The following is a 108,805-nucleotide window of genomic DNA, read 5'->3' on the forward strand; positions in this document are numbered from 1 at the left end:
GCTCACAGAGTGCAGTGTGCACTTGCAGATCATTTGCACACATGTCAGGGATATTTATGTACAGAAGTTTTTTGTAAGAACCTAAGGACACCCCTGGTTAACGACATATTGTTCAATCTTGCTACACTTCTTTATAGATCCAGGATAGAAAAGTACACCCTTCCCCCTTCAGTGCTCATTGCTAAAGGCACCATGATAATCAGACTAATCTTGGGACCAATTTTCAGCTCCTAACAGCTCACTAAACTAAAATGCTTCGGCAATTTATTTTCTGTATATTGTCAGCTAGGTAACACATGATTTCTCATTCCATGACTGCATTTTATTGTTTTAAGCTGAAATCCAGCGTGTGTGTTTCCAACAGATTATCTCCATAATCACTTCCTTTTTGCTATGGAAATGATCTGAAAATTGTTCTTCGATATGAGAGAAGAGTTCAGAAGGCCACACAGTACAAAACCTCGAATCGTGCAATTATCATTTGTAAAGAGAAACTGTTATCAAAGTAACTGCAGGGGACACCTCCAGGACTCCTCTTAGAGTCAGGAAATTTGAAACATATATTTCTCTAACATGAATTTCACTCCGAACCCTGCTGAATAATTCATGAGAGCTGATTTAATGTTGTAGTTATATCTGGCTCTCAGGACAGAGACTGGGGGCTTCTGCAGCAGACGAAGGATATTGCCATTTCCTTTGGGCTTGGAGGGATGGAGTTGGGGCCCCATTGGGAGGGTTTGGTACTTGATTTGGAAAAGTTCCTCCTCTGGATGGAAAAGCTGGCAGGGTGGAAGCCACTGCCATACTTGTTGCTTCTCACTGCTGCCTGCCAGGGAGGCAAGAAGGTGATGTGAAGCAGGGGCACCCAGTCCCCTGGCTCTACTTCGCTCCACCACTGCTATGGCCTCTATTTTTCCTGAGCAGCATCAAGTTACCTACACCAAGGGATAACAGATGTTATCCGTTCTTTAAAGAAAAGAAGGAACCTTAAAAGGAGAAATTGCTGCTTTGCTATTTGTTTGGCAAATGAGAGGAACTACAAATCACTAGGAAATGGTGGTTCACAAACTGCCCAAAGAAAGACTGACAGTTTGGCATGTGTGGGGCCAATACCCAGGAGGTGACTCTGGTGCTATCACTTAGCATGTCTGCAGGCAGGCAGATTTTCTGAAGGGATGTTCACTGCTCACAGTCTCTGCTCTTTCCCTACCTAGGGTAAATTGGAGAATTATGTCTATGAGGTGCACCATCTTTCCCACCAAGCAAAGCTGGTTTCCAGGACCTCAGGATTTCATACCACAGGGCGTGTTAAAACTGTCCAGTACATACATTCATGTAATGAAGACTGCTACATTCAAAATGACATTTGATATTGCTGGAATTTTGAAAGAGAACATGGGAAATAACTATTTTATGGTGTTTATCAGCATTTCATCCCAAAGCACTCTTCTAATGCCAAGTTTTGCCTCCTTTTACAAACAGCAAAATAATGTGTTGCACATATGTATTTTTACCAAGGTCAGAGAGTGGCAAAATGCTGAAGTTTTGTTGATTCTGGGCCTCAGTCACTGGTTCAAGGCCAAATTCCTCCTCGGTAAGAACACACTGCTTGTTCACAGAGCTGTGCTGCCAAGCCATTGTACAGCACCAAGCAGAACTGTGTCTCTTTTCCATAATACAAGCTATGATGCTGCCACTGATAATTCGGGTATAAAACAGAGATTAGTTGTGATACAAAACTCAAGGTAGTTCTGTCCTTTGCAATATTCTCTGGCTGAAATGCAACAAACATGAATACATGTTAATTATTCTTGTATGGCGCAGTATTTTAGATTTAAGTAGAGTCATGCACAGTTATTACTCACAGATATTCAAAACCCCAAAAAATTGCCTTTCAGAGTACTTGAGGACATGGGAAAATACACAAATGCAATGTGAAATTTATCCCTCACATCTTGTTCTAAAGCCTGTGCATTTTTCAATTTTTAATAATTGTCTAATGCTATAGATGACACCCACTGAACAGAAGAAGGCCTGGCACATCCAGCATGCCACAGCCTTCTGGATGCTTGGTTATTTCCCCAAATTTCTAACAAGAACAAATAATCTTCACCCAGTGTAATAAGGTCTTGTTGCATCTGCTACACAGGGAGGCAACTCGTAACAGATGAGAGGATGGCCAAACCCTCAGCTAGCAACTAGAACCTTCAGGATAAAGACAGGTTTTGTGTTTGCAGAGAAGGGGATGGCTAAATTGTTCTCCAGAGACGATTAGTTTTATTGAAGTCCCACTATTTCTGTAGTTCTATACAGAAGTAGGAAGATCTGAACCTTAGGGAAAATACTGTTTGCCTTTTTCATACCATTGGTTATTTTGCTTTTGCTTTGCAGGCAAATATGATGATAACTTCATTACACCAGTCCACTACTAACCAACAATGAAAAAGTAGTGTTTTAGAGTTCATAAAATACAAGCAATATTAATGGCACAGTTAGAAAGGAAACACTGCCTTTTTGTTAGCTAATTATTCACATTGAGACTAAGAACAGACTTTAAAGGCATTCAATTGGCATTAGGTATGTTACCCAAGTTGCTGTTCTTATTGCTTTGTAGAGAAATCAATGTGAAGAACAAATTTCCATTAACTTAAACTGCAGAAGCAAGCAGTCCAAACATTGGGAGTACTGAGAAAAACAAGATACTTAAATATAGGGAAAAGTAGCTCTAGAAATTTTGGTATCTTAAAAATCAATTCCATCTTTATTAATTTATTACAGAAATCTCTAACAAACTTGTATTCAAATAATAATATTAATAATAGAAAACTGTACAGACAGGAGTGGTCCAGAACAAAGTTCTGCATGATCCCAGTAAATAATACCATATAGTGAGGTGTTCAGATCCTTACACAAATAACAGCATCACCTACTGTCACAACTGTGTTTGTTTGTTTGTTTGTTTGTTTTAATGTATCAGAACTGCTGAAGTTGAATAAGGGGTTTCACTTTAACTTCTCATATTTAACCTGTACATGGTTCTCTTATGAGAGGAGAATATCTGCAATAAAGTACTTCCCTCACTATCCGAAGATACTTGGAAAGGTATAGAACTGAAAATGTCTTTTGCAGGAACTGCTCTGGCAGTTGAGATGCTCAGACCTTCCCTTCAGGCAGACAAACTTCACCTCCCTTTCTGGGAGCATTAAGGTAAGATCTCACCAGGCACTGTTCGGGAGTTGAATATATTCATGTAGAAATCTATTAGTAGTTCAGTGAAGAGATTCAGAGGCACCAGAGCACTCAGAGAGGCTGTTCCTTTAGATGGCCAGATCAAATTCAAGCCAAAGACACAGGCCAAGCTGGATGCTGTCATTCTATTATATATGCTCTCCTGTGAAACCTGAAAAATAAAAACATAAACTAGTACATTGCAGGCACACACCCTGTGACTGAGAGACAAAAGAGCCTACCATATCAAGAATGAGCCAACGATGAACATAGTTGCTAACGACAGGTACATCACTGGCTTCCTAACTGCCTGAGGACTGACCATGCAGCTGAGAGGTAATGGGGCCACCAGGGTCTGTATCCCTCAAGTACAAGAAAAGATGTCAGTAAGTCAAGCAAAAAGCCTGCACTGATTCCTTTTGCTAGGAAAATTAATTGTGTTGGGTTTTCTATATGGAATATTGTTGTTTTTTCTGCTAGAGGGCAGGGAAGAATGGCAGAAACAGCTACTCCACCTGCTTGTGCTATGTCCTTTACAGAATAAAACTCCAGAATTCTGAAACTGTTTGCAAGGATTTAGAAATATTTTATTTTTTTTTCCCACTGATGCATGACTTTCCCTTCTAAGTACCTCCACATCTCCCTAGTTTCCCTGATGAAATGGAGGTGAAAACGGATTGTAGAGAAGACATGCAGCACTGAACTCTGCTCTCTATCTAGGTGATGTGCCCTAAAAATATCTGTAGACTTGAACTCTAAAGTGGGCAGCAGAAATAATTTTATTTTCTGTATAAAGTTGTCAGGGCATTTGTGCATGTTTTGCCTCTCCTGCACTGCGTGGTTGGTATCTACGGTCTGGGTGATAAGTTCACTGTTACTGCAAACAGTCAGCAATTTGAATGTGCTTTTATTCTTCCTGACATTCCTCCTGACATCCTCCTTGATTATTAGGTGGATAAGAATTGGTTGAGTGGTCATAGCCAGAAGGTTGTTGTCAATGGCTCTGTACCTAGGCAGAGGCCAGTCATGAGTGGTGTCCTCCAGGGATCTGTCTTGGGACAAGTGCTCTGCGGCGTCTTTATCAATGAGATACAGTGGGATCAAGGGTACCCTCTGCAAATTTGCTGATGACACCAAGCTGAGTAGTACAGTTGACAGAATGACACAATGAAAGGGAGGGATATCATCCAAAGGGAGCTGGACACGTACAAAAAGCAGGCACACAAGAATCTATTAAGATTTAACAAGGCCAATTGCAAGGTGTTGCACTTGGATCAAGGCAATCCCAGATATAGGTACAGACTGAGAGAAGGACTCCTAGCCCTGCAGAGAAGGCTTGGGTGTCACACAGAATCACAGAATGGCCAGGGTTGGAAGGGACCTCAAGGATCATGAAACTCCAAACCCCTGCCACATGCAGGGCCACCAACCTCCACATTTAATACTAGACCAGGCTGCCCAGGGCCCCATCCAAGCTGGCCTTGAACATCTCCAGGGATGGGGCATCCACAGCCCCTCTGGGCAGCCTGTTCCAGCACCTCACCACTCTCTGTAAAGAACTTCCCCCTGACATCCAACCCAAATCTTCCCTCCCTCAACTTAAAACCATTTCCCCTTGTCCTGCTGTTATCTACCCTTTCAAAGAGTTGACTCCCCTCCTGTTTGTAGGCTCCCTTTAGGTACTGAAAGGCTGCAATGAGGTCACCCTGCAGTCTTCTTTTCTCCAGGCTGAACAAGCCCAGCTCCCTCAGCCTGTCTTCGCAGGGGAGGTGCTCCAGTCCCTCATCATCTTGGTGGCTCTCATCTGGACCCTCTCCAACAGCTCTCTGTCTTTTTTGATGGGTCCTGATGAATGAAAAGCTGGACAAGAGCCAGCAGTGTGTGCTTGCAGCCCAGAAAGCTAACCGTATCCTGGGCTGCATCAAAGAGAGGGGTGAACAACAGGGAGAGAGAGGTGATTGCCACCCTCCCTCTGCTCTTGTACAGCCCCATCTGGAGTACTGTATCCAAGTCTGCTGTTCCCAGTAAAGATGCAGAGCTGTTGGAGCAGACCCAGAGGAAAGATGAACAAAATCTGGAGCACCTCTTCTATGAAGGAAGGCTGAGGGAATTGGGCTTTTTTAAGTTGGAGAAGAGAAGATTCCAGTGAGACCTTCCTGTGGCCTTCCAGTACTTAAAGGGAAATTACAAGAAGAAAGGGAAACAAGTTTTTCCAGGATCTGATAGTGGTAGGACAAAGGGGCATTACTTAAAACTAAAAGAGGGGAAAATCAGGTTAGATGTTAGGAAGAAATTTTTTATTCAGAGTGGTGGTGGTGAGGTGCTTGAACAGGTTGCCCAGACAGGCTGTGGATGCCCCATCTCTGAAGGCATTCAAGGACAGATTGGATGAGTCCTGGCAGCCTGATCTAGTGGCTGGCAAAGTCGCCCATAGCAGGAAAGTTGCAACTAGATGATCTTTAGGGTCCTCTCCTCTAAAGTCTAAGTTACTCCATGATTCTATGACATTATTAGTTCAGCCACTTCTTCCCAGACTGATAGCTGCAGTTTTTCATCAGCAATAAGAATATGGTCTGTAACTGTAATATTGTCTAAACTGTGATGTACAGGTTGCTCTGAAGTTGTCAACCTGGAATAGAATGGGGAAGTATTAGTTAAATATTCCTGTGTACTACTATTTCAAGTGGAACAGGAAACCAAAAACCTGCGCTTCTCAGCATCTCTCCATTTCTGGCTTTTCCATAGGGTCTCCTGAAAAGACAGCTTAGTAGTATTATGGAAACTCTGATGGTACAAGAGAAAAAAAAATCTAAGGAATGCTACAATCATGTGAGCAGATACATAAACTTCCCTCTACTCAGTAACACATGTTTCTTTTCCCTCTGTCTCTGGCTCCTCGGTGTTCTACCTAGCAAGAAGCCTGCTTGGTCAGCCATGAAGGGATATAAAATCCTTCAGACATGCATGCAGGATGCATTTTTTTCCCTTATGAGACATGAAGAAACACGTATGTGCCAAAAGGTTAGCATTTTCTTCCTAACCACATTTTTTTGTTGCAGTGAGAGGTATTATTTTTCCTTCCAATCTTTGCCTTAACCACCTAGGCCATTAGAGATACAACAGTGCTACAAATATTAAAGGATTCAATTGATTCTAAGGTCATGAAGCAGGGCTGGATAAAGGAAGGGAGTTTTAATAAGGGCATACTGTTGCCATAATCATCTTTTCAGAGGATTGAGTTCACAACGTGAGAATAAGGGTCATCAGATTAAACAGCAATGCCTGCTCCATGACCTTATGCAAAACCCACATCATTCTCTCTTGAGTATGAACTGCATAGAGCTTGCTGACCTACACATAATGCTCTCAACTCTCAACTATTTAACTATACAGAAAAAAAAAGCAAACCAGCAAGCTATTTTCATTCCTTTAATATGCTTCAGATGAGATCAGCTTAAAGAAGAGTTCATTGTACTACAGCAGTGTAGCAAACACTAAACTGCTACCAAAGTAACTGATAAGGAAAAATAATTAGGATGATGATAATCATTCTGTTAACAAGGAGACATAGACATAAGTGTAATCCTGATGAAAATGGTCTTTGAATAAAGCTAAATGTGATAAGGTTAAGCACTGATGCTTTGGCTCTAACGTCAAGTGACCCATCCTGACTACATCCATAGAGGGTAATGTTGTGCCAAGCAGTCTCTATGACTTAGAACAAATTATTTGTGGCAGTTCTTTCACCAGGAAGTCTCAAAAATAACATGAGAGCTCTGCTGCAGCCCCCCTCACATTGGTGTTTTTTATAGCATGAAAACAAACACATTTGCTGCATATCCCGGGGAGGTACTTTAGGTATAGATAAGTACCTTTGATAGCACAAAAGCTATTTGTATAGTACTGGAGGACAGAAAAAGGTGGAAGGAGCTACACCTGTTGCAGTTGTGTTTTTCCTGGTTTATAGGGGTGCTCCTGGCACACTATCCTGCTGGCTGTGTGCAGGCACTGTCTTGGAGTGCTAGCTGAAACACATTCAGCTCAAATTTGCTGTTTCCTTCAAATGCCAGTTCTTCAGTCCAAAGCAACAGCACTGCAACTTGCTGACAGAACTAGTTTTGTGGTTGTTTTTTTTTTTGTTAATTCTCAGTCAGCTGTCACATAGAATATTTCTAATCCCAAGATGAAACCACCTCTTTCAGTCCAATATAACTTCATGAACATTTCAAGGAGGCAGACAATGTTGAAACAATCAACAAAAATACCCATGACACAGCCTCTCCCCTGAGAGTGAAAATACATAACATAAAATGAAACAGTGATTATATCTGAGGCAGAGCTACACTGTCTTTTCTGTGAGTCATCAATTAGCCTGACACTCAGCAATTCAAGGAAGACATAGCATGTTGTTTTATTACAAATTGCAGAGCAATTCTTTCCTCAGCAGATTAGAGAAAAAGCCTGCAACTGAAACCTACTCTCTCTCCACAATAATCTTGCTGGCTCAACGAGAACTGCAAGCAAGGAAGCCCTTTCAAAGAATGATAGAAATCCTGAATTGGAAAGGATTCACAAGGATAATCAATTCCAGCTCCTAGCTGCGAGTAGGACCACTCAAAATTCAAACCGTATACTGAGAACACAATCCAAATGCTTCTTGAACTCTGGCAGACTGAGGCCATGACCACTGCCCTGAGGAGCCTGTCCCATCAACAATCACTCCCTGGTGAACTTCTTCTTAATTTCCAAACTGACCATCTCCTGTTGCATCTCCATGCCTTTCCCTCAAGTCCTGTCACTGTCAACAGAGAGAAGGTCTGGAGCATCTCTCCTATGAAAGAAAGATTGAGGGAGCTGGGTTTGTTCAGCTTGGAGAAGGCTCCAGGGAGTTTTCACTGCAATCCTCAAATATTTGAAGGGAGCTTATAAGCAGGAGAGAGACCAAATTTTCACATGGTTCAATAATTATAGGATGAGCAGGAATGGCTTTAAACTAAAAGAGGGGAAAATTAGATTACATGCTAGGAAGAAATTCTTTACTCAGAGACTGTTGAGGCATTGCAACAGGTTGCCCAGAGAAGTTATAGATGCCCCATCCACAGTGGCATTCAAGGTCAGGTTGGATGGGGTCCTGTCCATGATGGTGGCTGGAACTAGAAGATCTCTGAGGTCCCTTCCAACCTAAGCAATTCCATGATTTAATGATTCCAAAAGATCAGCGCCTGCCCCTCCACTCCCCCTCTCCTGTGAAAGCTGTAGGCCACCATGAGGCCCCCCCTCAGCCTCCTCTTCTCAAGGCTGAAGAAACCAAGGGGCCTCAGGCATTCCTTATACATCCTGTCCACTAAACCCTTCACCAGCTTTGTAGGCCTCCTTTGGACACCCTGTAATAGTTTGAAGCCCTTCTTGTATTGTTGTGCCCAAAACTGCACACAGTGCAGAGTAGAGCAGAGCCTGACCAGCTAGTAGTGCTGTGCCTGATGTACCACAGGATATAGTTGGCCTTTTTGGCTGCCAGGGCATGCTGCTGACTCATGTTCAACTCACTGACAACCAGAATCCCCAAATTCCTTTCAGCAGAGTTGCTTTCCAGTTTCTCGTCACCCGTTCATAACAATGGTAATGGCTTTATCCCTCCCTGACGGAATCTGGCTTCAAGCTACTTCAACTCCTCCAGTACTCCAATGCCAGATTTCTTTCTCAAACATCACAATCAAATCTACTTCACTGACAGCACTATCACAAGCAATTAGTATTTTCTTCCCACACATGATCATCCAAGATCAGCACTTTTTGGTGTCTTCTAAGTAGCTCATAGCCCAGAAATGTGCTCTGAGAAGTACAAATGACATATTTAACATTTGGACTAACCCCCTAGACTCTTTCTTTGATTCCATCACAAAACTACTGTCACCATTTCAAGTAAGAATACGCTTGCTCTATCAATTTCAGAAACTAATAAAAGACAATTCTCTAAGGACCTACATTTTGTCTTTGAAGACATCTGAACATCACAGAAAAGTGTGACAAGAAAGACCTACACATTTCCAGCTCGTTGTTCTCTTTAACTAGGACATGTATAGAAAAATCATTAAGTAGCAACAGATAATATTGAAAATAAATCATCTAGAAATCTTTTTCCTAGCCTTCAGATAAAATCTGCAAATTCCTATGCTAATAATTGGAAGTAAACACTGAAGATTTAGTGCGACATCAATAAATGTAAAAATACATGTCCATCATGCAAGAGTCAGCTTCCTGCAGCAAAATTGTATCAGTATTTCAATTCCACATACATTCATTCCAGCACCCTCATGAACACTGCAGGAGTAACACTAGTCTGCCACTATTTTACATAATGAAATTAAATAGTGAAATGATAGAAGGTCAAAACATCCAATTGCTATACATTTTAAAATTGTAAGGAAATCATCACCTTTGAACTTTGTACTCACAATCATCAACAGAACCCCAAAAAACATTTTCAGAAGAAAACTGCTAGATATTAAATATCCCCCAAAACTTACTGGAAATGCAAGTTTCTATCCCCGCTCTCTGCTTGCCTCGTAGAGATGCCAGCTGCTCGTGTCTGCTTCATCACGCTCAGTCATCTAATCTTTCCCAACGTGACCCATCCCCCAGCCATATCCAAGCTTTACTGGTGCTAATTACACTTTTAAATTGGACAAGTGATTGCGATAAAACACTAATTCAAAGCAATTCAGAGCTTTTTTTTTTCCCCCCCTCAGCTTGTACTTGGCTTTAACTATGGTGCTTCATTTTCAGCTCTGAAATGTAGCTCACACGCCACAAAACCTTGTTTATTTTTTTCTATTTGCTCCATATTGACATTTTGAATTTGGCAGAGTTTTGCAATAGCTGCTTGAGGCAAGTCAGCCATCATTATTCTTCATCAGGCATGAATAAAGGGACAGAAAGATATAGTAAAGAATGGGGAATATATGAGCTGTTCTGCCCCTCACTCCCAGCTGTCTGATTTTGCCTGCAGACCTCAGTCCATGTTGGAGCTTCAGATCCCTCTCTAGCAGCTACATGCACTGCAAAGTGGAGACAGCACAGACCTTTCACAGCATCCTGGGCTCATTACTGGCAAAATAACTGCCAGTTTAAGGTTAAGAAACATGGATGTATTTTTGAAATGCAAATCTTTTACGTCTGTAGAAGTTGCACTGTCTTGCTGTAGTGCCCTTGGAGTAGAAGTAGTCATTTCATTCAGTTGGGGGGCTGAGACTGCAGAGAAAATACTTCTGTTTTTTTTCTTTCTTCCACAAGCCTGTATCAAACTTACGGTGCTCAAAACCTACATCCAGTGATTACAATTCATTCCACTTCATGAAATTACCACAAGTATCTCTAGCACTACTCAAGGTTGAGCTCAGGAAGAATTAAATTGGCTCATGCATGTAAGAAGGTTGATGCTTGCAGGTGAGAACTAGGATTAGTGGTAGAGCAGTCTACATTTGAATTGTGTCAGCTTGTGCACTGCACTAATCTGCAGTGAATAGAAATCTCTAGTTTCGAGATTGCTTCACATTCCCTTGACCTTTCCACATGCAAATATTCCCCAAGACATTAAAGATGAAAAGCTATGGATCAGCAAAAATTGCAGAGCTGAGCACTAACATCAATTTGACATGTAGCCTTATATAACAAGGAACACTCAAAAATAATGCTATCTTCTGTTGCCCAATTACAGAGAACACTATGTCGTACTTTTGCACACCTCATTAACATCTCAAGTGCTCAGCTCTTAAGAAATGAATTGAGATGGTCCATCTATTACTGGAATAAAGTCACTTACACAATTCATAATACTGAGGAGACATATCAGTTGATAAAATAATAGCAAATGACATGAGGATTTTCTTAACAGCATTAGAGTTCAGTTAAGGAGCAGTAAATGAACATGTGAGTATTACAACAACCTTGCCAGTGTTGTCAGTGCAAGGGTCATAGCAGCGTGTTTCCTTTGATCTTGCCTCTCTGTAATGTTTCAGTACAAAAAAAAAAGTATTAAATATCCTTCTTTTTGAAATATGCTAATGGCTAGAATATGGCAAACATAGTCGTAACCCAATAACAATTAATGAGGAGGAAAATAAATGTCATTCCATATCTGTCATTACTTTGATGGGCTCTTAAGTCTTCTGAAGGATAGATCCTTTTATTTAGACATCATCTAAACCAGAATTCTCAATTTTAGGCACCTGGGCTTGAAAAATGCAATTTGAAAAGGTAATACATTGAATAAGGTGGGATGGAGGAAAAATTACACTCTTATTACTGTCTTTTCCTGCACATAAACTAGTAACAACAGGACAGCTGCAGAATGACTATAATTGAGGTTTCCCAAAGTCCCAAACTTGTTGGAATATGAATAACAATTAAAAAATGATTCATTTATTCTGAACACAAAAATACTGCAAAAGGGCATGATTAAGTATTTTTGTTTGAGAATGTACTGTTACAGAATTAAAGGCTATTTTAAACAAGAAAAAGTTGTTTTTAAAGTAAAATATAAAATATTTTGCTGATTACTTTTCTAAAGGTCACCAATATTTTTTAATAATTTTCTAAAGTGACATAAATACATACTTAAAGTTTTAGGTGCCAGAATTTACACTTTGGGGAAAAAATCATGTTATGTACTTTTTCTGCAGCACTAAAAGATACTCAACTACTATTTTTAATATTTTTCATTCCAAAATAGGAAAAAAAGTCACTAAAACATACATTAGTGAATGGGCAACGGAGGAGAGCAGACTTCTAAATATTCCAGTGAAGGCACAGTTTCAATTAAATTCACACAGTACTACTTCTTACATGTAAAGAATTTCATGGTGACTGTATGGCTGAGACCACTGTTTAGCACAAAGCTTTACTAGATGTAAAGAAATGATTGGCTGTACTTTTGGAATTTTTTCCTATATACTCACCATATGGAGAAAGCATATCAGATATTTCAGAACAATGTAATTGTGTTCAGGAAGTCCTTGAATGATTTGTTTACATCTGGTTACTCGTAAACAGCTCTCCACACCTGCAATATCAAAGTCAGTCTTAAATTAACCCAGAAGCATCAACGTATTACCAAGAAATGACACCTTTTTTATATCACCTGGAATTACTTCAGCTATCTGTCTGTAGAGCTGGACACAAAAAATCACCTTTATTAATGTCTATCCCCATGACAGTAGGTTGGGCTGCCTCTTAGGATAAGCCTATCATATTTAGTATTTTCATATATATGGCTAAGAATATTTTCCCCACTCAGTGAAGTAGCCAAGGTCTTGTTTTGAATCCATTATCTCTTCATGCATTGTATCCAGATGTCTACTTTTTATACCTTGATTTTATTCTTGCTGAGACTCGGTCCTGCAAAGCTCTTTTTTGGCACTCTACTAACTCCAAACACACTTCTGTGATTCGGCTGGAAACTTCTTTCTTGGACAAAGATTTACGAGATGGACATTTGGGTGAATAAGAATTTTCTAGAGATGAGCCAAATCAGATTCATTAACATATTCCTACAGATGGGCAGAACTGGAACCAGACCCCAGACTCAGTGAGACAATCTGATTAAGAATATGCTAGCACTGGAATACATTTTGAACATTGCTCCAAATGATTTTATTACTATTATTTTTGCTGGAATATTTTAATAAATTCAGTACTGGAAGTTTAACACCTAGCTGGAAAAAGTACTCATGATTACAGTCATATCTGACCTAACCAGCTCATTTGTGCTAATGTTTTTTTCTCCATTTGCTCCATTTTTCTCTCTCTCCCTGACGTAGCTAGAGATTCATATAAGCATGTCTGCAGGCACAAAACTCCAGCATGTTAGAAGTTCCCTTAAGCTGTGATTTAAATACATGAAGCTATGCCCCGGTGAGCTGCGTTGATATTTTTACTACTGCAGAGCTATCAGTTCCAGTAAGACAAAAAATGTGAGTCACAAGAATTTTTTTGTCAGCCTTCTGCAGGGTAAATAATTCAGAAAGTGTACCAATACTGGGCAAAGGAACTCATGAGCAGCATTCACAGCTCTGTAAGAAGTTCTTTGAAAACTACAAGCTTAAAGTTTCAACTCCCTTTTTTTTTTTTTTTTTTTTTTTTGGTCAGTCTCTCAGCTGATTTATTTCCCAGCTCCTGTGAGTAACTCTTGTAAGAATGTTTCAAGTGAGACTAAGGAGAAAAGCTTCACTATAATTTCAAAGTATTGTAAAGCAGTGATAGTGCATTTCTGGGTTTGTGGGTTAAGAGATATAATAGATAAATCACACAGTGCTTTCCAGAAGCCAGAATGAGAATTTTCAAATCATTCCAAGACAGCTGCCTGCATTCACACCTCTTCAGAGCTCCCTTCTGCACTGTATTCACAGAGAATATAACTTTGCTGCAGCCCAGAATGGCTCTCAAGCTTAGCATCTTTAAAAAGTAGGATGTCACCATAGTATCAAGAAACAATAGTGGACATCACACTGAGTAACAAAAAAGCCCAAGGAGAAATTCTCTTTAACTGCATCTTTCAAAAGCAAACTTTGCCAACATTTAAAACACTGATAAAAATAGCATGGATTGAAAGCTTCATAGATGTTTTGCTGTGCTAAAAACCTCAGCATTAGGGTAATGCATTGCTTTCAGGTTCTTTTCAGATGTTTTCTTTTTTTTAATTAGCTCTTGCAAAAAGTAACTTACTGTACAGAAAGACAGAAGATTAACTCAATAAAAATTACCATTCCCCTATCCCTTTCCCAAACTTCATCTATTCTTTACACTGTTCTGAATGACTATCCTTATTCCCTCAATTTCTACAACCAACCTGTGAAGAGACTTATTTTATTTTTTTTTAACATGCTGAGATAGTTACTCTGTAGATAGATGAATTTTTGATTTTAATGACTTTTGACAAAATACTTCATAGGTGTGAATGCATCTGATTTTGCCTACCATAACTCCTTAGCCTTCAGGGTAATTTCAGCTATATTTGATAAAAGAGGTTGGGGGTCCCAAGTATGGAAGGCATTAGGTCATCTTTTAATTCTTGCAGATAGTTACCAAACTTCTAATCACTGCGTATGTTTCGGTTTTGTTTGTTTGTTTGTTTCATTTGTAAGTCCTATGTGACAAAGTAGCATCCAAAATGGCAAAAATATTCATAAAAATTTTGGACATTTCTTGTTTGAGCAACTTGTGCTTTGGAAAAAAACATCTTTCCAATTTACTGCAGGGTTCACAGCTCTGCCCGATGAAAGCTGTAAGAAAAGTAATTTCAAAATTGGAACTTTTTTGGTGTGTGTGCAAAAGCAGATTTTTATTCTCCCCATACTGCCAGCAGGGAAAATTGATTGAAAAAAAAAGAGAGGAGAACAGTGTCCAAAGGACTGATTTTTCTAGTTGCTTTTCTATAGAGGATAGACTTCTGATATTGTGCTGTCATCCATCTGCTGGTAGCCGTCAACATTTAAACTGTTGGGACAATTAGATCAGATTTGAGAGAGGGGTAGGTCAATGTCTTTTATATGCCCATGCATTTTGTGGAATTAGGTAACTGAGTAGAGAGGGCAGGTCATAAAGATGCTCCGACCATGAAAAAATGCTGCACTGTGATATCAGTTCTCTCTGGGCATTAGAGAAGACAAAAGAAAGCTCATGTTTGAGATGCAAATCCATGGGAATCCAGGCTTTATTAGCTCTTCTAGTCACAGGGCTATTTCTTCTTACATTCCTCCGAATGCACAGAGTGAAAAAACACTGAGATTAAAAATTGGTATCAGGGTATCAGGCAGTGTAAATACAGGGAATACGAGAAGAATGATAGAGAAGATAACAACTTATTTACCATAATTATAATAGAGTCTGTAACATCTACAAAAACATTCTCTAAAAATATGTGTTTGCACTTTTGTACTGAAGGTTAAGCCAAACCCCAGAAAAGAACAGTGAAGGTGCTAGGTGCCTTGTATATCCAGTATGGAGCTACATGTCAGTTTCCTGAGCCTTCATGATACTCAGTAAAACAGCAGAGATTCTGACTCCCATGTTTCAAACTCCTTGACAAGGTACTTTATTCACCTCTTCTGGGTGGAATCCCACCTTGTAATAGTACAGATTATGTCACTATCCATTAATAGCTGCAGTGAAAGCACTAATACAGTTACATACCCCCAACTGAGCTGTGGTTAGCAAGCAGCAGTGAATTAGCAAGGTTCAGTTTAATTAGCTGTATGAATTTTCCTAAAACTGGATTAATACTCACTGGTAATTCCAACAATGGGATCATAACACTCAAAGGTTAGCAACGGCTGAGGAAGTTCCCTAAGGAAGGTCTTTAGGATAACAGCAGGAACATGGATATCATGATAGTCATCAAAATTTACAGGCTTGCCTAAAAGGAAGAAAAAAAGAAGTGTGTTCAATCAGATGTTTTACTTATTCTCTGAACTACTGTACAAAACCTGTTTCACACCACGATTAGATAACTCACTGGCTTTCCAGAAGCTGGTAACTCCTACAATTTTCTCTTCGTATTTTTCAAGGCTTTATTAATCTTGCTGTAAGTGATCCTCTCCTTAAATGCATACCATAAAATTACTTCATGGAGAAGTCACTGACTTTCAAAATGACTTCATTACATTTCATAAATTATTATGTAAAATTGTACTCCTTTGCCATAGCCACGGAAGAATACCAGGGGCAAAATGACATGAAGGCACTATATTTGGCATTTTTAACTAACTGCAGTGACTCAAACTGCACAAAGGTAACATGAGTGTCTGAGAAACCAGACCATTTTTTACTCAAACCTCAACAGTCTTCAGTTGCTACAGTTTTTGAAAACTCTAACATCAGTTAATGACTCACTATTCAGCAAGCTTTAAGCTATCTTTTCAGCTCCTGTACTAGCGTTCTTATTGTATTTTAGATTATAAATGACTTTATGATTAACTAATTATTAAAAAAATACCTAACATCTCTGCTTCATTGCTTGAGACAAGATCAATAAAGCCCTCACACTGTTATTAACCTGTGGCAATTTTTATAATGGCAGCTTACCCTGGTTGTAGAGCTTCTGAACATCTTTGATAGTCTGGATGCTGGCTGACCTTCTGAAGAGGCCCTCTACTTGTAGTCCTGAAAAATACAGTTCATGTCCCATTGGTAACTGATGCCACATTCTTGTTTTGCTTCACAGATTCAATTGAAAACAGAGCAGAGGAAGAAGGTTTGGGAACAAACCTGCTTGGTACAGTCATTGTACAAAACATTGTAGCAGTGCCTAAGGCATTTTCTTTAATGCCACTCATAGAAGTACTACGGCCTTTACATAAGTGTTTTACAAGTGTCATGTCAATGATATTCTTTTCTTTAAAAGTACTTTTCAACAGTGCCTCACCCTCACTTGGTTTATCTGCAAACAGCCACACCTGCTGTTCTGCTGTTCTAATTTAAACACCTTAAAGCCTTTAGCAAGCTAACGAGAATATTTGCAAAAATTTCCTGAGCTCCTACTACTGTCAGTGCGTGAGACAAGATGTAAGCTAGGAGATGCTTTACAGCATCTTTGGATTGAGGAGTCCTTACTACTGGAGGGATATTGGTCTCCCCACCTTCAAGGTACTTTTGAGCAGACCACTGCTTCTTCCACCTCCCTCTGGAAATCAATGGGACTTAAGACTCTGCCTGCCCATGGTATTTTGAAATACCTAATTCTAATCTTGCTAGGCATCTCTGAAATACGTCTTTCATGTCTTTAACTGAAATCTGTTTTCAGCTACAGAGGAAGAATGTCAACAAGCTGCATACAATCAAGGATTGAAATTGGATAACAGCTTTCAAAGTAAGTTATTTGATTTATAATGCAAAACAGCATTGGGATGTTTTACTTTTTTGAGACATGCAGTGCTTCTTGCTTTTGAGTTTCATAAAATCATCATTTCCTTCTCTGTCTCCCTCTCTGGTTTGTATTATTCCTTCCGCTTAGTAGGAAATACAATTTGGCTCACATGTAGTTGCAAACTGAGATTCCCACTGGAAGCACAGTCACCTAAAATATTAGGCTTTCTGACAAAACACAGCAAAAATATCAGTCTTTTTGAGAAGGGTGACAGACCACCCACTGACTTGAAGAGGCTGTCGCTTGTTTTCTTTACATGAATGTGGAAGAGCAGATGACTGACTTCTTTATTTTTTCATTCTAATCTTTCAGCTGCTAAGTAGTCAGCCTGAAAGTTATGCTTGTGTATCTCAACTGAAGTATGTGCACATCTATTCACAGAATCAAGAGTTGTTATGGTGTTCAAGAAAAATCTGGAGTCATGCACTAACATGCACTATTATACTAGGATAGAATCATAGAATCACCACGGTTGGAAAAGATCTCTAAGATCATCCAGTCGAACCATCCACATATCACCAATATTTCACACTAAACCATGTCCCTTAGTGCAACATCTAAACGTTTCTTGAACTCCTCCAGGATCAGCGACTCCACCACCTCCCCAGCAACTCATTCCAGAGCCTGACCACTCTTTCAGAGAAGTATTTCCTAACATCCAACCTGAATCTTCCTTGGCACAATTTGAGGCCATTTCCCCTAGTCCTATAGCCAGATACTGTCATTCTTGTAATTTCACACAAGTTGCATACAAAAGTATATTTTATACATGAAAAACTAATAAATGCAAAATTCCTTAATCAACCTTCTCCTGATAGAATGGCATTTAGCATTATTCATATGATTTCAGATCAGTATACTAGAATTGATAATGTAGTACTGAAGTAATAGTGTTTCAGAGACTTTTGCAAAGAAACCCTAGGTCTAATTATAAGTGTCCCATTCACTAGAATTAGAAGCTTATCATTACTTAATATGGCACCCTATTTTTTTTTTCTGAACATGTATGTTCCCACTTCTTAAACTCCAATTTAAATACTAAAACTTTAACTTATGCCTTCAAATCTGGAAGGTGTATGAAATCTCGTACTACATGAGGAAGGCCATGTGTCTGCTTACTAAAGGAACCTAATGGATGGTGATTATGATCTATTTGAACGATTGTTTAACTCTCAACCAGATCATGTTCAATTGAATAAAGTCACTGCAAATGATATCACTGTAATAAAACTTTTCCATTAGATTTATAGTGCAACCTGTCTAAAGGCATGGCTTTGGAAGTGGCAGCTCTGAAAAGCTAGCTTGTCAAGACACTGCCCTCAGCAAACAACAAATGCAATAATTTTCTTAGAATTTGTAGAATTTTATGTTGGCTGTAAGTGGACTGCAGGTTTTCTGTAGAAACATGTCTTTCAGAAGATGGACAAATATGGATATATGGATAAATGCTTAAAATTTGGTTTGCTGGAAGTGGTTTAACAGTTAATGCTTTAATCTGATGTTAGTCTCACTATATAAACTAAGGTGTAATAAATATCCATTTTTAACATGTGTATTCCTTTATTGGCTGTGCTTTCATGAGTCTAATTAAAGACATGAATCTCCAGTGCAGACAGCAGCTGTACTTGTCTGGTTCTGCATCCCATCAGTGTTACTGTAATGGCACTATGCTCTTGCTGGATATGTTACTTGGAAGTCCTTGGGAGGAGAAAACAACTATTTCCTCATTTGCAGAAGTGTAGGATACAGTAGGTATCCTACAGTGTAGGTGTAGTACACCTACAGTGTAGGTGAAATTTGTGGTACTTTCAGAATTAAATTTCCAGAACAGCTGGAACTGGATCAGTATACCATAATTTGTTTTACCTACAGGTGGTAATAACCAAATACAAATGCAGGTGTTTCTTCTCCTTACATTCTTCTCCATGCACATGAACTGAGTGGGATTCTTTTTTAAGAAGTCCACAAGCCTGTTATTTGCCCTCAGTGCTTTCTGCACTTTAGAAGGGCCTGACATTTGATTGGCAGTACTGCAAAGCATTTCCAACATCATCTAACCCAAATCCCCCAACAGGAGTCTCCTAATAAGGGATGGGAAAGGGAAAAGGGACTTGAAGCCTCTTACCAGTGATTCAACTGTGAAGGGTAAGTACTCAGCCTGACACACAACCAGGACACACATTTGCCAAGCCTGGCTATGGCTCCTCCTGTTCAGCCAATAACGGGGAAAAGTCAGCCCGTAGTACTACCATAATTAAGCACTGTTTAGCACTAGGTGCTCCCACCAAAGTGAAATTAATCACTTTGTCTTCTTTTTTGCAGACACAGTTCATGTCAGAGCCACCAGCGTTAAATTGACTGAAGACAATCCTGGTCATTTCACTTTAACTCACACTTTTCTATTCTTTCAAGAATGTGTTTTGACTTAGATGACTCAGTATTATGTCAGTAGTATTCTTCAATCAAATTCTATTTACAAATTCATATCAGCTATCTCTTTATTTCAGTTGAATTTTGCGTTTGTGTGTGTGTGTACAAGTTGAACTATTTTGCCACTAAAGGCATGGGTAACCAATTCCATAGAGAATACAAAAATCAGACTAACAATCAGACTAACAGTGCTTGCCAGACCACTGCTAGCTGATGACTGGCAGTAACAGCAGTTATGATAAACGTGCAGCTGCACATCACTCAAATATTCCATCAGTGCTGCAGAACTGCTATTGAGATAACACAAACTGCTCCATGCCCCTTGTGCACAAAAACAGATAAATAGATGGACGGATAGATGGACAGACAGATATAAAGACCAATAGAATGTTGCTATCCTGCCCTAAGTACTCTGGACTAAAGTGAGTACAATTTTATTTTAAATATTAAATGCTAGAGAAAAAAACATTGTAATATGACTGAAGAAGAAACCATCTGTATTCAATGAAAAGTGATTCTGAGATTGAGAACTTAACTGAGTAATTATTTAAATGTCAGTAATCATAAATGAAAACAGACAGGCACTTCATTCCACACTGAAATAAGATGGGTTTTACCATAGTAGACAAAATTTTACAGTGCAGTGACACAATTGTGTCATACTCTGAATTAATAAACTGTTGCTAAAAATACTTAACCCCTTTCTGCCTCCCCGATCAGTCGTTCCAAAGGAAAAACACAGAAAATCAAAACAGATAAATTAAAACAGCACATGCTGGCACATTGCTGAAAACTTGTCAAAGAAAGGGAGACGTGAAAATTGCATTCTTTTTCCTTCAATCATCTGGCATCAAAATTCTTTGTTAATTCGTCTGCTTTCACATGAGAAACAGCAATGAATGAGCATCTGAATTGTTTCTATCCAAAACTGAGTTTGGAAATGTTTCTTTCAATTGTTGGTCCTGCCAAGTTTCAGGAAGCATCCATCCTGATTTGGAATTAGTTTTCATCCTCACTTACACAACTGATTCAGGCTTCTTCTTCCAGATCACCCAATTCTAATAAGAATCCCTTTTAAAAATCAGAACTTGTTTATTTCTACCATGCAGACTGACTAATATATACCATATTTTAACTGTCCACATGGACCATAATCTCTTAATTGTCTGGTGGTAGGAATTAAGAATTTTTATATTTAAGGCTATATATTTTTTAAAGTAAGAATACATTACAAGTTTTAGGAGGGGGTTACACAGTGTCCCTATACACTGTGCAAATATGGAGCAAGTGATCATAATGTCTGCAGTTTGTAAATGATTTGCTCTGCAAGATGGTACAGAAATTCAAGGATAGAGGGAAAGAAAAAGTACAGTTCCAGCCCTATGGCAAAGCTGCTGCAGCAAGGATTTAGAACAATGTATCCTTCCAAGAACCCAAAGTGTGTTTGCGTCCTTGCAGTTCTGAACAGCATAGGCTAGCCTTTGGATTTATGAATGAATAATCTCAGTTTACACTTGGCACCTCCAAACATAATTTATTTACAATGTTTGAGCATTGAAAACACAACTGTGCTTATTACACGGTCCATTTTTATTTGATGACACATGAACCGGTCTTAAGATTTATATAATCTCCATTATCCCTGGGTAAAGACTTTCTCATCAAAACAGAAAGAACTAAGAACTCAGAAATGTTTGTGTGACCAATGTCAAGCTTTCCCAGTGTTGCATTTTTAGAAGATATTTGATTGATTACAAGAAGTGGAAGCCAGGAGGTAAACTCAGTAAGCCGCAGCAATCCAAACGCATTCAGAATTTATAACCATCCATCTCTATCCATTCTGATTCACCATCAGGATGCATTCATTCACATCAAAAAAACTGAACCAAAACTTTGTCCATCAGCAAGATTTGTTGTGTTTCATGAAGAAGATAAGCAGGAAAGATTAATTGCTGTTTACCACTGTTTTTGCTGTCAAACAGATAAAGGACAGCTTTAGTTGCCACCATAATCATACCATAGGATATTTACTGCTTTATTATTAAACTTCTATGGCACAGTTATTATCATTGCATTTAGGAGTTCTTTGTCATCACTCAGAACTCTCCTGTGGTACTATCAAAGAACACGGAACAGAAAGTTTGTCCTACAAAGCACTAGCAGTAGACAAAAGAGATGAGGTAAGAGAGAAAGACTCAGTAATGGGGACTACTGTGACATAATTTTCCTTTAGGGGACAGTTAGCTATTTTCTTTCTCTATTTTGCAGAGCAGTTCCTTCACCGTGACTTTATTGGTCTGTTCCATCACTTCTGAGCTACTGCTGATCTCAAATGGTCTCTTCAATTTCTAAGTAATTTTCTGTAGCTGTTTCCTTATTTGCCTACTCTTGAGAATATAAATGTTATCAAATTTTGCAAATTTTAGTAGTTAGCTTTGGCTTTAAATTGCTTAAAATACAAACAAGGACAGAGTTTGCATCTCTAAATGCATTGGAAATAATAATCCTACCTTTACATTTCAAACTGGTAATCAGTATTAAACCAGTAAAAATGACAGTGTGTTACTACTTCAGACAGGGTTTGGGAATGTTTCTGTCCTTTGTAATCTATTTAACACCTTCATAAGAATCAGAACAGTACAGGATATACCCACCTTTATAATGAATCAAATAAAAATTCCCTTAAAAACTGTTCTGTGACTTCCAGTTGTTGGGGTGCTTGCTCACAGAATATGGATTTTGCCATGCATCTTCAATTTACTGTGTATCAGTTAGTCCCTTCAAACTGTGGCTCAGTTTAAGAACTAAGGGAATGTAGTGAATTGTATTAACACTGGTCTATCCAAGGCCCCAAACCAACCCACACACCACCAAGCCTTTAATTTCTCACGACACACTTAAACAAAGAGTATGTTAACAACTGTTCTTGAACATAAAGACATGTAAGCAAAAGGCATGAAAGGAATTGGTGAGACACCTAACTAAGCATAAAGGAAAAGCACACATCTGAGTCCTACAGCTCCCAGTGCACATGGCTGTGAGTCCCCTCTGTCCTGCTGGGATGCTGCAGGCAGCACCTGTGGCTGCCGCCACTCTCATACATGGGCATGTAAAGGTGCAGCCTCCATAGCATGGCATTACTTACATTCCTGATTAAAAAAACAGTCTGTTAGAAGAGTCAGCAACTCACTTCAGCACTAGGTAGGTTGCTAAGGACATGTGGAGACATATTAACCCAGAGAGAAAATGACTGCCCTGTGGCATAAATTGGGTTTGTCCGAGAAAAAGGTCTGTGCAAAAAGCATCAAGATCATTACCACCAAAGGAATGACACCAGGTTATGAACACTTTTGAATTGTTCTGACAAGAGAGTGAATATTTAATTAAGCAAGGTAATTTCTCAAGGCACAGTAGAGATAAGGTAGTACACAAAAATCTTATTTAGTGTAAGCACAAGCCAAGCCTGAACTAGACAGATGAACAAGTTGTTCAGAGGTTGAGCAGGGAAGAAAGTCCTCTGATTTGCTGGTTACTAGGAAAATCTGCTCATAGATGAGCTGTTTTAAACCGATCTTGCCATTAAGGCCTGACTAAATCATCAGCTCACTTTTGAAATGAAGAAACCTTCTCTGTTTTGGTCCAGAAGATGATCAGAGCTGCAAAGGAATTTGTCTGCTAAGATTTTGCAGTATTTGATTATTTTTTTCATAGGTGACTCTGAAGTAATGCATCCTATTTATTTCCATGGAAAGTACAACAGATGCAAAGAGCACAATAACACTATTTGATAAAGCAAATTCTCAGCTACAAAACCAAAACCTATCCGCTGATAATTCTATGAGGATGGAAACTATGCCAAAAATCAAATGGAAAAGATAATGACAGTGAATTTCTGCCACTTCTGGAAGATGAGCTGAAGTTTTCACTGCACTCACAGCTGCGTCTGGAGTGCAAAGAATGCTGCCAGTCATCCTGCAGGGCTGTCAGCACCAGAACCAACACACGCTGAGGCTGATGGCAGAACTGAGATATTCCAGATTTAGATAAAGAGTTAAAATCAGAGCAGACAGCAAGTACTACAGATACCTGCACACTTATAAACAAGTGCAAAAAAATGCATGTCTATCACCTACTGCTAACAGCCTCGGCATGGCAGGTACTTGGCTTTCAAGAATCAGCCGGCTGAAAATGTCAGCAAATGCTCTACCTGACAAGCCGTCTCCTAACTGAGAAATCTGGTTAGAGGACATCTCCTTGTGATAGGGAATATGTCAGCTCAGAACAAACCCATGCTTAGCTGGAAGATGCCAGCGCTGGCAGATCTGATGGCCTTCCTTCCTGGGGACACAGAAGGACAGAAAGACGGGGAAAAGTCAGACAGGCTGGCTAGCGAGCGTGAGGCTGAACTACAGATCAGTGCTCAGCATCACTGCGTTACCAACTTGCACGGATGCACAAAGCAGGACAAGGACTTTTGTTCAGAAATACCATCACATATCCTCAGAGACTATCCTTCACAAACTGTGCTGATATTGCACTGAATGAAGTTTTAGCCAAAAAAAGAGGATGTTTGGAGAAAACCCAAGGACGATTACTGCTTTCAGAATAACAAGCTTTCATCTCAGAGACATTCTGCAATGATAAGTTTGAGCCAAATCTTCTCTTTAATCACAACCATGAGCTGAAACTTTGGTGGTTTTTCTTTTTTAATTATTTGTTTTTGTTTTGTTTTTGTTTTAAATTTCTGTGCAGCAGAAATGGTGGCTTCAGAAAACTAAGCTGTACCCAACAAATGGTGGGATGGAGGTGTCTGATACTGTTGCAGTTGCTACAAGACAAAACAGCAAGAAAAACATCAAAAATAACAAGAAATGGACCGTTTGTGTTCAGTCATCACAACAAGTTACTAATGAAACTTCTGTCACCAGCAAAATACAACTCCTTTAAAATCTTTAAACATGTGGAAGGAAGTGTAAGATAAGCAAAGTATCCTGTCCCTATACAGTCAGAAGTTTAAATCAATTGACATTTTTAATGATTAAACTTTCTCTCAGTCTCTGAGTAATAACAGCTATGAGAAGTAGTGATATCTGTGCATGTTCATCCTTGTTTAAGCTCTCCTGACTCCCATGGATTACTGAGTAAGAGGCATTTGCCTATTAAGATAAGCTAAATGTATGTAAGTATGACTGTTTCATAACAATCTAAAATATGAAAAAACCTGGTTTTCATCTGCAGATGAGGCATGCTCTGATCCACTACACGTGCTCTAATTATCCATTTACAATTATAATTACAGGGATTGTCTCAAGCTGCCAGTCACTTGCCTTCAACATTCTTAGTAGTGAACTATTTACATTCCACCCATCTAACAACAATGTATTTGAAACAAGCTGCATCTGAAAAGTTTTCATCTTTAAGGTGCCTGAAGCAGCATATCCAGAATATCAGAATAGTTTCATGAGCTTTAGTGTAATGCTGAATTAGGACCTAGAGGCCTTCAGTAAAGTTTTTCTGGGGGCTCTTTACATACTGCAGATCAGTAGATACCCTGAATAGCACAAATGGCACCACTCCAATTCTTGGCCTTTGGTTGGTACAGGTATTTTGAAGATAAATCCCAATTTCAGTAAGCTAGCAGCTGGCTGTTCTGTACACAAGGAAGCCTATAAAAGCTGTGCTCTGCTGATGTGAACTGAAAGCAGGTATCCACTGAAATGGATCTCCCTCTTAATCTCCTATACATACCATTAAGTTTCATGCAAGGTATGAAAAGCAAACAAAAATAAAACGTACAATAGAATGTTCTTATTTACTACAGGAGAAACTAAAATATGGAGGAGCATAGTCCAGCAATGAGGGAAAGATGCTGTGTAGTCTGTCCTCATTTAAACCAGCCTGATCTTGCACCAATACAAATGAAGACAGGATTGCTCAAGGGAATCTGCAACACAGCTGAAAAGTAATGTTTTTCTTCACATTCCTTCCTCTCTCTTTTGACAAATGTGAAGACTATTCAGTGCAAGTTTTAAAAATGTTTGATATTTCTCTCTTAAGGTTCAAATAAACTAAAATCAAACTCTAGTGACAACAGTTAAAACAGACAGAAATCAACACTGAACACATTTGAACACGTTTAAACACATCTGAAAGGAAAATGTACCTTGTTCAGATTAGGAGCCCAAGAATGCAGTTAAGGATGGGGAATATTGTGGGATGTAGGTTTGGGGTAAACCTCTCTATGGAAGACAATAACTTACTCAACATTTGTATTCTCTATTTGTGTGCTGTCAATAATTGCTTTAAACAAGGAAAACCTCAGATGAAACTGCTATGTATAGCAGAAATACAGAGCCATGAGCCTGGTTTTTGTCTTAAGAAAAATCTCGTTAGTCCTTAAAATTTGTTCAAACATTAACCAAAATTAATAGCATGTTAAAGAATAGTGGCATTCAATAAAAAACAAACAAAACAACCAACAATGCCACCTGCATTCCCACAAAAAATACCTGAACCAAACATTCTGGTTTTCTTTACTTGCCCTACTGACACATCTATTAAAAATTCACGCTGTACTTTCAGAGATCATAGAAATCAGTTCCAGCTTTAGCATTTAGCAGTGTTGCACCAGTCACATAGCTGTGTTATGCTGTTTCTTTTCTTGCACGTGTAACATAAATGCAGCTAATATTTGGGGTTGGTACTGTAAGATTTCATTAACATTCATTAACATTCATGAAACTCTAACACCTAGAAGCAGGAGGAGTTATGGAAATAATACTCTCACCACCCTCAAAATCAGGGATCAGAATGTGTAATCATATTATATAGAAAAAAGGAATGTCAGAACTGCAGCCTTATCCTTTCCTCCCTGCTGCTCCTCCATTCCTAAGTTGGAAACACAGCATGCTTGCCCTACAGGTAGCATCTGGTGCTTCCTTCCTCCATTGTGTTGGTTGGGTGCATGAGGGATACCACTGTATAGACAGCAGTTCAAGGCGCATCCCTCTTTTCCTTGTACATGAAGGTGATCTGTGAACATAAATTTTAAATGTTCTCATTTTAAATAAAGGTTACTGTAAACTATCCCTATATATTACAACCACAGATATGACCTGCAGTCAAAGGGTCTGTAAGTGCCCTGCAGTAATAGTCTTTTATGAAGGGAAGACTTCAGGCTTACTCCTGCAAAATGCATTTCCTTCAATGAGTTCTATAAATACAGAAGTTTTCATTGATTTTTACTGCGAATTTTATTTAAAAGCCACAATATGATATGGGTTGGTGATGTCTGTTACAAGACATCCTCTCTCACTTGCTATTCCAAAATCTTTTTTTTTTATTTTTTTTTTTAAATTTTTTGTAGTGAGACAATAATCTGATAATAAGCTATTCTCTACCAATCAGAGCTCTCAAGGCAATGTTCAATTGCCACCCAGATTTTCAGGATTTGAATATATCCTTCATTTTGAGATTGCAGCTATAAACTTTGCTGAATCAGGCACTGAGGATTACATACTGCTGCCTTTGTTTAAAATACACATCCCTTTTTGACACATAACTCACCATTTCTTTTTAGGTAGGACACGGTTTCCTTCATTACTGGGGGAATTAGTTCACCGCTATTTTTGTCCTTGATACTGTTAGAAAGACAGAAAAAAAGAAAAAGTAATAGCCTTTGAGTGCACTGGCAGACAAAGAATCAAACAAAAGGCAGAACAGTCTCAGGAAAAACCTTAGGGACTTTGAAAGCATGCATTTCCTTCTAAAAATCAAGGAGCCTGCATCTTGGCACCTGCACCAAACATGGTACTGCTCCACAATTGCAAGAGGTACAGAATGAGCCGAAGAGTTTTATTCAAAGAGCCATTCCTAAATGTTTTTTTTCCTCCTAGAAAAACTGTACAATCACAAGGCACAAGGGCAATGAATGTAAAGAAGGGCTGTTTTCTGCTCCAAAGAGAAGTTGAAGGCAGAGTGGCAGTAAGGTGTTCCAGGCTGAATTTGCCCCCAGTCAAGGTTGGTTTCTCTTTAGTTTTGTTTCCCTGGTTGTAGCGCCCAACGATGTGGTGGTGACACAGCACTGATGATGCAGTCTGGATTCAGTTGCACACAACTGCTGCAACACGGTTTGAAAGCAGGTCGGATGCAGACAAGAAAAAAGCTTGCATCGAGTGCTTCGTAACAGTCTTGGGGAATGCTGCAAGTTTAGAAGCCTTTTATCATGCAGATTTTTGTCATTTCTCCCTTTTTAAGTCACAGAGTATGTATAAATAAAAGGATATTGCACTATTTATTCTGAAGGCAAAGTGATGCAGTGAGATTGAGTTTATTAATGCTTTGAATGATTCTCACAAAATTAGATTTCCTTTTCCTTCACGAGTGAGCAGCTGAGGCAAAAAATCGAACATAGCATTTTCTTAATCTAGAAACACAGAAAATTCCTCAATTATCTAAAAATATGTCCCCAGTAGTTTCAAAAGTATAACAAAAAGATAGTATTTGTCAATCATTTTGCTACATTTTTATAGTAATCAACAACAAAACAAAGCACAAATCTCAGGTTTTAACGTAAAAATCAAATTATTTGTATGAAAAAATTAATGTCATATTTAAAAGGTGACCAGCTTTACTGATGAGCTCTAAAGCACCAGCACAAAACAGCACAAAGGCTACATTACGAGAGGCTGCAACTGCTGTGGTTATTCCATAGAGTGTGTGAGGTGCTCACACAAGCTGATACACACAGCATGTTAAACACACCTTGTGCTCCTGGCTGCGGTTGTGCCTGCGGATAGGAATGAGTCTTAGAGTTTTTCTTCTCAAGGCAGTGTGATTTCTTCTCTTTCTGCATAGGCCTGCTTATTATTTTATTAATACAAAACAACTGATACTAACTGGGCTGTACTAGATACAGTTTCATAACACTTGCATGGAATGAGCCATCAATGATTTTATTTTGCATTTACACTATACATAAAGGGGTAGGGAAACTGTTGAGTGAGGGGCCCTTGGCCCTTCTACTTCGCTTTTGTTTTCCTTGTGCCTAAGAAGGGAGATAGGAGAGGACATGCAGACTGCTTAATTTTGAGACTCCACCGAGGAGGATGGTCACCCCAGGCTCACACACAGGGCTGGGGGGGGAGCTCCTCGCAAGGGAAGCATCAGGATCCTGACTTAGTCACCAACTTGCCCTGTGTTTTTACCTCTCTTACTCATAAACTGACAGGGGAATTAATACGCTTCACACTATTTGGTGTTCAACCACCAAGCAGTTCGATCTCATTCATCACTCCAGAGGCACAATGCTGTTGGAAAGGGAGTAAGTTGTTCCTTCAGCTGCAGAACTAACAAAGTTGATGTGTTACGGATTTGTAGCCTGTGCCCTCTGTTTCCTCATCAAGTAGTCCTGGACCATTTTCCCTATGTCATTTCTAACTTTTATGTAGTATTATCATTTCTTCCTGTCACCTCTTTATCTCATATTTCCTTATAATGTTAGGAACAACTCATAATTAATCACCACCTAAATACTCACAGGTGCATCAGCAGACCAAAAACAACACAAAACTGATTTTATGCTTTAATTGCTCTCCTTCCAGCCAATGATTTCTAAAAGCTTGTAGTAGCAGTATTTCTAAGTAATAGTAGTATTTCTGAGAGCCCTGTTGACAGGAGTCCATAGCTCCCCTATAAAACATGACTAAAAATATTAATCCATTCAACATTTTTTCCAGTTCTTATTCAACAAAGTTTCTAACCAGACACCGAAGTGTATAAAATTCAATATTGCTCTAAATGTGTGTTAATACTAATTTGTGGAAACATCACTGCATCTACATCTAGCAGGAACTATTCACAGGGGTTTTCTTTAATGTAAACAGATACAGGAATTCCACTAGAAATTACAATCCAGTTTCACATACTAAGTTTATAACAGAATAGTTTTAGTCATTTGACCAAAAAAATTCGGCATATATATGTAATGCACTCGGGGAAAGTAAAAGACCAGTGGCAAGAACTGAGTTTAATTCAGATAATCCTGAAGGCTGACCTTCTGTGTATTAGTAATTCTCATAATTTGCTATAGTTTACAAGTAGGAGCTTCAGATCAAATACGACAACTCGCTGTCTTTACACACCGGCAAGGTGCCATTAATTTCAATCTAAAATACTACTGGACTAGCTGGATTAATCACTCTCTGCTATATCATAATAACTTAGCAATGGCCAGAAGAAAGATTTATGACCTGACTTATAAGACAAAGGCCAATCTCAATCTTTATCATTATCACAGACATCTTATGAGAGCTACTCCAAAGGCTATGAGTATTTTAGGAAAAAAACCTCACTAACTAGACACAGTCATTGCCTGAAATGCTACCTGGGCCATGTGTATGGCCTAGTCCTCAGTGCAGCATCCCCATCTTACCCACGGGGACTATCAGGTGCCTGAGTGAAATAAAATCCCAGCAGTAAAATCCTCCTAGTCACTTTCAGGATATCAGTTCTGTCACTCCCAAAGTACCAAGCCTCTCCTGCTTCCTCCAGCTCTGATATTACCTTCAACAAGCTTAGAGCAGTCTCACATGTTCTGGTGACACTTCAGAGTGGACAGCCAGCCTGAGTGCTACAACCACGCAGAAGTTGTGCAGTGCTCTAAGAACAGCTCTGAGACCTGTGTTGTGCTTCCCTTCCCCCTGCTATTCATATAGACCAAGGGGAGGAAAAATCTAAAAGTAGCTGTGCTGCAATGCTGTGAGCTCTCATCCCCTAAAGAAGGAATGCAGCCTTCTGTAGGGTTTTTGTCACCTCTAAAAGTTTGCAGCAGATCACTGTTGCCTAACAAAACCTGCCCCAAAATAGAAGAGAAAAGACAATTTTTGAACAGCCCACTAATAAAAAACCAGGAGTTCAGAGGGTTGTTTACACTGCATGCCAAGTTGAAATTCCCAAAGTTGAAATGATAACCCCCAAAAAGTGTCTAAACAAGAAGAGCGTGGGAGAGATGAGGCCAATTTCAAGGTCAAATTTGGGATACCACTGAAGAAAAGCTTGCAGCAAACCAAGACAAGAGGAAAAAATGCTATGTATTTTTTGTGTGTAATATGTATAATATATTTCTAATATGGCAGCTAAGACACATTCTTTGTGCAACACAATTGTGTGTTCAAGTAAGTACCTTAAACTTTTAGGGCAAGTGTTATTAAAATCAGTCAAAAGCCTAAATCACTTAAATGGGGACATCATCAAGACTTTAATTTGCTTGGAAGCTGTTACATTTTTATTATTGACAATTTGAGCTCATGGAACCCATTCTCAGCCCCTTTGAAGTTGCACTGATTTGATTGTTTTTGCTTTCTTACAGCTGCTCACTCCAGAGAAACCAAATAGCAACCCAGCAGATTTTTATAAATGTTTTCTAATTATTATTGTTTCCTATAAATGTGTTTCCTCATTTCAGTGTATAAATAGCAAACTGATTATTTACAGCATTTTCTCCTGCTGAGCACTAGCCTATCTGTCAGAGAGGTGAAACAAATAACTGAGCTATGACTTGTAATAATAAAACCTATGCATCATTTTTCTTTCTCTACGAAAAAAAAAAAAATCTAGTTTCTGCACATTTGCCATTTTTGGCATGATTCTTTTCTCTTGAAGAGAATTCCCAGCACATGAAAGAGGACCTCAGGATAAAGCGTATTTTAAAATAGAGTAGAAAATTCACTGAAAGTCACATGCAAAGCTTTGTTCTGTTTTTCCAACACCTGAGAAAGTTGGAATGCATATTTTCACAACATTGTACAAGGTGGAAAATACTGTTCAGCTTACTGGACCTAAGGTGACAAAAAATAATAGGGGCATTACCTCAGCTAATGTAAATCAGAACAGCCCAGAGGTCAATGAAATTACACCTCTATCTTCCCTTCCAGTCAAATAATCTGCATTTTTCTTGCCCCGTTCAGGATGGTGTGATGAGCAGCTGTGCTCTGTGATGGACAATGTAAACTGCTTTTAGAGGTCAGGCATTTTGAAATGAGAGATCTCGTATGCTTTTTGCTTAAGAGAGAAAGACAAAACAGAACATTTCAGTGTACAGTATAGTCTTCTGTAACTGATTTGCACATCTGAATCATTGTTGCAACAATATGTTAGATTCAAGAGGGATCTATTTCAGTAAACACAATAGCTAGAGAGAATGAGTACTCTTCACTACAGAATATGTGATCAGTTACTGCGGTGCCATACATTCAATGATTCATTTTTACACTGTGGACAGTTATCACAAAAGACCTCTACACATTGTTCTGAAGTGCCATTAAGTATTCTTGGTTGATAATCTCTCTCTCTCTCCTCTTCCTCTCCTTTTCATTTTTTCCCTGCTGAGACATGCCGAGATCCAGTTCTGAATGCATTCTTGCTCCGTGGTCATGCATGCGCAGCATGCACAAGCAGAAAGATTATGTCCAAAAGAAAAGCACCCTGAAATGTTTACGATAACAATTTAACAAGCAAAAGCTGTACAGTTGTTGCAGTTTTGTGCATTTTCCTCTGCCTTATCTCTCCATCCATGGCACTAAATACAAAAACAAAGCATTCCCTGTCTCCCCACAAATGATCCTTAATTTTAAATTTTAAAACCAATCAGAGAAAACAGAACAATGTCAACAGCTAGTCAAGGTCAGCTCTGTGTTCCGTGCTGGAGCTCAGCTGTAACCATCCTTGATTACAGAGGCAATAGGGTGCAGCAAAAGAAGTTCATAGGAGCTTGCTGAATGTACAGCAGAAGACGATGATTCAGCTTGGCTCACAGTCCGTTATTTATTCTTTATACGTTTTGCAAATTTAGGATCCTTTATTTGTGCACTTGAGCTGTATTTTTCTCAACACCACAAGTAGAGGGTGCCCCATTTTTTCCCTTGCCTTTTTCAACACAAAATTTTACAAATGGCTTGTACAAGAAAAACCCTATTTACACAATACACAAGTAGTGAGGATGTATTCTGAATAGCTAATTCCTGCTGCTCTGCACTTTTTGTGTGAAGATAGCCAGGCAGAATGAACACAAAGCTAGTCCTGCTTTACGACCACGACACATGAGCTTTCTTTGAAATGTCTGGATTTATAAAATTTACAGCTACTGGTGAGCAACAAAGTAATTTTCATAGCACTGCATGCTATCCTTTGCAAGTTAGGAGTGACTACAAACAACAGCATTATAGCAGAGGGTGCATCCCTGTACACTTGCCCTTTTCTAACACTGCTCATTGCTAGCCTCTGCTATTACCCTCTATTGGAGACAGAATGTGAGGCTTGATAGAACTTTAAACTGACTCATCATGGTTCTTTATCTGCTTGCTCCCTCTGCACATGAGAAGCTTGAGTTAGCTAAAGCACATAATTTACAATAAACACACAAAATATTTTACCAACTGATTCTTAAGTGCTTGTCAAAATGAAGCACGGTTTCCCACTAAATTATGTCTGAAAAATCAAGTGTGGGCAAAACTTCCTCAGAAGGAGTGTTCTGCCCAATATGCCCATTAAGATGTACATTAGTTTCAGTTGTGTTATTCTACATTTTCAAGAGAATCACATTGCTTTCAACATGAGATCTAATATTTAAATGTGTTCTGGGCCACTGGAACAGGCAGAATTTGGCACCCAGGAAAACCAGGCTGGAGGCCAAAAATATCTTGGAAAGACATTCAGCCAAGCCAACTGGGCAAGTCTGCTCTGTACACATAGGCATAAAGAATTAATTCAGGAGAGCACGCCTTTTTTTTTTTTTTTTTTTTTTTTTTTTCTTTTTTTTCTCCTATGCTTCAGAGAAATCCTATTGCCACTTCTTGATGCCTTTACTAAGCTCATTTATTATGAGTTTAAGAACTGCAGTACCTCCCATGTAGACTTCAGGAGAACTTGGTACCAGATTCAAGTTCCAATTGTGAAGACCAAACAACAGTGTCCTCATAGGAGCTCACAATGATACATGCTTCAAATTCATGTCTCTGAGCAACAAGTTACACACTTAAATTCCAAAGATCTAAGTTGAAATAAAATTGGGTTAAGATCTTTGCTGAATCACAGTGTGAACAGCTGGCATGGATAACAAATTTCTGTGACTCAGCCCAGAACAGATCCCTGATCTACTGAATCTCTCTCATATCTTTATTGTCTTGCTCTCCTAGGTAAGATTCAAACATACCATGTAGGAATACTTCTAGGTTTCAGAGAATCAGTGGCATCAATCATAATGAACATTTCCCTTTAAAAATAGTTGTTCTCATTAAGTCCACTCCTGCACAAGATCCTGGGTTCCTTCACAGGTTTCTGTTAATAGGCATTTGGAAAATTGGGACCACAGGCAGGTAACTATGTAATCTATCTTCCTTTCTGCATCTATAGCATGTGTTTGATCTGTGCCTACAGAAAGAGCATTGTGTATGCCTCAAGCAGTAAAAACAGTGATTTGACTGTTCAAACTCCTCTCTACACATGATTCAGAGCTCCTCTTTAGCTTCATTTATTTCATTGCACCATACAACAGCAGCACCTTGACTCACAGAAAAGCTCTTTTAAATAAACTATAATTTCTAAAGCTCCCTCTATTATTCTACACCTATAATAACCAAAGTACATAAAAACTAGTACACGCAAATTTTTGAAACACCCTGAAAATGTCTGCAGTAGCTATCTGAAATTGTGAGACACAAATTAAATGCCTACGAGTGTGCCGCTATGAAGTTTTCATACACACATGGTTGGAATGACCAAAATTCTTTCTACTCATATTCTTCATGAGTAACATGGTGGCTGCTAACTGTGGTCCAGACAACAGCATTGCCTGATTTTTTACAGAAGAACATTCAAAAAGAAATGGGTTTTTCTACTTTCCATATCCAGAAGTCATTGGGATATCATTGTCTAACATCTGATCAAAATTAGGCTATCTAGGAGGCTTTGGATAATCTCACTCACCATCTTTTAACTGCCTAATTAAAGATCATCATTCCAAAGGTGCTGAAACAAATGAAACTTCAGGCTTATGAGTCTTAATATTTCTTTTCTTACATTACAGAAAAAGAAGTCTGCAAGAAATAGTCCTTTAATGGCAATAACTTTCTCTCAATAGCATCACTGATAATACTGTTTCCACTTGACAGTACTGAAACACATGGCACACAGCACACATATTCCCATAAAATAAAATCTGGGTCATTCTGCATCCTTTTCAGCAAACAGAAAGAGCCTCACCTAGGAGAAGGCTTCAAACCTGTATCTTTGCTAAATACATGGGAGATCACAGAAATTTTGCCATTACAGACTATAGACCTCATAGAAGGAGAGGGAACAAGTAAAAGCAATTGATTCACCAAGAGAATACTTTTTTTCTGGTTCAGATTTTAGAAGCTCTCAACACATATCATTCTCTTTCCTCCATTAGCTTTACCTTCTTCATAAATATGGCATATATTAATTCATTTATTTCTTCTTTTGAAGTCATAGAGGATTGTCATCCTTTTTATATTCAGGAATGCTGAGGCATGTGAGACATTGTCTCCTGTGAGAGCTTAGATAGAACTTATTGGAATTCCAGGATGGACTGGAAGCAAGAAACTGCATGCCCTGATGCCAGTAAGCAGTCCCACTTTTACAACAGGAGCAGCAGCATAAAACATTGCCCTTCTTAATGACCCAATGGAGTCTACCTAAAAGATATCTTCTGAATTAGGGAAGTGACTTACTCACGTCTCAAGTGTTAGGCTGGATTCTAAAAAGGTATCATAAAAGTTAATGCCATAGCAGCTCTTATACGATAGATACTGATTGTTCTAATATCAGGCCTTCCACAGAGGACTAATGTTTAACATTTAGCAGGGGAAAATTATATTTTATATCTCATTTATAGCTGAATCATTAGCACCAGATAAGCAGACTTGGGGGGTGGGAGGAAATCCAAATGTCCATGGATCAGACAGAATAAATTGTTTTTTTTGAATGCGAACATTTGCCAGCTGCTCTTGAAGAAGAAGCCATGGCAAGATAGCTTTCCAAGTCTTTGACAGAAATTACTTAGTTGGAAGCTAGAAGAAGATTTTGCAGTTTTCACTGCTGTTGTTACTTTTCAGGTGTCTACATTTCTTTGCTTTTTTGGTTTTGTTTGCTTCTGTGTTTTGTTCTAGCTGTTTTTAGCAAAATCGCCTTTTGAAAGTATATTGCTATCCCATTCCTCCATTCCTTGTGTTAAGTAAATCATTTTTTTTATACCAGATACTGTGCTGTAATTTACATAAACAGCTGTGAGGGCCCTTGTGTAAGAGTGATTGTATTCATTCCATAGAGCTCTGATAAGAACAATACTTGGGCAACAAAGCAACAATTTATCAATTTATAAAGGCTAAAACATCCATTTTAGATTTTTGCAGCCATTTTTGACTCTGAAGCTTTGCTATCCACAAGTTATCTATCAGTAACTCCAAAACACTTTCCTATCTGCCAGCAACCACCAGCAACAGGTGAGCTTGGGACTGTCATTTATAGGCAAATTTCTGTCCATGGAGAGAAAAATTGAGCAGCAGTAGTAGCACTAACTACCCCAAAGATACTACAAGCATGAAGACCAGGCACAGGGATTGTAAGACCTGTCCCAAATTGATAAATATTACTGCCTAACCCCGTAGATTTATGGCTTTCAAAGGGAATGAGAAACTAAACATACACTAAAAAAAAAAAATGTCTGCAGACTTTGTGTCTAGTGAACCTGCATATTACAGAAAGCTGCAGGATATAGAAATCTTCTTTTTCAGAAATCTCATAGCTTACTATTGCAGGCTGACTCCAAATTGCTGGGTAGGTAGAGGTGGTCTTGGTGGAGGAACCTTGACCACAGGAGGCAGTTTTCCCTTGTGTTTCCCCCGAAGATTTTCATCATGTCTGTAAAAATCAAAAAGTCACTGATTTTCTATGCATCACAGCTGACAAGTTACATATATGAACAGCAGCTACCAGTGTTGATGCTGATCACCTGACAACAGTGTATACGCTGTGGGTCTTACAAGATTTACATTTACTATAATTTAAGCAATAGGGAAATTTTTAAGAGATATTTGCTAAAGAATTCTTAAGCAAGACAAAAAAGAGCTTTCTTTATTTTTATTTTTTGCTGTAGCCAATGGAGTACAGGAATAAATGTGTCCAAAAAATAGGAACACTCTATAATTTAAAAGAAAATTCAAGCCTCTTTGCTACTCAGAATACAAATCTCCTCTCTTTTGCAACCTTGCAATCTAATTTATAACCTCAGAGCTCTAAGGTATTTTCAGTTATTCCCTATTTACTCAGAAGATGTGTAAAAACCCACCTGGTGTCAGTAACAGTCATAATCAAAGCTTCCAGTTACTTTCATTCAGCAGTGACATAAAATCATTTCCTGTCAGTATATCAAGGCATTTCCATGTAAAGAGTAGTGTTGAAAAGAGTGTTATTGATACTAATATTGGCACTTGATAATCCCAGCCCGATGTACTTCTTAATCTTTCCCTCTCCATTACTCCTCCGTAGCACACACACAAGCACCACGTTAAAATAATTGATCTGCTAACAATAGACATATCCATAAAATTCAAAATCAATTAACTCTTTGCTGACTGTGATAGCTCTTCATAAATGGAAGTCACTTGATCCATTACAATATGCAAGCAAAGAGGTCAGGATTGTATTTTTGCTGATGACATTATGCAGTACCCATAAGTAGTAGCAACACATGGACTTTGTTAACACTCACATTGAGGCTGCAATTATATGAAGAAAATGCTCCACAACTGAAATGTAGAGGTTTCAGACCTGTAGAAAACTACATAGGGTTCTCCTGTGTACATATGTGACACACTCTAGCACGTCTTACATGACAATGCAGATTTCAGAATTAGATCCAATCAAGCACAGAAGGTAAATTAAACTTCCAGTCACTGAAGAAATAGGATTAGATTCTGCTTGGAATACAGTGAATGTAACACAAGTGTACCTGAAAAAATGTGAGACAAAGTATTTGAAACTTGACACGTACCGGATGACTTCTTGAGGAATATTAAGCTGGTCATATTTGAGATGCTCTCTCAGGTCACTTAAATAGTTCAAGTAGGTGACTTTTTTCCCAAACTTATGGCTAAAAAAAAATCAGAAAGAAAAAAAGTACAAAAATCAGCATGGGAGAAGCATTTATGAAGGCTTTAGTTTCCATTACAAAAATGTAAGTGCTGATGCAACTCAAAATTAGACTGTAATTGAAGCAGCAGGAGACATGAGATGTATTTCATTTTGTATGATCAAACATATACAGTGCATGCCTGAGAGTCTGATTTGAATAAAAATAACTGACTTTCGTCTGAATGTTTTTTGATTTGCATAGATATGAAAAACACTGCTTTAAAAGCCACTGAAAAACAGCTTTCACACAGCATTAGAAAGCTCACTAAAATAATTGTTAACTCTGGAGAAAATGTTGCATTCCCAACACAACGGTTGTGTTATTTAGATATTTGTTCTTACCAAGACATGAAATAATGGGACTACAGACACAAACCATTAAGTATTAAATGACAGGCAAGATTTTCAAAGAATGGATAATGTACATCCTTGAAGTGCAGGGCCATCAGATTTATCAGTTTTGAAAAGAGCTGGATAGCTTCTGAACAATAAAGCTCTCTTGATGAGCTGAACAAAACAGATTTTCCAAATTTGGTGCGAGAAGGAAGGCAAGTTAGGTTTTGAGTTTCAGTTACATACAGTCCAAAATAATGTCATATTTTTCTGGGATACAAAGTGTCTGTCCTGTAATGAATTGTCAATACAAGCAGTAGGTGTTCATGATGAAAACTGTGCCTCGCTGCGTGTTACTTTGATAGCTGAACTAGAGACAAATTCTCTCGCAGTAATGAATTTATCACTGAATTGTCAAACACGCATACGCACGCTCCCTCTAGTGGGCGATGACACAAATGCAAGTCACTTGGGCATTTTAGAAGCTCTCAAGTGGAAAGTGCAAAATTTTGCCATCAGACGAGTGGTTTTATTACTGATAGATATTAGCCCACTGTGCAGAACTTCAGATTTTTCAGCTTGTCTTTTTTCCAAGTCTTTTTTTTTTTTTTTTTCTGGTCTCTGATTTCAACATCATACATAAGCCATGGGCTTACGAAGAATTCTCCGTAATTGACTTTTCAAAGTTAATTCATTCCTTCAATTATTTTGTCATAATAAATAGTATCATAATCATTGCTATTATTATTATTGCCGGTGTACCAATTTGTTTCTGTTGGTCACTTTTTTTTTTTTTTCTTTCTTTCTTTTTAACAAGGAGCAGAGTGCTATCAGATTAGACTCAAAACAAGTATCCAGGTAAGCAGTACTAAAAGTCAAGCACAACATGAATTGTTCATTGCTATGAAAACGGGGCATTAAGAAGGACAAGATGATCGTGTATCTAAGATGACAAATGCTGTTTTCAATTTTCTGTGCTGGATATGAATGCTTAAATTTATCAGGAGCACCCATTTTTACATCCAAAGTAAATAATGATTTAAATGCCAACATTCAATAGTAATAATAGTGTTCCAAGAAAGAAAAAGGTATTTATCTTATCTATGCAAACATCATAAGATCCAGGGAAAATGAATGCTTGAAGAGATAACCATGTATATGTACTTTTTTCAAGAATTAGCAGCAGTGTTTATCCACCTGTAGCCCCATTGAGAGCATTAAGACCAAAGGGACACTGAAAATTTGAAGTGCAAGGAGGGTTATAAATACATTCAAACCCTGGAGCCAGCACTGATTCCACACCACAGTGTGATCAGCAGCTGAATACTCCCAGGCAATAGCTGTCCTTCACTATTCTACTTCTTCCTTTAGCCACACAATGCCTGGCTTAACAACTTGGCCTGAAGCTGACTTCTCAGCACCCCACAAATCATTCTCAACTGCCTCTTAGAAAGAAGTTGGCTGTGCCTGAGTCATCTTAGAACAAATCATGACTACTTGTTTGTTGTGTTCCTGTTTTTTGTTGTTGTTGTTTGTTTGTTTTTATTTTTATTTCTATTTTGTTTGTTTTTCCAAAACCTTTTGGATAACTCCTCATAGCCATCCTACAGCAAATCAGGAATAAAAAATATCCATACAGTTCCTGAAGTTGAATCAGCTACTGCACCTCCTGCTTCTGTCACAGTTTTGTCACGGCTGGTCTGTGTCCTGGATTACTGACATTTCATGAATGATATATTACAAAATGAGTTCTAGCTGCATTTTTTTTAAATTTCACATGCTTCTTTCATGTTCTGACCTGTCTAAAAGTTAACCTTTACAATTAATTAATTTGCTACCCAGTCAGAAAGTGCAAGTTAGCATAACGTACATTAGGAGTTGATTCACTATTTCATGGCTTTTAGGGATAAGTTGTTTTATTCTTTCAACTCTAAGGACATTCATAATCTGCAACGTGTTGGAATTACTTTGAAAGTGGCAGAAGTTCAGGAGCAAAAACTTAAAGTCCAACCAACTTAGTGTTTGTCGGAATCCATCCATCATTGCTGGTTCCTTGTAGCTACCATTAATTTTTACAGTGAAAAGGAAAAGAATCCACTGGTAAAATATACCCACCATTATACTGTCTATCTCAAACTCTTATGAGCACTTCAGGGCTTATTCATTAACTTTGAACACACTAGTATTATCAGTCCAATTCATCTCAGCACTTGAGATCAGACCAAAGGTTAGCCATTTATTACCTGCTTTACCATACCACCTAGAAACTCCAGTCATGGACTTAGTTTTTTTTGTGCCAAGTGCTGTTAAACAGAACAAAAAAGTCATTCATGCCCACAGAATAACTATGTTTTGAAGGACTATTTACTTTAACACACCACTGAACCCTTTATTAATTAAGACTTCATTATCTTAGAAAGAAAATACCCTCTACCCTGTTTTGCATACTCAAGCTTAAGCTCATCTTATGCATTAGTTCAAGCCAGTTTAAATGGGTGTTGTGCTGTTACTTGATATATTTTACCTCAAGCTTTTTAAAAGCAACCTGTAAGAGAACAAATCATCTTTAAACTAGACAGGAAAATTGCCAAGTACCTTATAAGAGGTTTAAAAATATTCCACAGAATTTTTATGAAGTTGGTTGGATGTACAACATAGAGTGCTTTGAGGTTTTTCTTATACCTAAGGAAAAAAAAATGAAATTGTTAAGAAAATTTTTGAATATCATAGACTGTAGAAATGAGTAGGTACAACTGAATGGAAGGTATTATTACAGGAATATCATACAGTGTTTTATTCAAGTACATTAAAAAGGCTTAACTCGGGAGAAACTCAACATAAAATGACTTTTTTATAATAAAAAAAAAAAGGTTACTTTTGATGATACAATAGTATTCCAAGATAACTATTTTAATCCTCACCAAAGTCTTCTGTCTTAAGGGCTTAATATCTGGAGGGTAGGGGGAAAATTATGAGATGAAGCAACCTGAAAAAGAACTGAGGGGAGAAGGAAGTCTTAAAAATGGATTCCCTCCATTTCTCTTTATTTTCTCCATAAAAGAGCTTCATACAGGAGGAAATTTATATATTTTCAGCTGTAAAATTTAGACCTAATCTTCTTTCTCGCTACTTTTATCTTGTTTTTGTAGTCATTACTAAAGTTGAAGCCAATTATGCATTGTTTTATATCAGATGGCCCTCTTTGTTTAAAACAAAAACATTCTCCATTACAGCACTGCTTGATTCCATGTTGTCATATAATGGTACATAAACAATAGATTCTAGCAGGCTAAAACTGAAATGGAAACTAGGCACCACAGGAACATGCTGATCTTACTCAACCTTACTGAAAAATGAAACTGAGAAAACCCACAATCAAGTATCTCTTTCTATTCTATACATAAACTGTTGCTTAGGGCTTTGCAAAGTTTTGCTTCAAAGCTGGAGAATCCTCCCCAGTGCTGACCATTCATTCTTATGGGAAAAAAAAAGAAAAAAAAAGAAAAGATAGTCATTAACTCTCAAGAAAAAACCTTTATGTAACAGGTTATTGTGAGAGGGAAAAGAGGATCAACTTAGCAGTTAAAATAGTTCAATAGTTGAAACAGTTTTTCCTTTTGGGTTTTGAACAGGCCCACGTATGTCTGTGCTGTTTTTACAAAGCCAGTATTACATACAAGCAGATAACTATCCTCCTGCACAACTGGCACTGCTGTAAACTCGAATTCAGTGATAAAAACTCAAAAGCAACACAACTGAGCTGCTTCACTGAAATAAGTCTGCTTTGCATCTCAAAGTAGAAGGCATAAACCTGCATTTCTGTGGAAGTTTACATACTTCATATTTTCTTGAACTACAACTGAATGCCCAGAAGACTACACTGGACTTCTGCCATAAACCTGAAAACCAAGAACTACTACCTTGAAATTATTCCAGTTGAACATTTCCTTTCATGATACTAGCTAATTACAATCTTCCTCTATATCTTTTCTCTCACCCTCAAAATACACAAATGGAACAGGTCTGAAAGGTACTGCATTTGTGTTGTGTTTTTGTTTTTTTTCTCTCTGGCTAGTACAGCTAAACATAAATGCTGGACTGTAAATACTGCTGTGAGCTTCTCGGTGACTGCATGCATGAACTTCAGCTGTGAATAAAATGATGGGTGTGAGGTTGCCTGCTTTCTAAAGCTACCTGGGATTATCTGCTCCTCTTTGGTTCTCTTGCATTCTGGGACAGAGTGAAAATGGAGAAAACAGATTTCTGGTGTAATTGTGTTCTTGAGATATATGCAGGAGAGAAGGCAACAAAACTGAGGAAGATATAGTCCCTCTTACTGCCTCTTCCTATACAGCTGCTGTAAATTAGGCTTGGAATTGTCTCAGAAGGAAAATAATATGATAGGGTACGCTTCCAATTCCACAGAGTGGTTTATTTTCAGGAACTGTCAAAGCACAGCAAAAAACACTATTATAGCCCAAACCTTTCACCGAAGACAAAATATAGGAGATCCTTTGCCATTTTTTCTTCCTTACCCTGTCTCACAAACAATAAATGCATTATAGCAAACATATTCAGAATCCTACTAGCAAAAATAAGCTTTCTCGATCTGTTGCCGAACCGATATCAATTTCTCATTAAAGCACTTAGATACTTCAAATGACAGCTCATCTCTGCAGCTCGGATGGCTGCAGTTTTCTTGCATAGTGGGTTTTAGAGTTACAGGATGCTATTGGGTGAGATTCAAAAGACTGAGCTCTGGCACTAGATAACCAAATTTTGCATATTTGAATTTCCATTTTCAAAGCAGGCTGGTACACAGATGTGTTAAATGCTTGTGTATTTATATTGCAGTTTAATCTAGAAATACACATTAACCTCTTTCACAGTGTCTTTTTGGAGATTTGCTTCTTGATCCAGCTCCCAGATTGGAAAAATCAGGCACATACGATTCATCCCCCAACACGCACACACAAGCACATCTACAGTTCCACTTTGGGAAAAAGCCATTTATGAATGCTTCCACTTCCAGATCTGTTGCCCTTTTTTGGCCAACTCAAAAAACAAGTAAAACAACTCGAAAACAAGTAAAATAACTTATGAACAAGTAAAAGCCTAACTGATTTCAACAGGAACTTCCAGCTTTATTGACAAGTGCTTGTTTTCAAAGAATAAACTTTAGAACTGTTTCCTCTATTGAAAAGCTATCTACCTAGGAGCTCTGCCTAGTCAACAACACATCCACTCACCCAAAATATAAGTCAGTAGCAGTCATTGATACTTCAAAGGACTGACAGGGGTCATTTCTGCACTTTACATATAACAAAAAATGAATATTACAAGTATTTTGAGAAACTGCCTGTTAGGATGTCCTATTTCATATACAACCTAGCTTTCAGAAGATTTAAGGTTAAAAAAAAAACCTGTGAGATAATCAAGAATGACGGATAGTAAGGTGTCACAAGCTTGTTAAATAGTGCACAGAAAGATGATGGCTCACGTCTTGCTACCAAGTCTTTGTATAACTTTGGATAATCATTTCAGCACCTAGACACTAAGCAGTGCACAGAAGACATTTATAAGAGAACCAACAGACTGAGGCCATTACAAGAATTTGCAATGGCAAAATTAACTCAACCATTAGCTACAGACATTTTACACACACACACAAACCGAATATTCTGGAGACATACTTCCTGTCAAATTCTTTGTAGGCTGTTTGTAACCATTTCAGTGATGGTTTATTCAGACTCTTCAGGCCGTAGTGAAAGTAGACAACTGTATAATCATTCTCTACGTACTGTTCCAGAGTATATTTTAAGTACCTGAAAAGATACCATTTTAGTTTTAAGACAGTGTATTGGATTTTAAAGCAGTAACTGAGAAAGTAAATGCACTGGTTTTGCACTGAACATTCATGACTGCAGATTCATGCTTTCCTCAATGTATTTATCAAACAAGTTCATCTTGTTTTAGAGGCAGCGTTACCAGTAATTCCACCACATTATGAACATATTTAGTTATAAAAACAACGGTACTCACAAATCACTAAAAGATGAAGACAATATATGACTGTGTTGCTCAGTAAATATTTTAAAGGATACATTTTAACTGGCAGCAACTTCTATTTTGCTTTTTTCTTGCCTTTATCAACAATTAGCCAAATAAACATAGACATTTTGACCTTTCAAAATAATAAGGGATAAATCTTCTTACTCTCAAATAAAAAGATTTCAAATTCTTGGAAAAATCCATTAACTCTAATTACTGCCAATTACAACTGGTTACTTTAAACTGTTTTCTTGAATGCACTTGCCTTTCTTTTGTTTGCTTTGCTAGGACTACATTTATAGATCATTTCCTTTAAAAGTAATTTGAAGAACTACACTAGTTATCCCATCTTGAAATAAAAGTATATGTTTTATAAGCAGATTTCAGTGCATTGATTCTTTTGTGGTATAGTGTAAGACACTTTTCCTTTTCTCCTACAATTGAGAGCACTGCATGGTCTATTACACAGCTCAGTGATTCAAATAAAGCAATGATGGAGGAGTACAATCTGGCCTCATCTCTTGCTGTGTCAGATTTCAACTTTCTCATGTCATTCTCAATGTTATCTTATTATTCTGTGACAGAGTCCCAGATACCGTTCTTCACTCATTCAAGTAAATAGACAGTTTCATGTGACACTTATTAGGCTGTGGCTACCTGAAAGTATCAAGGCCACACTGACTATTCACCTATGCAAAAGCACATAACTTCACTGCTATGCTGTACTCCCACAGTCTTACTGATCCGCTTATTCATCTATGATACTGAAAACCTTAAGACTGCAGATAGTCTGGGACAAGGAATGCTATTGCTATTTACATAATACTGTTTTGATACCTGAATTGAGTATTAAATGGTATTACAATGGAATTACCATCAACAGTAATTCAAGACTTTCAAAAAGAGTGTAATGAAAACATAAATATATCTAAACATATACTCTGACATACAGAGAGCCTGTTTTATTTTACAGCATGCAAATTCCTTGGCACATTGCCTACAGAAAGCCTGTACTTCTAAAAATAATTGAGGGAGCTTTGAAGGAATAAAATAACCAATATTTTTGTACAATCAACTGCTTGTTACAAGGTGAGATATAAGAGATTTAAAAAATAGTATTGTACTTGATGTAGGTCATCTTATAAAAGAGGAAAAACAGTAACATAAATAACAAAATGTTATTGCTAGGTGATTAAGGAAATGAAATATAGCAAATCAAAGCAAACTCGTCATTCATGAGAACATATGTACACAGCGCTAAAATACTAGAATTCCTCTTTCACTGGTCTTCATCATAAATTCTTTTGTTTTAAAATATCAGAATTCGTCAATAAAATCAAAACACGGATTCAATTTCAGTACACAGTGAATTACTTTCTCTAGTCAAGATTCCAGGTGAAGAAACCGACAGTTTCATCCACATCTCATTGACTTAATATTAACACTAGTAAGTACATCATTTTTCCATTTCACTCACTGCCTCCTGCTTCTTCCTCTCTGAAAACTCATTCATCTGGAAACAAGCTAAAAGAGGTTCACATATAAATGCGACTCTGTGAATGTAAAGCAGTCCACACAGGAGATTGAGAGAAACTTACTCCAGCAATCTGGTGTGATTGAGCTGGTGGGAGGGGGGCATACGGCAGCAACTGAAGGTAATCACCTTTCTTCCAGAATTGTCATCACCTAGTGAACAAAACAGTTAGTGAATACAACACTCATTTACTCATGCAGTGGGACCTCAGTGATCTGAGGCAGCAGCTTGTATTTTCTGGTATTTGGGGTAATCTTTGTATTTCTCATCTTTACACAAAACACACTGTGAAACTTCACAAGCAAATCACATGTTGCCTACAGAAATAAATTTGGCAACCGTGGCAGTAAAATGATGCAACTGCTGGACAACTGAGGCAAATTAAGCTGAGAAAGACCTATTCAAATTGTAGCTGATAGTGTGCAGCTCCTGAAAAGGAATGACTAAATCCTCCTGCAGAATTTAACCATGGAAGAAACCATGTCTTTCTGGAGTAGTCGCAGAAACAATGTTTTTAAACTTGTCATCCCTTATTTGCTGCTCCACAACAAAACAATTTAGACATCTGTTCTGTCAAACACTGAAGTCAGATTTTTATTTTATCAGCTTAAGCTTTTTTAGATATTTTTCCAAAAGCACCACTGCATTCAGATCTCATTAAAACACAAGACACAGGGCAAACACCTGTGCTTTTCATAACCTGAAGATCACCACGATTCCATCCCTTAATCCCTTCAGCAAAGCACGTACAGGGGCAGTTGAGTTCACTGCACTCATTGGCTCATGACACATTCACCCACTGCTTGTAAGGACAAAGCTGGTGATGATGCCAGTGCCCACCCAATGCCCAACTTCCACTATCTGGAAACCCACACTCAGAAGATGATCATATTGAGGGTAACTGTACAGAAGACTGTGAGATGTTAAGATCTTAACATATAGGTAACTACTGGAATGAAAAAGCAGAGAAGTAAAAGGGGGAAAGTTAAAGATCTTACAGGGTAACTTGACATATGAATCATATGAACATTTCTATGAAAACTGTAGGGTAGAGCAGCTTCAGCTGTTTGAATCAACATCAGTTCTATGAACTCGATAAGCTAAAGCTGATCAAATTACATCATCTGAATGAGAAAATATCTGCCAGCTTGGAAACGTATTTTTGAGGAAAAGCCTCCAACTATATAAAAATTCCCCCCTTTATTTTGCTTAGGAAAAACTGGCACCTCCACCTGGCAGATTCCACATCAAGAAAAAAAACGTTCTTGTGTTTGCTTTACTCAGTTTCTATCCCACATGTATACAGAGGTCGTGATGGTACACTGTTGTTTGTTTGTTTGTTTTTGTTTGTTTTAATATGGAAAAAGGGATAGAAGAGACGAGATTAACTTCTAATAACTTTTCACTTATGAATGCTGACTGGGAGACATCTTCTGCATTACCAGTTCCAAGCCTGTGTCATCACCAGGAACTGTACCCATAACCCTTCCTGATTTGTCAGGCTCCATCTTCAAAACCAGTTAATTTTTCCAGCTCTTGGTCCTACTGTTCACTGCTATGACAATATGCAACCTTCTTTCTTCAATTCTGGTCTAAAAGTGCTAGCAAGTCTGTGCCAGCTTGTTCGTGTGACAGTGATGTGATCCAGGTGGAACAGTTCTCCTCCTCCAGTACTGTTTACAACTCTGATGAAATCTCTAGGCAATAATCATTTCTCAGCCTGCATTTTACTGCTTATAAACGTTAGATCTTCCATCTCTTTTAAAAATCTCCCTTCTCCACTTCCACTGTTTTCTACACTGATCCAGTCTGAGTGCCTGTTTCTTAAGCATGGGTGACAAGGATTAGATAATGAATTGCAGATGAACACCAAAAATAGGACTTACAGGTTTTCTAATAGTATCAACATCATCTTTACTGAAAACTGGGATGAAGTATTCATTTAAATTGTCTACCCCACTCTGATTTCACAGATAATTTATCTCCTTTTTTTTTCTTTATACAACCAAAGAACCTTTTGTCATTTACTTTAACAACCTTTAAAGATTTAACTCAGCTTGACTTTTGGCAGTTATCGCTTTAGTCCTGTATTTCTTACTTCCAAAATAAGTAGTTTTCTCTACTGGCTGTTTCTTTTTTTTTTCAATTTCTTTCAGGCTTACTACTTATGTTTGCTATCTTTCTTGAACATGCTTTTTCATCCACCATAGTTTGATGCCCCCTTGCCACATTAATAATAAATTCTGATTCCCACGTTAAATAAGGTGCTTGAGCGCCACTAAAGGAAGGTTATGCACAACAACATGACTATACATACTCAGGTAAGTGTGCATATTGTTCTTAAACAGGCAATAATTTCATTTCCTGAAGTTATTTAAAGTGTCTTATTTGATGTACTCAGAGCACTTATTAAAGCATTATAATTTGAAAGGCATTAATATGAACAATGTACTAAAATTAAATTAAAGCATTAATAAAAAATTGTTCTCTAAATCATGACTTGTTTGTGGAAAAACTGCTGTGCTACAGTGCACTGTGGAATATTTTATTTGTTAGACAATCATTTTTATGAGCAAAATAAATCTAATAACGTTTCCAGTTAAATTACTAAATGAGTCACTAATTGTTACTGTTGGTTACATTGCACTGCCTGATTGAAAGGGCAGAATAAAATAACTACCTTTATAAAAGAAGTGTAAACAGATACACTTAGAACACATGTAAAGTGTTCTAGTTCCAATAATCAGAAAACTGGGGTGCAATAGCTTTGCCAAAACTACCAGAAGAGTGGAGAACAGAACCTTGTTCTGCAATTCCATAGAGCTATATGGGCAACAGCCACAATCAGAAATGGTTAATGAGAACCTCAGCTCGACTAAAGGCTAAATAAAGCAGTGCCAGCTTCCCATTAATGATGACAGCTGATAAAAGGAAAGAGGGCGTTCTTTCTACATAGGCATCGATAATTCTTTGAAAAACATAAAAGTTTTTAAAAGGCACATGAAGTGCTGATCTGTCAAGTAGGTCTGCCTAGCCCTTTACCAGAAGGGCTGTAACTGAGCACCCTGAAAAATTCCCATTGCTCTAGACCATCTGCTTCACACATTGAAACACACTGAAGTCCAAAATTTTGAGGAAATAAGTTATGCCCAAACATGTGAAAGTGTAGTTTGAAGGGTGGGAGTATCAATTATCTACACACTTAACAAAGAGCATTACTTGAAGCATGTTGATTTTAAACCAGCATAGAGCAAGTATATAACCCACAAAACCTGTATTACCTTTGGAATTAAATAATTCAGAACTGAAGGATGTCTCTCTTTACAGAAGACAATGCAAAAAAAACCCCAAAACAAAACAAAATACCAAAAAACACAATTTCAGTTTTGTTCCTTGGGGATTTACTTTCAGGTAAAAAATGTAGTTTCATATTAACATATTTTATTCCACATTACTCAACAGCTTCAGATGATAACTTGTTCTATGCTTCCATGTTCCTCTTCTCCTTCTACACTGCTTTTGTGCTCTGGCAGTTCCACAGCATTCCCAAAGACTGGGTTCCTAAACTGCTTGGGCACCTAAACTCCCCAGCCCACTCTCTCTGTGTTCATGCTCTCATCTTCTTCACACTGGCAAATCCTTTGGCTGAAATCCTTCTCTCGCAAAGAAAAAAAGTCTGAGAGATTTCCTTCACCTATGGGTGGAAGGGCACAGCCTCACTTGGTACTCAGTAGCCACACTCATAGGTTAAGTATGTAAATAGAAAGATGATGACAGCCTCAGCATTATCAGCTGTGCTCACTGCTGAGTCACTTCTGTAAATTCATTTCTGTCAAGCCAACCTCCTTCTCTACACCTCATGAGTAAAGAGGGGTGTGTGGAGTGCAGTGTCCAGAACAGGATTTATGCCCATTAAAATACAAAATGATGGGATATTATTTGTGTATATTTCTCTGAAGCAGACATGATTCATACATCACTTCTGATATCAAACTTTGCAGTACCAAGGAAAAAAAAGAAGTTATGGTAAGAAACAAAGAAGAGCAAGTGGGAAAATGGATTCTTCTGCTTTTTAATTAAGAATTTGGATGGCACAGCACTTACTGCATCTTGCAAATGAAAAGTTTTTTTCTAATGATACAGCTTATTCCAATTTACAAATGAGAGATTTTGAATGCTATAATTTTTGTAAGACTTTTTAAAGCCTTTCTTCTAATGATGCTAAACGTTACTATTTTATAAAAGTTAAATACATTATTTCACTGAAGCTTGTCGTTGTTATCACATGAAAGCACAGAATGATCCTATAGTGAATGGAACTTCTTCCTTTGTTTCATTCAGAGATGGGAGTAGGAGCTGGGTCAAAATCCAAGGGACTTGCCTCTACAGTGAAAAGACTCACTCCCATATGCTTCTTTCTTAGAATTTAAGTTACTGAAAAAAAGATTAAACTTCATTCGCACTGTGTTAAATGCTGAGACAAACTGTCTCAGCAAGTTTGAAGGTCCCTCCTGTTCTCCATGACTTGGAGAAATCAGGAGTTACAAAAAAGCAATTACTAACATTCTGTGTTTTGCACTGGATGAGTAAATATGCCCACAACTAATGCTATGTAGGTCTCTGCCCATCCATAATGGCAAACTTCTTAGTCACAAAGAAGCACACAGCCCTGATAACACAGCTGAGTCTCAACACCAGCAGTAGACGCTAATATCTTTGCATGTAGATATGAGTCTTCTTTCCTAGCACTGATTACCTTGGCCAATCATATGAAAATACATTACATTACAGTGGATATTTTAAGACTTGAACTTTAAAGTGGCCAATATTTGTGATAATGAGTTGGCTGTTCTTCACTATAACAGACATTAGATTCCCCAAGTAGGTAACGGGAGTGACACCAACTCTATGTGCCAAGAGTCAGCCTGTTTTGATTTCACACCATTTACTTTTTCGTTCATAACTCAGTTCCCTTCCTGTTCACGCAGTAATTTAAGTACCAACTTTCTGTGAGAGGACTGCACCTGCGCTGCACCTGGTTCTGGAAAGTGCAAAAATTGTAATTAAAATCAAGTATATGCTCACACGATTTCTTAAAAAGAAGGAATTATAAGAAGTGAGTATTTCAGCAATTTCTTACATCAAGACGTTTGTACCTTCCCTTCAGAAAACAAAGATTACTCAGATTCTTTCATGGACTCTCTCTCTTCTCAGTTTTGGCTAAGAGAAATGCTTTGCCACAACACATTTTCTTCAGACCAGCTGAAAGTGAAGAGACAGCTTGCTTCGGTGTAATAAAACGTTTACATTTCTCTATGCTCTTCATTAAGTATACAACATCTGTTGAAACATGGCTAAGTTAAAGCCATTCCTGAAGTCAACCACTAAGTTCAGGTATGCCTGGCTCAATCTCTGTATTTTCTCTGACTCAACATGAAACCTCCTTCATATTCTTCGATGAAATTAATTACTTTCTTCCTTTGAAAGTGACACTACTGCTTGCAGCCTGACATTCAAAAGCAAGAAATGCCATTAGGATCAATTCATTTCATTTTACATTCTGAAGAAAACAGTTGGAGAAAGAAACAACAGGAAAACTGTCTCCATGTGAAAAATTCAAATTCAATTCCTACCTGAGGGATTTGAACCCATGTTTCTAAAATGACAAGTCAAACGGTTAGGAAAGCTTCCTAAAGTGCAAAGCCAACATTAATGTCTGCTCTTGAGCTGCAAATAACTCACAGAGCCCTCAGTTTCCTTCTTGAAAACTGCCTACAATCCTTGAAAACTTGTCAGTCTTAGGTCTCTCCAGTCACTTTCCTGTTTCCCACAAGAAGATATAATTTATGAAATAACACCAAAGCTCCTGATTTCAGGAATATCTTTTGGAAATAAGACTTACTTTGTCCATTTTATTTTCTTCCAAGAATAAAAGCTTTAAACCTTTATCTTTATTTTGGCATTATAATTTGCACAGACTCCCACTGGGTCTGCTCCTGGGGTATTGCAGGAAGTGGCAAAGCTGCCACTGAGATGGACTGAAAGTTACAAAGATTTGTGACTTTCAGGAGAAACAGTAGTGAATTACATAATGAGAGTAAGACACAAAAACTACATCATCACTGTTTCTTCCACAGTCTGATTGACATAACATTATTTTAATCATTTTCTAATGCACTGGTCAGAAATCATAAATGAATATGAATGGGAGCTTGAAGAGCATGGACAAAACTTCTCAAATAACCAATCTTTCAAATCCTTGAATATATCTGAAATCTTTAAATATAACTGGGAAAAAAACAATGAAAAGCTAAGGAAAATGGAGAATTAATAAGATGCTTTGCTTCCATTAAGGAAAGTTTAATCAAACCCATAGGGATATAACTGACAGTTAATAAAAGCACAAGAGTCAGACTCCTAAATCAACATATATTCAAAATAGGTACTACAAAAAGTTATCAATAATCATGTAATAGAAACAACTTAGAAAGATCATATTTGCTTGTATGTCCCTTATTTTTGTTAAAAATAATCACAACCAAACACCAGTTTACTTTCTCTTTAGGCAACAGAAAAACAGGCTGAAATTTCTCCTTCAAAAATGGAAATAATAAGAAGAAGCATTGCAGCCTTGTTTCCATTTACGTGTGTTAACCAGTAGCCAGCTGTACATTGCCATTGGTGAGATAAACTAGTAAATGATTAATAAAAAATAATTGAAGCTTACACCTTTTCTAAATGCTTCTTATTTTTATTTAATTGATTGCATTTCACACTGTGTAAGTACAATGCAGAAATCTTCTTTGCGTATAGTCAAAGCTATTGTTATGGAAAGCATGTAGAAGTCAATTTATGAGAAGTGAAGAGGAATCATAGATTTTTTTTCTTTTAAATAAGTGTTGGAAATTAGATCACAGTAAGAGATGGGTAAATCACTGCAAATATTTTCACCTAAATTCTTTTTTCTTCTTCACTTCAAATAATAATCTCATTGCCTTTCAATCACAGAATCAAACCTGAAGGAGCAGCTTTCAGAATTCCTCTAAAACAAGCATTCGAAGTGCTGAAATTACGCTTTGTTTTATTCACAGAGATTATTGAAAGCATTATAAACTAGGTACAAATCATTGTAAAGTAACTCATGCCAAAAGCATTGTTTGACCTTTTCTATGATGGGAAGGAGATCTGAAGAGCTCACCTTTTTCTCTCTTGAATGTAAATCCAGAAAGCATACAAACCTGATTCCACTCGTTAACTGTGGGGACAAGGAGGTCTCCTTTTGAGGAGGTGAAGTGTATCTTTGGATAGTATTTTACCTTCCCCATGTTATGCATTCCTATGTTCCCATCTTGCACTCTACCATCAGAACTATTTCAAATGTGCACACACCGCGTTCTGAAGAACAGTTCCTGGCATGTGCTTCCCATTTTAATCGCCCTGTAGGTTTGCAAAATCCCATCAGATGTTTCTGAAATGGCAGCTGAAGTCATTCTTTTCTATGCTTAGACAAAGGCTGGAGGACCTTTTTTTCCCTACAAAAGGCTACAGTAGTAAGGAGAAAATCAACATAGATAAACTAACATTTCATCCCAGGCTCATCTTGTGAATACTTCAGCAAATTTAGAATACAGCTAATGTTTTGATTGTATTAGAAACAACACTGGTATGGAGCAAGTTCCAAAAAGAATCAGTGGATGCTACCGCTACCAGAAGGTCTCTAAAAACCACTGTAGTTTTCATTCCAGACGGCACTGAAGCACATTCCAGTTTTCTAATACAGGAATAAAGAGAGGGAATACACATTAAAGGAAGGCAAATGAGACTGTTTGGGAATGGGCAGGCTGATTATCACTCTGTCCCCACCATGAGTACTCTGTTTCACCAGCAGTAGAAGTCTGGAAAAGATTAAAAATTGCTGTTCCAGTATATTTCACTGTCTAAATAGAAAATGAATGAGGTGGTGAATTTTGAGTTCCCCCATTGTTTTAGCTCTTCTGAGACAAACGGTAGTGTAAGTCTAAGACTATCAAAGATACCAGTTTGTATGCCACAGTAATTAGTAAACTTTACTTGTTTTCTTTTCAAAATCAGTAGGGTGTGTCTCATTGGTGATTTAGGCTGAGCACAATAAGACTGCCAACTTGTCCTCTTTTCCTCCAGCACACTGGGACAGAAAAGAGCTGTTTCAAAATATAGACCCAGGCTTAGGCTCATCATCTGGCAGCTGCAAAAATCACAGTGATTACTCCAAGCACAATAAGCACACAAGGACCCTTTAGAATTAACACTAACTAAACCAAATGCCAACTGCTTCTAACTTCCAGGGCAGCTTTGAGTGAATGAACAGCAAGGACAAGAAACAAACATTTACTAAATAATCATGCATTTTAACTAAGGTTGAAGAAGTAAATAAATATATGGCAAATCATGATTCAATCTTGTGTATCATAGCAGGAGAAAAAAGTCTTGAAGAGATCTCTTTTAAAACAATCATATAGAAATGCCTAATACAGCAGATGGGAGAGGTTCTTAGATGGACAGTTACAGTAACTGGTGCATCAAGTGTGTCTGTTAACACATCTATTTCACACTCTGTCAATTTGATTTCAGTGACTTCATTACTAACTTTCATATTAGTATTTCCTTCATTCCCAAATTTGTGCCTCAGTGAGAAACATCCCACTGGATTAGTAGGTAGCAGCTACTGAGTTGGAAGGATGTGAATCTGTTGTTCCCTTGTTTATGGACTTTAATCTTATGTTGCAGAATTAGTTTTGATGAAGGTAAAATATAATTATTATCCTGTGTATAGCTAGCTTCAAGAAGAGATACTAGTATGAGTAAAACTCTCCTATAATGAGAAGTAATTTACAGTGTTTTTCACAAGCCTATTCAATCAAACCTCTTCTGAGGACTGGTTTTTCTGAAGTTTATATTCACCTGAATGGCATACTGTATATGGATCAAATTCAGGAAGGTAAATACATATAACCAGAGTTCACCATTTTCCAGAAAAATCAAAACCTAGGCTAAAAGTGTGCACGATAGAACACAATTTTAGACTTCATTAGGATGCGTGATATTAAATATTGTTGTTTACATCTTACTGTATAACTTAATTGTAGTTGAGTATTGTGGTTAACATTACAATAACAAAAGCATTAATGCCAAAAGCAAATCAAGTGGGTAAAACAATATGCAGTATATACTTATATGTATACACCTCATATGTATGCCTTTCATTTCATGTGTCACAATCACAAAGCATCACCTTGAGGAATACAGTGAAAAACTGTGTTAAGGGGCTTAGCATGTTAAAGTTATGCTTTTTTGTCCAAATATACCTGCTAACTGAATGATGCCATGTCTTGCAACATCATAGTAGGGATGATTGATATCTAGCTGAGGATCCTCATGTGGTGGAGGCGTAAATGTTTTATCTTGTCCTGACTGTGTATCTTCTGCTTCATCTTTCTGCAGTTCTAAAGAAGCAAGAAAGAATGCTTAAGTGCTAATGAACAAAGAAAAACTTTTGCTTCTGATTAATTACTGAAGGCTTAAATTTTAGCTCAGACAAAAACACCAGTTGATATATTTTCAAAACAGTTTCTTCCTCCTTCCCCATTTTTCTGTGTGGGAAAAAACAACCCTTTAATAACTCAAAACAACCTTCACATCTTCCTTAAAAATAGTATCTGCTGTGATAGTCATAAAAATCTTGACAACGGCCGGACAGCTGGCATGCTGTGACCTTGCTATTCACAACTGCTAGTGTTGCCTTGTCATTTCTTACACTCTCACAATCTGCTTCCTTTATCCATCTACATCTCCTCTTTTACTTCAAGGGTGCCCAAATGGGGAAGTCAAAGTTTCAGTATGCTAATGTGCACTGACAGCTGTTCCATAACACTCTCTGAATGCAGACCTGCATGAGGATACCTTGCACAGAGGTACTGAAGTACCAATAAAGCTCCATCTTAGTTCCATCAAAATCTATAATTTCCTTGAAGGCAATGTGAATTCAATGTTCAAAACCTGCAGTAGGTGAGGCAGTCAAATCTCCATCCATTACATACACCAGCTAAAGGCCAAAGTAAGATATAAACAGCAGCTCAAAAACCCAATGAAATCCATAGACATCTTTTCTCTTCACTTCTGAACTAAATTCTCAAGTTAAATCTATTCCACACTAAAATTAGTAGCTCATTGTTATTCAGTCTTGATTCAGAACTTGGTTTGGTTTGTTTTCCCAAAGCTTTTTCAAATCACTGCTCAGTACAAAAAAGGAAAGAACCAAAGTACCAATCTAAACAAACAGATTCTGGAACAATTGCTGCCCTTAGTGTTGCTGAGCTACAAAAGTGGTTTTTTTCTAGAAATTGACTGGAATAAAATTATACTGACACACTGGCACACAAATGTCTCAATGGCTTATGAGAGGAAAACATACATGTAAAGAGGAAAACTAATGTTCTGATAGGGTGCAGCATCATCCACCTCTTTTATTATAAAACTTCTAACACTAGGGAATCAAAAAGTTTATCTGTAACACTATTGGTGCCAGTCAAAATTAAGTCCTTCAAGAACTCTTGCATTCTGGTCATCTATATATTTTACATGCCTCGACCAGCACCCAAGATATAGTAGAGCAGAGAGAATATATCAGCTATCGATTTCAACCAGATTTAGTACCAGTAGCCAGGATGAGTTAGAGAAAAAATCTCACTAAATATTTTTGCAATGCTTTTAACTCACGGTTTCCCAGTAGCTTTCCATTCTATAAACAGCTCCATTAAACTTTCATAGTTTCATTTCTATTTCGATTTACACAAATAAATTTGTATATTATATATATATATTTATATAATATATATAAATAGATATATTTATATGATTTGTACCAAAAATAACTTTCAAAATGAAGAAAAATGCCACTGATGGCTGGGCTTCTCAAGGAAAAGAATAGTTTGCAAAGTGCATTTTTTCTTAAATTTCTTTATGCTTCAATTTACATTCAAGCTCCTCAGAAAACAAACCAGAAGTCCTATTACTCACTGGAAAAATAATCTGCATTTAATTAATACACCATTAGCCCTTCTCATATACATAAAAGTTAATCTTTAATTTATTTATTTATTTATTTATTTATTAATCTATTATCACCAAAATGTGTGTTTTTCTACCTTTTAGAAGCATATCATATATAAAGAGCTACACTAACCTTAACTGGAGATGTATTCTTTCACCTTAGAGAAGGATTTTTATTTCCTCAAGAGCCAGGAACATTAACACAAATATAACTCCATACCCAAATTTCACATTTTTTAAAAATTATTTTTATATATTTAAAGTCATGCTACAGATCCAAGAAAAAGAGAAGTGCTGTTTTGTTTAGTAAATTTTCATGTCTGAGCATTTATCCACATAAAGTAACAAATAGCAAAAACAGAGAGAAGAAAATAGAAAATGTGACTACCTGGGGTTAAAAAGCAAGAAACAAAAACTATTCACTAGAATACATTGAAACTTCACAAGTTTTAATACAATTGAAATGTACATTTTTATTAAACAGTGGAAACAACAGGTATGCTATCTACAGTTTTTTGTGCAGAGAGGTTGGGGGCAATCCCTTCTGTAAAAATTCTTTTTCTACTATGCATAGTAATAGACGTGCTTCCGAAAAGCTACCTGGCTTTGACATGCACCAAATAGCTAGGGAAGCAAACACGTGCCCATTTCTACTGCAGTTATTCACAGGGACCAGAGTAGACCCAGCAGCAGTCACAAACTACTGAAAAGCTAGTTAACACTAACCTAGTAAAATAATTCTTCATTCTTTTTCTTTTCCTCCTTTCCACATGTGTGAACAAGAGGACAGGAGCTCAAGAGACATTTGCTAATGTACACAAATAAAAAAGAAGAGTCAGTGCTCCAGATTGAGGGAGACCTGAGCTCTATTTTTCTCACTCAATGCTAGGAGTTTATTGCCCTGCTTCATGAGCCGTAGCAAAGGATCATCTGTTACCATGCACATTGCTGCTGCTGTTCAGCCCTGGCTGGAAGAGACGACAAAGGACCTGACCGAGAGCTTGCCAAAACTGACTGGAAAATTGCTTGTTGATGAAAGCTGTGGTGGAGACATCAGGGCTAAGTAGAGGATCAGGAGACAGAGGTGGAGGTCAAAAAAAATTAAAAAAAAAAAGAAAAAAAAAATCTTGCTTTGGGATTTAGCCTGGAATCCTCCAACACTCGGGGAAAAAAAAGCCCCACATAACACTGATCTTTCAAAATGATGAGCCTTCTAATGCCACGGCCATATTGCTCATTGCAACTAACATCTTTGGAAATAACATGCAATACAGCAATCTTTATACTCATTCAATACTTGTCTTTTTGGAGTAATGACTCCCATTTGTGCCACAATATGTGAAGATGGTGATATTCCAATAGCTTAGAATTGCACTGGGAACATCTACCAATAATTCATAAAAGCTGCATGTATTAAACTAACCTTCAACTCTAATGGCTTTAATAGGGTACACATGAGTACACTGGCTGTAAGTCACACTGGATTGCTTCAAGAAGCATTACAAAACGCTGGTGAAGCCTCTCCCTTACTCAAGATGCTCTATTAAATCACCTCTGACTCTACACAGAAGCCATTTAAAGTATAATAAAAAATATTTACCTATTTCGGCTAACTTCTCATAGTCAATCTCAGACATGATTCCCCTTAGGAAGAAGCCTGTGCAGATCTCACTAGCTGATTCTTGTGGGATGAAACCGTCCTCAGGTCAAGCCTACAAAAATAAAGAAAAGAAGCTGTCACCACAGTGTGGCGCATTTTACACACTCCACAGATATAAAAAGAAAAGAAAAAAATAAAAATGACACAAATCCTGCTGCCCAGTTGTTGTTGAGGAATAAAGTTGATTGCGTTTGTGCACCATTTTTTTTTTTTTTTTTAATAACACAGAGCATTAGGAAAGTATTTTAAAACAGCAGCTCAAACCACACAGCTACATATAATAAGATTTTCAGCCAACTGGGGAGTGGGGGGGTCATTCTACAAAATACATTAACACATTTTCATGACTAACAACAGAATTTAGGGTTTCCTCACTTCTAGGAACAAAATGAATCCTTCCATCTTCTTAATTTTATTTCACTGACGAAAAAGATGTATACTCCATCCTCTCACACCCAGTCACTTCTATTGCAGTCATATGGTTTATTACAGGATTGTGCTGTTTACCTCACATTGCACACGCAACAGCTTCATGAAAATTGCAAGTGAGCATTAACATACATAAAACTGAAAGAAAAAAAAAATAAAGCCAGCACTTCCTGTACCTAATCACTGCTCTTCATCAAATACTTAAGAGGAGCATTTTGTAAACAGAATACTAAGTAACCCAAAGAGTGCATCAGGATCTAAGAGTACAATTTCGAAGATCTGTTTTCCCAAGCAGCTGCTCAAAGCAGACTCAGATATGAGGTATGAGAGAAATGGAGCTTTTCAAACTCATCAAATTTAATTTCAAAAACCTGTTTAATATTAGTTTGATTCCATCCAAGCACTTAAAAGGAACATAGGTGAATTTATGGCTTGGTTGTTGAGAAAATGCATGCACAAATACATTCTTCTCTGCCAAGTGGTTATGTATTGCACCACTGCTTCAATGAACTGAAACTGGGAAATCACCCTAGGCCAAAAACAGAAAAAAAATGTAAGGTCAGTCTGCCTGCCTGCACACTCAATCCTCAGCTTAAGGATGTTTGTTCCAGAGCCACCAGTCTGAAAGCTAGAGGCCAACCATTTTCTTCTAACCAGTGAAAGGATATAAAAGTAGTTTTCAAGAAATAAAACAGATGATCACATCAACAAAGCAAGCAATCATCTGCTTAACTATAGGGCTGTTTTTATCTATTTTGCTGAGGAGGGATCAGTCTTTAAAGTGACAACAGTACATAAACTGGATAGAATCTGGCTTTCACTACATACTGCGAAGTCTATCCTTTGATTTTAGGTTTGTAAAGAGGAAAAGGATTTGCATCCTGTATATGACTGCAACTTGCAATTACTACAGTAAAACAAATGCCTGTTAGCAATCACAACCTTTATGAGAGCTTATGATATTTAGAGAAGCTTTTCTATAAATTTTCAACGCATTCCACAGATCTAGTGTAATTACACTAATGCAATAGTAATAGGCAACCATGCATCTCCCTAACTTTTTTCACTGTAGATAAAATATGAATACGGTTCTACCACTTTGAAATTTTAAAACACCAGGCAACTATTTTATAATACAGTTATTATTATTTCTTGTTGAAAATAATTATCCTCATTTACAGGAAATGCTCAAATTAAGAGAACATACACAAGAAAACCCCTCATTAAGTTCAAGAGAATTTTTCTCATTTTCTCACTGAAAAAAGAATTTTCTTGAAAAAATGCAAGCAATTCTGGGCCAGATATCTTTTATTTCAAGTTAATTTTACCACATGACGTTCAAAATGACAATTCTGTTGTTAATTTTAAATTGTGTTGCAACTAAATACTTCGCAATTAATGTTCCAGTGATTAATTTGTTTATTGCTTCTTGGAGTTGTATTTGGACACTTCTAAAACTAACAATTAGTAACTAGTGTGATACAGTGTGGGTTTTTTTTAGCAAATAATTTGTGACAGGTATTTCAGATAATTTAGTAATCAATGCAGTTTGCTTGTGAGTAACTGGTGTGCCATGAGGGCTGCTCCAAAAGTAATGCCTCCTATTTTATTATGTTGGCCCGTGACACCAAAGGCAGATGTTGGTGGTATGGCAGTAGAAGTTGAACCTTCCCAACAAAATTCTACTACATTTTGTTGCCATGTGACAGATGGCAGCAGAGGGGCAGTCTGACAATGTGGTGTCTGACAAGGAAGTGAATATGAAGCAAAGGTGTGGCATTTAATTTTTCTACGTGGAAAAAAATGCACCTATTGACACTCATCAACACTTGCTGAATGTTTATAGAGACCAAACAGTGCATGTGAGCTGAAGCAGTGAGTGGTGCATTGCAGCGGTGATGACAGTGACACTGGATCATCTGCTGGTGCAGACTTTTACAAGCACAGCACTGCAGGCAAAAATGCATAGCTAATGGTGGTGACTATGTTGAAAAACAGTGTTTTGAAGCTGAGAATGTGCTCTATCAAACAGCACTGTCATGGTTTTTGTACCTGTTGTATTTTCCATGGAAATAAACAGGAGGCATTGCTTCCAGAGTGATCTATGTATCTGATCATGTTTACCTGTGCTGGCAACGGTGCATAAGCATATTATCCAACTAAACCAAAATTTGTTTTTGCAGCAAAATACAGTTGCAAAATATGGTCAGGAAAGTTAACTTTTCCTTGCCAATTTTTTTCCCTATGTTTCAAAGGGATGCATAGTATCAACACAGAGAAGTTTTCAGGAAGCTCCGAATCAAAACTACATTCCACTTGCTATTCCACTCATCTTTATCCTCGAACCCCAGTCAGCCTTCTAGCACTCTGCTGAAGCTGGACCTTGACTACAAGAAGATCTTTGTAACAACACAAAGGTTGTTATGTTTTTCCATTCCTTCTTCACAGACTGCCACTCACACTCAGACAAACTTTCAAAACAAAGAACCGTGAATTCATTTTAACCTTTGCAGTCCCTTAATCACAACCAGATACATCCAAAAGTCCTTATAACACCATGGATCTCTGCATTACTTCAGTAGTATCTATGCCAGGCCTTTTCATTCTGTTTAATATTCCACAAATCATAAATAAAGCAGTAAATGATAAAAACTAGGCTGTAAGACAGGCACAAGAATGCTTTCAGATGCCATAAGTACCAAAACTCTCAATGAAGGAAAAAATAAATAAATAAATAGATAAATAAATAAATATATAATCTTTCTGCTGTTTCTGCTGTGTAGCATGGAATAAAACTTATTTTTTGCTTCATAACAATTACTAATGCTTCAGCTAAGAGTAGAGGCTTTGTCTCCCAGAACCTTCAGAATAATTTCTGGCTTTTGAGCAGCAAAGTTACTGTACAAGTGAGAGCAACTACGATAGCATTAAGCATTTGCAAACATTTAATGCATAAAGTTACTGGGAAGCTAGAGGTAATGTAGACAGAATCAAAGGAGGAAGGAGGAGAAACCATCTGCTTGGTTTTCAGCTTACTGTTCCCTTGGGGCAGCAATTAGAAAGTTTTCAGTTACAAGACAAATTTACTGTAGCACCCTCGGAAATTGATTTCCCGTTGACCACAGCCATTCTCTGTTCTGGGGAGATAACATAATCTCCTTAACAGTGCTTCTCACAACGTCTCCCCGTTCCTAGCAGGCTGTCAGATTTAGTGCCTCCCCTCATCTCACCCCACCAGAAAGGCAATAAAAAAGCCCCCAAAAGAACCAAACTACAAGTCATTTATTAATAATAGAAATTTGGAAGTATTTTACAAAATACTGGATCCTACATCCCTCCACAGGCAAGTTTTTTACTTACTGACAACCCTAAAAGAACATTACTCTATCCAAAATGAAGGCAGCCACAAGGAGAACTGCTTGGCAATGAACTTGCTTCTATAGAGAGCCCAAACAAAGGTGAGGAATCCCTCACAACACTTGTCAGTGCAGAGATGCCTTTCATGCTTATACTTTTTGTTCATTCAGCTCTCAGAAATGTTCTTCAAATTTAACTACTGGAATTTTTCTTCATATTTTTCCTGATGTTCCTCCCTTCCATGGATATTCTTTATTTTAAAAGGTGTGACAGCACACCATGTAACATCAGGATGCAATTTACATTTTGATGAGACAAGGCATCTGCATATGCTAGTATTTGCTGAGGGATAGAGCCTACAAAATGAAGTGAAGTAGTGTCAGAAGGTTATTTTATTATTTATAATGCTGCAGCAACTTCGCTATGGAATTTATAAACACAAAACCACAGGAATTGAGTGCATAACGTACTTGTGGAAAGCATATTCAAAACATTTTGCTTTCCTTCTTATATGTTATCTGAACTACATAATATTTTCTCTCGGTGTGCTCCTTGCACAGTGTCTACCAAACTCAAAGTCTATATTTTTAATTAGCAATTAGTTTCATGTATTTTGCATTTTAATTTCATATTCTTTATCTATCTATCATTTTTCATTGGCAATACATTGGAGAAAGTTAGCTAGGAAGCAAACATCAGGAGAACTAACAGCTAGAGCACAAGATGGTATATTTTTGCACAACTTTCATTTTAATCACAGAATGACTGAAGTTGGAAGCGACATGTGGAGGCCATCTAGTCTAATCCCTGCTCAAGCAGGGTTACCTCGAGCTAGATCCCAGGCCCATGTCCAGGCAGATATTGAAGACACTGCAAAAGGAGAACCCACAGCTTCTCTGAGCAACCTGTACCTGCTCCCCATCTCCTCTGCAGCACAGAAATGCTTCCTGCTATACATATGGAACATCCTTTTCTTCATTACTTGTTCACTGCTTCTTGTCATCACACCGGGCACTCCTGAAGAGGGCTGCACCCTCCGCACTCACTTTTCAGATATTTGTATACATTGATGATGTTCCCCCTGGACCTTCTGTACTCCAGCCTGAATAGGCCCAGCTCTCTCAGCTTCTCCTCACAGGACAGGTGCTCCAATCAGTTTAATAACTGATTTGGGCCTAGTTCAGAAAACGTCAAAACCCTGCCTTGCTATTCAGAGGCTATCACATCTGCATATATTTCTGAACGATGAAAAAAAAAAATCAAGAGGATCGCTGTATTTTCACATGCATCATGGACTAGGTTTTAAAAAGGAAACACATCTCCAGCAGCAGAGTAGCTGTACATCCAGGGGTAGAATATGAGCAGTACAGTTATCATAGCCATCTTTCTCTGCTTCATAGAATCGTAGAATGGCCTGGGTTGAAAAGGACCATAATGATAATTTCAACCCCCCTGCTATGTGCAGGGTCACCAACCACCAGACCAGGCTGCCCAGAGCCACATCCAGCCTGGCCTTGAATGCCTCCAGGGATGGGGCATCCACAGCCTCCTTGGGCAACCTGTTCCAGTGTGTCAACACCCTTCTCCCATCTTCTGTTTAGGATTTTGTGCAAGTTCTGTGGGGTGCGTTACTCAAGCACACAGAACAAACACAGACTCAGTTTAAAATACCACTTTCTAATAGTGGAGTTGAGATCTGTACTGCAGGTGAAAATACAGCAAAATCCAACTGCATTGTGCTGACCAGAGCAGAAATGGGAAGTATGGAATAAAAATAAAATAAAATAAAATAAAATAAAATAAAATAAAATAAAATAAAATAAAATAAAATAAAATAAAATGAGGTGGCTGGAATTGCTCTTAAAATCACTTAAAGAAAATTGGGTCTCCTGTTCACTGCAGTGCCTTCTTCCACAGAGATAGCAGAGATGCACCCTGCAGCTGGACTGCAGCTCTCTGCCAGGCTGCCAGTTGCACAGAGAGCTTTTCATGCAGCGAGCAGAGCCGCCTAGTGGTGTTTTGGGCTTTGCACAGCGCTGAGATATCCAGAGCAAAGTGAACGTACTTACAAGACAGGAGAGTCAAATACGTTGTTATTACTTCCACACATCAATATTGACGAAAAGTGTTACCGAACCCTGAAGTTGAGGAAAATTTAAGTTCAGCTTTCATTTTATTATGTTTTCTATTCGGACTCTATTCCCAAATTAATTTTACCGCTGTAATAATTTCCATCGATTTTGGTACAGTAAAAATAAATACATATAAATTCCTAGAGCTGGCCACATTTCTCTGAAATGTCACAATACTTTCCGTGAAAAATTCATTTTAAAGAAAAAATGTAGTTCAGCAATCTAGAAAAAAAAATAAATTGAAGGATGACTATCATACACACAGGTTGCTATATTCTTATTTACAATGAGGAAATTATTACCTTGAAAAGTTCAGTGCAAGTTGATACAACTTGTCCAACTTCCAGATTATCCATGTGAGGATACTCCACTCCACTTTAAAAACACAATTTCTGTCCTTAATTTTATATATACAAATTGATTTCCGTACCACATAACACATAAAAACATCCACGCTACAATTCAAAGTCAAATACTAGAAATATTTCAGTAACAGGTCCTTCATTTTTTTCTTTGCAGGATTTACTGCTGGATAAACACTGAATAATTGTTATCAACTATCTAAAGCCTCCATGCCATCTGAATTACTTTGTTTCTTTGGAATTCAATGCCACCTTGACAGTAAGACTGTGCTCTAATGCTCAGAGCACGTCCACATAACTGTTCTGGATCACAGAAAGCAACTCCACACAGCAGAGCCCCCAGCACAGCACACTGCCACACAGAAATCTCAGCTGACGTCCCAGCTTGGCCGAGCAGTAAGTGTGATGAGAGTGCTTGTTATTTGACACTTTGGTGGTCCTCACCTCCATCATGCATGACACACAGTCTCCTACAGGGCCTGTGCATGCTCAAGTTGCTCTTGATTACTTCTTTAGCTCCCACATCCACCAAGTTTTTCATTCTTTCTTCTCCCCGTTCAGCCTTCATTTTTGCTCATCTCTTTGTTTTCCCTTCTTCCACCATGATCCTTGTTTTCCACGTTTTTCCTAGCTACTTTATCCTGGCCTAATTCTTCTCCACAACTCTTTTCTCTATTGATGTGCAAGATCTTCTGCCTAGACTCCTCCCTCCTCCTCTCTCCCAACACAAACAGACTTCAAGTTTCTGGGCCGTACATGAATGAGTGAGCTACCGAAGCTGCAGGAACGAAGAGGTAACAAGCCCATTACTGCAAGCAAGATGTTTCTCTAGTTCTCCACATCACTTACAGTTATTCTGTTATCTGTTAGAACAGAATTCTCTCTAAAGTTTGCAGAAAGATCTTCTCTCATTTTAGAACTTCTTGAATGTTTAAAGCTTAAACATTCATCCCTCTATGCTTTCACTGCTTACGCTGCTAATGGTGAAATCTGACTGAATGAGTAAACGCGTATGTTTATATTTCCTTAGCACTTACAATTACACTGGCAGCCACAGCTGCAATTGTCTAATCAACAAACAGTTTTCATTTGTGATATAGTGTTTGGCGACGCTTGATGGCTCAATAACCTGATACACAAACAGTTTGCATCTCTTATTAGCAGCATGAATATGAAGCTTACTCTACATTCATCCAGTGTGTGTGTAGCAGTACAGATAGCAGAGACCAGTAACTGAATAACAGAAACAGCAAACATTTTCATCAAATAGGATAAATGTAAATATTCTAATCAAATATGGTAAATGTAATTTTGAAACACTCTCTTAACCCCAATTGGTTTGACCTTGTTTAGAACACAAACTTACTGATGTTGAATGTGGGAGATGCTTACATGCTATGTAGCACTTGATTCAGTGATAAATCAGACTACACTTTTGATGCCTTCAGTGCGTAATATATAATAGCACTGCATTCATTCACAATCATCCACTCTATACAAAATAAAGTACAATTGTTACACTGTGTAAGAAAGCAAATTTCCAGCAAGGAGGATGATAAATGCAGGGTAGCACGCTCTTGAAATGAGCAGTTTGGGTGCCATTGACAAGTTTCTCCCCTCAGAGAGAAGCTTGTGGGAGAGCAAAGTATTAATTCTTCATTTTCCCTACGTATACACACACACACACACAAAAAAAACTTAGAACATAATTACTGAAAACAGTACAGATTATGGAGTAGGACAGAGATATGAAAGTGCAGGGTTATTGCCTCATGCAGGACAACCAAACTCCTACTGCAGCAATGGTGCAGCTTGGAACACCCTTTACAGGCTGTTCTGGGCCACAAACTGCCCCATTATGCTGCTAGAACAACTCTGTTCACTCCCATCTTTACTTCAAAGAGGGGAACTATTTATAGTTCCCAGTTAATAGGGAAAGATGCCACATAGGCCTCACTAACTTAAGAAAACATCTTCCCACAGATCTACACTAGAGATAATCCCAAAATGTACTGCAAAAAGCCTGCCCCTATAACACTTGCTGTGACCATCCCTTTGCGAAGTCTTTCCCCCCAACCCTCAACTTCCCTGCTGGAAAAAATTAAGCATGTCAGAATGAAATATAAATTGTTTCTCTACTGCATACAAATATCTGCATGTATCAGCTATTCCCAGTTCTAAAAGCACTGAAGTAAAGGGATTATTTCTACCCTTTACTAGCAAAGAGCTTTTGGAAATGCTCTTTTGTTGTTTGAAACACTGCAGCTATTTTCTTATCGCATCCACTCGTTCATCTGGCACAGAGCAAGCACATGGAAAAAAAGTGCCTAATGTGTAACCAATTAACAGAAAGCCATGTATGCCTGCTATATTGTAAAAGCAAAATTATCTGAACGTGGGTAAGTGGCTGCAACGTGACACACTACAACACCATGTTTTGATTCAGTGTAAATGTTTATTGACTAAACAAAATTACTGTAATGTAATTATAATAAACACTAATGATCAGTCATCTATGGAACTTGCTTTCTGAATTAGTAAACGGTAATGCACACTAATGTGGCAGAATTATGTTGGCTGAACTCATGTTTAACCAGAGCTTCTGCCTCAAGGGATTAAACACTTTCAATTGCAGACAAGTATATTTTTAAGACTGTATTTTATAATTACATTAATCTGACAAGTTAGTGGACAAAGGGTTGGTGTATTATGATAAAACGGTTTTGATTTTTTTAATTGCATAATTATTCACCAGGGATTTCTCTAGCTGGAATAAATTAAGACTTGTAAAATAAATAAATATTATTCCTGTTTTTAAATAACACAGGGCCAGTGTTTCCAGTTCTAGTCAAGACGTGGCTGTAGTTCACCCAACTTACCACCATCCCTCCCATAACCTAGCTATCCCAAAACGAAACAGGACTTTACAGAAAAGGAAAGGAGTTCCAAAAGCCCACGTTTAGCTACAAATCTCAATTCAAAATCAAGTAAAATGGTGATAACAGCACATAACATTCCACTGTTTCTCTATTTGCATGGGACCAGCTCTTCATCTGAGCACTAACGTGCTGGTTGCCTGAAATAATTATTTCTCCATTAAGTCACAACTACTAAGGTTAAACGTTTTCCTCCAAGCAAATTTGTACGTTATCATAACTTACTTTGAAAGGCAGGAAATCTAGAACCATAAGGCCTGGTAGTGTTTCCTAAAGGAGTTCAGTGCTTGATGTCAGCTCAGTTGACCAAACAGCCTACCAGATGTTTCTAATGAGAACTCAGTCATTGATCAGCCAAGGAAGGTCATAGCTTTCAAGCCAGTTTGTGTATTCCATAATATCAATTCAATCAAGCTAAAAAACAGCTGCTTCAAATCTAACCTTGATCCCAAATTCTTTCTGTAATTTTTAGTCCACCTTTTTAGTCCACCTCAATTCTCCCTTTTTACTCACAACAGCACATCTTATCCACAGAATCTTACTCTTCAAAACGTCTCCCCTGCTAGATGTTTTGGAGCTATGACTGAACAAAAACTGAGAGATAATTTAATCTCTCAAGAGTTGCTACTGTTCTCTTCATGTTGGAATTTTAAAGACAACGTTAAAATGTTTACTAAAACTCACTACAAGGTCACAAATACTCTATTTGCCAATTTCTATGAGCAAAGCTATCAGTTTGTGAGAAGTAACATTTATGGAAGAACGTGAAGAATTGTTGTAGGTGAAAAAGTGCAAAATAATACATTTGTGAAAGACTGTGGAGTAGAGGAGACTAGAAGAAGAAAAAGAAATAGAAAAGGAAGGGGGAAGGGAGATAGGGAAGTCAGATCTTTCCACAATAAATAACAGCTGGGTAAAAAAAATTAGTACATTTGAAGTTTGAAATGTAGCTAAAAAGCTTCCTGTTCATTTTTCCCTCTTACTCACTATGCTCATACTTCATAGAGATTAAATTCCCTTGCCTGATATGGCATACAGACCTTCAAAATCCTAGTTAAAATCTGCATGAGAAACATCTCATGGCACGGTTCAGTGATGCAGTGTGACCTTCAACTTTCTCTGTACCAGATCAGAAAAATTGAGGTCACCTGAAAGAAAGAAATTATCCAGCATAAATGAACTCTATGAATTCAAATTTGCTCAAAAAATTCTGGCAGGTTAACTTTTTATCTGAAAGATTTATGTGATGTCTAGCATCTCCTGCCCTCCCTATGCTGATATAAACAAGAATTTATGCCTTTTTGCTGCCCCCATGTACTTTGACTAACTTGACAGCAATGGGATTGTGCATTACTATATAAGCTAGATCAAATTCTTATTGCTGGGCCGTCTGCCTGCATGTATATTTAGTAAAAATGATTGTGAGACCATTGCACCATTATGAAGGCTTCTACCCTGAACACTTAATCATCTTTATAAAGGTTTTTTCTATATCCACATATCTTTACCTGCACCGCACAAGCACACACAAAGCATCATCCTGAGCCATAATCAACATTTAAAACATCTGAAAGATAAAAAAATCCTACTTCTAAGGTACAAAATCTAACAATTGTAAGACACAGAGAGAATGACGCACGCTACTCCATCAGTCTGCATGAAATACTACTAAAAGATCATAAGATGTACTTAACAACATTGGTATCCATATATTTTTGAATTATATTGGTACTTTCAAATGTATGTTTGCTAACTGCTACACAAATGTAAAGATATAAATGCTTTTACCTAACAAGGCCATACTGTTTGTTTATTCTTCTTCCCTGTAGCACATCAGAAGCATTGAAAACTTTGAGAAATGTTACATTACTTCTATGTTGAAGTAGTTTTTTGTGTTGCTACAGTCTGAAGTACTATTGCAAGAGTAATCACATGAAGGTCTGAATTTAAGCAAGAAATAGAGGGAATGATAAGATGGATTTTTTTGTGTTTATTGTTGTTGTTTGTTGCTGTTTATTATTATTGCTATTGTTATTGTTATTACTATTATTAGATGGGGAAAAAAAAATGTACTAAGATTCCAGGCAGTATAAGCCCTTCAGGTAACCTCAAAGTTTGTGTACCTATAAACTTATCATTTTATGCACCTTCAAACAATATTCCCTCTGATATGTTTAATAAATATTTAATAAGCAGTATATAAACAAGAAAGTGCAGTTTGAGAAAGATTCAAGAGGACAAAGCTAACATAAGTCAGCTGTGGAAAGCAGAAAGGACATAAGTAGAGGAGGAGAATATACAAATTACCAATAAATGCAATGACAGGACATAAATGATGTTATCAGACAAGAATTTTCTTCTATAACTGCCATAACTTAAATCTTAACCTTTTAAATAAATCTCCATTTTTTCTTTAACAACACTTATACTCTTCCCAGCGATGGGAACACCTAACTTACCTTGCTGGAAATGCTATGTAACACAATCAACCTGGTTGGCAAGAAAAAATTTGTTCAGATTGGTAAGTATTTGTGCTGTAATTATCTTAGCTGTTGGCCATAATTAATAAATTAATAAAGAAATAGATAAAGAAATAGCTATTCTAGCTGTTTCTCAAACCAGCTTTACCTTTTTCAGTAGTGGCTTAGATGTCAGTTGCCTGGAAGGAACTCAGAGCCAGCATGAAAAGTCCTGCCATTCTCTCAGAAGGTCAACTGAAACTGTGCAGCACCAAACAAAGCAAAACATGGAACATTCTCCCCCACTTACTAGGTAAGTTTTCACTTACAGTGACACACTACTGTTAAGTCTGGAAATCCCATCAGTGTAGCAAAATATCTGACAGTGTTTACGGCCCCTTCCAGTTGAGCATAAGATTTTTCCTTAGTTTACAATTTCTTAGGTGGTATTTTCATGGTACCTAGTTGGTACTATTCTGTACTTAGCCATCTTCACTGTCTCTTCAGTACGTAACTAATTCCTTTGCATGGGTCTTACACAAAAGGAAGATAAGCCTTTTTTAAGCGATAAGAAAATGAAGCACGAGAAAATCTGCCAGGCTGTCAGAGGGAATAAGAAACAAATTTGATATGTGAGGCTAGTTATAATCAATTGCTTAAAACTTACTGATTTTTTGTTCCTATAAATGCAGTTCTTCTTCCTGATTTAACTGCAATTGTATCATTAAATATTTATAGATGGGAAGCCAGCAGGTAACAGCAAACAATCAGTGAGGCCACCACACACAGAACAAAACTTACGACACTCATAAAAAAAGACCTATATCACTTGTATTTATGTAACACCATTATGCAGTATGATACTACATCCAAGCTCTACTTGCAGACAGCTGTTGAATCAAACGGTTTTCTTCTTCTTTTTCTTTTTCCTCTCTCTTTTTTCCCCCCATTTTTCCTTCAGTATTTTCCTTTGTAGATCTTAACAACATATCTTTTATCATGACTTGTAGGGTTCTGACTGCAAAGATAAGGTTACAACTGTGAGTTTGTCCAGTTTGCTTAATCTTTCTGTCAAGCAAAACAGTATGTATAATAAATCCAGATGCTGAGACAAATAAAGCTGCAAACAGAACCTCAACTAATTCTGCTACCCCAAACTGTCTCAAAAGAATTTCCTTACCACCAAGCAAGCTCAAAAAAAACCAAAAAACACTGCCAAAACAAACATCACCCAGTGGACACTCTGGAACAGGGAAGATAATATTAAGCCTTCAGGCACTGCTTTTTTTTTTTTTTTTTTTTTTTTTTTCCTTTTTTTTTTTTTTCTGGCTTACAAGTTTAACCTAAAAGCTCACCTACCCGTTTAGTGACATTCCTGCATACACACAATGAGGTTCCATCCCCAGGGAAATCAGTCAGCACCATATCTGACCTCAAGCTGATCTGGCATAGGATCACACATTCAGGTAATTCTTTTTTTGTCCCAAGCAGAGCATCAGTTCTTACTATAAAATTCTCTTCTGAAGTATTCAAGAGTTGTCCACATTCTGTTGTGAGTCACCTTTCTTTCCCTGTGGCACTCAGTGTCAGCAGAGGCTGAAACTGTCATTTCTCAGTTTCTAAATACAAGATAAAAATCCAGTAACCAATAAAATAGTTTTCAGGGAAAAAAAAGGTTTTTTTTGTTCATATTTCATCCAATAGGCGATAATAAGCATGATATCCATGCAAAGGTACATAGCGATATTAAACTGAGTTGTAAATCTAAAGCTACAATGGTGTCCAGATTACCATATGTCAAAGCCAGAAATAAAAGAGAAGCTGGGATCTTCCGTATTCTCTAAATCTGCAGTGCTCAGCCTGTGTTGGAAAAACATTGCTCAAAGCCTGCTTTGAAGAGCACATGTCAAAATTTGGAATTCCAGCCTCAGACTCTAAGTGGCTTCTCAAGTTTGGGGCAGCTTCCAGAATTGGAGCCTCCAGTGACACTACAGACTTCTGTCAATAAGGAGGGGGAAGGGGGGTGGGAGTTGATAATGACCTTGTACCATTTTCCTGGCCATCCCTTGTTTGAATCTACCCCAAGTTTCACCTGCTTATCTGCACGAGCACTGTGGTAGCCAGCTAAGTGGCACTATAAATGCCTGAGAATCATAGAATCATTTAGGTTGGAAAAGACCTTCAAGATCATCACGTTTTAGAAAGTTGTGGTGAGAACAGACATCAATTATTCCCTATAAGGAATTCCTGGTGAATATTTCTCTTGAAGCTCTGGCCCTTACAAGCATGATCCTGCAACACTGTGCCAAAGGCAACATAATCCTCAATGGTTGTGGCAGCCAGGGAAAAGAGGAAGCCCAAAGCCTCCAGCAGGCTTGATTTCAAAGTTTGAAAAGCCTAGCATAATACAAGTGCTGCACAACATACATAAAAAGTCAGGCTAAGAATTTACTGTTAAAAGAAATATTTCCAGAATATATTAACATAAAAAAAGTTAGGTATCTTTAGAATGGAGGAACCAAAGATACAGCCCTTCAGGCAGACATCACCGTAGGGCAGTGAAGTTACACTGCTGTGGATTTTATTTGGTACAGACAGGACTGATATCATAAGTCTAGTCACTAACACAAAGGCTACCTCAGTCTTCCAAGTTAGTGACAGTGTTTTCAGTTCTTCACAACGTTATTTGCAGGCTGAAATCTTCCAGACTCAAAAAGAAGCATGTGAATATGATGTGAGTTCAGGAAGAATTACTGAGAAGGCTACATGAATGCTATCCAAAGGCACCTGGACAAGCTTGAAAGTCTAGTGAGGTTCAACGAGGCCAAGCCTACACTTGGGTCACAGCAATCCCAGATATGTGTACAGGCCAAGAGAATGATGGTCTTTAAGATCTCCTCCAACCCAAGCCATTCTATGATTCTGTGGTCTGCCATTTTCTTTGAATGACGAAAACAAATACAATCTCCAGTTTTGGAATAGATGAAAAAAGTTCTCAAAGGAATGACTGTATATTTAGGGTTTCCAAAAGGGAGAGAGGGGGAGAGATGATTTTTTCTTCAAAAGACTAAAAATACAAAGAGTAGCCTGACATAAAGAATTGGCTTGAGAATCAAAGAAAAATGAGTGTAGTCACTAGTCTAATGAAAACACAAAAGTAGTGCAAGAAGACAGAATTCAGAGCAGGCCACTAATTCCCAGAGCCTGACACACAGTCACAGATTCTCAGAGGCACCAGCAATCTCTGGTATAGTAAGTGGCAGCACTCATTTGATCCCAAATTTCTTATGAATATCTGGTTTGACATCATATTCCACCATATTCCACATTTACAGGATTAGAGGATTGCTATTTCTCACATGATCATCTGCTCATGCTACTTACTCCCCATCTGCAGTCACTGACTGCATATGCTGTGAAAATTATTGTCATCATAGATCAAAGATTATGCCTCCAGAAGACAGATTGCAGGAGGAGGAGAAGAAAATCTCAAAAAATATGGGTTGCATCAATATCGCATGAAGTGCATTCCGTAATAAAGAATGAAAGGTTTGCTATGCATGAACAAGGTAAGACTTTCAGTAGAAGCCGAGAAGAAATACTTTTCTTACTTGAATCATTCTTGTTTCTTCCGTCAGCTTTTGCAAGTCAGTTATTATATTTGGGTCTCTTTTAAACGTGCCTTATTATAGCAGAAGGGCTTATATTAGTTTGGGTCAGGGCATACTGGCAATACTACCTGCCAGCCTCTCATTTGATGAATCAAAAGCATTTTTTTTATAGTTTTCTCTCTGAAAGGGTGGTTGTCAGTTTTTAAACTGTCAGGCTTGAGTAGAGTACATATTCAATAGAATATGTGCCTTATTACAGTAATTTCCAGCAATGATTCTAAAATGAAGGTCTTTTGGCAATAATTTTACTATTTTTCTGCTTTTCTATTGCCTTTTGGTTAGCCTGCTGACTCCCCAACTCCCACATTTCCGTAGTTATTACTTTCACTCACATATTCTAAATTTATTCTTTTTTTTTTCTTACAAAATAATAATAATAATAATAATAAAAGAGTAAGACCCAAATTGTCCAAATTGATTTTTTGCAGGTTTTTTTTTTTTCTTCATTAAAATGTTGATATTGCCCAGACAACCTTTTTTTTTTTTTTTTTCCCCTGTGAAAAATCATAGTTTTTTTCTTTTTAATTATAAATCCTAACTGCACTTTTTCACATTCCTGGGCATGAACATATCTGCTTCTGAAGTTCAGCTGCACTAATGAAATCAGGGCATGTGCAGGAAAGCCGCCAGATACAAACATCATTTATTTTTTCCTTCAAAAGCAAAGGGAATTCCAACCTGTGTGACACGCCTGGCTCACAAGCTTGTCAAAGGTGTGTCGTGCTACAATGGCTGCATTGTCTGCCTTGAAAAGGGTTATGCTGGTGCAGAAGGTGGCAAGAAATTATGAAAGATTCAATAAGAGCTGGTAGTGTGTGCTTGCAGTCCAGAAAGCCAACCATATCCTGGGCTGTATCAAGAGAAGTGTGACCAGCAGGTTGAGGGAGGTGTCTCTGCCCCTCCACTCTGCTCTCATGAGACTCCACCTGGAGTACTGCATCCAGTTCCACAGCCCTCAACACAAGAAGGACATGGAGCTGTTGGAACAGGTCTAGGGGAGTGTCTCTAAGATGATCAGGGGGCTCGAACTCATCTCATACGAAGACAGGCTGAGACAGTCGGGGCTCTTCTTTGGGACCTGGAGAAGTCTGCAAGACGTCGTAGCAGCCTTCCAGTACCTGAGGGGACCTATAGGAAAGCTGGAGAGGGCTACCCTTTTTATAAGGGTAGGTAGAAATAGGACAAGGGGAAATGGTTTTAAACTGGAAGAGGGTAGATTTAGACTAGATATCAAGAAGAAATTCTTTACTGTGAGGGTAGTGAGCAGCAACAGCAACGTGTTGTCCAGTGAGGTTGTGAACGCTCCCTTCCCGTAAGCATTCAAGGCCAGGCTAGATGGGGCTTTGAGCAACTTGATCTAGAGGGAGGTGCCCCTGCCTATAGCAGGAGGTTAGAACTAGATAATCTTAAAGGTCCCTTCTAACCCAAAGCATTCTATGATTCTAAATCTGAAATCTCAACTGTGGACACAGTGAACATTGAGTTGCCTGGATCCCCTCATTTCCACCTCTCAGAGGTGCATCTGTAGTGACATTAACATTTTGGTCTATCACTTGCACAGTCTGGAGGAGTCAATCTTTATCCCTATCTTTGAGTTAGAATCGTAGAATTGCTCAGGTTGGAAAAGACCTCGAAGATCACCAAGTCCAACCACAACCTAACCATACTACCCTAACTCTAACAACCCTCCACTAAATCATGTCCCTGAGCACCACATCCAAATGGTTTTTAAACACATCCAGGGATGGTGACTCAACCATCACCCGTGGGAGCCTATTCCACAGCTTAACAGCCCTTTCTGTAAAGAAGTCCTTCCTGATATCCAACCTTTAAGTCCCATAAAATGTAACACATCTGTAATTTTAAGAAAAAAATGATTATTAAATAAAATTGGAGTTTTAATTACAATAATGTCTGTCAAAGACAAGTGTTCAATTATATCTGAATTTCAAACTCAAGCCAGACCAGTCAGGACAGCACAAATGCCTACAGCTATACTACACACAAACACTTTTTACCAAGGTCAGTTTTGACTTTGAACAGTTTATCTGAAGGAAAAACAAACAAACAAACAAACAAACAACCCTGTTACATTTAAAACCCATGTAAGCATACAGAATACTTACTCAGCTCTGTGAAACAGTGACTTCAATCTGTATACTTAAAGAAATGCTTAAGAATTAGTAAGAGGAGTACAAAAGTACTGCTTACACATCTTCCCAGCTGTACTATTATTAAACATTTATTCAAACCAGAAGATCTTAAAAACACAGTTTAGATCAACTATGGCTATTTACTTTTTGAATTCCTGCTCTAACAATGAAAAAGGGAAGTCGCTTTCATTTCACATTTTAAAGTCAGTTCCACTGCTTATTTTTATCTGAAGCCACTGGAACAAGCAACTTATTTGTGTTAAAGCAACTTTTAAAAGGAACTTATTTTGTTACAGAATCTTTACCTGTTTTAGTTCTATTAAAAGTCCTCCTCAGCAAACTGCTAAATTTGAGATGAAATGGCATGTTCTTTTAGAAAACGTGCCAAAGATTAGTAACAAGTCTGTGACAAAAAATCACACTTTGATCCCAAAATGCCTTACAGAAGCACAGCTCACCTCTCCTCAGAAGAGGTTTTGGGGCACAAGGGAGGTTCCTTACATCCTCTGTCCCTGTGTGCCATTCAGGAAAGAGCTTTCACTGCTGTACCCAGCCGCATTGGTTGGACTTGCAGCATGGAAAAAAACAGACCAAAGCAGGTCAGTGATCACTCAGCACAGGGACTGAATAACAGACTAAGAGCTCATCTGTATCAAAAAGAGAAAAATATAAAAATCTCAGCAAGGCTACAACATAACAACACAGCATAAAGGACAGGAGACTCTTTGCTGTGCGCCCCAATGCATTGGTAGTGTCATCCGAAATCTGTGGGAAGGGGAAAGACACCTGGAAATGGGCTTTTCCCTCAGAGTTGGGGCAAGCTGTTTAGTTACAGAACAGGCGCACGAAGAGAGGCTTAGCCTCTTTTGTCCCTGCTGAATTTTGGCCTCTCAGTGGATGACTTCTACCAGGATGCATTCCCAAGGGCGGCTGTAGGGGAGGAATTGCAGGAATGCTGGCAGCAGCTCCCCAGCTGGACTGGCTCCAAACTGCACTCTGGGCCACTGCAGCTTCTGTGAGCTTTGGTCAGCCTCTGCTAAACCCTGCCCTGCTCCAACCTGCAAATCCCGCTGGGAAATAAAGTGGCAGGACCACCAACTGGGACAGCTGGACAGGTCAGAATGGAAGAACTCACAAGAGGAGTTCAGCCCCTTGTGCACATGCACAATGATACTGATCTTAATGGCATATCATGTTTTTTGTTTACTCAAGGCGGCAGCCTTTATGGTTGCATAAAAAATATGCTGCAACACTGAAAAATCAAGCTAATCATACACATATTACGACAGCAATGAAGAATAGTCACTTTTTCAACGGGCTGGTAGCAGAGGAGGAAAGAAAACCGTAAAAATACAGTATGTCAGTATATAGCAGGAGACATTCGGCATGATATTTTATGGCCTCTAGTTACAGTGTTGGAGGTTTCTACACCCACAGTTTAAGTGGTATCTAGACAACCATCTGACGCTGCAATCTTTCCAGCACCTTCCCCCTTCCTAGTGATGTTTGACAGCAACGTGAGCTTCAGGCTCGAAACAGGTCTCACATGCAGAATGTTTGGTCCTCCCGCACGTCCACAAGAGCGCAAACTCACCCATCAACCATCAGACAACACATTTTAGACATACGGAATCCTCCTGAACTCAGTCATATCCCTGTGCAAACAGCCACAGGGCTCAGCGCTGGCACCGACGAGCCAACAGCCACATATAACACTGGTCAGGGTATAACCCTACTGTAGGTTAAGGCATAACCCCTTCCCTCATTGCGACCTTTGGATCCTATCATTGTGAGAGCTGTAAAAACGAAAGAGCCCTGGAAGGGATGTGCTCACACCTCCGCTTCAGGTTGGCTCAAAGTCAGCGCTCTCCAAGTCAAAGCTCTCACCACAAACATCCCCTCTGCGCGTCTCTGCGGGGCACAGCTCACACACACACACACACACACACACACACACACACACAGGAGGAAGAAGGCTGGAGGGAAGCCCCAAACCAACTGGCCACCCATCCACCTTCCACCGAAGAACAGCACACTCAGTTCAGGTCCTTGGGAAGAGAAGCCCACCCAGGGCTTGGCTGAACGCGCGCATACTCACACGCAGCTCCAGAGCTCTCTGCGGACCCCCGCAGCTCTACGCGAACAGCCCTCTGCCCTCCCGCAGTCTCGCAGCTGCTTTTGCCCTTCCCGGGGAAAACCTGCGCACGCTCCCGAGGACAGGAGCCAGGCGGGGCCGCTGCTCGCCGCCTCTCTCCCCGTGCCTCCGGCGAAACCCGGACGGCCGCGCCGGCCTCACGTACCTGGCGGCGGCGGTGGGGCCGGCGGGCACCACAGGTGCTTCCCCAGGCCGGGACGAGGCGAGTGGGCGGCGGCGGCGGCAGCAGCACCGCCCCGGGGCCGGCCTCACCTGCTGGCGGCCGGAGGAGGAGCGAGGCCGGTTCGGGGCACGGAGCTTCCAGCCCCCTGGAGGAGACGAAGGTCGAGGCGGCCGCCTTCACCTCAGGCACGCGGCGGGGAGAGAAGGGGAGAGGGGAGAGTCTGTCCCGGGGCGGCTTAAAGCCAGCGTGGCCGCGGGGTAGAGGCGCGGCAAAGTCCCAGATCCTTTCACTTTCCCTTCCTGCCGCAGGACCTGGCAGGAGGCGTGAGGCTGAGGGTGCTGCCTCCCCGCAGGGTCGCTCACCGTCCCAGCTCTACACTCATGGAGCCTGGGTTTAACTGAATTGGTCCAGAGGGGAGTAAAACCGGATGCAAAAATGAGATACGGAAATTAATCTCATTTTAATGCCTCTGTTGATGAGGGGGAAAGAAAAATCAGATAGCAAGTTTTTGAGAGTTGCCGTCTGAGTACTGTAGTGAACATCCAAAGAATGGCAGCAAGGCTTGTGAAGGGTTTGGAGAATGTCACTTGCAAGGAGCAACTAAAGGAACTGAGGCTGTTTAGTCCGGGGAAAAGGAGGATTAGGGGAGAGGAGACCTTATAGCTCTCTTCAAATTGTGATCTTCAAAGGTGCTTACAGCGAGAGCAGGGTTGGTCTCTTCTCACTGGTGACAGGTGACAGGATGAGGGGAAATGGCCTCAGATTGCATCAGGATAAGTTTAGGTTGGATATCAGGGAAGTTTTTACAGAAAGGGTTGTTAAGCACAGGAATAGGCTCTCCAGGGAGGTGGTTGAGTCATCATCCCTGGATGTGTTTAAAAACAGTTTGGATGTGGTGCTCAGGGACATGGTGAGTTGTTAGAGTGGTAGAGTACAGAATTAGATTGCGGTTGGACTTGATGATTTTTGAGGTCCTTTCCAACCTAAGCTGTTCTATGATTCTATGATTCTGTTGGCAAAATCAGCCTCTGTAGTTCACTCAGTGATGTGCAGCAGAAAAGCCAAGTACAGCCCTTGTGCAAGACCTGTGTGGTGGCTTTGCTCCATCTATCAGGGGAGCGAACAAGTGACAGCTGCCCAGTGTAATGTCACAGCCTATACAAGTACATATACTCTACAGATGACTGACACATAACTTTTCACATGGCTTTTTCGCTAGTGTGTGACACCAGTAGCTCCTCCAGGCTACCCAAACATCCCTATACCATTAGGAGTGGTCCAAAGTACCATTAGCATCCTAATAAAGATAAAATACTCCAAATTAGTGTTCTGTCCCAGTTTTGCCTGACCTGTTGTTTTCAAAGTGCTTCCTTGTACTCGTGATGAGAAGTGATCATTGCCAGGAAGAGGGCGGGTATTTGGGAAGTCAGCTGAGATAAATCAAAGGAAAAAAAAAAAAAGAAAAAAAAAAGACACAAAAAAGAGGCACCAAGACACCAATTCACTGAGTCACAAATTGCCGGATGCTTCCGTGATTGCAGGAAAATGCTGCCAGACTTCCCTTCCTTGCTGCCACTGGAGAGGAGAGGCTGGGTACAGCCAGAACAGCTGCCCCAACGGCTCCAGCTGCACTGTGTGTCCTGTATGCCACATTTCCAAACAAAAAGCAGCTCGCTGTGAACTCATATCTGCCTCTGAGTTTCTTTTCTCACTTCTGTCTGCCTGGAGAAGCTTCCTAATCACCCCACGTGATTAGAATTAATATGAACTATGTGCTAAATGCACAACTTTGTATTTCTGCCATTAAATTTCATGTCATTTCTTTCTGCTGTCCGCAGATTCCTAGAATTCTTTCCACAGGGTATGCCAGTCTTCTCTGTTGTAACAGCAGGTCTTGGCTTCATGTCATCAGCAAATTTCATTAGCTTTCATCGGTTTTTGTGCCAAGGTCACTAATAAAATTTTAACTAAAGATTAGTTCTGAGATCAGTCCCTATGGAACTGCATTAGTAACATCCTTCCATCTAGAGCTTCCTTTTCAGCTCACGCTATTGTCCTTACTTTTCATTTCTTACATTCATCCACATCTCTTCATCTTAATTAATATTTTCTTGCATGGCATCCTCTCAAATGTTTTATTGAAGTCCAGATAGATTTGATCTATGCTATTTTCATTGTTTGAAAAACTGATTTATCAGAGAAAGAGATGGGCTTAGTCTGGTATATTCTTTCCCTGGTGAAGTCCTGTTGCATTTTAACAAGTTTTGCATTTACCTCCACATCTTTAATTAGTTTTTCATTCAACATTTGTTCTAAAGCTTTGTGTACTAATAAGGTCAGATAAAAGAGCTGTAGTTGTTTGGATCACTTTTTTTTTCTCATCAGATCCCCCAAAAAGTCTCCATACTTTTCCAAGTCTTTCCTGAGCTGTGGTGTCCTCTAGGTGTGACCTGAAAGTAAAGCACAACATGCGTGTGATTGATTTTGGACTTACTCCTCAGGCTGAAAATCCAAATGCTACATATATTTTTTTGCCTCAAAGACTGCTTCAGAGGTCTCTTTTGCAAAATCTTGCAATCAAACTGCATGGTTCCCAGATTTATTTACCATCATGCCTTTGGGGCTTTATGCATGCAACCTGAATGCCCTACGAGTTGCTTTGTGTGTCTTTCAAATGCATTACTTTTTATTTGTATTTTTATCATTTTAATGTTTTGTCTGCAACCACAAAAGAGCACAAAACAGTGCTTCTAGTTTCTTCTTTATGGACACTTCCAATTAATAGGTGTAGAATAAAACTTACTATTTTAAAGCAAATCATTTTGCTTATGTCCTGTTGTAGCCAACTGGTGTCTCAAAATGAGGTGTGGAAGTGAAGTTCATGGGTAAGAGAATAGTAGGTTTGTCCTACAGAATCCAGAGTTATTTCTCTTGCATTACTTTGGTCTAAGAGATCTCTTTCCATGGATTTTGCCCCGTCCTTAGTTACTTCCCAACTGACTCCAGGCTGCTTTCTTACAGATAGTAACAACCATGGTAAGGTCCTTGCTGAGAGTTTTAATTCCTCAGAACTGTAGTGCAAACAGGATGGGAGGAAGGCAAATGCAGACATTCAGCTGGACTACCATACTTCCATATCCTTCCCTGAGCATGCAAGTTTCTCTGACTTTACCTTATCTCCTCTATGTCCTTGTGTGTTTGAGTAAATAGGACGTTGAGAGAACTTCAGATGGGCACCGACCCATGACTCTGAGCTCAGTTTGTAGAGAAAGATTATCTAGAAATTTTGAAGAGGGGAACATCCAGTCCTTGAGATCTCCTGAGCAGCAGAGTTCAAGTCAGAGCAGTGATGGCTGCAAGGACTGTAGGATCACTGAAAGACTTTAGCTCAGTTGTTCATCATCTCCCTCTGGGTGAATGTCATCATAAGGCGTATATCACTTGTGTTGCTTTAACTGCACTGGTAGGTGATCAATATTCCATAGCCAGGATCTAAAGCAAAGTATAGAATTAGTTTCATCAGACTAAGCAAGTTTGAGTGATGATGCATTGTAGTAATATCAGACTATAGGATTTTACTCGGTAAAGGATATCCTCGGTTTTCTTTCAAAATCAACAGGTTTGCATTGTGGGTCTCTAAGATAAATCTCAGCCCTGAGGGCAACTGACTTTATGCAAACTGAAGGAAAGATCAGCAAAGCCAGCAAAGTTATGCTTTTGAGTAATGCTCTGACATCTTGCCAGGCTAAGCTTACTAAGTCATATAGTCTTTTTTCTCCAAAATAAGGGATTATGATATGGGTGAGTGTACCCAATCTGACTCTGAAATGTGTATATATACCCCAGCATGTTATTTCGTGTGAATAAGAACAAAATGTATGTTATTTGTCATCTGTACATCTGTAATTTATATACAAGTTCACTTAAGGAATATAATTCACTACTGTTAAAATTTCCTTTAGAGAATGTTGCAAATGAGAGCCTTCCAGTAACAAAAAAAAAAGAAAAAGACTTAGTACAGGGCACAGCGTCCCTTATTGTTAGCTGTTTGTGATGCGTATTGTATCAGTTACCACAATGAATGTAACACGAACACACAAATCCGGTGTTCAGCAGTATTCTTTGTATTTATCTCCACTTTCTACAATGGCAGTGCAGCGCTACTGTAAGAGTAATAAAGAAAAAAAAAAAGTAATTTAAAAAGTGAGAAGAAATTCCTATTATATCACTTAAAAATAATATATACATCATTAAAAAAAAAAAAAAAAAAGGATTGCTTTTTTTTCGGGTCTTGTTTCTTCAGTATTCCCCCCTTCCTGCAGCTTGTCAGAGCCTTTCATTGCTGCAGAACAGAACAGAACAGAATGCAAAAAGAAAGCTGCGATTTGAAAGCAAGATTTAAGTGCTGTCTGAATTTTGGTTTTCCTCTCCGTTTGCTTTCACACGTTTGTGAACTCACAGTTGGATTTCCTCTAACAGGAAATTCCATGATAATTAGCATTAGTGAGCTATGGTGATTGCAGTTCGGTAATTTCACAGGCTCTTTTCAGAATCATTCCCTTTTATAGGAGATGAATGCTAACATGGGCCAAATTCTCAGTTGCTGGGTTAGTGTTACTGAATTAAGCAGTAAAACTATTTATTCTGGCAAATCATGCATGGAATGTTGTGATGCATAGAGTAATTGCAAAAGTAGTACTAGATGACCCACAAATACTGCTGAACCACTGCTGTACAAATACATTTGTTGTTTTAGTAAATAATGTAAACAAAAGGTGAAGTGAGCAGGGCTGGAAATTCCTGGAGGGAAGAGATAAATAGCAGTCGAAGAAGAAAGATTGCAGATATTGATTTTTATGAGAAATATGATCTGCAACCATAAGACTTCTGTAAGAACATTGGTCCACCCAGCCAAGGCACTGACTGTCAGTGTAAACCTGATGCGTCAAAAAGTTGGCTACTTTTTGGTGGGGAAATATGACAAAATCTATCTCCTGTGAAGATTTTAATGGAATCAATGAAAGAGCTGGTTTTCAACCAGCGTGTGAGATTTAAATACCTTTCCAATTTTTTTTTTTAAATGGCTGATGAATAATCTTGAAGCCATCTTTGTTGTATCAATTTTCTTCAGTACTTGTCCAGAAACCTATTCATGAGTTTCTTCTACTTCATATTTAACACCTTTCTAAATTATACATAAGGTGATGACTTTACTTTCTGACATGCATTCATTAATCAGAATTTGTTCCCAAGTTATAAACCATGAAGAGCTGGACTTTTCAGGTCATTAACAACTCGGATCTGAATTTCTACCAACAGTTTTGGATCAGTTTGCATCAAGAGCTCTCTAACTGCAAATTAAAAGTGCAACTCTGAGCAGAGTCTCTTTTTAAAAGGACATTATTACCATCAGAACAGAACTGAGAATGGAGTTCTTCCCAAATCAGTTTCCAATGCAAATAAAACAGCAAACTGTAGCATCAGCACATATGGCAGTAGAGTTTTATTAATTGGTTAACAATTCCAATAACATAGATGCCTACACATCAAAGTCATGTAAACAGAGCTCAATCACCATATGGAACTAGACCAAGATGATAATGGGCAACAAAGCAAGGCAATTCTATTCATGTTCCATATGGCTTCTGTTGACTTCCGTTTATTATGCTGCAACTTCTGTGCATGCTATTATGGAGTATCTTGTTTTGCTTTTTAGAATAGATGTATGGAATTAGGAATCCAAATACATAGTTAGTGGATCAAAAGTTCAGAACTAATATAAAAATAACTGAAATTGAAATTTACAAACATATATATGCATATCAATGTTTCGCTTGCTTGAACCCTAACTTTTCCTTTTTTTTTTTTTTTTTTTGTTTTTGTTTTGTTTTTTTTTGGCTGTTTATTGAAGATGATGAGTAAGCTAAATCTTACACCACAACCAGGACAAATCTAGGAAGGGGCCCTTTGATTAGTTAAACTAATGAAAGATGTCCTCGTATTATAGAATGACTATTACAGTCCTTACGAGAAAAACAAAGGCTACAGCAGCAAATACAAGCATAGATATCTGTTTACACCTTCCTTCATCTGCACCATTCCTAGTGCATACTACAATGTAAATTATTTTCCTCCCTAGCAAGACAAAAGAACATAGATTCTTATTCCCATCATCAGAGGGATAAACTCATTAAGGAACTCACTTGAGAGGAACAAATCACTGTTCTGCAAAGCCCAGTGTTTTTCCTGTTTTCAACCTACATGTATACTGACATCATTCGGAGCTAATAACTAACATAATTGGATTTTTCACACAGATGTGCTAAGTACACCTTTTGAAAATCAGTTGGCCCTTGCAGAGTGACTTGTCAAAGCAACGTAAGTGCTTTCCAAGTGACATGGGTGTACAGTCAGAGCACAGTGGTTTTCAGGTCTGAGTCTCAGTGAGTAGAAGGAAGAGATGAGGAGAAAGCAGAAAGAAGAGCCTTCCATCTAGTGGAAGCTTTCTTGTTTGCAGCTGACTCAGAACTGCAACCTTAACAGTGGATTTAATCTGATGACTAGCACTCACAGAGCCCTGTGGTACTTACTGTATATTGCAACATTTAACTTCAGATTTGGTGCTTCACTCAGACAGGGATCAGCCTCAAAGCATCTTCTGATTCTCTATGACATGCTCAAAACTTCTACTAAGCACTTAGCGTGCAAGATTAAGTTATTTCAGAAATGAGGCGTGGAGAGCATGGTGTTGCCTTTGTTTTTCTTCCTTTAATAGGAAGGTGACTTGAACAGCAATACTGGTTTGAATTTTGAGCTAACTGCCCTGCATGTAATTCCTTTTAACTTAGATCTGGAGCCTCTCCTTCTGTAAGGTCAAAAGAAAGTAGTAAAACATTTGCTTGGAAATCTTGTAAACCTGAAGCATGTACCTGCAAAGAATCAGCTCTACCTGGCAAGGTGTGAAGGAGAAAATTAGCCTACACCATAAAGCACGTCACTTCTCTTTTTCCTGTCTCACATCCATGATAGTCTTCGGGACAAAAGACAGCAAAGGACTTGAGTGCTTCATTTCCCTAAACAGATGTATGTAACCACAGCAGCACCCAAGCAGGTGCTGAGGTTTGAAGCCTCTCATTTGCCTTTTTTTTTTTTTTTTCCTTGAGCAAAGACAGCTGGTAAACTATAGGGAAATTGCAAACTTTTAAAGAAAAGGCTTAATCCACCATCTGAAATTCACAGAAGCATTAAGTCATTATTCAAATGAAAAGCTGCTTTTACCCATTAACATATTTTCGTCAACAACAAAAAGAGGAAGATGCTGATATGAGGGGAGATACGTGCATTCTTATTTATATGGTAATTGAATGGTCAGGGAGTTTGCCTGTTATTTTCCTAAGCCATGGTATGCGTCAATTAAAACTATGTTGCGCTGCTGTTATAATGGAACCTGGCACCATTAAGAAATCTTTTCTTCTTCATAAGATGTGATAGAGAGAGAGGCATTGAAAGTCATGCAATTTATGCAACCTACTTTGTAACATGATTGCTGGCTTTTGCCTTTCTACAGACAATGCAAAATTAATAATTCTCCTCTGTAACAAGTGACAAGAGAATTATTTCTGTCTATCAAACCCATCCTAAATAGGAATAAGAATATTGCTTCCCGTCCCATAAATTTGCATATTCAGAGTGTTCTGAATAAAATTTGTTGCTTTACAATTCAATGGTTCATGTAGTTTGTCAATCAGGCTTCTTTCAAGAGTGAAAATATTTTTAAAAGCCAGTGTATAATTGCAATTCTCTTTCATCCAAACAGCACATGCTGTAGATGATGGTGTAAAATACTTGGCCTTCATTTAGTAGGGCAGAATTCCATTGAAACTTATGGGCCTGTGTTGACTGAAGAAGGTCCTAAACATCCACCAAGCTTCTGTGCAAATGCATCCCTCACAGCAATATCAGTCAAAGCTGAAGAGATACTCTGGGAGCACGCATCTTACTGTTCTGCAGGGATCGTTTTAACACCCCAGGTTCATCACTCAGGCTGAGATTACTGCTTAGTGTTCAAGCCAGGGTATCCATTCATCACCATTTAGTGCCTACCTGTCTTCTATTCATGCAAATTCTTCAAGGCGTTACCGAAAATAATTCAAAAAGACAAATTGCTACCCAGTGGTGTTGGTAGCATTTCTTGCTGGACATGCTCATGCACACAGAACTAGCTTTTCTAACTACATAACCTCAACTTGAAAGGAAAGGAGTTGAGGTGCAAGATGAAAAAAAATTAGTCCTCTCATGAATTACAGTGGGCAGAAGCATCATATAGAGAGGATTAGATGGGGGAGTTGTAGGACTTGTAGAGAAAATGTGAACCACTCCAGAAATTTCTAGAAAGTTGAATTACCATACTCTCAAATTAGGGTGCTCAGACATCATATATGAGGACAAAGCTGAGACTCAGAAGTTGCCCAACACTCCACCTCTCTACTCCACTCCTCTTGAGTTTCCAGCATCCCATGAGGGAGGTACATCAGAGCACAAGCATCAAGTTTGGATCTCATCTGCAATGCCCTAAAGCATTTTGAATTTATTTATCCTTAAAAACAACAGGTTTCAGAAGACAAGAAGTATTCATAGGCCATTGGGATACATATACTTACAGCTAAATGTTGTAAGCTGGCCAAAGCAGTGACAGACAGCCTAATTATTTTGTAACTCTGGAACTGAGATAATGGGGAACTTGAGAGCGTGCCTGATAAGCAGTTATAGACAATAACCTGTATAATATCTACAGTTCATCAGTACCAGAAATAAGGACCAAGGAAAAACCTTGATGGATACCATGGCTCTGTAGGAAGAGGAGGTGCAGAGGAGGAAGGTTTTGTTTGTGGATTGATTTAAAGTGCCCAGAGTGTCTGAAAAAGATAAATGCATGATGAATGGGGTTCATGCGGTACTTAACTTATGGATGGAGTAAGCAGGCAGTTAACAAGTGAATATAGAAGCTGGTACTGCTACTGCTACTGGTGTTATTTGGAGTAACAATGCAAAAGTATTACATATAAGTAACAGAATGTGCCCCAGCTAAATTCAGAGCTTTATGGTGTTTTACACTTTACGGACACCTAACTGGCTTAGATTAGATTCATGCACCATCCTTGCACATATCAAAGACCTACTTGCAGTTGCATGTACAAAAAGGAGAAAGTTCTGGTATATGTTAAATGACATAGTAAAAACAATAAGAAAGAAATGTACACATTTGCAGTGAATGGAATTTCTCCAAAGACAGGATTGTAAAAATTTATAACATTTAAATTTTAGAATTTAATCTATCGACGAGCAAACAAGTACCATGCATTATTCTTAGAAGTATCTATTTAAAGTTGCACAGTATTACAGAAACTATCCCACTTCCAGAAGCTATAGCCTTTAATTAATTAAAAAAAAAAAATCAACCAAGCAAAGAACAACATGTGAAAGCACTTAATTTCATCCATTTAGTCATGGTCTGAAGATACTGGTCTTGGAGAAAAAGAACAAGGAGAAGCCAAATGTAAGAAAAAAAAATAGTAAAAAGGAGTGAAATATGAGTAATGGAGAGAAAAACAGTCATGAAAAACAGGAGATGGTATCTGAAGAAATACAGTTTTACTTCCCCTTCAGCTGCTAAGGCAAATAGGCTTGTTACAGGCCCCTTCAGACAGGCAGAGGACCTGTGCAAGAACAATGTTGGGGCTCAGAGCAGAGCTGGTGAACTGGAAAGATGCTGTGATGCCTTCAAGCGGGACACAGGAACACTGTGGGCTCTGATAAAGCTTTCTATGGTTGAAAATAATTTTTTATAACCAAAGTCCTCATAGGGAGAAATGGTCTTCTGGACCAGAACAGTGATTGCAGCTACACAGCTTGTCAGAGAACTGTGGAGTGACACTTCATTCATAGAAAGTCTGGGGAGATGGAGAAGACAGAATAATGCTGTAAAAGAACTGAATGTTGGAAACCAAGACTTTAGAGAGTTGTTGGTTTGTTTCTTTGTTTGTTTTCCCATGGGCTTTTATATTTCTCATGCATATTTTCTCTCTAATCAGGCACCTCCAGAAATCTGTAAAGAAGGTAGAAAACAAAATCAACCCCATCTTCTCGGCTCATCCAAGTCTGAGAGGATGTTTTGTGTCTTCTACTGGTATCCCAGGCTTTCCTAGAGACTTATTTCGCTCATTCGTCGCGCACACTGTTCTGCCTGATTCAAGTTCGCTTACATGTCTCGTTGCACTGCACACCTTCTTGGACACTGAGGCTGCCAAAGTGACGATGCATATTTCAAAGGTGACAGAAGAAATCATTCACTCAAATAACACGCCAAACCTCGTACTGAATATTCCCAAACATGTCAGTACTTGGCAGATAATCATTCTCCTTGACAGTTTCTTGCTAAGGATGCACCGAGTGAAGCTTTTTCGGAATGCGTCTGTAAATGCAAACTGAGTTATGTTTGAGAACCAGCAAAGAAAAGGCAGCTTGATAACATATAGTTTGGAATTCCTATACTTCCATGGCCCCACGGATCAATTTTTGGAATCCCCAGCTCCATTATAAATTCAACAAACAATATTCTGCTCCTGGATGTTAACATGCTGAGTGAGGCAGGGAATCGGTTTACAGAAATCCCTGCAGAGAGAGCAATGATATTACAAGCATCTGTTGTATTTTCAAAAGTATTATGCTGTCTTGTCTCTTAGGGCTTATTACTATGAACAACTGCTGTATCTGAAAAAGGCAAAAGCCAATGGAAACAAAGCAGGAAAAACGAAAAAGAAGGTGTGTAGTCCTTAGAAATTCTCTGAAAGCTAGACAGAAACTTCTTTCACAAAGTCTCAAATCTGCAAGGGAAATTTGCATGCTCTGTAGATGCTTTTAATTGACCCTTGGGCTGTAGCATTTTTCTCCTTGATACACGTTGTAGGAATCCAAGCCTTGGGCTTCCCTGTGCTAGAATTTTCACAAATGCAGAACAGAAGCAAACTGGGTACTCAGTATCTTAAAATCTGAGAAACCTATAAAAACCAGGCAGCAATGCAGGGGCAACAATGAGTTAGACGATCTTACTAGGAGGTCTTCCTGACAGCACAGGCTGAGTGCTATCTCCTGTCTCACTCTGCCAAAAACCCACAAACCAATTCAACTGCAATCAAATAACTTGAGCATACCTTACTGCCCAAAGGAAGGCTCATCCATGTGTCATTTTAACATTCCTTATCCTATCTGTATGCCTGCATTTTGGTTCATGGTAGCATTTTATTATTTGTTGAATTTGATTACAGCAATAAAGACATCTGGAGTTTCCAGCAATATCAGATAACAACAAACAGCCTTCCAGGTATTTGAATAGAAGGTTTGATGAAGATCTTTGCACAGAAGAGAAAGGATTTTGCAAATCTGCTTATTGCAATTAATGGTGGCTTTAGAAGCCTCTGTACACTATCTTTGGAAGCTGTAAGCTAGATAAGTTCCTCAGTACTCAGGAAAAAAGGCTGAGATGGGAAGCACGGCTCCAAACCTGCACAAATAAATGTTTGGCTTTGCACTAAAATCTCCAGGCCTATACATACAATCAAACATTGCATGGTAAATTTCAATTAGATTTTCATTCGAGATTTGCCTAGTATGCTTTGATATTTGCGTTGTTTTACTTTATGTTTGATCAATTCTTGCCAAAGAGGGAATTTTGGGCACAGTTTATAGTTAGCACACTTCTTTGTAAACCCATCAATCAGCATCTATTGTGTCTGCTGCCAATTGGGTATTACTGCTAAATAATATATGCACATAAAATTCTCTGCTCATGAAGTTCATTACATCTGAGATGATCAAAACCCTTCAAAGCAGACCTGTAAGTTGTGCTGCAACATGAGTAGCATCAACAGAACGTAACTGATACGTTGGCTATCTTGCCATCTCATGCTGCCATAAGGCCAGCAGTATGTACTTTCATGCAGCTTGCTGGAGCCTTTTTAGAAGTTATTGGTAGCTTGCCAACTGAAAGCTAAGGTCAAAATCAATGGCACTGCCTGCTTTCTAGGAATTGCTGTTATCCATTGCTGTAAGTTGTAGTCGGTCACCTTGAGAAATGTGCTGAAACTTTAAGTACAGATCAAAAGCATTTTTAAGTAACTCATCATCAATTATATTTAGACAAAAAAAAAAAAAAGGAGCCCTGGATTTTGTCCATCATTCAAGTACTTCAGGTAATTGTGAGCAGAAAGAGGTCTGTAATTATGCACACTGAAGTGCATCCATCCTTCATATGTTACACAAATTCTCACGAAATAATGATTTTGTCCCAATTGTTTATGTTAAAGTTTTGTCACATATGAATGCAAGACAAGAATGTCATCTTGTTGAATCTCCTTTTTCATGGTTATGAAGAAATGAGATTTGTTGAGGACACCATCACAAGGAAAGAGCACGCAAAAGTAGAAATGAGTATTTGGCAAGAGAAGAGAATGCTATCATTTCTGTGATACCATTTTTGTACTAGCATTTTCATTTTAGCTTTGCTATTTCTTGGCAAGACACAGGAATAGCTGAAACAAGTTGTTCCAGTACGTAAAACATTGATCTCTGTTCACAGATTGCTGTCCCAGAGATATTTGTTCCAGAAAGTGATCTTTAAAAATAGTACAGTGTGCATCATGAGTGGCAGCATTATTCTGAAACCTATTTGGGAAAAACAAATTTGTCTTCTGGAACTCGTACTATATTATTACTATGATCAAAAGTTAGGGGATACTTTTTGATGCTGTTGCAAATGCATCTGGCAGGTGTGAGAGGCTAAGCAAAGTTGCACGACGTGCTGTTAAACTCGAAGAGAGAGATTCTTCAGCATCGAAGACTGATGAGTACCCTCATGTCAAGTGAAGCTGGCTGAGCTATACACCAATTAGAGCTAATAATAACATCCTCAGCTGGCACAAAGTTTTTAATGAACAGTGGGATTGCAGTGCATAACAAGCACTCAGGGACAGATCCTCGCCTTGCAAAGCGCTCTGTAGAGGTATCTATAGCCCAGTGGGTTGCACAGAGCCTACAACTGGCATCTCAGTTGTATGATTGTTACCTTTTCCTCTCGTGGGTTTACTCTGGAGGTGAAGTGTTATGTGAAAATTAGAGCAAAGAAATAAAGTTTGTACTGGAGAGGTGAGTGTGCAGAGGAGTGGGCTGGGGTGAAGAGCGCACAGGAGCACCACATCATTCAGGCTGGCAGCATTCTGTTTCAGCACATAGCCTCAGCATTGCAATGCAGAAAACATTGCTTAACATAAAAAAGCTTTCACTGGCAGCAAGAGGCTCAACACCACATTGCCATGAGCCTACTTTTGCTTTCTGCCAAAGCCAGATGAAAGAAGAGGGCAAGCAGATCTTGGCCCCCAGAGTAACCAAACAAAACAGACTATGTGCATTTTGTGCTGCAATTGCCAGCGAAAACAAAGAGGGCAGTCAGCTCATAAATAAGTGAGGAAGCAGTCTCCAGAACTGCTCCATGGAACTGATGCATGAATTTCCAGGAGTCAGAAAGAAAGAGTTTTATTAATTTAATGAATTTGGAAGTGGACTCTGGAAAATCCTTCACATCTCAACTTTTCTAACAACATCATGCATCCAACCACAGTGTTAATAATAGTGGTGTTTTTTTTTTTTAAAGATGTAGTAACAACAATTCTATACATTACATCTCCAGATTGCCAAATCACTATCCAGAATTCTAAAATTCTAATAGGTTTTTATGCCTCAAAAAATGAACTTTATTTCATGTCATCACTGTTTCTATTTCAGAATCAAAACCGTTAGGCTAACAGAAGATTCCATCTGTCAATGCATGTGATGCAGGAAGAAGTATGTCTGGTCTGAGATTGTTTAAGTATAAAAAATAGTTGTTTAACATTTTGAGATGAGTTTTTACCTTCAGTAATTTTTCTTCTGGTTGTGTGAAGTCCACCATATGAATGTAGTTATTACTAATGAGGTGCCAGTCAAGAGCATGCTGAGAACGTCACTGTGGCTGCAAGTGTTGCTCAAAGTCCACTAAAGAAATTAAAAAACACCACACATTGCTATCCGTGTCAGATGTCAAAGCAGCAATCTGAGAATCCCAAGTCTGACACACATTAAGAGCCTTTACTCCTTGTGTGCATGAACTGTAATCGCAGCTATTTGCTTTGAGAAGAGCAAGAAATAATATGCTGCTCTCAGCACTGAAGCTCATTGAATTTCTTCGCACACACATGCATTCACATACCCACAACCTGACAAAGCAGAGTGACACTGTATATTTATTAAACAAAAAGATCAGGACAATCAAACTGATCACAGAGCTTAAATACGCCATAGCATTTCTATGTCTATAAAGCTTGTGAAAACAAAGCTGAAAAGATTTAATAGCCCTGAATGCAGCTATTTACACTGATGCTAAAAAAAAGACTCAGCTGGTATTTCCTGAGTGCAAGATCACAGGCACTGGGACTTCAGAGGAGGGAATAGGCTTCCAGGAGAGGAAAGAAAGAACTGATGAGTTGCAAGACAGGAATATATAGAACATCAATCTCTGGTAGGAAAAAAATTGTTTAGATTAAACTATCAATAGTTAGTTAGTTAGTAAACACGTAACCTGGATCTTTTCATTTTCATTTTCTTCCATTTTTACTGTTGCATTTTTAGCTTTTTTGTCTGAAATCTAGAACCCTTCCTTGGCTCAGTCTTTTGGCTCCTAAGTGTCTCCCATAAGCAAGATCTGCTGAGATGGATTATTTTGAACATATTCAGTCAAGCCTGTGCAAAAGGCTGCCAAGGTGATCATTTTAGTTGAAATCAAGCTTATTTTGGTTCGGCTGATATCAGTTAGCAACAGTCTGAACTGGTCTGGTGTCAACTGAAATAATAAAATACAGCCAAATTCAGAAGTTTAAGATTTGGAGAAAAGAAGAGCAAACTTCAAAACCAGAAATTTTTATCCTAGTCTTCAAGATGTTGAAAGTGTTTAATTAACAGGTATTTGTAAAAGAACATTTGTATATTGTCGTTACATGTGTAACTAGGCCTTATATCGGGGTATAGGATAAACAACTGCAATAGCAAGATACCTTTGGAGGCTGGTGGGTAAGTAATCACAAACACAGACTCTTGAATGTAAAGAAATCCACATGAGTAACAAGAAGCTGTTCTCTTTCCTATCATTTTCACTGCTGCATACCCTTTAAGGTGCTTCAGTATTCATTACAGCTATTAGAAAAATTGTGCACTTTCTTCATTTACCACCAGAAAAGGGCTGTGGATTCATTTACGATCTTGATGAAAAGTTCATTCAGTCCAAAGAAATTGAACAGCCGTGTGTGAAAGAACAGCTTCAGAAACGAAATCTACAAAAACCCCTTTGGTATAACATAGAGGAGTCTAACAGTCCTCAGTACCATGAAGGCTTTCTGGAAGGAGACTTCAGAGACTGCTGCAATTTTCTGTAATCTCTTTCATACATGCTGCATGTATTTCTCTTGAGGGTAAAACAAAATAATCATCAAACTTGTTTGCACGATCTCTGCAACTTTCTTATTCTGAGAAATTATCTGCTTTTTGGTTTCCATCCTCTGTTCTGCAGGTGCTGCAGGGTGTGGGCCGACACTGTGGAGTATATATTTGTCTTTGTGCTCTCCACGAGCTGAGCACAGCTATTTTATCATGGACATTTTGAAATTAGGGAATTTACCCATTTCCTTTCAGGAAGCAGGGGGATTACCAAGGACAAAGAATTTCCCAACAAAGTTCTGAACAACATTGTTAGTAAAAGAGGACTTTTTTTGCTTTGATAAAGATGAAATGAGGGAAGTATAACTAAGGATGGAAGATTAAAGCATCTTTCCTGCTTTGGTGATGAAAGGCAAATGCAGCTTGGGAAGTTTTTTGGAGAGGAAAAAGCATATTAAAAGAGATAAATATTTCCTTACACATAACCCAAAATGTTGCCATGCTTCATTGTAGAAACCAAAATAAGTCCTCCATTTAGAAAATAACATTTAGGAACAGGGCCAGGCAGGCAGGGAGCACTGCACCCTCATATGAGCACAGGTTGGGATTCTTGTGTTATTGCTGGCGTGTAGTTAGTGCCATTGAGATGGAATTGGGGACAAAATGGAGTAAAGGACAAAGTTTTCTAAATTTCATCCCCCTGCACTTTTTGTGTGTTTCCTTACACAAACATGAAAGAATGTGATTTTTCTTCCTCTGCATGGTGGCTACTTGAATATTGCTGATTTCAAAAAAATTAACACAGGATTAAAAACTTTTTTTTTCTTTTGAAGTTCTACCATTATATGTAAAATGTTGTTTTCCTTGTTAATATAATGCTCATTTACAGTCAGGACAAGGGCTTAATTCAGTAGTTTTTAAAAATGTTTATGAGAATTCCTTCTATCTTAACATAGCAATTTACTTCTTCCTCTTAAGAGAGAAACATAGCCCAATGCTAACAAAAATTATTGTTTGAACCCTTTTCTCTTCATGGTAATGCTTTCCTACAGGCTAACCTTGGCCCAGGGGTGCCTTATTTTCTGTTTCTGATGCTTCAGCTCACTGTCTGGAGGAGCCTACGAAGCTCTTTATAGAAAGCTCTGTTGAATGGTAAATCAATCAGTTTCACAGAACCACAGAATCACAGAATCGTAGGTGTTAGAAGGGACCTCAAGAGACTGCACAGATGGGATGGGTCTTGAATGCCTCCAGAGAAGGAGACTCTGTAACCTCTCTGAGCAACCTGTTCCAGTGCTCCATCACCCTTACCTTACCACAGAGAAATTCTTTTGGATCTCAGTATGGAACATCCTCTGTTCAAGTTTTAGACCATTACTCTTTGTCCTATCACTACACACCACTTAGAAGAGCCTGGACTCATCCATTTGCCTCCCACCTCCCTTTATATATTTCTCAATTCTCTTCTCAGTCTTCTTTTCCCTAAGCTGAACAGACCCAGGTTACTCAGCCTTTACTCTTAAAGGAGATGCTTCCAGGCCCTTTATCATTGTTACAGCCCTTTGATAAAAAACAGTAGCAACAATCCCTTCTCCCACTTCTCCACATCTCTTAGCAATAAAAAAAACCTGCTAAACATATTCTGCTGAAAGACGAGGGGATGAAAAAAACACAGCACAGTTGAGCTGCTGTGCCTTTCAGTACCACTTACTTTGGCAGTGATGTAGCTTGGCACAGTAACCTGGGGACATTAAACACAGGGTTGCTGTTTCAACTGCAAAGGCATGCAAAATGCATCTGGAGACCTTTAGATCTCCTGTTCCTTGAATACATAGGGCTGTGTTTGAATTACTGCATACAACTCATTTGCATCAGAAGGAACTAAATGCATCAGAGCCAATCAGGCAGCAAATCAGAAAATGACGCTGAGTTTGCCACTTTTCACAGAAAAGTATTTCGTTCGATTTTCTTCATCTCCCATGGACAACAGAAATGAGGTTGTGTAAAATTCTGACTAAAAAAAAAAGAAAAGAAAACAACAGCCACCCCTATCTTCCTTCACATGATTTTTTCATTTTTTATGCCATGTAAGAAGTACTTAACGCATGATTTCCAGTTAAGGGAGGATTAGTTTTAGACAGAAGAATCAATGTCAAGCTAGAGTAATGCTAGTAGACTGACCAACTCATTTAAGGAGCAAGTGATCAGAGCACGTATTGAATCGTGCCCATGTGTCCTGCCTCCTGCCACAGACAGGGGAAGGAGGCTGGAGAGAAGCCTCAGGAAATGGGCTGGGGTTCTGGTGACGGCAACTTCAATTGGACTTGTCCAGCCTGGAGAAGAGAAGGCGATTGGGGACACCTCATTGCAGCCATCCAGAGGGAGACTGAACTTCAGAGGGAAATGAACTTTTTACAACCGTGGGTAAGTGATGGGATAAGGGGGACTGGTTTTGAACGAAAGGAGAGGAGATCCAGATTAAATACCAAGGGGAAGTTTCTTATGGAGAGGGTGGTGATGTGCTGGAGCAGGATGGCCAAAGAGGTTGTGGATGACCTGTCCCTGGAGATTCTGAAAGCCAGCTTGGATGGGGACCTGGGCAATCTGATTTAGTTCTGTGGCAGGGAGGTTGAACAATTGTGATCCTCAGGGTCCCTTCCAACCCAAGCCATTCTATGGTTCTGTGATTAGGAGCATGTCTCCCAGACTGGAAGATGTGAAAATGTGACCCAGTCTCTTATTCTACAGCAAGGAATCTAGACCAAAATGCTAAGAGAAAAGGATTACATTGTTGTTAGAAGCGGTGCTACCATTGCCTGTAGTGAGTCAAAATATAAATTCCATTTGAGAAGGGAATGACTTTAAAAAAGAACAAGGCAAATGAAAGGATTTAATATTCAAACCTTTTATTTCCTTAAATATTTAATGCGTGAATAGATAAATACATAAACAAAGGGGCATGAGAACTGAGAAGGGTAATAACTGCAACATGCTATTTCAAAAACTACACATCTATGAGCTACAAACTAACAAATAAGTAGGGGCTGCTGCAGCACTGCCTGCAAAGGGTCCTGCACTACAGGGTCGTCCCATGGCCTGCATCTGCCTGGTGTGGGGCAGCCTGGTGCTGGCTGCAGGTGCACGTTGGGCAGTGCGGGGCTGCACAGGGCTGCTATTCTGGTGGCATCATCATGGCTGCTGCCCTCATGGCCATTGCAAAGCAGGAGCCAAGGAAAGTCAGGGCAGCCCAGGGAGTCTACAGCTGTGGTGTTTCTGTGAGCTGTGGGAGCTCCTGCTTAGGACGGCCAGGTGTGAAATTGGGAACCCCAAAGGGCAGAGTGCCCTGTGATGGAGGAGTGCAAGTGGCACCCAGTGTCTGGATGCTGCTCGGTGGCAGGATGGAGTGGAGCAGAACCTCACACTGTTCCGGTGTAGGGCAGGCTGCAGCAGAGCCCGGCAGGATGTGAGCAGCACCTCCTTGGGCTTGAAGGGTGTCATTTTTAGGGCGCTTTGCTGGCGGGGGCCCCATGGGTGCTGCTGCCTGTGTGCCTTGTGGCTCTGCTCCCTGCAGGCTCCTCTCTGGCCCAGCAGGCACTCCCTGTGTAGGCCAGGCATCTGGGCTGCTCCTCTGGGTGTTCTCATTCAGACCCTCCTGCAGGGCAGGGGCAGTCATAGCTCTTCTCTTGTAGCTGCTCTATACTTGCAGTGCTCCAGCAGCCATGGGTAATCTCTTCTGAAGAAGGGGCTGGAGTAGAGAAGTAACTGGAAAGATAAAGGAGAAGAGTTAGGTGCTGTCAGCGTGGGACTGAAGGACAGCAAGACACAGGAACTAGGGCTTCTCACAGCTCAGGACAGATGTGGCTAAGAACAAGGCTGATGGGTGTCTCAGTTTCAGCTGGGATGGAACTGTATTCTTCAGAGTGCTGGCATGATGCTATGGTTTGGTTCAGGGAGTAAAACAATGTTGACAGCACACTGATGTGTGTAGTTGCTGCTAAGCAGCGTTGTACAGAGCCCAGGCGATTCTCAGCAGAGGGACCTAGGAGTTGGGAGGGATCAGAACTAGGACAGCTGACTTAAACCAGCCAAAGAGATATTCTGTGCCATATGACATCTAACAGAAGGAGTCTGGAAGGGGATGGGAGTTCATCTGGCTCTCTTACACTGCTCACAAGCTAGATGGTCTTGTGTCGAGGGATGGTGAGCAATCACTTGTGCATCACTACTGATATACACTCATATATACATACACTGGCAAAAATATTGTCCTTTCTTAGTAAAATGTTTTGTCACAACCCAGGACTTCTTTTTTCTCCGCTTCTCTCCCCCATCCCACTGGGAAGGGGCAACAAAGCAAATGAGTGTGTGGTGCTGAGTCACCTGCTGGGTTAAACCACACCAATCAGCCACTGTAATGCTACAGTTCCTTTGAGTGAAACGTGATGTTTTGTGAGTTTACTGTGAGAGCCTGTTCGTATGGGGACCAATTGATGTGCTTACCTTCCTATGGGCAGCAGTTGCTTCTTCCTCAGCCAGAAACTCAGGAAAGGACAGAGATCTTTCCAGGTCCTGTGGCACTTTGGTGAAGCCATAGTGGTTGAGCTGGCGAACAAAGCTTTTCACACTTGTGCAGCCAAATGCTCTCACAGGCGCTTCCTTGGCCAGGACTTCCACTGCAAACAGTTCTTCCTCGATTACGATGCAGTTTCCTCCATGGCCCCACCAAACGCTCTTCACTTGCTCACATTCGGCCAGTACCCAGAGTTTCTGTGGGAAGGTGAGTGGTGAGAAGACACTGGCTTGGCCAGTGTTTTCCTCAGAGGAACTCAGAGGTAAACCTTTGGGCTCCTCCTCATTGGGAAACATTTGTGAATCCTGTTGTTCCGCTACTGATGTCCCAGCAGCACGACCAGCTGGTGCTTGGTTCTGTGCTGCTGGGACAGTGGAAGAGGAGCCTGAGGTCTCGACCAGCTCCTCCAGATCAGCGGCAGAAGCTTCCATTTCAATGTGTCCAGTCTCGCACTGATCAATGGTTGCACGTGCAGCCATCTGTGCATCGAGCCGGTGTGCGCCCTGCCTGCTGGCAAGGGAAATCTGCCAGCACTGCCTGGGTGTTCCGGTGGGAGATGCTCAGATGTCACTTTGGTGCCTTGTGTCATCTCAGTGACACCAGCGTGTGCTGCCCAAGGCTGGACTGGCTGGAACTGCCCAAGCTGATGTCACTGAGTAGCACTTGTTGCTGGTCCTGTCCTGAGCCATGGCTGTTTGAATTTAAGTTGAGAGGCAAATAAAGCTGGGTTGGAATGAAACCAACCCTCACCGAGGCTTTGCTTCCCCTTCCCCATGTACTCCCCTGAGTAGCTCCCTGCTGGATGTCCCCCTACTCCTGCAAATAGGCTGGAAATCAGTTTCCTGAGCACTGGGACCTGAATAAAATAGCAATCTCTTCCCAGATTGTGTCCACTTCTTGCCAATGCTGTGTGATTTCCATAGCAGAACTTGCGTAAGGGAGAATCTGTGTGCCTGGTGCTGGCTGCAGGTGCACGCTGGGCAGTGTGGGGCTGCACAGGGCTGCCAGTCTGGTGGCATCATCATGACTGCTGCCCTCATGGCCATTGCAAAACAGGAGCCAAGGACACTCAGGGTGGTCCAGGGTGCCTGCAGCTGTGGTGTTTCTGGGGGCTGCAGGAGCTCCTGCTGAGGACAACCAGGTGTGAATTTGGGAACCACAAAGGATGTCAGCAACCACAAGAAGTTTGCCAAAAACACGTGCTGAGTTTTGCTTGTAGGGGCATCCCTGTCTGTATGTTCTGATGGACAGACAGGAGGCTGGAGAACATGCCCAGGAAAGAGATAGAGGTTCTGGTGATGACAGTGTGGATCAGACTTGTGCCCTGTTGTAAAACACAGGAGGGATGCAAAAATCTTGGAGAGAGTGCAGAGGAAGGCATCTATGATAACCCAAGGGCTGGGGGTCTACTCCTATGAAGATAGGTGGAAGGAACTGGTTTTGTTTCAGTCTGGAGAAAAGAAGGTTGTGGTGTTCCAGTATTGAACTGGAGATCATGAAGAGGAGGCATGCAAACTTTACGCAACAGTTGATAGACACTATCAGGCAATGTCTGGATGCAGGGCTGGAGGTTAATGCAAACTTTGAGGACAACGCTAACCTGGAGGAGATATTGAGCCCCCCCTTTCAAAAAGACCTTGAAGAGGTCTTTGATCAACTTTGTTTAGTGGGAAGTGTCCCAGCCTCCAGCAGGGGAGTCAGAGCTAGATGGTCTTATAGATGCCTTCCAACTCAAACCATTCCGTGATTATATCATCTATGATTTAGTACTGGCCAGTGGAATGGCTGTGCAATCACCAACAGTATGATGTTTTCCAAGTGCACGTGCTGAACTGTGTCTGTGGGGCAGCCCTGACTCCATGTACAGAATGGATACTGCACCACTGCCTGGTTTGGGCTCTTGTTCTTCTCTCTTGGTTTCATCTTGATATTGGATCAAAGAAGTTACAGACTGCAGAAAACACTGCTGCCTATTGTGCTCATCTGCTGTAGCAGGGGACCTACAGACAAACAGTCCAGGTGCAGAGAGGTCCATTTTAAGCAGCTGAGTTTCACCTATACCTGTCACTAAATGAGGCTTACCATACTGCAGCTCCCCTCTCAAAAAGTCATAAGAAGCAAGCTTCAGAAAGAAAACTAGATCAGCTTTGTAGAAAGTATAGAATTAATTTGACTATTGTAACTCTGCTCTAGGTTTCTGCCAGCAGCAATTTCTAGCATGGGACACCAAGGGCACAAAAGCCAGGATTTTACAGCAGTGTAAGACTAATGATTAAAGTGAGTGCTGGCAGTCACCGGAGCAGTACTGGAGGAGGAAGCATCCACCTTTCTCTTTGGCGTTATGACAGCCTGATATTAAAGACCTGCAAGTGTCAGAAGATGGAGAAAATCAGCTGGCCTCTCTGACAGATCTTACAGTGTAGTGTCTATGCTGTCAAGGCTGTGAATATGACAACCTTGAGAAATGACAGTGATAGGAATGTTTAGGAAAGGGAACAAGCCTAATAGAGATGCTGCTGTTGACAATAACATGCTTGTGTTAGAAGCAAATTCTTTGAGCTTTCATAGGCAGTGAAGAATTTATTGAGCCTGTTTTTCTATGCCTGGTTTTTCTTTTTGTTTTTGTACCCTTACTGTCTGTCTATTTTTACTACCAGGGTAAAGTGCTGCTCAGTTGCAATGTGGAAAAAAGAAGCTAGTTGCTCTATAATGCTCTGTTTCACTTGAATTATCACGGCAGCACAGGCAGCATCTGAGGGCTCCATTGTACTAGATACTGAGCAAATACCAGGAAAGAGAGGATTAAAAATCACATTACTTTAATTTGGAAAAGCTTAGAAAGAGGTGAAAATAAACCAACTTATGAATTGGGAAAGATGAAGTTCAAGAGGCTTAAGGATGTGTTGAACCCACCTTTATGGTTAACTAAAAATGAATTAAGTTCAGTCTGGCCATCAGGGAAACCTCGGGCTAAGTGAGAGGCTTCTGGGGAGAAGAAGCACCTTCTTGGACAAAGTATCATCCTCCAAGCTTGAAATGGTAGTGATAACAACGAATGAGCTTTTAGGATGAAATGGAAGTGTTTTCTGATCTTATTTGCTAGGAATGCCTGATAAGCTCTAGAAGCACTAGGAATCAGTTTCTGTCCCAACCCAGGCTTGTAGGAGCACCAAATTTCTGCTTAAGGAGCTCAGACACCAAACATCTGTGTCCGGTTCTGGGCTTCCCAGTCCAAATCACACAGGGATCTCCTAGAAGGTGTCCAGCAGAGGGCCACAAAGATGATAAAGGGCCTGGAACATCTCCTGTATGAGGAAAGGCTCAGTTACCTCAGTCTGCTCAATCTGGGAAAAACAAAACTGAAAGGGGATCTGATACATATTTACAAATATCTAAATGCAGGTGGGAGGCAAACGGATGAGCCCAGGCTCTTCTCAGTGGTGCTTAGTGATAGGACAAGGGGTAAAGGCCAAACACTTGAATGTAGGAGGTCCTATAAGAACTTGTGGAAAAACTTCTTTATGATAAGGGTGACAGAACACTGGAACAGGCTGCCCTGGGAGGTTGTGGTTTTCCTTCTCCAGAGATATTCAAGACCTGCCTGGATGCCTATCTGTGCAGCCTGCTGCAGGGGGCCTGCTTTGCAGAGGGGCTGCACTCAATGATCTCTTGAGGTCCCTTCCAACCCCTACAATTCTGTGGTTCTGTGATTCTATGATCTCAACACAATTTTCTAGTGTTTGTATGTGTGCATTCATTGGAAAAGTTCAATAAGGATTTTAAGAACAAATTCAAGCAAAATGAGAGGAGTGCTTGGGAAACAAGAAATGACCTTCACCTTGCAAAGGACCTTATAATCATATACAGTTATTTTTGCTCACAAGGCATGTTGCCCCATGCCTCCCTAAGATTTCTGTAGTAGTTGAAGAAATCCTGAGTGCAAGCTTCCTGAGCTTGTTCTGGAGGATTCCTTTTGTGCAACTAGTTGCAGTGTGCAGGGCTTGGGGCAAGACAGATAAAACCTAGCCTTGTTCTATGATCTTTGTCCTCTAAACATCTCAGTTCAATAACTGGATGCTTTTTTTCCAGTCTGAGACAAACAAGACACAAGAATTTGGTTCTCCGGAAGAAAAACAGAAATTCAATTTAAACACTTTTATGACTATAAGAAGTACACCAAAGTTATGTTTACTTTCTCAATGGAGATGGTAGAAAATCCAAGCCAGATGGACTGTCCTCCTCTTTGGCAGTCCTCCCAGGGATGGCTTTCCACAAACTGAATGATATTCCCCTTCACACTCTATCAAATGTTGATTCAACATCAACAATTTAATATTATTTAATTTAACTACAGTGTTGCTTTTCAAGATAGATGCAGGAAACAAAGCTGCTGTTATGCACATGTATTACCACACTAGTGGCATCTAATGAACAAAACCTGTTCTCTGATGCTCTAAGACATATATTAGTCATTAATGAAACAAGTAATGCATAACTTTCATTGCATTATTGCCAGGAACTCCAGCATAGATGTTTTGTCAACAACAAACTCCTAAACTTTATTTCCAGAAAAACTGAAATAATGACCTGGAACCCACTGAACCATTCCAAACATCCCTGAGAACAGTCTGAACAGGTACATATATTGAGTAGTCTCAAAGAATCATAGCTATTTGGCAAGTTGTAAAGCTAAGTCATTTCCTATCTGTGTTGAGGATAGATTTTTAAGATGGAGATTCTTTTAAACACAGCACTTCTGAAGGGCATCTTAAGACTACAATTCAATGAGTGTAAAGTACAACTTTCATGTTTGAAAAATATATCTGTTTTTCAGTAAAATAAATGCACATTCTACCCTTATTTCTGAAAATAACGGTGTTGGAGTTTGCCACACAAGTAACAGTTCTTGGATTCTCAGAACATACAAACATCCCACTGACTTTCATTGTAGCGAGCTGTTTTTTAAGTTATTCAAAGTCTCGGGGCACAGTGGCAGAGAAATGAAGATGCCTTGCTAGGCACAAGTTAAACAAGTTCAAACTCCTTTTGAAGTCCGCCTGGCCTTCAGATCAGCTATAAGCAAGGCAAACAGCAGTGATAATCACTCCCTTACTCGTGTGTTGTGGGAACAGGTGTGGGAACAGGTGGCTGTGTTGGCCAATTGCGCCATGTGCAGCAAAGCAAAGCTCCACACCTCTTTCCACCTCTTCTCCAGCTCCCACAATCATACCGATTCTGTGCAAGCAATTTTAAGACCACCGCATCTCTAAGAAATGTCAGAGAGGTGGATCATCAACTATAAGGTTTTGATCATCTTTAAGGCTTTGATCAACGTGGCAGCCTGTGGTGGAGATTTAATGATCAAAATGGTTTACAGGGATGATATTATACATTTCAGACACGGACAGTTAAGTTAACAGCTGTAAGAGGAGCACTTCTACCAGAGGAAAAGAGCTAATATTCTGTACTGAGTTGTGAGATATGAGCAAGGCTTGAATGAGACACGAAGGCACAAAAAGCCCAGCCTGGACAGCCAGAAGCAGAAGAGCATCGCTCTGGCACAGGCACAAAGGGAAGGAAAAAAGAAAAGAAAAGAAAAGAAAAAGAAAAAGAAAAAGAAAAAGAAAAAGAAAAAGAAAAAGAAAAAGAAAAAGAAAAAGAAAAAGAAAAAGAAAAAGAAAAGAAAAGAAAAGAAAAGAAAAGAAAAGAAAAGAAAAGAAAAGAAAAGAAAAGAAAAGAAAAGAAAAGAAAAGAAAAGAAAAGAAAAGAAAAGAAAAGAAAGAGGATTGAGCTGAAGCACTCTGCCAGACAGAAAGCACACTAAGGATCACTGATCTCATACACAAAACACACGTAACTGGCAGAGATGAAACTATGGGTTCTGGGTAAAGGTGTTGTGAAACAGAGAAGTCAGCCACCTTGTGCGGCTGAGATCCAAACCTATGTTTTCCCTCCATCATGAAAGCATGCCATTTATGCCCTTTGAAATCAGGAGACCAAGAAAAGCTGCCTCTCAGCGGCAAGGTACTTTTGCACTCTGACATCCACATGAACAAGAACTTGCCAGGGATATCAGCAAGAGCCCTCAGCTCTCGGCCCTGTGACAGCCATCTGGACGCTGCCAATGGCTCTGCTTGAGACCAGTGGAGTCTGCAGGGCTTTCCCATGACACCAGTGTTGTGTGCCAGAGAAAGCCTGCTGAAGGAGAGCTGTCAACATCGGGGACACCAGCATGACCTTATGTTCCCCTGAAGTGAAAGGTTCACTCAGCAGTGACTGTGGATGTGGGTAGCATAGAATCATAGAATCATTAAGGTTGGAAAAGACCTCTACAATCATCTCGACCAAGAGACACAGGGAAGTGTGACCTTTTATTGAATAAACCTTCTGGTTGTACATGCCTGGGGCTGCGTGCCATGGCCTGAGCAACCCCATGGGGCCTGTGGGAAGACACGTCCCAGGCACCGGTGGTTGGTGTGAAACACTGATGCCAAGCACATGAGATGTGGGGAGGAATGGAAGAAGCAGAGATGCTGGGGAAAGGCCAGAAAAGCGTGCTGGGATTGGAGTGCCACTGGTACACATGCAGCAGGTGAGGTGAGCTCATTGCGATGACCAAGCAACGGATGGTGACATCACTGTGGAACGGGTGGTGATGTCCGTGAGTGAAGGTGAGGCCACGGCCAAGCGATGGTTTGTGACATCTCTGTGCAATGTACTGTGGCAGCTCAGCCCACCAGTTCGTGCCTGGCCTCCAACCGAGCGTGTGTGTGAGGACTGGAGTGTGGACAAGGCGAGCTTTGGAGCTGAAACGTGCTCCGGGTGCTGCTTGCACAGCTCTCAGGAGCCGTCTCAGAGCCACCTGTGCTTTACCCTGACCCTGCCGGGAGCAGGCAACTGGGACCTTGCAGAGAGACACGTGCAGCAGTGCAGGTAGGCAGCACGGCAATGCCTCGTGCTGGCAGCTGGGGGGATGCTTGTTGAGGGAGCCTCCCCAGGGTTTTCCCCAGCCCTGCCTGGCTCAGGCAGCTGGAGCTGCACATGGTGCACTTGCAGCAGCAGAGGCGAGTGGTGCAGAACACGGCCCTGAGGCAGCTGGTGGGGAACAGAGAGTGGGAGGGCTTCTTGCCGAGGGATTGGGGCATCACCGCTGCCTGCCTGCGGGGCAGCAGGCGACCGTGGCCTCTCTTTCTCTTTTGCAGTTTGTACCACCTTCTGCCTGCTGCAGCACCAGTGAGGGGAGCAGCTTCCCGACCTCAGCTCTCCCCAGCCCACCGCAGAGCCCGGGGCCATGGACGTACCGTCCAACTGGACCTGCCCCATCTGCGGGCAAGGTCGGGAGGATGTCGCCTGTGTGACCCCCTGCCACCACCAGCTCTGCTACGGCTGTGCCAGCTGGTGGGCCAAGCAGAAGCCCAGCTGTGCCATATGCGGGCACAAAATAGCCACCATCTGCTACTCGCTGAGGTCAGATGATGATTACCTGGAGTGTTCCATCCTGCAGCCCATGGGACACGCAGATGACAGCCTGCAGGATGAGCCTGCACAGCCGGAGCTCATTCCACCTGAGCACCACTTCCCAGCCAAGGTCCGGGCTGCCTTCTTCCATCAACACCCGGAAGACCTCGTGCCCCTGCTACAGTGGCTGCAGGAGGAGATCCAGGAGGGGTCCAGCGGCATCTGGTGGCAAGTGCAATTGGGACAGTGGACCGCTGTGAACGTCCTTTGTGAGAACGGGCTGGACGAGGAGAGCTTGGTGCGGGAGCTGTGAACGCTCACCAACGGCGACGTGGTGCCCTTTGTACGGTGCCTCATCAGCACTGCCGCAGCGCTGTACGGCCCCACATCCGCCGCCAGGCGGACCAGCGGGACGGCCGTGCTGCGGGAGGGCGGGAGGACGGCCCTGCGGCCAGCCCCAGCACCACAGCCTCCCATCGGGATCTTCCGTCCTCAGGCACCGAGGAGCTGCACGGCGGCTCGGCCGGTGGACCCGGGCAGCCCGGCACCTCTGCTGCGGCCTCAGCACACGAGCCGCAGGAGGAGCCGGGGCAGGCGGTGGCAGCGGGCCCTTCCAGCCGAGGCAGAGGCCGCTCGTGTCGGGGGGCCCCGGCGCCCCCCGAAGAGGAAGACCCGCAGCAGCCCCGGGGATTCGCCCCCTCCCCGCAAGAGGCAGCCCCGGCAGCAGCGCTAGGCCGTCATCCACTGCCATCAGAGCACGGCTCGGCTGGCCGGGAGGCCAACATCTGCCTCTCGGCCTGCTGTCTGCAGAGAAAATAAAAGCTAGTTCAGACAAAGCAGAAAAGCTCTCTGTGTCATTGGCAAGGCCATTGGTGTTGCTGTCCGTGCCCATGCTGCTGGGCCCCAGGAAGTAACTGCACGAGCTGATCTGGTCAGTGAGTGGGAAACAACAGACCAGAGTTTAAACTGAAACTTGCACAACTGAAAACGTTTTCCACCCTTGCCCCAAGAATTTCCTCCGGCACAAGCCTCCACACAAAATCCTGCACTCAGCACTGCCCAGCTTTCTTCTCCGAAACAAGATTTAACAATGAGGCAGTTACAAGGCTGTGGGCAGAGAGGTGGGGTGGGAGCTTCGCTTTTCATCTGAAGTCCCTTCAGCTTTCCACTCAGAGTCTCACCAGAAGTTTCTGTAGCCTGTTCACTACCCAGATACCATTCTGCTTCCATTTTTGGGGTGCAGTGTTTCCACTTCTACACCTCGACCTTACCATGCAATGAGATTGCCAGGGAACATGCCAGGAGTGTGGACCAGCTGCAGCGTGTCACTCTTCCAGATGACGGCACATCCGTCACGTCTGTGGTGGAAGAGGCTGAGTAGTTCACAGCAGATGGAGTCTTAGATGACAGTCAGCCGCTGTGCTGGGGAACACACGCACCTTACCTGTGCTTTGTCACTCGCCTGAGGTTAGGAGCCAAGTGCTTACACATGATCAAGCTTCGCATCTGTACCTGGAAAAAATCTTCTGGAGCAATCATAAGGAACATAATATTGTGATCTTGATTTTCCACCAAACTACTGGAAGTGGGAAGATAAATTTTCCTCTTTGGAAATCAAGCCAAATGTCTTCCTTTATTTTTTTTGGCTGGAAGAGACGGATGAAGCGTGAAGCAGCGATATTTGCTCCTGGCACTCACTGAGGACTCACATTCAGGACAGAATAGGGACCTAAACTACTTGGAAGAATGTACAAGAAGCTTGATGTTGATAACAAAAGGGGAAATTGTATCCAAAGGGGAATACCCTTGTATCCAAAGGGGAAAAAAAGAAAAAGTGCTCAGAGCTCACAGTATTATAGGGGGAATGGCTTAAAAATGAAAAGGGCTGGGCTTGGGTTAGACGTTAGGAAGAAATGTTTTACTCGGGGGTGATGAGGCACTGGAACAAGCTGCCCATGCCTGGAGGCATTCAAGGCCGGGTCGGCTGGAGCCCTGGGCAGCCTGACCTCGTGGCTGGCAGCCCTGTGCATAGCAGGGGGATTGGAAGTAGACGATCTCTAACATCCCCTCCAACGTAAGCCATTCTATAATTCTCCTTTGTGCTATTACGTAGGTATTATCGCGTAAAGGAACAGAGCCAGTGCCACTGTAAGCTCGTCAGCGAGCACTGCTGTTGAGGAGGAAAGCCAAACAAAGCATTGAGATAGACAGAGGATCGATCATAAGTAAGAATTAATTAGCATGTATAGACCTAATTCAGAGGTGCGGATCCACTAGAAGGATATGATAGTAACAAATACAGAGAATGATGCAGAGTCTGTTTGCCTACAGAAGATCCTTCTGGTGCTGGAGCTTTGACCCTAAAAGGTCCACGTTTACTGTAAGAATCAGAAGTGTAAAAGTTCAGTTCAAACTGCAGTGTTACCGTGACAAAATACTCGCCAGCGCTGGGCACATGCACATGGGAGCTTGTAGCAATTCGGGAGGATGAAAGGAAAGGGAACATGAAATTAGATGATCATTGTGGTCCTTTTCAACACTGGCCATTCTATGATTCTATGAATCTACGATTCTATGAGTGGTCTGATGATCTGTGGCTTTCAGCTGTACATCCAGAGGCATGGAGCTGCTCTTGCTGCAGGTATATTCTGCTGCAGCTATGGTTCTGCTAGTTGATTTTGGCAAGGTACGCCCGCATTGACTCTGCTCCATGTAGGATGGACCCACAGGCAAAGCAGCATGCCTTGATCTTGGAAGTGTGCTCAGGTCTAAGTACGCCTGGAAGCTGGTGCCAAAACTCAAGTGACTCTGTGCTCTGGGCACTTACTCCGAGGAGTGAAGCCTCAGCCTGCTTGGATCTCAATTATGACATTCCCCACAAGGACTGCTCCTCAGCCATAAGATTTGAGACTACTGGGACATGGAAGAGATTGCTCATCTTGCATCAAATAAGTATGATATCATTTAAGAGTCCTCGAGTTCCTGA

The 108,805-nt window shown here is 39.7% G+C and overlaps 1 protein-coding gene and 1 pseudogene across 6 annotated transcripts; both read right to left on the bottom strand.

Annotated features, from left to right (window-relative positions):
• Positions 1-2,941: 2,941 nt before the first annotated feature.
• ARHGAP8 (Rho GTPase activating protein 8) lies at positions 2,942-78,519 on the bottom strand. 6 transcript variants are annotated; one of them, XM_052690706.1, is made up of 15 exons: positions 78,255-78,512; positions 64,676-64,748; positions 58,396-58,507; positions 55,052-55,189; positions 52,906-52,962; positions 45,772-45,859; positions 43,816-43,947; positions 40,718-40,804; positions 37,650-37,748; positions 36,407-36,517; positions 27,146-27,219; positions 16,309-16,386; positions 15,512-15,640; positions 12,186-12,289; positions 2,942-3,400 (listed from the first exon to the last, which is right to left on the bottom strand). In XM_052690706.1, the coding sequence occupies exons 3-15, from the start codon at positions 58,430-58,432 to the stop codon at positions 3,203-3,205; spliced, it is 1,332 nt and encodes a 443-aa protein (XP_052546666.1). In that variant the 5' UTR covers positions 58,433-58,507; positions 64,676-64,748; positions 78,255-78,512; the 3' UTR covers positions 2,942-3,202. The 6 variants fall into 6 exon arrangements, 5 of the variants coding, with proteins under 5 accessions (XP_052546666.1, XP_052546665.1, XP_052546667.1 ...); XM_052690705.1 differs by lacking the exon at positions 64,676-64,748; XM_052690707.1 differs by lacking the exons at positions 64,676-64,748; positions 78,255-78,512 and adding an exon at positions 78,055-78,163.
• Positions 78,520-96,700: 18,181 nt separating this feature from the next.
• On the bottom strand, positions 96,701-105,094 carry LOC128084539 (heat shock transcription factor, Y-linked-like; annotated as a pseudogene).
• Positions 105,095-108,805: the final 3,711 nt, after the last annotated feature.

This window comes from Tympanuchus pallidicinctus, unplaced genomic scaffold (assembly GCF_026119805.1).
Source record: "Tympanuchus pallidicinctus isolate F22 unplaced genomic scaffold, pur_lepc_1.0 scaffold27, whole genome shotgun sequence".
NCBI lineage: Eukaryota > Metazoa > Chordata > Aves > Galliformes > Phasianidae > Tympanuchus > Tympanuchus pallidicinctus.

Bases quoted from the DNA above. Each gene is read 5' to 3' on its own strand.
- ARHGAP8 (XM_052690705.1), bottom strand. From the start codon at position 58,432: ATGTCTGAGATTGACTATGAGAAGTTAGCCGAAATAG. The intron at 27,220-36,406 runs GTAAGCTATGAG...TCTTTCTAACAG, and splicing joins TTTGGAGTCAGCCTGCAATA to TATCAAGGACAAAAATAGCG. The intron at 3,401-12,185 runs GTGAGTATATAG...TTTATTTTTCAG, and splicing joins TGATATGCTTTCTCCATATG to GTTTCACAGGAGAGCATATA.